Source organism: Diprion similis, chromosome 4 (assembly GCF_021155765.1).
Source record: "Diprion similis isolate iyDipSimi1 chromosome 4, iyDipSimi1.1, whole genome shotgun sequence".
NCBI classification, from domain to species: domain Eukaryota; kingdom Metazoa; phylum Arthropoda; class Insecta; order Hymenoptera; family Diprionidae; genus Diprion; species Diprion similis.
Genome location: NC_060108.1, coordinates 27,438,895 through 27,544,338, shown reverse-complemented (window position 1 = coordinate 27,544,338; position 105,444 = coordinate 27,438,895). Strand labels below are relative to the sequence as shown.

General features: G+C 42.2%; 6 protein-coding genes across 10 annotated transcripts in view; 4 read left to right on the top strand and 2 right to left on the bottom strand.

Annotated features, from left to right (window-relative positions):
• The window catches only part of LOC124405100 (paramyosin, long form-like), an 11,257-nt gene extending 2,622 nt beyond the window's left edge, over nucleotides 1-8,635 (top strand). The window contains exons 3-16 of the mRNA XM_046879713.1: nucleotides 111-197; nucleotides 318-484; nucleotides 2,003-2,240; nucleotides 2,354-2,473; nucleotides 2,592-2,741; nucleotides 2,806-2,952; nucleotides 3,048-3,264; nucleotides 3,343-3,470; nucleotides 3,549-3,661; nucleotides 6,731-6,926; nucleotides 7,030-7,158; nucleotides 7,238-7,609; nucleotides 7,701-8,150; nucleotides 8,271-8,635. Coding sequence (XP_046735669.1) covers nucleotides 111-197; nucleotides 318-484; nucleotides 2,003-2,240; nucleotides 2,354-2,473; nucleotides 2,592-2,741; nucleotides 2,806-2,952; nucleotides 3,048-3,264; nucleotides 3,343-3,470; nucleotides 3,549-3,661; nucleotides 6,731-6,926; nucleotides 7,030-7,158; nucleotides 7,238-7,609; nucleotides 7,701-8,093 — 2,457 coding nt within the window. The 3' untranslated portion in view covers nucleotides 8,094-8,150; nucleotides 8,271-8,635. The remainder of the gene's footprint in view (nucleotides 1-110; nucleotides 198-317; nucleotides 485-2,002; nucleotides 2,241-2,353; nucleotides 2,474-2,591; nucleotides 2,742-2,805; nucleotides 2,953-3,047; nucleotides 3,265-3,342; nucleotides 3,471-3,548; nucleotides 3,662-6,730; nucleotides 6,927-7,029; nucleotides 7,159-7,237; nucleotides 7,610-7,700; nucleotides 8,151-8,270) is intronic.
• On the top strand, nucleotides 4,413-6,474 carry LOC124405105 (paramyosin, short form-like). Its single transcript, XM_046879723.1, has 2 exons — nucleotides 4,413-5,169; nucleotides 5,939-6,474. Exons 1-2 carry the CDS (start codon nucleotides 4,873-4,875, stop codon nucleotides 6,434-6,436), a joined length of 795 nt encoding a protein of 264 aa, XP_046735679.1. The 5' UTR covers nucleotides 4,413-4,872; the 3' UTR covers nucleotides 6,437-6,474.
• A 4,911-nt stretch (nucleotides 8,636-13,546) lies between the features above and the next one.
• Nucleotides 13,547-42,866, bottom strand: LOC124405101 (TGF-beta receptor type-1). 4 transcript variants are annotated; one of them, XM_046879716.1, is made up of 8 exons: nucleotides 42,320-42,866; nucleotides 35,886-35,997; nucleotides 32,677-32,834; nucleotides 18,110-18,343; nucleotides 17,612-17,845; nucleotides 16,341-16,681; nucleotides 15,887-16,126; nucleotides 13,547-15,597 (listed from the first exon to the last, which is right to left on the bottom strand). In XM_046879716.1, the coding sequence occupies exons 1-8, from the start codon at nucleotides 42,405-42,407 to the stop codon at nucleotides 15,475-15,477; spliced, it is 1,530 nt and encodes a 509-aa protein (XP_046735672.1). In that variant the 5' UTR covers nucleotides 42,408-42,866; the 3' UTR covers nucleotides 13,547-15,474. The 4 variants fall into 4 exon arrangements, with proteins under 4 accessions (XP_046735672.1, XP_046735673.1, XP_046735670.1 ...); XM_046879717.1 differs by lacking the exon at nucleotides 32,677-32,834 and adding an exon at nucleotides 30,948-31,102; XM_046879714.1 differs by lacking the exon at nucleotides 32,677-32,834 and adding an exon at nucleotides 25,886-26,073.
• Nucleotides 42,867-44,514: 1,648 nt separating this feature from the next.
• LOC124405103 (UDP-glucose 6-dehydrogenase) lies at nucleotides 44,515-47,437 on the bottom strand. The gene is made up of 6 exons (XM_046879721.1): nucleotides 47,279-47,437; nucleotides 46,482-46,958; nucleotides 46,048-46,245; nucleotides 45,248-45,694; nucleotides 44,982-45,137; nucleotides 44,515-44,862 (listed from the first exon to the last, which is right to left on the bottom strand). Exons 2-6 carry the CDS (start codon nucleotides 46,941-46,943, stop codon nucleotides 44,686-44,688), a joined length of 1,440 nt encoding a protein of 479 aa, XP_046735677.1. The 5' UTR covers nucleotides 46,944-46,958; nucleotides 47,279-47,437; the 3' UTR covers nucleotides 44,515-44,685.
• A 2,564-nt stretch (nucleotides 47,438-50,001) lies between these two features.
• On the top strand, nucleotides 50,002-52,302 carry LOC124405104 (probable deoxyhypusine synthase). Its single transcript, XM_046879722.1, has 7 exons — nucleotides 50,002-50,337; nucleotides 50,420-50,694; nucleotides 50,781-50,999; nucleotides 51,315-51,507; nucleotides 51,613-51,716; nucleotides 51,800-51,925; nucleotides 52,176-52,302. The coding sequence occupies exons 1-7, from the start codon at nucleotides 50,241-50,243 to the stop codon at nucleotides 52,272-52,274; spliced, it is 1,113 nt and encodes a 370-aa protein (XP_046735678.1). The 5' UTR covers nucleotides 50,002-50,240; the 3' UTR covers nucleotides 52,275-52,302.
• A 606-nt stretch (nucleotides 52,303-52,908) lies between these two features.
• Nucleotides 52,909-98,025, top strand: LOC124405102 (ecdysone-induced protein 78C-like). 2 transcript variants are annotated; one of them, XM_046879719.1, is made up of 7 exons: nucleotides 52,909-53,277; nucleotides 55,781-55,860; nucleotides 92,364-92,488; nucleotides 96,538-96,679; nucleotides 96,834-97,123; nucleotides 97,212-97,511; nucleotides 97,647-98,025. In XM_046879719.1, exons 1-7 carry the CDS (start codon nucleotides 53,189-53,191, stop codon nucleotides 98,016-98,018), a joined length of 1,398 nt encoding a protein of 465 aa, XP_046735675.1. In that variant the 5' UTR covers nucleotides 52,909-53,188; the 3' UTR covers nucleotides 98,019-98,025. The 2 variants fall into 2 exon arrangements, with proteins under 2 accessions (XP_046735675.1, XP_046735674.1); XM_046879718.1 differs by lacking the exons at nucleotides 52,909-53,277; nucleotides 55,781-55,860 and adding an exon at nucleotides 65,348-65,932.
• The last annotated feature ends 7,419 nt before the right edge of the window (nucleotides 98,026-105,444 follow it).

Genomic DNA, 105,444 nt, shown 5'->3' with positions numbered 1-105,444 from the left:
GATATCAAATTTTGCGGCTCACTGGATTTTTGCGAAATGAAAACGCACATGGTTCTACCCTCCTTGCATTGGTTGACATTAGAGATTAACGGAGTTATTCCGTTTTGCAGATCGAACGCGAACGCGCCGACCTGAGCGTGCAGGTAATTCAATTGTCTGAACGCCTTGAGGAAGCTGAGGGCGGTGCCGAGTCTCAGGTAAGAAGTTGCATATTTCATTGACAGATATACGTATGCATTGGATGAATATAGCGTCACGTGCAAGTTACAGACCATCGTCCATACCACCGTACAATAGCCGTTTTTCCGTTATTTTAGTTTGAGATCAACAGAAAGAGGGACACGGAGTTGGCGAAGCTTCGCAAACTTCTTGAGGATGTTCACCTGGAGAGCGAGGAAACCGCACACATTCTCCGCAAGAAGCACCAGGAAGTCGTCTCCGATTTTCAGGATCAAATTGATCAACTCTCCAAGGCTCGTGCCAGGTGGGTAAAGAAACCCGGAACTCGATCCAAATTTCCTCGTCCCATGTTGCTATGGACAGTGCCATTTTCGTGCGCAATTGGTATTAGTGGGAGAATTGAAAAAAATCCAAGTCAAAAAAGGTGTCACGATTCCAGCGTGATTCATCGGCGCTTGCTCGACGCGGCGCTCGGTTAACATGGAAATAAGAAATTACATCCACCCCGGTGATTCACGTACGGTATCTAAGGTAAATATAGCTAGACTGTGGAAAATATCTGAAAATTTCAAAGCGTATGCCTCCGTGGCTGGCCAGGGTCCAAGCACAGAAGTCTCCACACCTGAAATACATAGAGCGTCCGGCAGTTTCTAAACATAGACCATCGTCCCAGCGCCCGGCGTATATCGAACACAATGTTACAAGGACGTCAACGGATAATAAGGGTCCCCGCTAATTGTTTTGGCGGAATGCTATTTCTGGTACAGGTTCGACAGTGACATAATATGACCATCTCCCGATTTGTCCAGACGTTAATATTATGGTCACCAGTTTGCAGCGGACTTACGACTCGCTCTAGTGTATATACCACCGACATATGAGAGCAAGTAGAATGTCAGTCATCTATTTTTGCTTATGCATGTCTACGACACACTCCACGAAAACAAAGTCACGGAATGTTGTCTTTCACTGGAGCCTTGCTCCTGTTGTAACGTCTTCCGAGTTGGAAACCTCTAGACAGAAACCCAACAGCAATGACAGTTGTCACGTGTTGACGGTGTCACCGTATCGAGATGTGAAACGTAAGCTTTGAAGTATCTCGCGAATTCTTTTTGGTTTTAATTTTGTAACGATCTATGCTGCTGTGACTAAATCGAGATAAGTAATAAGATCTTCACCCTCGAAGAGTATGGATCGTCGAAATTGACCTTGTAGGAATTCTATTTGGACCAATAGCTTGAAATTCGTATTCTGATATAATTTATGAAACTTCTTTCTCACATTGCCTATTGCACACAATATCAGTCCAGATTGAAAAAATTAGAAAACCAACAAACATCTCTGACGAAAAGGATGCATAGTTCACCTGTTGAACGGGCATCGTGGCCGAGGGGGACATCATCGCCGTGGTGCTCACTCTCGTTAAAATAGCGAGTCCAACTTCGGGGCGCTCTTTCTCTTCTTCCCTCTCAGTCGCTCTGCTTATGACTATTTTTAACCCCGGGAGTCTAAAGCATGCCGCAACCAACGTTGGCGCGCCATATTAGTCCACGCCACCGGTCCACGACTATCCCCCACTTTACTCGAAACCAAATGGCTGACACCTTACACCTTACACCTTTCCACGCGCATTGCGTAGGTGGTTACCAACTTTCGGAAATTTTTCCCAAAAAATGTTTCACCCTTTGCTTTACCACTGCATAGCTTAACAAAGCCAGGATGCGAAGTGAGATTCAACCATTCACAAATCCATCGGTTGAATCTCAACTCGTATACAGAATCACCGCAGTGTCTCAGATTGAAAATTTATATTCGTTTTCAGAGCTGACAAGGAGAAGGGAAAATTCCAGCAAGAGGTTTACGAGTTGCTCGCCCAGGTAGACTCCGTGACAAAAGAGAAGATTCTGTCCATCAAGACAGTCGAGAAGCTAGAGATTCACGTTTCGGAATTGAACGTCAAGATCGAGGAACTGAATCGCACTATCGTCGATATTACCAGCCACAAGACCCGCCTCTCCCAAGAAAATATCGAGCTCACTAAGGAAGTCCAAGACTTGAAGGCAAGTGCTGGGGCTCCACCTAGATCAATATTACACGTGTAGCTCTATCCCGTCCTCTCGATACCTTTGACGGAGCAACCTCAAGATAATAATGATCGATTTATAAATTTCAGGTAAACATCGAGAACGTTGTTTACCTGAAGTCACAGATTGCCAGCCAACTTGAAGATGCCCGACGCCGCCTTGAGGATGAGGAACGCCGTCGTTCTTTGGTTGAAGCCTCTCTTCATCAGGTATTTTCAAAATAACGACATTTTCAGGTACAAAATACGCCTGCAACTGCTGGTGATATAGTGATATAGTCAATTACGAGTGACAATTGATTCTGGGTCATAATCTAATAACTTGTAGGTCGAAATCGAGTTGGAATCTGTTCGCGTGCAACTGGAAGAGGAATCTGAGGCTCGTCTAGACCTGGAACGTCAGCTCGTCAAGGCCAACGGTGAGGTGTCCATCTGGAGGTCCAAATACGAGACCGAGGCGAATGCTCGCGCTGAAGAGGTCAGTGAATCTTTTGATTCTTGAACCTCGTAATTTTTCACAAACATCTTCGTTTGCAAAACAGGTTGAGGAAATTCGCCGCAAGTATTCAGCTCGCATTCAGGAACAGGAGGAACAAATAGAGACCCTTCTGGTTAAGATCAACAACCTGGAGAAGCAAAAGTCACGTCTTCAGTCTGAAGTAGAGATTCTCATTATCGATCTTGAGAAGGTACGATTGGCTTTCTTTCTAATCCAGCGTTATTCTTATCATTTTCTAACATACTCTCGGAAGATTCACCGATAACCTCGTTACATCGTTTCCAGGCGAATGGAACCGCTCGGGAGCTCCAGAAACGCGTGGAGCATATGGAGAAGGTTAACATCGAGCTTAAGTCACGGTTGGAAGAAACTGTTCAGCTATACGAGCAAACTCAACGTGACCTGCGCAATAAGCAACAGGAACTGCAGCGTACGAATGCTGAGCTCGACAAGACCCGCGAAATGAAAGACCAACTGGGTCGCGAGAACAAGAAGCTTGCAGGTTTGTGCGGCAAAGCTCAAGCTAAAACTTCAAGTTATCCATTGAAATACGTCACATCTCCTCCCTTTAACATTGCAGACGACTTAACCGATGCCAAGAACCAGCTGGCAGACATGAACCGACGCCTACACGAGTTGGAATTGGAACTTCGTCGCCTGGAGAACGAACGCGAGGAGTTGGCCGCCGCATACAAGGAAGCCGAAGCAGTGCGTATTTTTGCAAGGAGTCTAATCTCCACGATACGAATTGCATCGCTTATTTGAATCTTTTTTTCTGAAAAATAGGGCCGCAAGGTTGAGGAACAGCGCTCACAGCGTTTGGCTGCTGAGCTGAGCCAGTTCCGCCACGAGGCTGAGCGTCGCCTCGCGGAGAAGGACGAGGAGTTCGAAGCTTTCCGGTAGGTGGATAATTTTCAAATCTAGTCCTAGTGACAGAAGGTTGACGTCAACGTGTTGATCAGGACACTTTTGTAATTAGCGAGGTGCCAGCGCGCCATCCATCAATTTGTCGCGTTATTTGACCGTTACGGTGCTCGTGAGATATCGGTACATCTCTTACGAGATCCTCGGATCTTGCATCTATGAATAATTGAACTGATTCTTTCGGAAAGACGGTGATAGTACAACCGATCGATAAAGTGCACTACCACTGCCTACCCAACATCTGTCAATACATTGACCGTATACTAGAGAATATCACGTTTTGGCTCAGGGCATCCTATGGCTGATGTAATCCCGATTATTTTTATTCGATTGTTACGCTATCTTTTGATTCATCATCGGCTATTTACATCGGGTATTTACGTGACACACATTCAAAAAATGATCTAAGAAAGGATATTACATAGCTTAGCAAAAAACTGACTAAAATTTCTCGGCGTAGTCGGATACTGATTATTGAAGTAAGTGAATTAGACGAATCTCTCGGTTATCGCATGAAAGATATAAATCAATATTAACAACTGATGATGATCGAAAAAGGACAATTTGATGGGTCGAGTATTGACACACGGAGCCATCCTATAATATCCTTAATCCATTACTGTTTTCTCTTATTGTATACAGTACTTTAAAAAAAAATACTGTATCACTATATGTAAAACACTGCTTGAGACATAATTGGTATGATAAAGCTACCAAATATCTAGCACGAGTCTGTCATCACATCTCTCTATTAATACTGAGGTATGCTTTTGTGAAGACGTGGTCCATTTATTAGAGAGAGACTCTGATTGGCTACACTCAGCGTTTTAACCCTATTAAGCAATCGATGAGAAAGCTACAAATGAAACCCCTGCATGACGGCGTGCTTCAATTTTACTTAAACGTCAGTCATCATACGTGTGCCCGTGTCACGAGAGTAAGCCCTGCACATACCGCGCGGCTGTCAGTCTGGCACCTTTCAACTTCAATAAGGATGCTGGGCAAGAAGAGACCGAACCCTTGAAGCTTTCAACATAAATAACAGATGATGAAAAACGTCAGTAATTCCTGAAAACAGCGTCGAACATTAAAATCACAAGGGTTCAAGTTGAATAACAGAGCAAAAGGCACTTAGAGGAGGTGGGTGAAGAAACGGTGACGGTTGACGCTACGAGGAAACTACAGAATGGCGTCGCATGTGCCGCTCTCCCATATGCCGGTAGAATCGAAATGGCGGCATAAGCCAACATTCGTTTACAACAAGAACTATGGATATGGGATGAACTACTACCAACCAATGATCGACTATATCGATAAGCGAGATAATCGAAGCAGAGCCAAGTCCGAGTATCCCCACCTCCCGTGGTCGGACAGTCGCGCGCTCTGGGAGGACAAAAAAGTGCAGCCTTACACGCCGAGGGATCTACAACGATTGGCGGTTGACGCGGAGGTGCAGGCAAAAGATCATCTCAGTACATTTAAGGTAAACCCTCTCCGCAACTCCTTTTAAACGCAACGTCAAGAATTTTTGAGGAACCAAAGGAAGAAACCGCGGTGTAACAAACTGGCACGCGGCTCGGCGGCGACTTGACCTTTCCAATTCTAAATTCGTCTCAGCCGAAAGTGCACTCTGAGCCTTTGATAGCCTGATAGTGCATCGTGATTTATGCTAATGGAATCATACACTCGCGGTAATCAGCGTTGGTTATTTGAATATTTATAAACGAAATCGAGCAAGCTGCCACTACGGAGTCAGTGAGAAATTAAACCGGTCAAAGCTCTGGTGAAACGTGCGACTACGTGAGGGTTTCGAGAGTTTGAGATTTATTGAACGGAAAACGCCTTATTTTGATGTTCCCCGCGGCCAAGACGCGCGAAGTGAAGATCCGTCGAAATTTAGACACGCCAGTCGGGCCGGTTGGTCGATACGGAATTGTAACGCTGACGAAATCCGTTCGATTCCATTTTGGACGGAAAGCGAAGCTCCTCTGTGAAGTCGGTGCCAAGTAGCCCGGAGTGATTTTTGCAGCAAAGTATTTTAATACGCGAATATCTATGCTCAGTTGCTAAACGGTTATAAGCCCGCGTATAAAGAAATTGTTTTCGTTAAAGTTTCTCTGCTTGTGATACTTTTCGAAGAGTTGAGTCAAAGCCAGGAATACTGGTACATGTTTTGTTCGGAATTTTTTTTCTGTGCTATAAAAAATATTCAATTGAATTTCACTAACTAACCTTAGAAACATAATCTTAAGGTTGCCAAGCGTTCGGACTTCAGCCTTTCAAAAACAATTCACGCGAGTCACGTAACAAAAGAAGTTTTTCCGAGGAAACGTGCCGTCTACAGACCTGCTCAAGTTCGTCCAAGGAGCGAGCCCCGAGAAATAGAGCAAAAAATCATGAGTGATTTGGAACTTGGATCCCTGCAGGACGTTCAGGCTATGAGGGAGGTGAAAGACGCTTTGGAACACGGGAGGCGTTTGCGCGGAAAATCTGCCAAGGCTATAGAGTTTCATTTAAAAGCTGACGCTCTGCAGAATCTTTCGCAGAGTCAAGAATTGGCGGATATAAGAAAATTTCAAAGAAATGCTGTGCACGTCCTTATGGACGACAGAATGCACTCACAATTTATGAGCGATAGAGCGCGGATGGCCAGGGACGATCACAAGTTCCTGGAGCCTCTTGACAATCTCAGCCATGAGCTGAAGGACTTTGAACAGAAATCGAGCGGCTATTTCTTGGACAAGAGGTAGACAGACTTTGGCACGGAATCCGTGTCATTGCTAGGCATATAGAAGCTAGTCCCCAAACAGAAATAACACAAATCTGGTTTTGTAAAATAATCCAATCGCAAGTACCCATGAAACGGAGTGCAAATCCAAAATACAAATCTCCAAGATCTAGTTCCCAATCCTTCTCTCTGTAACCTTGTTGGCTCTCTTTGTAAATAATTGTGTTGATTGTCTGACAGTGGACCGATTTTCTATCTAGAAATAAGTTTTCGGATTGCAAACTTATTGACAAACAAACATGTTATTTTCCAACAGCAAACAGACCAGCATTGAGATCGAACAATTGAGCGCCCGCGTCGTCGAAGCCGAGACCAAGCTGAAGTCCGAGGTAGCTCGCGTCAAGAAGAAGCTGCAGATCCAGATTACCGAATTGGAACTCTCTCTGGACGTTGCCAACAAGAGCAACATCGACCTGCAGAAGACCATCAAGAAGCAATCCCTGACATTGACGGTGAGGAAAACTCAAAACTGATCTCTTTGAACGGCGAAATGGTTCGAGACACAAGTTATTGTGCAAGTAAAAATACAAATAATTGTCAATACTCTGTTTTCAGGAATTGCAATCGCACTACGACGAGGTTCAGCGCCAATTGCAGGTGACTTTGGACCAACTCGGCATCAGCCAGCGTCGTCTCTTATCCCTGACTTCGGAGCTCGAGGAAATTCGCGGCAACTACGAGTCTGTAAGTTGGTGATAGTCGAATATCCGTTACCGCTGGTGTGTGACGAAGACAATCAAGCGCTCACTCTTGTCTCGTTTAGGCCCTTCGCGCGAAGAGATCCGTCGAGCAGCAGTACGAGGAGTCGGTTAGCCGTATCAACGAGCTGACAACGATCAACGTGAACATTTCCTCAGCCAGGGCAAAGATTGAGCAGGAATTGGCCACCCTCGCTGGAGATTACGAGGAGGTTACCAAGGAGCTACGCGTCAGCGACGAACGGTTCCAGCGCGTGCAAACCGAACTTAAGCACACCGTTGAAATCCTTCACGACGAGCAGGAGCGTATCGTGAAGATTGAGGCAGTCAAAAAGTCTCTGGAGATCGAAGTGAAGAACCTGTCCATTCGGCTTGAGGAGGTTGAAGCCAACGCTATCGTCGGCGGCAAGCGCATCATCAGCAAACTCGAAGCTAGGGTGAGTACTAGGATCGTCTGACTTCTCTCTTTTCTCTCCTTCGTTGTTAATACCAATTCGCGTGTTAAACGAACCAACGATCTACCTACAGATCCGTGATCTCGAGCTTGAACTTGACGAGGAGAAGCGCAGACACGCGGAGACCGTGAAGATCCTTCGCAAGAAGGAGCGCAACATCAAGGAAGTGATGATCCAGGTAGAGGAGGACTCGAAGAACATCGCCCTCCTCCAGGAGGCACTAGACAAGTCGTCGCAAAAAGTCAGCATCTACAAGAGGCAGCTCCAGGAACAGGAGGGCATGTCCCAGCAGAGCGTAACGCGGGTGCGCCGCTTCCAGCGTGAACTTGAGGCCGCGGAGGACCGCGCCGACACCGCAGAGAGCAACCTGACCTTGATCCGTGCCAAACACCGCAGTTTCGTAACCACATCGACGGTGCCAGGATCTCAGGTATACCTCGTGCAAGAGACGAGGCAGGAGGTTTAGGCCACAGCACCATCCCTCGCAGCTCTTGTGACACCACACCGTCATCATCACTATCACGTAAGTGCGTCCGATCTGGTTCTGCAACGTCCATAGACCAGATTGATTCGTCGGCGCTGGGAAATCTCTCATTCAACTCTCTTTCCGACACTTTTCACACGCTTTCACACGGCTTCACAGGCACTTCCGAATCACAACGAACAACTTTGTACCACGATCATTGGCAGCTGGGAGTTCATCAGATATACCAGATATTGTTAATGGATGGGCAAGAGGCTGCTGCGGTCCAAGCCAAAGGAGAACCTTCCAGCTTCAGAAACTGTTTCTATCCGAGTGTAAACGAAACGAAGAATAAAACTATACGTATAATGTAACACCAACTTGCGACGTAATTCTCGTCCCCGAAGAAGCGCGTCATTTAAAGATCATCAATTACTAAGCTATATCATTATAATTATAAACTAAGTGAAAAAAACAAAAACACATACGTCTATTATACATACTTGTATTTAAATAATAATAATAATAATAATAATTCTATTCTATTCTATTATCTATATTATAGATAGGTACTATTGCCCATACACAACTCTTTCACTGTACGACATATACAATAACCTATGTCATCTTTAATTTAATAATAAACTGAAACACGTACGTACGACAAAAAAAAAAGAAAAAGAAAATTGGAGAATCTACCATATACATATACAATAACAACAACAACAATAATTATTGTTCATCGCTGCTCCGGGGCGCTGGTCTTGTTACTGAATAAAGATTTCCCAATATTTTTTGTATAAATCCAAGCCGTAAGATACAACCCCTGCTTACTCGTACACTGCATTCGCTTGTATTCATTACAGAGGTATAGTTACTTCTTTCCTGGCAATAGTTAAGAATCAAGTAATACCACGGAACATATTGAATTGTTATTCATAATAACATGTACGCTTAACTGTTGATAACCGAATTCCAACAGTCGCCGCAGCTTAGCGCAACGCATCATCGTATTGTATTAAAAAGTTCGTTTGATTAAAATTAATCTAGATATTAAGACAAAATTAACGAAAGCCACGATTCAACACGGCGCTCGATTTACTAACAAGATTAGACTTATAGATAAACACCGGTACATAATATTAAGTATGTACTCTCATAGTACCTGTATGTGGAGGTTTCCAGAGCACCAAGCCGCAACCTTTTCAATGAAATCTCAAGTTTACCTGTCATTATCTAATCTATTCAGCATATTAACGGGAGGGCGAATGATTTTATGAAAAAAAAATTACTCCATCTAGATCGATTTTTTTGGTAAAAATTCTCGAGGTAGCTAGAACTAACCACATACGAATCATAATTTGAGCAATAAGAAACCAATAACTGCAGAGCGACAAATTTTCAATATCCGGTATCTCGCAATAAAATTAGAAATCTGAAACTATAGAACGAATTATTTGATATAGAGACTGCGCAATGGTAATTTTACATGGCAATTTTCCCCCTCCCCCACAGTATCCGCGTGACAAAACAACTGTGATAAATTTATAAAAAAGATCAGCTCAAAATCAGTTGACATTAAAAAACCTTATACTATCTTGATCTTATTAACCCTTACCTTACCCGATCATCGAATCTTGGACGGATATCTATTCGGCTATGCGACAGTGACACATTCCGGTTTGAATGTCAGCAATAGTTGTTTACGATAATGTGATGCGGCTTGTGATCGATAAGAAAAATATATTAATAATATGTCTTCTTCACTACATGAAACAGCTGGTGGTAAGTACAGATAGATCTAGTTTCTCTCCAACAGGCCCTCGTCTTGCGGTACCAGAAAAAAACGAAAAAATTATTTTCACCCAAATTTGACATCGAACTGCAAGGAAAAAGCCGAGGAAAAAGCACTCGCAGATTAAAGAAGTAAGTACGGTTTACATACAAGAACCAGAAAATCATTGCAAGAAGTGTTTTATACGCTAAAATTTTTCCAAGCTAATTAAAATATTTTCGATCCGGAAGCCCGAAAATTTTGAGTCTAGATACTGCATAAGCGTTGCAATAGCATTAAAAGTATATTCTGGATGTTAGGAATTAATTCTTTGTGCACGTGCACGTCAAATACGTATCCTGAACGAATTTTAAAATCTTACTTAGTCTCTTGATCGTCCTTCGTTGAGGTTTATAATAATAGGAATGACAATGCCCGAAGTATCATATCTTTCGTATAATGCTTCCAGCGACGTCTTGCTTAAATAAATTCCTTTAAGATTATACACGCTGAAAAAATGGAAAATTCTACTCATCGTCAGCAATTGAATAGCTGTTGAATGTGTGCATAATATGTATCAAGTATCGTGTAAAAATAATGTAGGAATTTTCACGAGTTGACGCATAGTTACGGGTGTAAGTAATCTTAGTGTGAGAAATGTATAAATGGTTGGACCGTATGTGTTTAATGAGGTGATGGTCATATGAATTATTTGTAAGTTTGTCGATTTTTGGTACCGTCTTAATACAAATTCTGGGTCCTTCGATATGCTGCAATTAATTTATTCTTTCCTGATAATTTCATACAAAAACCCGACATAATTATATGTACCTATAATATATAGGCTAGCCACAGCAGAGTATATGTCGGAAACTGGTGAGTTTTTCCTTTATAATCTTTTGCGCAATTTTCAACCAAGTTTGATCAGATTTTCGTGTCGAAAATGTCATTTCCCGTTCAACCACGGATGAAATGTGCCAGCATCGTTAGGTACGTAGGTCTATTGTAACAATGTTAAGACTCTTTCATGCCACTAGCACTCACACCACGTTACGATTATAGTTATATTAGTCACAAGAGTTTTAGACGTTATAATTACAGTATGTGCATTACAAAAATTGCTAGACCAAAGAAAAACTTTAAATTCTGAAAATACATGTTTTAATTTTTTTTTTTTTTTTTTTCCTTATCATTTCTATTTCTACATTTTTTTTCGTACTTTTCGTAACTGTAACTTTTTTCTCATTCGTCTTTCTTATTTCTTAACGGGTAATATTAATATTAGCATTCTACAATATTACATATCTAATTGTATCATTTATCTTCACCGATTATTACTTAAATATAAATTCATTAAAGGCCATTCGATTCCAAAAATCATTCCAAGCTTCAATCACACTTTAAGAATTGTTTTTGATAAATATCGGTAACTCGTCGAAAATGCAGTGTTGCTCGAAAGGCTTTTGTTCCCAACAACCCAATCAGCAGCCATCTATTTACTGGGTTACTCATCGTACCTCGCATTGCACACACTTAAAGGTACTGGATGCAAAGTAGGACAGAGTACAAGCCCCATATGTACACGCAGATTGGCACGGCACAAATCTGACTGGGACGTGTAAAGTTTTGTTAAAGCTGTACAAATCCGAATCTCAACAAGATATTATTGTGCATAAAAGAAGACGCCAGAATCATTCGGATGCAATACCCAAATCGGAGTCCTCCAAAATCCTATCACGATCTTAATCAAGCCTCGTTAAAGACTGAGATTAAGTTTTTCAAAACATTTCCCTGCAAGCAACGATACCACACGACGTAACTAACTACGACCTAACATTTGGGATCGCAAAATATATATTCATTACTACTAAAATATATTTTACAACAAACGAACATCTACCCACTCGTAGGTACAAATTATAATATTTGTAATCAATAATAGTCTTAATAGTAATAGGAGTGAAATTAATAATTAATTTTTTAATTACAATCATTATGATAAACATTTACACCGTTATTTACAAGTTATATCATACAGATAAGGTAGACAATGATAGGGTTGTAGAATGAAAAATGCATAATCTACGTACAGTAAACTCTTATTAGCCAATGTGCATGGCGGGACTTTTTCAAGTTCACCATTCTTTCAAAAACTTGCTCTCACAGTGCAATGGAACAGGTAGAAAACACTGAAATGATTACATATACTTCATTGGGCAAACACGTGATACCATATTGATCCGAATTCAAATTACAAAATAGAAAAAGTCACTATAGATTGACACTAACCGAAAAAATTGAGAATCCACCTATCGCTCTCTACCGTTGCAACGAATGTAATGTACTGGTTAACTAATTCAATTCATAGCGTAATGTAATTGTGGAAAAGTTTGAGAAATTTTTCATCAGCAATGCAATGGACGGCACTTAACATGACGATGTTTATCAGGAAATCGTGACGATGAAGTACATAACGATTGCCCAGCAAGCAGGGAGAGTACCGAAATCTGTGCCGTTCAAAATTTGGACCATATTCAATAAATACCTTTAATTGGTAAGCGTGGATCTCAATGGTAAGAAATTGCAAAAATTCAACAGACACGGCACAAAGATTATGCAACATAGTTTTAAAGTGATTATACCAAAGAAACATTTTTCTACCCAACTGAGTAATACTAATTAATTCCAATCTACTAAAATATATTATTTATGCGTCGTGGGGACATTTATAATGCGTTACCATCGCGATTGACTGAAGATGTTGAATACGTGTTTATGAGAGATAAGCTTTGTCGAATAAAGGTGATGTTCAACTAATTGTAAGAGTTCACTGTACTTTCTGTTCGAAATTCTTTTTTCCTCGTCTCAAATGAATCCAGTTTACAAAAAGTGATTGTTCCTTGAAGGGATCAGCTCTATTGCAAAACACAACATGAAGTTCTTTTTTACCGATCAAACCAAAACTTCATATGAAATTGAACATTTGTACACAATTTTTCAATACGCCAGCATCCCAGTGCTGTAGAATTTTTTTTAAAGATGGCTGATTTCACTACTCAATGCGATTTCATCTTTTGCATTAGTGGCTGTAAATTGTACTCGGTATAATTGACCTCTAATACGAATATGAGATATCGGCATCAAAGATAGAAGAAGAAAACAAGGAATAAAAACTTTCAATTCCTAAAGTGTAATTGCTTTTTGTTTTGTACCAGTTTTGTGGAGGTGTTTGAGGATGAATCTACAATTGGCAGTTTCGTTTTGTATCAGAATAAAGATCAGACTGTTCGTTCAGGGGCCCAGCCAACATTTTCCTCAGCGTTTTTTGTTAAAACGGGAGCATACACTGGCACCATTTGCAAGCCGTTAACACGTACTCGCGTGTTAATATTATCATTAGTTGCAGCTTTAGTTAACTTTCGATCATGTATTGGCACATCATTGTACTAGTGGTAGAAATCTGAAGCGTGTGTATCATTAGTGTTACTTCTCTAACGATTCGGCAACATTTGCCGTGTAAAAAAGTAACACCGACCGGCAAAACATTATCATTCATTAAGAGTATATCGAGTATTCGTTCATTAAATTAACCTACGTATTCCAGGAATGTATTAAAGAAGGGTACGCATGTAAAATTATCATTATTAAAGGGTAAAATGCACTTGTGCCACGGCGCTTTCAACTTTCAAACGATCGAACAGCCTGCCCGAATTCAAATCAATCTTCAACTAAGCGAAGCTAAGAGCACAATGTGTCGATGGAAAATTCGCTGGGCCCCGTTTCTTGTGTGAAAAAACATAAAACAACGGTTAAGACAAGAAATTAATGGTATAAAAATATGATATTGTTTTCTAGGTTTCCAGTACTTTAGGTTCCATTGTGATATTGCAGACTTTAACTTGACTATTGGATGACAAAGATTATTCATTCCGTTTGTGTAAGATATTGTTGCGGCTACGATTTATACAAAGACACACACATGCACTCTCTCTCCCTCTCCCTCTCTCTCTTACACCCTCTCTCACCCACGCTCACACGCGCGCATGCACCCCCCCCCCCCCCCACACACACACACACAATATATATACATATGTGATATCTTGTAAGTGCAGAATGACAGATTATTTACTTGGATAGATATATGAGTATATATGCATGTATGTATGTATAGAATTATACATATGTAATATATCTATTTCTCATATTTCTAGAAATTACCTCTACCTTTGTCTTGTCTCTCTCAAATATTTACACCTTTCGTCAAGAATCACGTTCAGCTGTTTATTATAGATGAATTTATTTCCGATAGCGGCCGTTATTTTATCTCGTTATTATAATGTTGTCGTTACCCATTTAGATCTGTTTCCGTGAACCACATTCTCTCCGAGAATCACGATATAGTATACCGTACATCCAAGCGAGCAGACAACAGAAATAGACTAATTTTAATTGTATCAATCGAAAGTGAGTTCCCTTGTCCTGTTTGGCAAGGAAAACTTATTTTATTTAACCCAATACTTAATTTTTCGGAACCACAATTTACCGATTATCAAAAAAATTCCTAAAAAATAAAGTATTCTAAAAAATATACGTTATTTACTTATTAAAGAAAACTAAATTTTTTTCCATCATTCTCAATCTTGTTCCCTCTTTGTCACTCTATATTTCTCTCTGGCAATCTTCAAGCAGTCTTCAATTTCAATTTGCTCGTAATAGATGCAAACACGGTCAACGCCAAAGATACTTTCCCCCTTTCTTTCTCTCTAGCGTTCCGAAGTCTTTGTATAAAAAAGTAGAGCACAATCGGTAAAAGAGAAAATACTTCTGTTATTCATCAGAGTAAGACAACGGATATGCAAAAATCGTCGTCGACATTTCCTGAATTACCTGCGTCACCATTTGCACGTGACAATCTTGGTATAGTATACTACTTTCCTCAATTGACAGCCTTGCGCCATGTAAATGTGCGCCAGTATCGATGTCCGAAATATCTTAGGACGCATCTTTTCGGAGGTGAAACCACGTGCCACGACCACGATCTACCTCAATCTACCGAGGACTTGCCAGTCTAATCCAAGGAATTTTAGTTCAATATTCCCTTCGAAGTTCTAGCTTCTGCCACCACATTTGTCTTCGAACCTATTCATTTTTGGTTGAAATTCTCTTGAAAATAACAGCCTCTCGTCAAAGTCTTGGGCACCAGTTTAGGTCAAGACCCCATCAAATGACAAAAACTATCCTAAATCAGCTCGTGATAATAATTATACCAGTTCCTATTCTATTAGTAATATACACCGTTCGTTTATCAAACGGAAGACCGACTTTTTCCCCACATCATCGATGTTACTCGTGTACTCAAATGACCACATTTTCTCTCCATCTTCTTTCTTCATCTTGCCGTGGGAAGTAATATCCTTAAAAAAAATGTACATCCACTCAACACCCAATCAGTGTTAAAATAAAGAACCAATTAGAAATGTCACATGATTTAGGAAAACCACTGTGTCAATTTGTTTTTTGTTTTTTTTTTTTTAGTAGTTTCACGCAGTATCTGGTCAATCGTAAAGGTACTTTAGTCACTTATTTCTTTCTTCTTCATACAATTATTATTTACTTGATGTCTTCAATTGTGCAATAGCTGGCTATTGACTTTTTAATCCTGAGTGCGGTCAGCCTGGCAGCCGCGTTTTGGTACCAGCATTCCTTCATCACTTTCGTCATTACCCGGAGCGCCTGAAAGGAAAAAAAAATGCCGAAATTTTCATTTGAAATAACAACATTTTTTACATACAATTTTTCGTTATCACAAAACTCTCAAGTGTTGCACACACACCGCACCCATAGCCCGTGTAAGTGCCTCGCGTTTGTATCTCAGTTTGTCCAACTTTGTGTAGGAACTTGAAGTTGTTTGGCAATGAATTCTCTACTCAGGTTTGAGAAAAAATAATTCTTAATTGTAATAAAATCCTGATTTCTGAAGTGTAGTGCAAAGCTGACTTCAATACCGTATCATTGCACATACCTCGATCGATTGCCACCTCGTGGGAATAGAGGGCCTTTGCCTTTCACCGCATACAACCTTCCGCATCTCCTCAATGGTCGGATCCGACGGTACCAAATCGTAAAACGGAAGTTGATACTCGTCGTGCATTCCACCCACGTTACACCGTCTAGCGATCTCCCATAGTATCAGCCCCAGAGCATAAACGTCCGCCCTCTTGAAGGAGTCGAAGTGATTCATGTTTATCGTCTCCTCGAGGATCTACAACCGACCAAAGGTTCCTTTGTCAGACTAACGATTCGATAACAATAAGAAATATATGCACAGAGTCCGCGTCACGTATCATTCGGCACCCACGCATCGCGTACGTTTGAATACACGTATACGGTGCATGTGTGCGTATCGTGCCTATCACCATCGTGTACTTCCATTAACTGCGCGGGCTGTTTTGTTCCTTAATTAGTTCCGAACTTACTTCCGGCGCCATGTACCGCTTCGTCCCGACCCTGTTGTTGAGCTGGATGTCGACGGTGTCGGTGATCACATCATGCCGAACGGCGAGTCCCAGGTCACCGATGGCACAAGTGCCGTTCGTCTTGACGAGGACGTTCTTGGACTTCAGGTCTCGATGCGCGATCGCGGGTTTCCCCTGCGTACCCACGATCTCCATGTGCAGGTGGGCCAAGCCCGTTGCGATCGAGAGAGCCATTCGGATCATCCCATTCGTGTCGACCGTCGAACGGTTGAGGTAATCGAAGAGGGAACCTTTCTCGTGATAGTCCGTTATCAGCCAGAGCTGGGTCCACGTACCATTGTCTGGAATTCATCAAAACGATGGAAATACCGCAAAAACCGTGCGACGTGTACAGCATTTTTGCATCCAAATGCAAAGGAGAATGATGCATGGGGATTAATATATGCTTGTCTCTGAGAACTTCGATAAAGGGGGCGCCCGCTGTACTTATTAATCTTGCTCTTCCAAAAGTGAGTTCGTTGGCCGATTCGTAAATTGATATTGCGGAATCTTGCATGATTTGCTATTGTTTCATGTTTGTATGTCATAACTAGTTGCATTTTACTGATAAAATTTGAAAACCGTACAACGAGGATTTTTCAACATTTCTGTACGAATTATCAAATGTTCCGAAACATAACATATGCGCAAATGTACATCGATGCAAATCTTAAACGATAAGATGAAAAGAGCGCACAAGTTACGTGGTGATAAAAAATAAGCGTATGTGTTTGGTCGATGCGCAGAACCGGGTTACGTATAGATCAACTAATGTCCTAAGCACTTTTCACGATACGATAATGTCTCGACAAATTTAACTTCTCTCCAAATGAGGATACTTCAAATACTATTAGGCGATAGAAACTTTAACCTCAGTGTTATGAATTTATTATCCATAAATACTACAACCTTAAAAATTAATTCAATAGGAGAGCAAGCAGAACTAGAAATACTTAGTAGTCTAATAATATCGCTAAGAAATAAGTACTTATAGAGTAGGGAGACGGCTCTGAAAGTGTCTGATCTATAGAAAGAGAGAGAGAGAGAGAGAAGTAAGATTATTACTTATCACTTTCCAATAGTGAGACACTTCCACTCGTACGAGCGCCTATACCTCCCCCACTCTATCTTTATACCTCTTTGATTATATACCGTCTGTATAGCGACAATATTGGTATTACTCCACCTGTAAAGATTATTATTACATTTGATATGCAGGTGATGTAGTTTACCTTTGTTGTCGGCTGCGATGAAGCCGAGAATATTGTCGTGCCTAAGCATAACTGTCTGATATATTTCAGCCTCTCTGAACCAGGATCGTTCCTCGCGTGAGCTGAATATCTTTACGGCGACGTTCTCGCCTCTCCATCGGCCGCGCCAGACCTCACCAAACCGACCTTTACCGATCGTTTCTACAAGCTGGATCTGGCGCGCGATACTCCGCTGAACCAGAAGCGGCAGCCCTACTTGAGGAAGAGAGAAGAAAAGGGAGATACCGTGAAAAACGATGAATTCTGTGGCGTATTTGTATATCCTCCATACGCAAAGTTACACAATGCGATACGATAGTATTAACACTCTCAGAGATATGGTTTACTGTGGGAGACGAGCTCGTCATCTCGTATGGATGATGAGAACATCGTGAAACATTCGATCGAAGGGAACACACATCTGTCAACCTTGAAGTGACATAATCCTAGGATAAGGTTCCACTCGGTATTTAGACCTACCGGAGCCACTGCCACTGGTCGTCATCTCGATCATGTCCCTGATGGAGACGGCGCTGAGTATCGGCTGGTCCGGGGCACCAAGAGAATCCTCGGTGAAGTGCCGCGGAGGCCGTTTTCTGGTGACCTGGATGTGGTATGCCGTCATCACAAGGGCGCAGATGACGCATATCGGGAAGGCGATCATCAACGCCATCTTCCAAGCAGCCCATGGTCCGTTATCTTCGGGTGGAGAAGCTTTGAACGCAATGGATAAACTATTATACGGAGGAGGGGCGTAACTGAAGCAATAGTTTAGTCTCACAATTAGCTGATGCAAAAGCGTTAACGTACAAAACGGAGGTCCGTAAGCGGATTATCGAAACGGATGTGTCCGCAGCCGGGGGAATCAACACTTTTCGACACCCGGAAGCCTGCGGAGCACATCCTTTTCGTCAGTGGCGGAAAAGCCCAAGCATTTACCGGTGTTAAGCTGCAGTGATGCAGAACGAGCTACTACGACAGGGAGATATGAAAAACGTGCGTCAACAGCACAAAAAGCAGTTGGGTGAAAACGAATGCAGCAATAGCTGGCGGTTATTGAGATACATACCGCATGACAGCCATGCCAGCGTATGATACGCCTAATCTGAAAGCGATGATATGCATTACGGCGAGTCGTCGTGATTCCCGATATGTGAAACCGTGCAAATTAAGCAAATCGAGAGTATCTACTCAGTCCAAGTCACATGCAGTAGTTCTAGTAGTTTCAACCGTTTATGACTCGATACGAGGCGAGAGAGTATGCCTTTCGAGCGAGAGCATAGGGTAGGTATAATGAGGAAGGTAGACAGGCGCAGAGAGGTTGAAGGATGCGACAGGGTATGTAGAATGTGTATACGAGGTATTTCTAGGTCTGGCTACGGGCTGTGTTTACTCGGTCAGTATTTTGAAGGATAACGTGTTTCAGTGGTGGGCAGGATGAAGAAGACACACGCACTTGCAAGTCTCACCGCATAGGTGGGAGGAATTATGGGTAGGTGTAGAAGCGTTGAGACGAGTCTCATTTCATTTCATAATACACGATACGTCCACGCGTATTTTATTCAAACAAGATAAAATAATTAAAGCTCTGCCTTCCATTTTGACGAATCAAATTTCGAACTTTGGTATAAGGTTTCTGTTTATGTTAAAGAAAAATCTGAGATAACGCAACGCAGATCCAACATAGAAATGATAACTAGAGTAGAATTTAGACCAAAACGCCAAAGCGACGTAGCGACGTGCAACCTTCGTCCCGATGGTTCGGAATCATTCGATCTTCAAACGCTGGAACTCAACGTTCATTGGATGCCTCTCGTCGCACGTTTTTATCTCTTTGGCTCACTGGTCTAAATCCAAAATAATATGTATAGTACCTACGATATGATCCTGTCTTATAGCTTACCTTATGTGATTTTCTTGTCCCTGGAGTGCTTTGTTTTTCATTTCTCTCTTTCTGCTCTACTATTGCACTCTTTCATTCTTAAATTTTAATTCCCTTCTTTCTGTTAATAAGAACACGTTACTGTTAATGTGTTAGAATTGAAATTCACACGAAAGGGAAAAATAAATCCAAAACATTGTTAATCCGCGGTTCCAAATGAAACGGTGACGACGGGTGAGGGGTTCGAAAGAATTTCCTGAGTTGTATGAAGCCTTCTCAACTCGATCCGCCTCCCGGTATATCTTTCACTTGTCGAATCATGTGCGCGTACTCTCACAACGGAGCGAGGATTCTTTACGATCTGGTCAATCACTACATACGTTACAAGCTGCATGATGTCTATACGTAGAGTAGCAGGTAGGTAGGAAGGTACGAAGGTAGGTGTACAAGTCGGGTATATAAATCGCATTGGACAGTCGTAGTCTGTATGTACACACATTGTAAAGCAAGTCGATCGTGATCGAAATAATGCGTTCGAATTCTCGATCATTGTTTGCAACGGAGTCTGTATAAGGCATGAAATTTTGAAATTAAAACATCTGCTGGCATAAATTAGACCCAAAGCATGCTCCCGAAAATTTTGTATGCTAGTCAAAAAGTTTAAAGCAGAATTTGAGGGTAGAATTCGCGAATGCAATCTGTCTCGGTGTAAAATTCGAATAGTATAGTGAAAAGACTTATTTGTTAAGGGCAGAAATAAAAATGACAAATAGAGCATACGTACAATGTGACAAGTATAGAAGAAGGTGTGTAGAGTGTTACCGGGAATCGAACCAGAATTCACCTGGTACACAGATTAAAGAAATGAAGATAAATAAAAATGCGCTTGAGGTTGATCGTAAGGGACACTCGTCACACGATCAAGTTACAATACAAAAGTTGTCTCCGTCTTAACCCGATAACTACACCCATGGTGCAAGTGTCAACCTCTCGGTAACGTTGAATTTTAATAAATCAAATACGACGGAATTTGAGATCCGAGACCACTGATTCGTTGCCACAGCAGAATGCATGTATGTACAGTGTACAGCCCTTGATGATGAAAATGTATCGACTATTCGATTCACAAGACATTCCTATAAATATACTTTTTATTTCATTCATCCTCTCTTATGCGATGGGTGCGATGGTGCGATAATTCGAAAGCAGCTGACACAGCGTCGCAGTGACGACCCATTGCTGAAATCTCTGACATAAAACAAGGCTATCCACAGACGAGGTTACGTTATTGACATGGATGGACGGACAAGCGGGTACACCTGCAGACAAACGAGGGTGTCACAGAGAATTTATTCTCTCTTTGATGTCGCGCGCGTGCATCTCTTACTGTCGGTCGAACGTCAGGTAGGTAAGTTAGGTACAGGATGACGCGAGTTATGACAGTATTGTATGGTAAACGTAACAGTAGCCTGCAGTAGCGGCAATAGCTGCAGTACGGCATGAGACCTGTTAACGTTTGACAGTCTCGATACTCGGACGCCTTCGACCAATCCCCTTTGCAGGAATGCTCCTCTATATGTATACATGTTCAGTTACCGGTACGTGTATGCCTTACTTAAAATTGGATATGTATATAGGTATACCTACCGATGCCTATGCGTGGCTGTTTACGTACGTATAGGCATGATATGATAACGGGCGTACCTACACGTGATACGCAGATAACGTGGACGACTGCCTTGTTGGAACGATATATAAATGGGATTCGTAGAAAAGAAGCGGAAAACATAAGGGATTGCTTATTTGTATTGATATAACTTTCCACGCAATGGAACTTTTGACTAGAATCGTTCAAATTATAAAAAAAAACCGCTAAGACGGCGCTATTCGTTCGCGAGAATTCAACTACCTGACACTCCTTCACAATCTATACACGTGTAGACCTTTGATACATACATACTGTACAAAGTAGTGTCAATTTTTCGCTGAGTATTAAATTATTGATTCATTGGTATTATATTTGTGGCCGAAAATAGGCGACTACGCGATCAAAAATTAATAAATCATGAAATTTGTTTCGAATTTAACGTACATGCTATATATTCACGTAATTCGTGTGAAAATATCAATACTAGCGCGCGGCGGTGCGCTGTGGAAATCAGCCGAAGGGAGGGGAGGGGAGGAATTTTATCAAGGTGATCCGTTTATTTCGTAAGGACAGATGTCTGAATTCTTGCATGATAACGAATTTTTATCTATACGCAACATATGTATAAGCAAAGGTATAAGCGAAATCACATCGGACGAACAAGCGGGACGGATTATAGCGTTGATCACTTTTAGTGGGGGAGGCTAAGCGGGGCAGAATTTTTAGCTTGACTTTGTTTCTTCGAATGAAAAGAAAAAGGGTGAAAAAAAATACATTCCGCAGATCAACCGCATCGTGAGCATGCGGCGCAACGGTTAAGTAATTAGCAATTGAGATGAAGCCAGCGAGACGTGACTGGCTCTGTAGCCAGCACAATCCTACCCTGGAGGTCGGTACTACGGTCCGCAACAAACAATCTAGAATCCTGAATTTATTCTGCAAAGCTAATTGAACCTAGACGCGTACAGATCGCGAAACAGCGTCGATCGCGTCTAGATCGTAACAAGATGGGAACGTGGCACGCGAGGAACTTTCAAGAAGAAGAGAAGCGTTTATTCACCCTGGGACAGATTCCCTTGGGTAGGAATATTACAGATTATCTACAAAATAAATAGAGAAAAAAAATAGTCTCACACCTAAAGGACAGGAGAAGATGTTAGGATTAAAAGGGACTTAGAAAGTGGCAAAACAGAATTAGAGACATGAACAGGCATAGGGCTAGGGTAAAATAAGATTGAATAGATGCAGTAACATAACATAGAGAAATAAAGAGGTAGATAGAAGAATTAGGATACTCGGACGAAATAAATAAAATAATATTGAATAAGTAGCAATAAAAAACCCATAGGATATCAGTAACACTAAAATAAAATAAAATAAAATCAGCAGTATAGAAATAAAAATATAAGAATACAAATTAAAATTAAATAAAAAATATTGACATAAAAGCAGGTAGGATAGTGAATTGTTAAAATATAAAATAAACGGATCCATGAACATAAAAGAAGTAGATAAATAAATAAATAAATAAAAAGAGGTGAATAGAAGTAAAAATAGGGAGAGGGTAAGTAAATAAGAGAGAGAGAGACAAAGAGTAGAAAACCTCTGAACGAGTCTCGCTCCGTCTTGGGATTTTGAGGAATTCGAGTCTGAAATGCGAATTGAAAGAGGTTGCCACTGAATTCCAAGACCTATCGGATTCCCGAACGGACGGTAAGCCACACGGAGAGAAGAAAAAGAGCACATTTTACTCGAAACTCCAGAAAAAAATGGACATTTCGGTGCAAAGTACCCACGTCAACTATATTTTTTACTATAAATATAGCAGATTTTCCTCCGCACACAGTGGTTTCACTGATTCTTCAGGAAATTCTGCATTTTGCGAAGTACATTTTACCAAAAAACCTGATGTGTCCCTCTTTTACTGCAGTTTTGAGTAAAATTTGCCATTTTATTCTCTCCGTGCACCTAGCAAAAAATATTAAACTGCGCATTAATCCGAAAGAACTTTTTCGGTAATCATTGAACGATATGAGTGCGATGGAAAGAAATAGGTTCCTGAAATTTATATTTTCGGTATATAATTATCTACACATTGAGCCATGAGATGGGAACTAATCACGCCGAATTTTCACGCCTTCGGTGAGCTTGTAAGTGTTCAAAAACAAACTGTGGCAAAAATTGCAATAGAAACTTTTTGTTATCTTATCTCTCCGGACAGAGAACGAGAAAGACGCGTTGTCTGCCGATTGCAACGTTTTATATACTAAGCGTGAAAAACGTGTGTGGTATGAAAACTACCGCACGATGTGAATTCCAGAATGAAAATTTTCATGTACGATGTATGCGAGTGTGTATATTCGGTGGCTGTTGCTTATCATTTATCACGCCTCCCCTACAAATAGTGTGAAGCAACAAGTTATATTCCGTTTGTTGCCGTATCAACTTCAACAAATATTCACTGCTTGTGTTTCGAATGTAGGAAAAATAACTTATCGAAGCAGTTGCTGCGGTGATTCAGCTCGGTCAACAACTCGCGTAGGATGAAAATAATGATGTACGAGGTCGTAGCAAAACTATAACGAACGAAAGAAATCGTGAGGGAGAAGAAATCGATGTCCACCCAAGATGAACTGTCCGCATATGTATGTCATACTAATTTAGCACGAACAAAGTTACGCGTCCTTAGGGTCCATCTGATTGTTGTCCCAATTTAATTTTTTTCTTTTTTTAATTGTGTATTTTTTATTCAGAGACAATTGAACGCGGTCATCCGGTCAGCGGATCTGTGCAATAATACACGATACTGGGTCAGGATATACGCAACACTTTGTGGAATATTTACAGCAGCGAAATGTAGAAAAGAATTTGATAAAGGAATTGTGAAAAAATATAAACCGATAAACAGTCATGAATGCATAGGATACCTTTCCTTAATCGTGTACAGCAAGGCAGTGCGTCATTCTTCGATCCGTCAGTTATAAGGCATGTAATTAAACCAACGAATATCTCTTCATTGTCATCAGTGCTGCTTCTACCTAAGTGCGTACGTGTAGGTATACATATATATAACATATCGGTGGCAAGTTACTCCTCGGTCGAAAAATTCACTCCGGCTGCACGTATGGAAGTCTGCATGAGAAGCCCGAGAAAGGCCAATTAGGATTACACCGACTGTTACAACGATGCAGAAGAGGAGACAGAAACGGAAACAAGAACGAATACAGAGATAGCAAGGTATAGATATATGGATATACAGTGAAGTGTGTATATGCATATTACATGGATATACGCACGTACATACATAAATGAATATACATGTGCATACACGTATGGTAGACGTAGTATGGGGGAAAGAGAGAATAAAATTCAGAGTCCCATAACGACACAATTAAGCTTTGCAATTGGTTACCAAGTGGGTATTTCCATTCATTGTTTATTCATTTTTTCTTCCCTTTTATTATAACACGATGTGACACCAGCGCCACGAAAGTTGTCTCATTGCGCGACAGGGTTTCCCCAATTAGAAATATATAATTGCCAAATCTACTGTAAATGATATAATCATGCATCCAAGCATTAACTTTATTCACTATTTCTTCTTCTTCTTTTTCTTCTTCTTTGCTTTGTATGAAATTCGAATTTTATCGAGAGAAGAACTTGTTTATATTTTAAGTATTCCGGGCGCGAAGAGCGAGTTGTCTGCACGGCCTGTCGATTCGTATATAACCTATCCCACGCCAAGACACATTGAGCCAACTCGCATTATCGTGTATTTACTCTGACGCGAGGACATATATTGGCTTCCGATTGTGATAATAAAAGCAGCGATCGAGGTCACCGTTAAAAATTTTTCGACCGTCAATTGCCTTTGCCAATAGCCGCGAGCACGCGTCGTTCACGGCCGACTGCCGAGTGCCGATACGACGCGCAGCTGTAATATAATTCAGAGATACATCACGTCGAGGAAGTCAAGACCGAGTCATCGCTTGAAGGAGGTAAAAACTTGTTACAACTTGCCAGAAAATGAAAATGACGTTACGCGAAGAATGGCAAGATGAGGTGTAATGAGCTTGACGGTAAGCAAATAAATTCCGAGATATACGTATAAGTAGATAAGCCTGGCTTATATCTTAGAACACGATCAAGCGTGAAACAGTTGGAAATTTATACTGTACTTATTAGTTCGTTTCAACGTCAAGATACCGAGACTCGAGGCCTTGGAATACAAAAGATTAAGTGCTATTCAAACGAATCCATAATGGTATCGGGAAATTTGGGGCGCGGTTTCTTTCTGGCCCCCAAAAAATAAAAATGGCTAACCGACCTCGAGTGACCGCTACAATACTGCACGATTGTCGATATAGGACGACACGCGATAAAGGAGGAAAAGAAGGAATACTTGAAAGAAGTTTAAACGAACGAAATGAAAAATTCAAATAATCTATTTTATAAAAATATGAGAGTTATGGGGGGGGGGGGGGAGGGGAGACCCATGAATGTTGAAAGAGATACTGATATCGAAACAACGAGAACATAAAGTAGAAGTAGAAATAAAAAGCAGAATCATGTGAAGAGAATTGATCGAAGAGATAAAGAGACAACCTCCGCAGCGAAAGTGTCGTTATATAAATAATAGGTTGTATTATTATAATATGTATACGTTGTTGCGCCCGGTGATCGGGTCGCGGTGAAAGAAAAAAAATTGTTCGGAGTTCGTAGATACCTCCATTGAGAGGGGTGCTAGTGACGTATGTCGAGGATGTTTTTGGCTCAGGGGGAAAAGAGGGCTTGACATTGAGGTTGCAGAAGTCCGCGTCGTTGCAGCAGAATACTACGGAGACACCATCGTTCGCCGAATTACACCAAATCGGGTACTTCGGGTCCGGGAAGATAATTGTCTTATTGTAACACCTGCCAACAGTTCCACAACAATACTCCTTCCACTTTACTGTTTCCCAACTTTTTACTTCCCTCACCGAAGTCGTTCCATCGAAGCCGCGATCGCCCACGCGCAATGCTGCAAAATTGCAAATCTAGTATGTATGCAAGTGGCCTAATGCGTTACAGCTGTGACAACAGTAAGTGTCTAACGACATTCGTGCGGTGAAAACTAGCTGCGTGGAGCGATTTCCATCGAAATATTGACAAATCGAGAATAATTTTTTTCCATTCTTTTTTCCACTAAGAGTCATCAAGTTCACAGCTATACGTGGGGGCGAACGCGCGCAACTTTCCTCCTTTTCTTATTTTCTCTTCTATTCTCTCGGTGTGTTCAGTGTTTCTCGAGTGATATCTCCGTGTATATTTGTGTTGGATTGTACGTAGCGACGAAGTTGAAATTACAGCTTGTACCCACGATTTTGAAAGATGAATTATTCTCCATCGTCTTTTTCTACCACCCGCGTGAAAATGTAGCATTAGAATGTACGCCGGCGGAACTTTAACTACGTCATATAACCCAAATATCACACTTGATCAATTGCAGATCGAAGGAGAAGAAGTAAATGCTTGCGTGTGTGACAAAGTCAAAATTTGGTAGCCATTATACATTGCCATACCGAGAATGTATAATGAATTTACAGCCAGGCTATGAACAGAGGAGCGATCGGCAACTACGTTACGTAAGTTAGGAAAAAAACAAAAAACAAGAAAAAGAAAAAAAAAAAAAACAGTTATCGAGCTCTGAGAAAAGATATTGACGACGTGTGCATGTAAAGGACGATAAACGCGACGTGGTGAACAATAAATATTTACGATCTCCCGATCACGGATATAAATAACTCTGTAATATATTGCATGACCGTCGAAAAGATGGGAGCAACCGACATGTAACCTATAGGTATACCCGTGTACCTATGAACAATGTAAGTCTTGTTGGGTATGGTGTACGTGTATGATTTGCTTGTACCGGAGAAAAGAAGAAACTCCTCTCTTTAAGTATAGTCACAGAGAAAAGTGAAGGAACAAGAAGGAAAGGTGCCGACGTTGGTATTAGATACATATATAGAATAGGTAGAGAGATGTAATATAAGTGTGCGACTACAGGGCGAGGAATAATATATGTATATGTACTGAGGAGTTACACTGAAAAATAACATCAGAGAATTAGCGTCAGAAGATTATGTTACAAACGTTGGCGAAACCCAATTGAAGACCATACATGGTATTTATAGTCAATTCTTATTCTCAAGCCGGTCTTAAAGGGCAGTCATATATTGATCGCCTTGATTTCAAGCCTCCCTGAAAATTAAAACTGACTATGAATACCAGTTTGCAGTGGATTCGAAGGATTCTTGTATTATAGGTATACGCGCAAGGTCGAAGCGTGAAAAAAAAATCAGTACGAAGTAAAAAATTATCTCATCCATTTATTGTCAGTATATTTTATATGCCCTGACGTAGGACATGGAAGAAAATGTATATTCCCAATTTTAAATTCATTATTTGCGTTGCTACTGCGTATTTATTCAACGAGCATATAATTCTTAATCATTTGTTTAGTTATAATTCTAATTTTTTCTCACTTTCAGTGAATGTTACAACAATAAGGTGAAAGTTATCACCGTTGAATAAGATATAAGATATATGTAAGGATTACTGAACATACGGTTGTCCAAGAAACATATTTTGGCAAGATAACTATAATCATAAAGACGATATAAAAACCGTATATGTGTTTCCGTAGCAAAAATTGTACTAATTCCGCGTAAATAAAGTCATAAAAAATTTAGTTAGCGTTGTCGATGTATCTTTTGGGGATGTATCAATATTACGAAGTTCCTTCGAGCACGGAGTATGCATGATGGCTTATATATATAGTCTTCAATTGAATAACGCAATAATCAAACAGGTATAGTATTATTATCAAGTTTATAAATAGTAGAGGAGAGTGTGGTATATTTGATGTCCCTGAGAAGGTGCGACCATTAAATAATAAGTATACCGATACAAAGTGTAATGATTACATGAGAGTATAGTTAGGCATACACGATCGTTTCGCAAACGGTGAATAATAGACGCAGCAGACAGACACTACGTGTCCTTCGGTGATCCCATCGGTAGTTGATATTCATCGGAATAATTCCGTAGAGCCCCGCATGGGGCATTTTTTTGTACGTAGATACCATATTAGAGAAAAGTGCAGGAGCGAGAGGCGCTTCCATATGTATGTGTAAGTACCTACTATTACGGTATGCTTACGAAGGTTCAAAGACGTGATGATTATTCTTACGTCTTCTTTCTTCCACAGATTGTTCTGTCTACCAGCTGACGTGCGTATGACATATGTAGGTATGTGTATCGTCCATACGCGAGCACGCAGCGAGCCGATGACGAATAAGAATCGACATCATATGTATATATATACTGTATAATAGTATGATGCAATATTGCATACAGGCATACCTACGGGTGTACTGTATAAATATTTTCTATGTGTGCGACAGCTATGGCATGCGTAGAGAAAGCCAAGAATAGTGAAGAAGAAAGTAAGGATTGTACATCATCCCGCGGGTTACGGCCGGCTGCAGAGAGCTTCCATGATTGTACAAAGAATTTATGTAATCTAACAGATGAATTGCGACAGCAATAAAAGGGAAATGAAAATTTTTCACGGACATTAAGGGACTGCCTTGGAAAATCCCCTCGTCCAAGGACCTTGTGGATGCTTCTCTGCAGCCTGCGCTTTTATCTGCAGGTAGATACGTTACATACCAGGGGTTACTTCGGAAATGTTTTTAATACACGCCAAGAATATGTAAAATATAGGTAGGCTACTGTAACATGTATGATATAAACGCTTAGAAAGTTGCCCACCAAATCTGCAAGTATGAATATAAGTGTAAATACGTACATCTAAGTGAGGTCGATTCTCACCCTCGCTTGTTTGAGTTTGCAAGTCAGAAATTAGGTTGGCACCAGCAGCCTCTGACGAGTCGATGCCCGTGTGCGTCGTCTAATCGGCGAACGTTAGACGCCAGTGACGCCAACCTCATTATTTCTGATTCGTTATTGTAATATCAGGGTAGTCAGAATCGACTTCACTTGGGTTTGCTACGATACGATAGGTGTGTGTTTGAAACATAAAAAATATACGTGTATAGAATTTGCAGTGAAGAAACAAAAAACTCATTGCGTGTGTGTTGTGAATGTATATAAATGGGTGTTACTTTGTATATGCGGCATTCCACACCAAACCAATCTACGTATGACCCCCAGGATCGGCGATTTTTTAATTTATTTTCAAGTACGGTGTAGACTGTACAAAGAAAAAAAAAAGAAAAAGTGACAAAGATGGAAGTGGGCGAATTTTTAGCTCAGAAGGTACAGACGAAACGAGTAATTGAAAGATGAGAAAAATCGAATTGAATATAAATTTGAAAAAAATACTGATTCATATTTAATTCGGTCCTTTTCACTTTTTAATTATACTTGTTTCGCCTATAGATCCAAAACCAAAAGTTTCCCTACGTCCATGTCGGTGTGAAAATTTTATGTCTTGGACAAAGAAATCGTGAGAAAAATTTGAAACCAATCGATTAGACTATTGGTTGAAAAATTTGTTGGCTTTTGTATTATTGGGAGTAGTAAAAATCAAGCCCGTGGTTCAAAAAATCTAAAACTTGATGAACGATAATTTTATTGCGCACTCCAGACCATACTCATAAAAATAAAGAAAATTGCCGTTGGTGAGGGTGAGACGTAAAGTCGGTTTGGGGTGGAATGCCTCATGTACGACAATTAGGGGTAGCCATTATATGCAATGGTGTCAGAGATGATGTAAATATGGTAAGTATAAATATATAATGCATATTGTATACGTGTGTATGAGTAAATAAATCACGTAAGGAAGAGAGAATTTCATGCTAGCACCGTATTCCAGGCCCTCTAATTACACGAGGACTTCGGCGTCCCGCTGAAGAATGCGGAGACCGAAGAGATATATCGAAACTGGCAATGTACTTACGAGGGAGTATTCGAAACTTACGGAGGTGGCGAGGCCGTCGTGTGACATTATTTACTACGTATGTAGGCGATGATAATACTGAAATCATGCATAGCTGTGACAATATCGCGGGAAAGGGTCTGCATGAGCTTTTTTGCGCGAAAACAGTTACAATGTAGGTACATACTTGCCAAGTACAACGGTCAATGGACGCGACTATCGGATGGCTCGTAAGCAAGCAGATCTGAACCGACGACTCTATCCCTAATGACGAAACACGTTCCAGCTTAGTTCTGCACGGATGTTGGCTTCCCGAGCCGGATTGCCGACTGTCAGGAAGTATAACAAGTTTCACGATGCTCCGGAATGGGCGAATGCTGTGCACAGGAATTCGTTATAGGTATGCCTGAGAAGCTGGATGCAGCCGCGTACCTCGAGGACTAAGCTTGCGATATAATGGTAATGACGATAATGATAATGATAATGATAATGATAATGATGATGATAATGATTACTCTCTACACCCGCCGTATCCGACAGGGTATGTCCCCAGAAGCCGAGGGAGAGGAGATGGATCAGTAACCATCATTATGCTTGTAGAAAAACTGTAGATGACATTGATTCCGATTCATTGGCAGCGTGTAATAATGACTTGGCGAGCGAATATGACAAAAGGCGGCGCGATTCGTTTGAATATCTTCTACTAATAAAAAAAAAGAATAATTGCCGAATAGATTTATTTGTCGAGTATTTGGTGCAGAGCGTAAGAGTACCAAGCGACCTCCGTTTAGTTTCGTCACTCTTTCCGTGAAAAAACTCCGTCGTAAGAAGGAAACTGTACCTGGCGGGGGTGTGGGATGGAGCTGCGGTCGTCGGCCGCGATTGCAAAAATCCTTGGAGCAGCACTCGATGACGAAGGTCGTGTTAATTGTGTTGCTGGTAAAGCAGAAGATCCGCGGTTCGGCTTGCTGCGAGGGTAGCTGTTTTTGCACGCACCTTCAACGCCATTTTCAATTTAAATGGAATACATCGTTCGAATGTTTTTCATTATCTTTGCTAGCCTAGGATATTATATATATACATACACCCACAGAGACACAGACACAAATAGGTATATATAAATATATGCGCGTGTGTCTACGTGTGTACAGCCTACGCCTCCTGTCACCTATAATGCATGATCATCGGTATGTAAATACGTTGCAGATGTATAATCATTCTATACAACGCAGACAAGGGGTCGAAGATGTTGCGGGCTTGTTACACATTATTTATACCAACAACAAGACAAGAGTATCCGCAGGGGGCAAAATCGAAGGGGGCTGTGACCCCGTTTCAACAACTTCACTGCACACAAGTACTTACGACGAAGTTCTTCGACTGCATGGACTTGCCTGCAGCAAACCCGTTGCTCGCGCAACAGTAGGATCATCATCTCGGTGAAGCATATCGTGATCACTATCATTATTGTGTGTATGTTATACCATCGATACCATCGATACCATTGTTACCATGTCCTGCCGTTTTTCCTTTTCTCACACATATACTATGTACCTACGTATGCACGTAATCGGTGTCTCTTTTTCTCGAGTTGCTATAGATAGATAGTCGTAAAGACTAATATTCGTAATTATTATTGATGCAGTAGATCTCTAACCACGGCCAGTATTTCACGCGCGTAAAATTAACACAAAATATTTGCTAATAATCAATCTAGGAGAATAAGAATGTCAGCAAAACGCAAACAAAAAAAAAAAAAAAACAGAAAAAAAAGGAAACCAAAACAACGTGCAACGAAACACCAAGTAAAATAACACCTGAATTAACGAACGTAACGGTTGGGGGGTAGCCAGTACGAAGTCTTGGAGATGATGCGCGTGCTCGGTTTAGAATATATAGGTATTATAGGTGTATTATGGTGTAAATGTTAATTTCACAATAGAAAAGAAAATGAAGAAATGATTGAAAGATTGTAAAAACTAATCAGAGCAAATCTGACCAATATATATATAACTCTGCAAGATATCTTGGAATTGCATGTATAACCCAACGACGTGTTGCAATGGTGATTACAGATATGCGATATCCAACTTGACTCAAATTTTCCAGAGATAATTTGATTATCATATATGTGCGGTTTGATGGAAATCACCGGTGCAACACACCGAGGTGATACGACAAGCGGAATAACGTTAGACTCAGAGGCGCAAAGAGAGAAATGAAAAAAAAATTAAAGAAACACAGTGACAAGTAGAAGAAAAAAAATAAATAAATAATTGGCAGAAAAAAATCATGAATACGTCATATAACTGAGAGAGAAAAAAAAATGTATAGAGAAGAACTGATAAAAGTAATAATGGTAAAACGAAAACGACTACATAAAAGTTACGAAATATATATGTATAATAATATAGGTGCAGTTAATATGAAAATATATATTATTATATGGTTGTTATTCAAGAATCTGCTGCGTAAAAATATATTATTTATTTATGTGTCTATTTGGTTAGATGGTAAATGTATTATTGATCGCAAATGCCGCACACTGAATGGCTAATCCAATATAATACCTGAGGGAATTTTTGGCGCGTCGGTCGGTGAGATAACCGGAACTAAATTCGCATTGCAGTTATCAGTTTTGCAGCATATTACTGCCTCATTGTTTCTCCTTCGTTTGGAGCAGTAAACGGGTTCCTCTGGCGGATACCATTTTCCCTGATCGAGGCACCTTACGGGATTATATTCAATCGTTATTTACACTACTATACTCGCCTCACTCACTTCTGCTCGCGATGCAATATTATATTATACAATCTCTCAACCTCAATGATCCGTTATTATTCTATATAGGCACGTGTGTAACTTGTAATGATCATTTCCCGCCATAATTAGCCGTCCGTTAGCCGTATTTGCACCGATTGTAGCTGTTCTTGCTCTCTCGTGTAATATCAATTTTTTGCTAATTTCTCGAACAATTTGTATGAGAATTTTTGAATTTCATTTTATTTTTTTGTTTTTCTTTGCGTTCACCAACGCTTTTTTATGGTATTATCCAACTCTGAATCTATTACGTGGAATTATACTATAGCTCAATCGAAGGTGAAATCGGAGGCCTTCGCTATGAAGCTGTCTTACATAGGTATGTTAATTTGTATATGTATTATATAGGAATCGCCTTTTCGGTGATCTGTACCATTTCGACCTTTATTCTGATATTGCGGTCTTCTTTGGCACATTTTTGTTGAATTTAGATACATAGAGATATAGTAATCGGCAAATACAAGACACAGTCAGTGGAAATACCTTGGCACACGGTGTACAATGTATAATATAAACGGTGCGGTGGTTGGGCAGGTGATTGGAAACTAGGATAAATAATTATGTCGTTGTTGGTTCGCCCACAGATGTACAGTCCGTAATACCAATGCTATTATATATTAACGTCCGAACGATTTACAAAACAGCTTCTTCTCATTGTCAGACAATTCTCACTACATACCTACTGAACGTGAAATTAATTTCTGCAAGCCGAGCCAAAGCGAGCTTCAATTGAATTTATTAATCCCGGTGGAAGAAACTGCAAACGAAATTGGGGCGGTGTTCAATCAATATCAATCATTCGTGTGAGGGGCGAAATGCAGACGACTTTTAATGCCGCGACTTCGAGTGGATATCACGTCAAATTTCGATTAGCCACGGTATGAACACCTACCACCTACTTACAGATGGGTCGGGCCGACGGCGATGTTCCGAAGGTCTCGAAATTGCTTCAGTGTGCACCATGTGGTAACGTAACGCGTCGTACGTATACAGTATACAGTATACAGTATACAGTATACAGTATACAGTACGCTATAGATATGAGAAATGAAGGAGGACACGCGGGAGCGCAAAAGCGTCTGAATTTGCATAAAAAAAATAAAATAATTTCTGGTACACGTCGTTCGGTTGACTCGTTGGACTCGAGTATTAATATGATTGCAGTAAAAAAGAGGTTCAACACCTTTGATGTTGTAATATCGTCTTGCCGCCAATTGCAAAAACTTTCAATTTCGAAAACATAAATAAAGGTAAGTATTTAAACCACCCATCGCGCGCAATTTATTATCACAGCGTGTTCTTTTTCAAACTAAAATAAGATGAATATTTTTAAACTCGATCGAATGAGGACTGGTTTTTATTCGCTTTAATTTGGCTACCCCCAACCTCCACCCACCCCCGTCTGCCACGTATAACCAACAAGTTCGCCAACTTTGTACGGTTTCCGTGAATAAGATCCGTTCACGTTTCCTCTCACGGGTAATTGAACTTAATTTTCCGTTCGTTTTCCTTTGTCGTTTTTTTCTTTCTTTCTTTTCTTTCTATCGATATAACTATTTCCCTATCTCCTATTCGTTCCCCGAATATCTCCCATCCTCCGTTCAACCCCAAGCTATTCTTTGTAGACGGACTGTAAATCAAGAGCAGGAGTAGATTTATGATGATAAATAATTAATGGCCGCCTAATAGACGTAAAAAAAGCAACGCGAATTACATCGGCGATGAGAGGCATCTTACACCGCTGGCCTAGGTATGTATAACACACTCGGAGAGGTTGAATTTATGTACGAAGGTATTTCATAGGTAAGTTTATAGCTAAAGATTATCTGCAAACTTTCAAAGTTACGTCTATGATGATTGAATGTAGCTGCAAATTAGGTAACTAGACGTATTTATACATATAACAACAAGAGGCTGATTTGTCATTGTTACAGAAACGCTGCCTTTGAATCGTTTATTACCGGACGATGCTTTCGCACCTCCAAGGCGCTGCTCCATCCAGTCGTCGAAACTTGTCGTAAATATTATTCTCACCATTGTCAATTCGTTCGTTGCGGTCAATCTATCCTCGTCGGACCTTCTTTAAGGTTCTCGCCATTCCCTTGAGACGGCCAAAGAAGTTACCAAAATACCCGAAGATTTGAACGCAGAGTTTTCAGTGACACATTAGCCTCTCCGTGAGTATACGTCTTTTCTTGTTAGATACTTTTTAAAGAAATACGAAAAGAACTTTGTTCAACATCCTGCAATCTGGACTTGTTTTACCCGATTGTTCCTCACATTTTTGACATTAATCTCGTCCGTTTCCTGTATTAAGTATTTTGGATTAATAACAATTTACCCCTACTTTACTTTACAATTCGATTTCATCAAGTGTTATCTCAATTTTTACAATTTTGTGGGTATATACGCACGATTTGGGAAAATTTTTACCGACACCTCTATTACGTGCAAGTCAAATTCAATCTTTCCGAGTGCACATACATACATACGCATCATCCCAAATTGCCACCAGCACTCATTGACTAAGGAATGAGAAAAAAAAAACAAAAAAAAACACCGTAGCTAGATGGCTCCGTTGTCTTTCCGTGACACACCCTATCAGTGTGCATAGATATACACGCGATTAATCTATAATTATTAAACAATAACTGTAAATCGTGTACTAATAGTAATCAAGTGCGACGGAGTTCATGATCAATTCCATGCTTGCTTTTGTTTTCTTTCTTTTTTCACATTTCATTGACACGTCGTTACGGCCGTGCTATGGTATAATATTATGTATGGCAAACGTCGCATGGCTACAATTATACATTATATCATATTTATAGATTCTTAACACACTATTGCTATGTCATAATCTCAGAAGTTTTCAAATCGTTAATTTACGGTATAGAAAATTAATATAAAATTCAATGTATAATAAGATTGAAGCAATTGAATTGCTTCGATGCGTTACCTGTAGGCATACGTTTTCACGCCATTTTCTAGACTTGTACTTGCAAAGCAGTACCCGTCTGTCTCGCACGTGTAATTCGTATCTTTGCAGTAGTCGCAGTGGCACTTCAGACCTGAAAGAATAGAAAAAAAAAACAAAGTCAATACGGCATCAGGCTCGTCTGCAGAATGGCATTACATAGAAAATATATTTAAAAAATTCTAAAGTATATCCTTTTATTGCCTTTTATGAATACTTCAGTTTTTCGATTCTCGCATTAAAATGTGTTACATATTCCATGCACTGCAGTTTGGGTCGTACATGTAACACGAATAAAGTATTCATATAAAAAAAAGAGAGATCGGATATAGAAACGAGCGGGAACAATAATGGAGTTTACGTGGAACAAGGAAAGGTTCGAGTAAAATCATATTGAAGTTATTTAGTAACGTCGTCGTAACAATTCATGCTGAGAAAAAAGATTATTAGAGCTTTATTTCCGGGGGACGACGCATTTCGAAATCATTGAGACAACGTTTCACCTTATACGACGTGGTACTCTGATTCTCGGAGATCAACGCTTATGCCACTTTATATACGTAACTCGACTTAATCTAACTTATTTTAATTTCAAAAAATCATGATGCCAGAGTGCATCACCCCTCGGATATTGCATTACAAAGTGAGCCTCTTAAGAAAATAATACCCAATATCAGAATAAAGATTTTCAAATAATTCATATTTAATGAAAAGTTCAGATGGTTAATTTTATCCCTTGTTATTGAAAAAATTTCAGGGATCCCTCTTTGCCCACAAATTGTTTAAGAAATCAAAATTTTTAAGGTGTCCACTTCGCCTCACCCTTCCTTAAACCGTAAAAAAGCAAAACACACTCTTATATTTCTAAATCTTAGTTCCTTAAAAATCATTGTAAATCAAGAATATAGTGATTTTTCCCCAATGTTTCGTTACGACAACGTTACTAACCTCAACCTCTTCGATAAAACAACCAGCGACACATTTGCCGCAGGTGCTACGTGAGCGTTTCAAGGATGAAAGGAAGAACTGAGAATAAAAATTTGGGGTTGCGGCCTCCTCTCTCTTATCGTTAGCTACGTCGCGGCGGAGCATGCATTACGTGCCATGGGACGGCACGAGACGTCTTCTCGAAATAACAGAACTGGTTTAGAACTTCCGCAAGCCGAGGCGAACATCCGTCGTCCTCGTCTCGTCGACGCCTATATCTCCGGACGCACCTAATAATAGGATCGTCTAGTCTAGTCTCAACTACTTCCCTCCGCAGCCGCGCAGCTCCGCTCTGTACGTGTGTCGTCTGCAGCTCCGCAGTGTAGCCGTAGTGCAACGTAGTCGTCAGGTCAGTAAATAGTAGGTATCATTCGCCTCGAGAGCCCGGCTCTAGACTTTTTTCCTTCGCATTTTGTTTGTATGACTCGAGGAATGAAAGTCGTCAACGGCGGGAGGGGCGCAGCAGCCGCAGAGACAAGCCACTGCGGCGAGCCTCCTGTTTTCTACCGACTGCATGCACACGTGTCCGCACGCATAGCATCCGTACGATCCATCCATCCATCCATCCATCCGGCAGCCAACCACCTTATCCACGCGTGCTTTACGACTTGCGACTCCTTCCACAGCCTTTAGGTTGTAACGAAAACCTATCGCCGAGTGGTTCGGGACGATAGGGTCCAGGTGGAAATCCACGCTCGCTGTTGCACCAATATAATTTTCGTCAAAAACTTGTGTCTAGTTTGGTGAAAAATTGTCTCACGTTTCGTGATTCAATATCTTGTTGCACGACGGCACTATAATACACATCAGCGATCTTAAATGCGTAGCCTGATCAATCAATCTCAATAAATATTATACATCTTCCGAAGAATGCCAAAAGCTCAATATTACATGGAGAAATCCTCTGCAATGGTTGGTGTAGACGTCGAGCCCCGATTTAGGAGTCTAGAAAATATGGTACAGAAATCAACTACTCTCGGATACGTGGATTGTTGATGAAGGTTCGATCAGTCGTTAGTATGCAGTAATCCTGAATAATACAAAATTCGATTATCACAATTATACATTTCAGTGATCAATAATTTTTAGGAATTCCGATGCCAAGTGCTACATCGCGGCGGCTACGTACATACATAACTGGAAAGTGTTCTACACAGTGTATGTACTGCGAACGAAAGTCTCGGTGATAAAACCTTATTATCTCTAAGAGTCGAGTGTTTTCGTAACCACTTGTCAACAACAAGACTCCTAATGAGTCATCGAGACTTGGCGATAAAAGACCGAAACATTCAGAGGCGAATTGAAATTTGCGAAACATCGACAGGAAACGACGACACTATCGTACAATTCATTCCCCGTGTATTTACATCTTCTGTTCACGCACGTATCCGCATATACTTTGTATTACGGGCAGATGTACACGTATGTAACATACGGTGTAGGTAATTTGGGTACGTGAATGTACGTGTGTATAATTAAACGCATATACCGATATATGCATTTTAGAGATAAGACGTTGGTCGTAAGAATCGAGGCCCGCTTGAAGGCGTTGCGAGCACAGAGATATTATACGTTATATATTGCATACGTTTACGTTACTTGCAGCGGCGTCCTATACCCACATCCTTCGGACTTGTCCTTGGATAAATCGTACGTTGTACACACGAACCTTATACCTACTCCTCGGTCTAAGGTTACCCGAGTGCCTGTAATACGGATTGACGTGCTGAGCTGGCAACCGTTTCCATTTCTTAACCCATCATGTGTTCACTTGCACGAGGTGTAACAAGCCGGGGCAGGGGGGGGGGGATTGGATACGTATGTACCTACAGAGCTATAACTTATACCACAGCTGACAGCGGTATATGGACGATGGTTATCGAAGCGTTATATATACATGGAAGTGAAGAAAGAGTAAGAAAAGAAGAAAGAAGTAAGAAATTACAGTTAAAGTATACGATAATATCCGATAACCGTATGTAACAATTTGATCGGAAGGAAGAGAGCGAAGAAGAAAACGATACGGTTTCGACGTGCCGTATGGTGTAAACGAGCAACGAGTATATTATAAAATTAATTAAACAACGGCCATGCGAGTAAGTATACGTATATGTAAACTCTCTCGTTACCGCTGTACCACGGAGTGAATAATTGAATTCATTTGCATTAAGACACATTATCGCTAGCTGCCTGCTGCTCGCGTGACTTAATTTCTTAAGCTTCCTCCGTGAGATTATACAATATCTTGTGCTCCTTCTTCTCTTCCGATCCGTATTACATGGCTGTTCAATTTCACCTGGCGGCGACAGACGTGCATGGAGCCAACAGTTCGTTCGCTGGGCTTTCGTAATGCCAGTACTGCGAACAAACAACTACAAAAGAAGAAGAAGAAGAAGAAGGAGAAAAAGACTCCTTGTCACCACCACCCGTTCCCTTCTACTGCTTCCGCCACCTCCTCAACGAGAAAAGTGCATTTTGTAACTTTGTAACACAATCCACTTCAAGTGGATAAAGTTATCTCCAGTCCAGCAAGTATTACGTGACATGATTCCCTCCTCGTATCCTGTCTTCGTCTTTCGCAGCGAGATAAACCGTACAAACAGCGTGTTACACATGATGACACTCATATCAGATACGCATGTGTTTAGGTATACGTACGCTAGGCTTTATTACTTGTTGCGTGTGCCTATACTATACAACAATATGTTATTATGGAAAAAGGAGTAGAGGACCTTCCGAAAAGTAGAGCAAGCGCCCTTTGCTACCTCGACAGCGAAATAAACAGGTGGCGTGATTAACTGCGTGGAGATTTAAAAATAGGAATAAGAAAAATCTTATATAGAATTCGAAAGTTGATCGTGCGATACCTGCTACCTCCTATCTTAGACCGCGGTTGATAAAGGCAAACAATTGTTATGCATTTACGGCGTGTCATAGTTGCGGCCGCGGCCGCCGGTTCAAGTCAACCTTGCTGCTGCAGTTAACCTTCGTTCACCACCCACACACGTCGTCAATTTGACTAAAGGAGCATATACCTACATAGACGCATACATGTAAGCCACGCATGTGTATTTTTTGGTAGACTCGCGTGCACAGAATTTCATACTAAGAATACGTGTGCAGGTATCGATGTTAAATTATTTGCAATACTAAGTGCTAGTTATTACCTCGCTACCCGTTTGTGCACGTCTCTTTCAAGGTTCTACACCTTTGTCCGTTCACCGTGCCGGCACGACAAGAGGGGGAGGAGAAGGAGGAGAAGGAGGAGAAGGAGGAACGGACCGCCGGTGCGGTGGTGTGCCTCAGCTAATGCGAGAGATCTAACATAAGCGATTCTCCACGTCATTTCCGGCTAACCAGTTTAGTTCTTACAGATCTCGACAATGTGAGCTCGGGAGTCTGCCGCGCTGCAAGACGGCTGGTAGGTATATTATTTGAACGACGGCAGGTGCGACGGTTCTCCAGCGGGTCAAAACACGTCGATAACCCCACTGTGACCATCCTGCGCGATTTGAACGGAGCCGATGATGCGATGAGAGTAGGTATACAAAGTGCAGTAGCTAATAGCCTTACACGTCTTTATCGGGTAGTCAGGCTCACCCAACCAATCAGGTGTGCGTGTGTCTCGTCGTTGTTACCACCGAGTCATAACGAGACATGTCGAGTTTCCTATTCTCCTTCGATGGAAGAGTAACGAACGGACGAACGAACGAACGAACGAACGCGGGTTCAACTTGGCACGTTTCGATCCTCGTAAAGCCCCCTGATTGTGAGCCGCTGCACCCTGCAGTCGACGAGGCACATGGAGGCACATGGGTGCACAGCACACGGACATGCCGCTCCCCTCTCTCAACACGGAGGGACGCACCTTGGCGGTCCTTGCAGGCCGCAGTTCCTTGCCTTGTCGGGGATCGGAGAGGCGGAGAAAAAAAAAATGTTATCGCGGTGGGACATCGACTGTTACATGTTCTATTCGGGTCGAGAATATCACCCGGTAGATTATTTGTCTTGGCCCCGCTGCCTGGGGCAACTCGCGAAGCATGCCATAACGACTTAACAAAACGAGTTTAATTCACGTCATTAGCGCACGCCTACATTCGGTCCCCCTCTCTCTTTATTCAACTCTCTCGGTCCAAACTACTCTTTTACCCATTCCGACCTCGCACCGCCAACTTATTACAAAGGGGCCCCACCTCACTCAATCAGCCCGAGGAAACGCTCATGCACAGGATTCGGCGCATACCTGGATGGAACCAGCCCGTAAGATGGATGCTTCGCATTACCATGGAATTGTGACGACACTGACGACGACGCGGATTACATCCATTATTCCTGCGAGGCATGCGAGACGCGTTTGCGATGCTTGAACTCGGCGAAAACGAAAACCACGTGCAATGTAGGCGGAGTATCATCGTGATCCGTCGTGTACTTGTGACACGTTTCGACACATGCAACATAAATCTGTACGAATCCACGAAAAACCCTTGAACTCTCCCCCGAGGGACGCGAAACATTTGAGATTTTATTTTCCATTATTTTTCTTCGTTGTCTGTTCGACAAGAGATCGGCGAATCTGGGTAAGCAGAGCTATTCTTCGCGTGATTCGTCGGTGCCGCATCTCGAAACAACTGAAAAATAATTCGGTCATACTTTAGATTGATTGGTTTCTCTTTGTCTTACAATTAGATCCGGCCAGCGTTGGCCCGCGAATACCTTAAATACTTCTCCAAACTACTCTAAACACGTTTTGATCGCAGGGTAGCGGAGAGATTAACAGTATGTATATGAGATTAAAAAGCAAAGAGCGCCCCAGAGGATAGAGAGCTGACACGACAAATTGGACCGTGTCATGTAATTGACGTACGAGTGCAATTGCATATATATATATATATACATATATGTATATTGCTGCTGCAGCGATGCGATGTGCAGGGTTAGCTGACACAGTGGGATCGTGTAATATCTATGTACTTGTACATACATATTTATACATATCACCCGGTCGAGTTGATTCGGAGTAGTGTGGGGTAATCGTGTTTGCTGCTCTGCTTGTTTATTGATATTAATCGTTGACAAGAATGAAAATCGAGCAATAAAACCTGTATAGCGTACATCAAGATAAAGCAGATGATGCTTTTTGCGCAATATTGATTTAATTCGGTAGAGTTGCCGTGTAAACAGAGCGAGGGAGAGGGAGAGAAAGACAGAGAGAAGGCGAGAGAGGAGAGAGGAGAGAGGAGAGAGAGAGAGGCAGGGGGGGACATTCACGAAGGGTCGGACAACGGACGAGTGATATGTATGGCCAAGTTGGCCATTAAATCGACGTTCGTCGGTTTGTTCTTCTCCCTTGATCCGCCTAAATCGTCGAGGGTGATTCTCAAGAGTACACGGAAAAAAAATATTAAGGAATGACGAAATCGTTCACGTACCATTCACGAGGCATGTTTGAAGTAAACACGCGAGCACCAGCGCAACCAGCAGAGCCGTCGTCTTGCACGCCGTAACACTTTTCATCATCGCTAAATCACAATAATGCACCACTTAACACACTGTCATCGCCCTTCTCGCTCCGTTAATAGTACAACACTTGTTCACATTTCGGTCATCATCGTGACGCCGGTCGTCGTTCCTGTCCTCCTCGGCGTTCCGATACTACACAGGTTACGTGAAATTGTTAATCACTCGTTTTTGCGAACAGTTCGCAGCCATTTTCTGCAAAATAGGCCCAGCCTAGTTTGCAAGCGTATAGTATATATCAAGTCCGCATTAAGTCACCTTCGATATTGTTACGACGATGATCCCTTTCGCACGAGGCCAGCTGCGTTTATCCCTCATGTTCATCGACCCACCGGTTATCTTTTGTCGGGCGTATTTCAACCGAGTTTACTTATGATTTTCACATCCGAGGTAAACCTGTCGTGCAAGTGTTAAGCGGTTGTGTGACACGACGCCATGACACGCTCGTCGGCACGATGTCTGCGGCTCAAAGAGTGGCCTCGACTCGAACTTCTTTTTCTGGTGGGGGCGGACTGCTTGGCTGGTCCAAAATGGTAGTTTTGTCTAAGGCCACGCAAGTCGCCACCTATTCGGCGGTGTGCGTCCCAATCTTGGATCGATGTAACAAAAACGCCGAAATCTTGCCTTGCTCCGAAACGTGAGACCGCGTATGATCCCAGAAATGAGAAAAGTTGAGTTCTAGACACTAAAAGTGGCAAATAATCCCAAGCTCCATAACACACGCTTGTATTCGAAACAACACTCTTCGACATCAACGCCCTCAACGGCCAAACTATGAACGACAAAATCATCATCGCCGAGCGGTCCACCCCCACCTGCGTACTAGTGTTACCAGACATACAAAGAAGACCGTGGATTTCGTTGGAGTCTTGCGGTTCTATTCTTGCGGTGATATTCGAAAATTTGCATGATTTCGTATGCATCCTCTCTTATTTTATCTCAGTGTCTTTTTTTTTTTTTTACTTGGACGAATCAGGGAAAGATACCGATACAGCTGTGAACAGTGCCGACTGGTCAAGGTACCGACAAATTGCTTATTCCCAGAAGAGCCCATAATTATCTGTATTCGTGTACGAAATCTGTGGTAGCATAATAACAGTAAGGTATCGCCGCTAAATAATCCATATGTTTGGAATAAAAACTTCACCAACAAAGGGAAATTATAGTAATATACCATCAAAAATTTGGTATATTTATTGCAGCTAATTCATGTCACAGCGCAGCTGTGACGACAGTATGATTGACGTAGATAATAGATATGCCTCAAGTATTCGGTATGTATTTAACGAGGTTGATGCTGTCTTCAGAAAAATCGAAAACGGTTTTGCAATTCTTGTTAACTATCGTAAATTGCTGGTTCAACGATGCAGTATTCATATGCAGATACAGGTTTTATGTTACCTCGGTGCATTTCTAGAAACAATTAAGGATATTATGAAAAACTGCAACGCGTGATTGACGTAGTTGTTTATCAAATATATTTCATATATTCCATTTGTAAACAATATATAGACTAAAAACGCGGCAGCTTTTATATCCAACTATGATGTATTATACTCGCGTATATCATATCTATATATCATGCAGTATCAATTATTCGTATAATTTACAATATTTGTAGCACCATTTCAACGATCATTGTGTATTCCTATAATAATTTATTGAATTCGAAGATATAAGTAGTAAGACTTAATTATTCGACATCCCATCATTTTGTAATCGTCCTTTTTTAATAGAAAATTCACCTCCTATACATATTTATTTTATAATTATTGCTTTCTGAATTTTCCAGTAATTGGTAAATGCAGTTTCCATTAATACTTCTGATCGGAATATCACTTACCTACCCACGTACGAATATATTACCGACGACTGCAGTTTATTACTGCCGGAAGTGATAAAATGAACCAGACACAACGACTAGTCTATCGGCATAACTTAAGAGGAACATAAACTTATTTAGTAAAAGTATCATTCAATCGGAATATTGGACCTAAATAATATAAATACTGGCCGTAAAAATAATATACCAGTAGATCCCTCGTTCGAGTTCTAGTTCAAAGCTGTCACAATATGTAACTCCCAGCCCCCCCCCCCCCCCCCCACCCGCCCCGTGAATCACGTAAATTTTTGGAAAAGTGCTTCTCCGCACTGTTGTTACATCTCGTGAAGTTTCGGCGATTGAGTCAAAACTACGTAAAGCACCAAATTTTTTCAGCAAGCTCTTCATGATTGAAAAGCCTGCAGTCAAATTCCATAGTAAATATCTCGTCGCAATTTACATCTGACTTTGACTGGCCCAAGATCTGGAGACAGCCGTTCTCGCCAACTTTTTGCCAATAGTTTGAACGATAAAACCGATTTTTTGCAAGGCGTTGTGGTCCAGTATCTTCCGCCCATCGAATATGTACGCTGGCTTCATCATTCCGGCGTAAATTTTTTCATAGTCCAAAGCCTGTAACGTAATTTCGTCCAGTTGATTAATCGCCAGTCAGAGTTGGCTTATGTATTATACGTATAAGTACATCCACATTGGCGCCAATGCAATGCTACGTCACGAATACCGATAGTTACCATAAACTCATCCCACTCGGTGCAAAGCACAATTGCGTGAGTGTCCTTCGTCGCAGAATACGCGTCCATGTAGATACTGACGTGCTTCTTGATGTTCTCAGGGTCATCGGTGACACTCGGATGAGTCAAATCCTCCATTATTTGGGACTCCTCTACCTGCACATCAACGCCGGAGATAATCAATGCTTTCAGCCGATTTAAAGTACACGTTGAATTTACCAGATAACTAAAATTCGAAAGGTATTTCTCGATTATTATTTCGTCACCTTCGGATCGTATATGTGGAGCTTCGCTCCCTCGTCGAGTAACGTCTTGGCGACGTGGATGGCGGGTGACTCCCTGGTATCCCCGGTATTCTTCTTAAATGCGAAGCCGAGCATGGCGATCTGTTTGTCGGTAACGGTGTTGAAGAGTGACTCGATAACTTTGGCGGAAAACCGAGACTTCTGGTACTCGTTCATGTCTATGACTTGCTGCCAGTACGCCGCTACCTCGGGAAGATTAAGACACTCGCAAATATATACTAGGTTCAAAATGTCTTTCTGGAAACAGGAACCTCCGAATCCAACCGATGCCTGCAGGAATTTCGATCCTATTCGCGAATCCCAGCCAACGGCCCGTGCGACCTCGGAGACGTCCGCACCTGTCGCTTCGCATACGGCGGAAAGCGAATTAATACTAGAAATTCGTTGGGCCAGGAATGCATTTGCCGCCTATAGAACGATAAATTGAAAGTTAGCCAACTCCAGCTGTAACTTAGAACGGGCTGAAGGTCGTTTGAGTATATTGCAGTGAACGCATCGAGAGTGGCATTCTGAATTTAAAAAAAAGCATAGAAGAAACGTAACCGAGACAACGAGTACGTGCATACTGTATACGTTAGAAAATGTTCGCATACATCTGTCTATATACTGTTAATTGGAATGTTTTCAAGTTCGTTGAAGCAGATATCAGTTGCGTAGATATACGCGGATTAAACAAATCGATTCCACTACGACCACAGCTGTTCAATCACAAAAATGTGACGGATTACGTGCTATTGTGAAGTTATCGCAACTTTACCAACCAGTTTCGACAATTCTGAACTCCAAGTATTTGTTGTCAAGATATTTGCTCTGGGTATCCAGCGCTCGTAGACCTTGCAAAGTTCTTCTATCGCTTCGCGACCTTCGGGCGAATTCTCACCTCCGATCAACACTCGATCGGCATTCACCAGGTCGTCGATGGCTGTTCCCTCCGCCAGGAATTCTGGATTTGAGAGAATCTAAATGCAGTGAAATTATCAAATTATAGAACTTTACCTCCTGTGGTATGATATTTCAATAAGTAAGAACATACAGTAGGAAGTCTGACATTGAAAACGTGGTAAAGTTGTGAAAGAATTGAAGTATGTAATCAATTATGCGTGCAGGACGTTATCTCTTACACAGATATAGCGAATATATCGTTCGCAGTGCTAGAATCGTTATTGTTATATTTAAGAATGAGCATAAAAATTACCTGATACGACACACCTGGCCTGTGATTCGCCCTGAGAATATTTAAAATACTCTCAGCAGCGCGGACTGGTACCGTACTCTTTTCTACAACTATTTTGTCGCCAGTTGCGATTTCTGCAATCATTCGAGCTGCGCTCTCGACGTACTTCAAATCAGCGGCTCTGCCTCTCCCATTGCCGAACGTTTTCGTGGGCGTATTGACGGAAATGAATATCAAATCTGCCTCCTTTATCGCCGTCTCGATATCTGTCGAAAAAAAGAGATTCTTCCCCCGGCATTTTCCGACTACCTCGTCAAGACCGGGCTCGTAAATCGGCAGTTTTTCCGAATTCCACTGCGCTATTCTCTCCTTGCTTTTATCGACAACCGTTACGGTGATGTCGGAACATTTCAAGGCAATTACGCTGCAGGTGGGCCCACCAACGTACCCAGCTCCGATGCAACAGATTTTCTTTATCACCATTTCTCACGCTTCTCCCTGCGAGGAATCGAATATTTGTAAGATTCAAAATTTGAACCGCTTTTGGCGCCTTACTTCACGCTTCCGATCGATACATGTAAATAGTGCAAAATGCATTGCTTGTATCGAAATCATCGAAGTATGTCAGCGGCTCGATTAGAGTTTAACTACTCGCTTGTTTGGAACGACGTGATCCGAAATAAATTAGATATTTTCCTCACCCATCATGCTTTAAAACAATCAAGCGTTCTTAGCTTTCAATTAGAGAAAGTAGGATCCCTTTCTGAATGAATCCCTACAAATTATGTCGAATTTCGAGTATACGTATTTGAACTCACCGTTACTCGCCACAGTTATAAAGACGGCCAGAAGCCCGTTGAGTATCTGATATCCAGTTGACGTCGAATAATACTTCTCTACGAATTGATGCCCTCGGACGCTCAACGTCAACCTCAAACCTACAACGGATACCTCGCCGCTCCATCACAATGTACCCCTACCCGTCGTTCTAGGGTCAGGCACGTCCGGTTACGCGATACTTGGCAACGTCGCATCTTCATATCTCTCTAAGTGCGCATGCGCGCTTTCGAAGGCCTTCGCTTTACTCGGAACGCCAAAAATTTATAATTTTGCCCAACTATCATTCGAAGCGATGCCTAACCGTAAGAGGCATCTCTGTATTCCATAGCTTCCTAGAATACATGTGGTATTTCGAATATTTACCTAAATTTACACCAGCTTAATCAACGTCATCGATAATCGCAGCCAATCCAGCATTGCCAAGAACGCCTGCGTCCTAAGCTCTGTAATATCTACGCGCGAACGTTCGCGCTAACAGTTGTTCATATTTGCAATTGCCTAATTCGAATGAGCCACGTGAATGAAAACGCTTTCTAGGATTTATGTAATATACGTGACACGACTGTACAGACTTACAAATTGGTAAATTACTTGAAGAAATTGACACGCACACATTAAATGGATACAACGTAAAACATTGCGACAGTCTAGGATCTCTTTAATTTGTTTTTGGATTACATGAACCCTCACACCTGGAAATTGTTATCACAAAAACATTTTGCAAAACAGATATGATATGATCTACGAATATACACACATATTTGTCATTATGCAGTACAGTATGATTACATTTTGGTATATACTATGGAGATACTACACGCACTACATTATTGTGATTATTTTCCTATGGTACCTCCGGTGAACTTGGCTGCTTCAAAGTACGATAGTCCCATTGGTGTTCTGGCCGGACTTTCCTAATTTCTCGTGTAATCTGATTCGTAGCGGAATTCAAATCAGCAATCGAACCTACTCTACGCCCAGCCAGGGTGTTATTTGGCTACTTTAGGGTTCGATTATGCACTTGCGTGCGACTGCTCCCAATGCAGGAAGTGATTGAAGAGACGGTTTAAATGTTATAGTTTCTTCATTATGAATAATTAACTAATTGATTTATAGCATTGGTCAACGTATTGGAATTGGGTCTTAATAGATGTATATAATGATGAGTAACTCGTGCGAAAGCTAAGGTGGAATTGAGAGGGTTACAGGAGTGTAGAAGGGCAGAAGGCTAGCTAGTTGTGAGCTGGAGATGAACCTACTGACTCAGCGAGGATAAGAGAAGGATGCAAGGTGTAACATGACTTTGGGACTGTGGGAAAGGAATACGAAGTCTGGAGGATTTAATATACGATCCAATTTTTGGAAAATTTTAAATTTCCATTTGGTGCGTGAATGATAAAGTTTAACATAAAATTTAAATTAATCGATAACTCAACAACGAAATCGACTAAATTTTTTTCCCGTTTACTGTGCGATGACTGTTCATCAATCCAGTATTTGTTTTACGCTTACAGTACGCGACACTTGAGTCTATAATCTCTGCAAATAGATAATAAAAATATCGTATTTCTGTACGGAGGGTACTTCCTTACTTCCTACACCCGATTATAATACCTAAATTATAGATACACGTTCTGGTCTACCGTACATAGGCTGCGAATCAGTCGATATTTGAGATCTTAATGGAAGTCCAAGATACTGCCAAGAAATGTGTGAATTAGGTAATTGAATGTAAAATTCCATTAGGTTCGTCAGATAGAATGTCGAAAAATAATTGACACGTGACGTCACAATGTGCATAGATATAGATATACTGCAATCTGAACATTATGACGTCACGTGGAATTCAACTTGCTATATCTTTGTTAATAGACATTGAATTGAAACAAGAAAAAATGAGTGTGGATTATTTCTCGGTATTCTATTTGGCGGACCTAATGGAGTGTTTTGAAATTTGTCATTCAAATACCCAATTAAAGTACAAATAGTTGCGTCACAGAGTGTACAATTGTAATTATGCGAACGAACATTATCATTACGGCATTATTGCCGGTTGATTCAAATAAAAAGAACCCTTTCGACAATATACGTAAAAGACCTTTCTAGTTTGCGTGAAGTAATATCCATACATTTCAACTCGTTATCGCTCTTATCGACGTATCATAATTTTTCAAGACCACTAGAACCATAACGTGACGTGGTTGATCATTTTGCGAGCTATAAAATATTGGCAGAGGGGAAGGGGTGCCGGCTTTCGTGTCGATGAAAACTCGACGTTCGAAATCATCGCGCGGCGCGATCGCCGCGCCATCTATCGGCAGTCGTGTAATGCCGTTAAGTGGTTTTAAGTGGTTTTAAGTCGTAACGGTCTTACATACAGGTTAGGAAACTCATTTGGTGACTCGCTTAGTGGAGCTCATTTTCGTAATTATCGGCTTGGCCGGTGGGATCGTTGTAATATAGGTGTGATTTTTTTCACGCGTAGTTTCCACGATCACATATCTATATATAACACGTCTTAGATCGCAACGACTCACGTGGTCATAACGAGAACTGAATAAACTTGCTTCACCGAGCAGTACACCCCCCCTCCAAAAAAGCGACCGAGTTTCTGCAATAGCGTGGGCTGTTCTGTCGGCTACAATTTTGTCCGCTACTGTCTTTAGATATTTAAGGTTATCTACTCTAGCGTACATACATTCTATGAATTCAATCGCGCCGGATACGATTTATGCAGAATTATTTACTAGCTGAGCAAACTGGTATAGCACGTGGATTGCTAGGTGATTCGTAATTTCGAGCTAATCGATAATCAGTTCTCGTTGTCGTTTACAAACACCGGTTCTGTCATAGTCACGTGTATGCGAAAATCGCAAGTAAATACTTTTGTATTAAACTCTGGAAGTCTTAGTTGTTAGTTGAATCTCAAATTATACAAGAATGAGTGAAAACCCGAAGGACAAAGTCCCTGCTGAATTGAAGGATGCAGTGCTCGTCCAGAGCGTATCCCTGCCTGCAGGTGCGGCTACGGTTAAAGGTAAGGAACCTGCGCTTGAGTCTACTTCTGCAGTACAGTCTTCATAGAGGGCAATTATTAACCTGAACAATATCCCTCCCAGGATATGATTGGAATACCGGCGTCGACTATCACACACTTTTCGAGAGCTACAAATTCTCAGGGTTTCAGGCCACCAACTTTGGTCTAGCCGTCGAGGAGATAAACAAAATGCTCAACGCAAGGAAGATTCCACTCGACGATGACAAGATCGACTCTATAGAGGAAGATGAATTTATAAGGAGGAAGAGCAATTGTACAATATTTCTCGGTTATACGTCTAATATGGCATCTTGCGGGATGAGAGACACTATTAGATTTTTGATCCAACACAAAATGGTTAGCAATCAAAGTATATTATGTTATTTAGTACAAGTATATGCTCCGTCTCACTATGCCTCAGGATAATCTCATACATTCTTCAGGTCGATTGTATCGTTGCCACGGCTGGTGGAGTCGAAGAGGACTTAATCAAATGCTTGGCACCGACTTACCTTGGAGATTTCCACCTCGAAGGCAAACGACTGAGAGAAAATGGGATCAATAGAATCGGTAATTTACTTGTCCCAAATGATAACTATTGTCTGTTCGAAGACTGGGTCACGCCAAAGCTAGACGCAATGTTGGCTGAACAAAAAGAAAAGGTAATCATATTTGCTACTCAATATTTATCGTGCTATCGTCTTGTCCTTTGGCTTTATGTGACATTTCAACTGATCTATATCAGCAGTTGTAATTTTACTGTGAGGAAAATTTCAAATATATTTTTATTCTTTGGGTCACAGCATGAGGAATTGAGGAGTTAAATATCCTGTTTACCGTTAGGTCGAAGTAATACATGTGTGAATATTTTTTGTTTTAAATAGAAATTGCTTTTTTACTAGACCGTTGAATAGTCGATGTTTTTCTGTTCATTCACATTCTTTGTCCTTTCAAATTCAAGAACGTTCCATTCGCAGGGGACTCTGTGGACACCCTCAAAAGTAATCACGAGACTAGGCGAAGAAATTGACAATCCAGATTCTATCTATTATTGGGCTGCCAAAAATAAGATTCCAGTATTTAGTCCGGCATTGACTGACGGCAGCCTAGGTGACATGATGTTCTTCCATTCGTTCAGAAATCCTGGCCTGGTACTCGATATATTATCAGGTAGTTTTTTAATTAAGCTGAAGAAATATTCCTCGATTGTCAGGTAATAATCTAATTACAAATTTTCACACTACCCTATTCATTCACGTAAATTTCACTTTGTAGATTTAAGGCGTTTGAACAGTATGGCGATGAAGGCGGTAAACAGCGGTGTCATCATTCTAGGTGGGGGTGTAATCAAGCATCATATTTGCAACGCAAATCTTATGGTAAGAGTCCTTGCGATAATAAGTTGTATACACATTTTTCGCACCAAATTATTTTGATTACCGAATTGCTAAATTCCCAATAGCGAAATGGCGCAGACTACGCTGTCTTCTTAAACACAGCCTCCGAGTTTGACGGCAGCGATAGCGGCGCAAGGCCTGACGAAGCCGTTTCATGGGGAAAAATCAAGAAAGACGCAACTCCTGTAAAAGTAATATTACCATTGATACTTTTTTTTCGAGTTTGCAGGATCAAAAAAACATTGCTACGTTGGTGGCTAAAATGATATTACATCGCGACATTTCTGAATTAAAGCAGTGAAACATTTTCCATCAGTAGAAAGTTTTTTTTTTTTTTTTTTTTTTCTATCTCAAACATTTTCTCAATGTGCGCAGCAAATAAAAAGCACATAGGTTGTCTCCGTTTGATACTAACTTTTTTCCTCTCTTCTGTTCAAACAGATATATGCCGAAGCTTCCCTCGTCTTTCCACTTTTAGTCGGTGAGACGTTCGCCCGTCAATTTCATTCCTCGAAGGAACGAGCTGTATCTGACGTATGATGTAATAAAGATATATATTTTTAACCCACACCACCCTTTTCATAAAATAATATATGTGAGTACGGTACTTTCCTCGACGTCAAATAAACGAAAATTTTTCACGAAACACGGTGATTCGAGTCCTACGGGCGAGAAGTTCCTTCTCCAAACGAAGAAAGGGACTTGAAATAATTTCTAAAATAAATATTGTATCTTCGTTAACACCGTCAGGGGGTAATTTTTTTCCGTTTCAAACAAACGTATAAGGAATTAAATCCAGGGAATTACCGTTCTCACAATAACACCCAGTGGTGATGATTCAAAGGGAAAGTGACACGTATTCCAAAGAGTACAGACGCTCGCGAACGCAGGAATGCTGCGCATAGAAGTAACACAGTTTCGTTGTTCCAATTACTTTGGTCTCCCGCGCGTAACGAGTGGGGGTTGTAGGTAAACGAAAACGTCCCCCTACCTGTCTCCGCAGCTATATTCGTAGTTCGACGGGAGCTGATAAGTTTCGGGAACTACAATATGTGTCAAGCGGCTCGCTCACCTAGTTCCATTTTCCGCGCGTGCGTCTCCGCGACCCCCGAGGATGGGGCATGTGCAGTCGACGGGGGTGGAAAAGTAGCGGTTGTCAGTTGATTCCCGTTGGCCCGCGGTCGCGGACGGGCGTGGGTGGAGCAAGGAGATCAACCCTCTCATCCGCCTCCCCGCGATCACCCGACTTATCCGAAATACGCGTGTATCTAATACCTCTAATATACGCCCGTATCAGCTAAGCCATCCTACGCTCATCCGCAGGGACAACCCCCGTCTCGATCTCCACCTTGTGCGGGAAAAGTTTTTCTTCGTATCCGACAATCAGTCCTGCACCCCCTCCCACCCCCGAAATGCTGCCGCTGCTACACAATTTCCGACGGCAATGAACGACGATGGACGTGCAGGACGAAACCAACACCGCGTCTACAGCGAGTTCGTCACCGAGGCCGTCCAGTCCAGCTGCGGACTCCACTTTCGTCAGGTACTACATTCGGCAAAAATCCACTACCCCGCCATTTATAGGCTTAATTACACTATGGGCCTTCAATTCGAGTTTCTTTTCTTCGATTTTAAAGACTCTGTGTTGTTTATTTCTATCGATTCATAAGCTTGGAAGGTGTGAGAAGGTGATAATGACTTTTAGATAAAGTCTCATTAATTTCGCAGTAAAAGTTTCCTACGTTCAGTGGTATGTAATTGTTTAGGTTTTCAATAGTCCGCGGAGAGGGATTCGATTGTATAACTTTTGATACTTTGGTTTTTTTTACATTTTCGCTATTTTCGGTTTCCATGGTTGGGTGGAAAACGATTTCGATTCACTCAACCACGACGAAAGTGTACAGATGTGAGAAACTCACGTTACACTATCGAATACTCAGGTCTCAGCTGAAACGCGAAAATTTGACACTACTTGTCATGAGTGAACAGCCACAGAGTTTGTTAAAACATTATTTGGCATTCACTAACTCACTTTACAAAGTTTAAGTATCACCAATAGTGGCCGTTTACGCTAAACTCGCCGCCTGATGTGTTGATGAAGCTCGAAAATCGTACTGTTCGTCTTCTATGCTGAATTCAGCTGATGCGATGTAGCAGAAAATAACTCACGATCTAAAAGATAAAATAATTAGGTAGCTGTACGTATACGTATAAATATAAAGGACAACTGACTGCGGCGAAATAATACCTTGTGTAATTTTTCCTATCGATTCAACAAACCCGTTACATTTTTAAACACCGTCTTGCCATTCGAGGTGTACATATATGATCAATATGTATAATACACAGCACACTCGCGCGTCGTCTTTGGCACACAAACAATACTAAATTCTGTACTTTACAATCATGCAATTGTTTGTTCTTTTATTAATTTAAACGGTAGCTTGTTATTTGTCTAACGATGGTCATGAATTAAAACCAGCGCGTTGTATTTCTTGCTTTCTTTTTCCTATACTTATTTCACTTATCGTAATATGTACGTATATGTATTCGTATAAACCCTCTGAAAAATATTCTCAGTTTCAACGCGAAATGTATCTACATAAAAAGTTTATACGAATACAAATGATTCGGGGTGCACAAATCGTGATAGTTATGAAGACGGATACTTTTTGCTTTGACATTCGGACACAGATGCTTTCGCAAAAATTTAATTTTCAATCGAACTGCTTTGCAATCTGCCGTGCAGGACAGAAATTGTGGAGGAGTTCCAACGAACTTGGGAACTCAATGTATCAAGACCAAAATTTTCTCACAGAATCTTGTCTATTTGCAGAGCTTACTAAGCAATTGAAGCGCATCAATTACAGAAATTATGTAATTATGTATGTGAAAAGCTCCTTCGCCGCTGCGCTGCACAGAATAAACCCAAGTTGTCGAGATAGAACTAAATATAGTTTTTCGAATCAGTTCTAGGAGTTTTCATGCGATTTTGGACGAGATTTATTAGGAAAAAATTCCACCTCAAATAACGTTATTTTACACGCTACCGAACTTTAATCGGATATTAAACTTTTTTCCTCCCATAAGCATAATGCGGTTATAGCTATTACGCGAAGATTACCATATTTGTTTACGAGTTTTTACGCTTACAGTATAAGAGCGGGCTGAAGCCTTCGAAACATGCTTTGCAAAATTATGTGTCGGAGGTGTCCAGGCTCGTTTAGACGTGAGCGAAATACCGAGTAAAGTCATTTTGCTATGAAAACTGGACTAGCATTGTTTTCTTTCCTGATACACTCAATTCTCGCTGCCATCAGGAAGGCTTACACGCTGGTATCCCTCATCGGCAGAGCCTTGATCGTCGACCCTTTTGACACAAACTCTCTTTCTCCCTTTCACCCTTTCGGCCATTATGTTACTCTTCTCGGTTTATCTTCACCTGGTATTCTGGAATGACCTATTTCCTTCGCGAATTATCCCGTGTACGAAGCGATGACATACCTAATGACACTAATGACTATTGATGCAGATCGGAATAGACACGAGGATGAGAATTGTGGGGACCAGTTATAGGTATACATCTTCATCTATTTCTGAAAGATAACTCACATTGGTTTCAATCCATGATAAATTGAGCTGCCCGGTGTTCTCTTTTACCAATATTCTTCTCCCTTGCATCTCTCTCGTTACGCAGTATAATGAATACCATGGACTTTGAAGTTGTGCGGAATTTTGTATCCGCAAAAAATCCGCAATGCCAATTATGAATAAAGTAGTAAAACTCGTGATGAAATTCATCGTCAGTCGCGACTCGTGAAGTACTTGCTTTTCAGCGACGAATGCGCAAGAATTCAGGGCAGATGAGGTTTCAGGAGTCACAGGTGTCACAGGGGAACTTACGTGTAATTCCCTAATTTTCTAGGCTTCGCTCATTCCGCAAGAGCCGTATTATCGTCAAACAAATGTTAGCCGAGTCTCTCGCGTTAGCTGCCGAGCCAAGCATTTTCGGCAATGTAAATAATCCAGGATGCTTTCCGTTCCAGCGTGAAGAGAGAACCAGACCCGGAGGAGCCGAACAGCCCTCTCGAAGCCGCCAGCCCCGGGTCCGTCCTACGCAACAATGGTGAGTTGCCCTCAACCGTCCAGTACATACATGTATCTACACGTTCAGTGTTCACCCTTTTATTTATTCAAGAGTTATACGAGCAGCGTGACCCGCACATTGGCGAGTTATTTTTATTACATTCTTTATTGCGTGTGATGCGTATATGGATGAATGTATACTATATATATATATCTGTATACGTGATGTGTAATACCTGCAAGCCTTCGTATCCAATTATTTTATCTAACCCTTGGCATCGTTGCTACAAGAATTACTTCATTTTCACGTGATACAAGAGCGTTAATGTATTTTGACAGTTTGGCATTCGACGGCAAAGAGTCCTATGTATGTATCCTATATATATATATATATATAGATGATGAGATTCGCAGCGATTTACTCTATCAAACAAGTTTCAGCGCTGCAGCTGCAATGGCAGGTGAATCGCCGAATCTGTATACAGGTATATACGGGTTGCCGCGCGAATTAGGTATACGTGTTTTACACATCGATTCGATCCTTCCAGCCAACTACGAGTTAGAACATCTATGCATATATCCCGGGGGCTAATTTCCAGTATATATATAAGAACAGGTTTCCTCGGAGTATTATATATGTATAAACTGTTGCAAAAAGGACGTAATTTCGTCAGGGGATTTCTGCACGACTGTGCAACGTATTTGTACGCATAGAAATCCAGGTATACCTATACGTATATTACGTGAGTGCGGTTGCGGATACTTCTTCGTAGTCTCCGTGGTTAAAAGTGAAATATATAAGGGGGACGTACGTAAACGGGCGAGAATAGGATGGATTTAATAATCCGTAACACACGGTCCCTCGCATTCGTCGCAGAGCTGCAGGCACGTCCCAAAGGCTGACACAATGAGAACCGCTGAAACTCGGGAGGGTATACGAGGTTCCAGCTGTAGCTGGTGCTGGATCGATTCAAAGCGGCAGCTCGCGCCCCACCCTAATACACTTTTCTCCGCGTACCTCTGCCACGAATCTCTCTACCCTCCGTACCTTCTACCTTTTGCCCTCCATCCTCTTCCGCGGATACCCACTCGCTTCTTCTCACTCACCTCGATACCCATCGTCCTCCTTCTTCTTACCCCATGCCATCGCTTCTCTTAGACTCCTTCCGGAAGTTCCTACATTTAGATAATATCTTGGGCAGAAACAATAAGTACCGCAGGGGTTACAGATCGCTTGCCTGTTGGGACAGAAGACAGGGGCGGATCTAGGGACCTTGCTTGGAGGGGGCATTTTGGAAGAAAACGATCAAATGACAAAAACTCGATCAGACATTGGATTTTCAGAATGTTAATATTTTGGAAATTTCAATCCTGTTCGATTAACATTGCGAATGAGTAGCAGCATTTCCTTGGTCATTTCGTACCCGGTAATGGGGATTCGGTTTGCTGAAAGAAAATTGAAAAAATTATGAAACCGAAATGGGAACTGTCGGTAAAGAGCCGCGCAATTGTTTATTTCTGCGATAACTATATAAGAATAATAAAACTTTTTCGCACGACATCTCTTGATAGTAATGATATGCCGTAAAACTAACGGAACTTGTGAAAGAATCTTCAAACTTGATTCCCATTAAATTCGTTAGTTCAACTTTTTCTATCGAGTTAAACAATTACTCTGTGTATTGAGGTACGGAAACACTATCTTGAAAAGAAAAATTGAATAAATTTCTCACTGTCTACAGAATCGACGTATGTTCACCAAATTTCGCTTTACAAACTTTTAATTCAAATTTTTTCATAAACGCTGGGACGAGGCATACTATAATATTCCTGAAAGTGCGCCGCTGAAAAACGTACAAGCCCCTTTGATATTTCTTCAATATCCACATCACGCGACCCTGTCAAGCCGTTGGTAGAGTCTGTCCCAAAGTGAGCCCTCCTTTTCATTCGCGTCACTGTTACGCCAGTCTGATATGAAAAACTTACCCACAGTGTTATCACAGTTGTATCGACAAACGCCGATAATGATATTTGCTTCCAATCTTTGGCGTCTTCGATCACAAATTTTTATGAATCAACGCAAAGATGGTAGAAAAAGTGTATGTCAACGTCTTCCTTGTGTCTGGTATTTTTGAGTAATGAACATTGAATACGTAATCGATATGTGAAAAACAGTCGCATGACATTTGCATTGCAGAAACAATGCAGGCATCAGTAAATTTCGTCGATTAGGTACCTCGAATTTCAGTTCATAAACTGATCCCCAATTTCACGCTTCGCGGAATTAAGCGAATAGTAGGGCGAATTTAATTTCATCGAAATTTGGTCACTTGTTTGCAGTGTGTACGTACCATAATTACACCGTTATGCTTTTTGGAACAAGATTTTGTATTCCGTATACTGGAAAAGCGAGACTGACATACACGATCCTAAACGTTTAGACGGGGACGGAGTTTCGCGATAGAACGAATATTAAATATTACACCGCAAATTTGTACCGAATTTCACGTATTATATTCCCAACTGAAAATTCGGCAGCAATGTGGGTATAGTTCTCTTCTTCACGGCGGATGCACGTGTGATTTCCCTGTAAGCTTGCGCGCACAGCGATAGGCGTTCAAACAATTAAGGCAAGGGCAGGTACAATAAGGCTGCAAAAGGTTGTTTGTCATTTCTCTGAACCGGTATGCGAAATGGCCGCTACTACCGCGTGTCCAAACCCTTTCGTGGTTAACTTCGCGTGCAGTACAATATTCCTACGTATGTTGTACCAACGAGGAGATGGTTATCTCTCGGCTTCACCCCCTCACCGTCTTCCCTCTCCTCTCCTCTCCTCTCCTCTGCTCTGCTCCGCTCTGCACTCCTCTCCTCGCCATCTTCGAAACAGAACTCGAAACGTGCCGAAAAACCGATATAGCTGGCCTCAGAGTCGTAGAGTGGGTGCAGAGCGGGAGGGAAATCGCTGGGAAAACTCAATTAGATATACCTCACGGAATATGCGGAGCGTATGCACAAGAAACATGCACCAAACCGATCTGTATAATACACGTGCAGAACTAACCGGTTCTCGAGGTTCATTACTCTGAGCGTGTATCTTCCCTCCCTTTTCCTCCTTTTCCCTTTCCTTCCTTCTCAACAAGTGTGTTGCTGCTGCTGCTGCTGTTTCTGTTGCTGCTTCGGCATCTGCTGCTGAGTGGTCACTGCCAACTCGCTCACCTGCATGGCGAAACTTGTACACGGCCCGATGTTTACTGTGAAAAACATTGGTTTATTTTCAATTATCATTCCTTTCCACAGTACGTATCATTATAATCTGTGTAATTGTATTAAGCGAACGATTTTTCGGCCAATGCTTTCGTTTTACCGAGCTGATTTATATATTTTCTGATTACCGATGAACTGATCTTGAATTTGCACCTTCTGTGATTGCCTTGCCCTGATATAAAAACCGTACCCGAGTACCGGACGAAAAGAGTCCGAGGCGACTGGCTAAAAAAGTAGTCAATGTAGTATAAATATACCAATGTCAGCCCTCGACGCTCTGCCTTGACATTGAACTTGAAACGGAGTACGCATAATTAAATAAAAAGGGCAAAACGGTCCTGAAATACGTTAAAAGTGTGTACAGTAATTATGGAGTAAATTGCATTTCGTTCATAAGTGTCTACTCGTATTTAAAGCAAATGCCAGCTCCCCAAAATTCCTCCTGTTCCCCATGTTCCCTATATCCCCGAAAATTTTGTATTCAAGTAGGTTATTCGGCATTGTACAGTAAAAAGGGAGACAGTTTACCGAATTGAAATTCATTTCAAACGTAGTGCCCACGTCGGCGTAATATGGTGAGCTTATAGATATGCCATCGTTTATTTCATCTCTCCTGATTGACGTCATTTGATATTTGTGAGGACCGCTTGAATTCTAAACTTGTGATATTCAAATCAAAGTTTACGTTTACTCGTTCGTTACTTCTTCCCTGCACAATGTCTGTAGTTTATACCTAAATTGTAAACGTATAATAACGCATTCCCGTAACCATTCAAACAGGCGTCGAGGATCCAGCAACATTCTGCATGATGTTATAACCATGCATTATAACGTGTAGAGCTGGTGAAACCGCGACGACGGTGAGATGTTCGTCCATACACGTACATCGATATCTTCTAATCGAGTCGATCCGCAGGGGTTATCGGAGTAACGCACGCAACGCAGCGTGCAGCATCGAGCCCATGCCACGGGGTAAATGTGTAACATACCCCCTCACTTCCACCTCCTTTCAAAGGGTGCGAGATCAGCCTCGCGGGCGCGAACATCACACACCGTAAAAATTTTGCTTCAGTAACCATGCATAGCTCTCGATGCCGGTACGAAATTGGCCTAGGTGTAGGTACAGGTACAGGTAGAGGTGGAGGTAGAGATACAGGCATAGGTGTAGGTGTAGGTGTAGGTGTAGGTGTAGGTGTAGGTACAGGTATAGGTGTAGGTATACAACCGTGCGGTTCGGGCCCGCTCGGCTCTTCTCGGTCAATGAACTATCGCTGCTGCTGAACCCAGTTGGTCCACTCCATCTCCCCTCCCCGCCCCGGTCCTCCCCCCTTTCCACTCCGCTACTCCTCTCCATCCCGTCATCCTCCTTTCGTCCTCTCCTCTCTCCTCTCTCCTCTCTTCTCCTCCTCCTCCTCCTCCTCTTCCTCCTTTACCGCCACCCTCCATCCACCCCCTCCCCGCCCCTTACCTCTTTCTCTTCTCTCCCTCCTCCCTCCTCCCCCCTCCCCCCTCCCCCTTTCCCTCGCCCCGTTCACTTAATTCCCCCCCGTGAGTTGCAATGCCGTAACAGCGCGGTGCCAGGGTCTTACTTACGGCACAGGTAAGCGAGCAGCTCGCGCAACTTGCCTGACTCGTGCCTCGGCCGAGTGCTCGAGTGCTCGAAACGCGTTGACAAGTCGCGGCCGAGCGAGTCAGCGTACCTACCTTATAGACGAGAGGCACACACGTGATCTGTATTAACGTGTCATACCCTGCAGCGTTATCGTCCTCTGCACTCATCCTTGTTCGCGAGTTTGGTACATCACTGTTTATACGCTCTTTGCCACTCTGGCCTCCTGCATGATAATTATACAGATCTTTGGTGGATGTAGCCGGAGGATTAAGCAAGAAGTACAAGACTGACGGGGATACCTTCTCATCATGGTTCACGGGGATTTTTTCGTTGCTTGTTACGCAGAGTTGTTTATGGTAACGGGGATGCGGATGAACGACGAGTGAACGCCGGCTCCACGCACTCGCTGCAAATTCACGTATTCAATACTCTCATATAGTGGCAGTTGTCGGATTTCACCTGCACGTGATTGTCGTGCGCGAAAGGTTATTGAAAGGATAATCGGTGGTCACTTCTCTCCTCTCCTCTCCTCTCTTCTCCTCTTCTCTCCTCTACTCTCCTCTCATCTCCTGTCATCTCATCTTCTCTCCCACGCGTCGTAAACCGCGGACTGTCGAGCCACGAATCGAATGGTCCGTATTGCAAGTTGAATAATAAGTGAACGGTGTTGTGTATCGCGCATGGATATTCAAAGTTTCTCCAATTCACGCGAGCCGCCTCGCCGTTCGACCGAAAGTTTGACAGCCGGACTCCTTACTACCTACTCCACGTGAGATGTTTTTCGCCATTCAGTGAGTTGACTGCAGTGAGAGTGCTCTTCTTATTTCTACGTGAAACGAACAACGCAGAGACTCACGACGTCAATTAGGTACCCACGTGCCGGGCGGTGTCATTGATTCGACCATAGGGGAGTGGATCTGAACTCCTGGACCTGGTGGTTTAAAGGAAGAACTTGATCGAGGGGGAGGGTAAAAATCAATTGCAAGATCATCATCGCTCGAAGTATAAGCGGTTGATGATTTTCGATAACGGTAAAATATGTTCGCCGAGGATGTTTTCGCGTGTTGAACGAGCATCGAGTATAAATACTTTCAGTTTCTGATCGGAAATTTCGTGCACCGTCACAGGATATTGTTTACTTTACCCTCAAAGCAGGCGATACCTCCAACAAGAACAACAACGACAAGGAACGGAATTTGTAAATTTCAAGAACGATACCGAGGTGAACGCACTGCCCTGTGACGCGAGAGGAACGCGGAAGATCCTCGTAGGTGTTGCACAAGACGGATGAATGACTGTCCGCCGCGTGACTCCGTTCAAATGAAACGCACGGCGATGATTATTCAGGTAAAAATGTTTGCCTTCTTTTTCTTTCTAATTCTCGTCAATGTCGCATTATTTATACACTTAATGCCGATAATATTCTCCTCGTCAATTTGGGCAACCCACATAATTTTGCACTGTGCAACTGCGCGTCTAGCATTTGCATGTATTATAAGCTTCGTCCATTGGGAGACGCGAAACAAGAATAATTAGCATCGCCGGAAGATTATCATTATTTTTTTATACGAAAATGTTTCAAGTCCGAGGCGCTAATTTTCGTGGTGATTTTTTGTGCTTTACATATAATGTACGGAAAATAGGATAACACGTTCTCGAATAAAAAGTAACACTCGATTGCGGTATGGTTCGTATCGTGACAGCTCGTGGCATATAAAATAACCGAGAAAATAACCGACGTTTATACCCTACTATACCTGATCCTGCATCGATCGTATCGATCTCTTCCGCTTCTGTCTACTTACCTGTCTATCTACTTCGACAAATACCGCGGCTAAACGTTCACGTGAAATGACCGTTCAATATAATGTAACGCCTTCAGCGATCTTATGTGTCCTTTGTTACTTTCATTTCCTTTACTTTCTTCTTTTTTTTCTTTTTACTTATTCATTGAATTTCAAACTGAAGTAGAGCAACTTCAAATCCTGCATTTGTCACGAAAAGCTGTCCTACAAACCTTGCGTCACAACTTCAGAGATATAATAACTATTTAATTATATGCCGGAGGAAAAGGGTTGAGTTCTCGAAGGTTCAGGATTTGCGAAATAACAATTTTTGGATTACGTAAAGTAATATTTCCAAATTTCACCTTCAATGGTAGTAATATTCAGAATATTCTTTACAGTGTCGATATTCGTTACTTTTCATAGTTTTCCATTCTTTTCTCGCTCTTTTTACTTGAACTTGGAGTTTTTCGTACATTGAAAAGACATACGCATACTACTCAGAATAGTTGCTTACAAACTGTGCTCGCCACACTCAAGATTAGAACGACTGTTCTGATAGGGTTGACAAATGATACTTCATTGAATATTCTTCGATGTACGTCATTTGCCCAGGAAAGCTAAACGGCTGAGAAAGAAAATTATCCGTTCACCAAAATATGTCTTTTCGGGTATCGGAAGAAATTTACGTAGACGTTTGGAATCCCAAACTGTAATTCTACTCTGCTGTCGGTACTCAGACGTCAACAAACTATCGTTAATAAAATAGAAACTCGAGATGAATCGGAATTCCTGAAAATACCAGAATATCAAATTTCGTAATATATTATAATAATATGATAACTTCATCTACGGTCATCGTGGATGATGGTGCGGTAGTTGGTATTGCATTTAAAAAGTGACAGCCGATTTCTCATTATCTCGCCTATTTTCCTCTTCATTAAAGCTCTAAACACGCCTTCCAAGTAATATACGTATTATACAAGTAATTGAACAGACTCCGAGGTAGGAAGGAACAGGGTCATAATTTTGTTTAACGCAAAGAAGACAGGTTATAAATTATTGTAACGTATCTAATTGAGACGCGCGGGTTCAGTATCGACATATCGGCAATCTGTGCCGGTTGACAAAGGGGATAAAAATTATCGGTGTAATATAGCGTGACATCGCCGTAAGTGAACGACTCGAAAGAAGATCGGCTCGAAATTTTCGCACGGAGGCTCGACGGCGCGAGGCTGCAATTTCGTCGTCGTCGACGTCGTTTTTGCATGCCTGCAGCGGCATAGAATAGACCCGCGACTTGTTCGCCGTTGCATCTCCTAGTGGCATCGTTCACGGTGATAAATAAATCCGCGACGCGGCCTCCTTGTACCACGTCTTATATACTTGCATCCTATCCTGTGTCTATTAGATCGGCGCGCATTGCAAACTCTGCAACGCAATAGTGCGGAATATCAACTAATGTCGTGGATATTCGCTCTCGCAGCTCTTTATACCACTTTCCGCTGCCACGGTGTTGGGAGAACCTTGAAAACATCACCCCCGTATGCTAAGGGCAGTTAACAATCGATCTCTGGAGCTGGCAAATAAGATATTTTTCATTGTTTTCACCGCGTAGCGCCGGTCGGATCGCAAGAGACGGGAAAGTAACAGGAGAATAGGAAATTAGAGAAGAATGGAAGATGAAACAACAAATTTAATATACAATTATACGTACTCACAGTCCAAAGATCACAGACGGAATGAAAAGTGTTAGCTGTCCATGGGCGCGAGCTGCACTGTATAATAAGTATACTATATAGATATAGATGTAGGTAAGAGGAGGAGTCACGAAGTCAACGGCCGAAGATTACGGCAATGACATTCACTTTTTCTCGCTGCTCGTGATGCTACATCGCTTCTCTGCTTATTTTATTTCCATTCGTATATTTTTTCGCTTCTCATATTTTTCACCATAATTCTATACCCTATACGCATATAAATACCGACTTTGGATGTGCCTATAACACGTTTTTGTCTCTACATTGGCTCTATATTTTCAATCTCATCAGACTGATGGTTGATTTTCAAGTTGTAGGCGTCGGCTGACGACGCGGTCAATTAAAATCCGACAAGCTTCGGTATGGTTTTTCTGAAACATAGAAAGGTTTCAACTTCTTTCGGTTTCGTGCTTTCTCCTGTTTTACCATTATCATTATGATTTTAATTGTTTACGTTTTCCCCATCTTATTTCGTTTCAGCGATGAGGTACCCAAGCTTGAGAGGTGAAATGAAAATACCCTGCCGCTATAACGTGACTCGAAAAAAGGGTTCACCTTAAGGAGAGACGTCGGACTTTAAGAGTTGAAAAAGAATGGGTTGAAGTTTTACACCGTTGTGTTTCGTGATTTACGCCCGCTTACGTTTTTCAACAGAAGTAAAAAGGGGGCAAGAGCCGACAAGACTCATGAGTGCGGGTACAAAAATTAAGAGATTTTTAACGCGTGTCTTACATCAATTGTAGTACGTATAAACAACCTGATAAGTTGAAAGTGATACTTTTATTTGTCGCAGCAGTGAAAATAATCCGTGACCAATACTCTCGAATTATATTTCATGTGAGCATATGATTTTTTATACTTCACAAAACTGATGAATCGTAATTCCATTATAATTGAGACCAGCGTAAAAGGTTAGTCCCGGTCCTGCAGCCATACAACACGCTGATCCGCTTCTCGTTTCCGAATCCGAAGTAAATTACCGGAAATAAATTGACAAGATCTAACTACACGTACATCTATTTGAAAACTTGCTGGTTTCGAATTCCTTCAGCTGATTTTTTCACAATTTGTATTGAGCACGCAACAACAACATCGATAATAACAATAACAATAATAATTTAGTGATAATACGAAGTGACTAAATTGCGGTTCAGTGCTTAATACGATCGTTCAATACGTCGATTATACGCCATCCAGTTATAAATTTGGTACTTCGGTGCAATAAACTATAAATACGAATGGAAAGACAATAATGCGACTGGATCACTGATCGCGAGTGCTTACAGCAGGTGCACCGGAAGCCTGTGGCATATATCCGATATTTGAATCTCAAGTGTTTATTCGCGAAGCAGGGTGATCGAACGTTCGACTTTCATGAATTCGCCGACTATAGGCATCGTACGATGGACGTATTCAATCGACCAATCGACCAATCGCTGAGCGCGGGACTGGGTAGCGCACCAGCGCCGGACACCCTCACGCCGGAAGTGTCCTTCGACGCCAGGAGCGATTTCAGTCTTAGCTTCTTCGACGGCCCCGAAGATAACAGTACCCACGGCTTCAGCGACCACGGGTCCGTCGGTAGCGCCAGCGCCTCGCCGCCTCCAGGAACACCGGGAAACTTGGCCGTAATCCCGACGAGTACGTCCCTCCCCGTCGTCCAGGCCCCGCCGGGGGTCGTCATTAAGAAAGGTTTGTTTCTTTTTCAGTTCTTACTTTTATTTATTCCCTTATTTTCTTCCTTTTGCCGTTTCATGTTATGCCAGTTTTTTATTTGGGGTTTCGGTAGCGTTAATCGTTGATATAATAATCGCATCCACGTCGCACCAACGAATTACCGACTTACGGAGAACTTACAATCTCGAATAAGTTGAAACTATGATTTCCGATGAATTTATTTCTTTATAGAAAATTTTCCATCGTTCAGATTACCCGGATACTTATCTAGTCCCATCGTTCCTACGTTATCGTAAAAAATAAAACTTGGCCTGGAATCGATATTACTTTTGCTCCGCTAGAAGGGTGTTAGTATAATGTGAGGTATAGAGGTATGTGGATAAACAACTTGCGGTGTGCCTACTCTTTCTCCCACTCGTTTCGAGGCTGACATTTCACTCGCACTGCTCGCGCGGGCGAAGACCGGGCGAAATCATTCGCCTTTCATTTCCTTTTGCAACCTGCACTCTCTCGCATGTAACAGTCGCCATTTTGTCCCATGAGGAACGCGAAACCAGGAAGATTGAACGATGAGGATCTAAGATGGCTGAAAAGCGGGCCAAAAAATTGACGCTTAAAATATAGTTTATATTCTGAATGTAGAATGGCACTTTATGCGATATTTATAGGCATAGGGTTGGAAATGAAATTCGGTGTATCGAAGACGGAATTCCAAGCTCACAAAAACCCGGCGGTTCTGATTTTGTCTATCATGCCCTCAAATCAAGTTTCTCTCACTATCCTCTACGTACCAAAAATTCCATGTTATAGCATATCGGGTATCATCGGTTTTTGCAGAAACCTAGATTCCTTCCCTGCCTCCGCGGCACGTGGAATCCCGTAAAAAAATGTCTCGCTACGTAGTTTTCTCTTCCATCTGGTTATCGATTATTCTGCTAGGATATTAGCCGCCCATTTACCTGCATACACGAGTCTATGGTCCATTGTTTTGCACAATTTTTATCGGAGCCCAATCAGAGCGGTGTGTATGAGATGTATGTCATTACCTTAGATGGCTACAACCGAATCTGAGATTAGGAAAAATTATCTTCTGTAATCGCACGTCTGTGCGCCGGGAATACTTTCGACCCTAACATAAGCTTTCGAGTTATTCGAAAGTGGACCTTGACGACCTCGAATATTGCACTTGGACGTGAGTCAGTCTGATCGCCAGCGTGATTCGGTCGTCAAGGAAGGACACGAGTTTCCTGAGATTGCGAGCCGGAGAATTATGAAAAATTATGTTGAACCATCAGCTGATGCGTAACGCGAAATTCTGGGCATATTCTTGTCGTAGGTACTCGTTGACAATCTGGAATATATCGTACCTGATGACCCAATACGCGGGGTCGCCTCTGGCTCGATTTACCGATAGGAATGAAAATAATCAGCGAGTCGGAATAAACCGAAGGATAGACCCACGCCCTTCGCGAGAAGCCCGATTCCGGCTACTGGGGAAAAATGGAACAGTGAATGAGAAATATGAGCAAAGGAAACACGGATCAGGGGGGGGGGGGGGGGAGATGCAGAGACGCTGGCTGGGTGAGGACTGACACCCAGATAGGACTGAATTATACATTCGCGATCCACGGCACGGACCCCGGACGGCGCTAATCTGCCGATCGTCTCACAATTTCGACTTTGAATTTCAATCTCCAAGCGGTCAAGGCCCGATTACTGAAATTTATTCAAAAGGCGTTTTGAAGCCTTATACCACGGTAAAGCCTGGCCAAATACCCATAATAATCCAGTGTGTGCTACTCATGCGGACACCAAGCTCCGCAATAAAAAATAGAAACGGAACCAGCATCATCTTTGTTACCATTTCTGTCACTCGACGCGTGCCCTTCAACGACTCCGATCGATGATGATTGATTCCGCTTGTTCGCGAGTTTGGATCGTTCGAATTTATCTCTTTCCTATGGGAATGATCGCGGCGCAGGCACAATTTACTTGGGATTTTTATACAGTATATACATATAGCGTAATATTTATAAGCGGTGTGCATCCTCAACTTGTTCGAAGAGTGGAATCAACAACTTGACGCGTTAGGCCGCAGGCTGCTCTCTTTTCTCCGATCCCAGCTGACATGCTGTAGGGATTCGCATCGAAGAAGTGATACCACTAATTCGGATCCTAATCCTGGGACATGCGGCGAGCTTCGTCCCGCGGCTTATCGCGAAGGTCGGCGAAAAGATCGCGGAACGGCGGTCATCCGGCGTGAAAGTTTCAAGTATACTAGTTCAGTGCCACGGTCACCGTTGACCAGCGGACGCCGGCTGGTGCCCAGTGACCGACCGGTATCTGCGGCCAGCGGTCAGCGGACAGTGGCATCGCCTCGGATGAAACTCAACTGAATCCGAAGGTTGCGTAACCCAGCTGTTTAAAAATCACCGTGCATCTCCTTTGCGCTTGTATACCTACGAGCTTCCCATGCGGCATGGGAAGAGCGTGTGGAGCGACGAACGTCGATGAGAGAAAGAGAGAGAGAGAGAGTGGTGGAGATACCCGTGGATATACATATATATGTATAATATATGCCGATACCGAGAGAGCCGCGCACCTTTCGATCTCCTAGTCCTGGAGATGGATGCGAAGCTTTTCCACCGAATGCAGAGACTGGCGACTAGGAATATTGTGATGTGGCATCTTAATGCGGGGGCCGCAAATGGTGAGAGGTTCGCTCGGCATACTCGATATGACATTTGTAATTCCCGCAACACGCGGTCGGTGCTTTAAACAACCAGTCCGGAATATCCTAGGGGAGATTTAAATACATATACGTACCTAATGTGCAGCATATGTTCGTTTTTGCTGGGATGGACGTACCGCGGGGATTTGGCAAGCAACGAAGGATATTCCGATCCCGGCGTACCTACATCCGACCGGTTGAAATTATTTCATCCTTATCGCTCATCTGTTGGTATTCCTACCGCTGCCTCCGCCCCCGCCTTCGGCCGTAACACACATGTAGTCGATGTATGACGACGCATGGACTGATCATACCTTGTACCGTAGCTTGCGAGATAAGAGGCTTAGCATAGATCGCTACCTACCTACCTACCCTCTCTATATTATGCCTGCCGCTGCCGATCGAGAACCTGATCGACGAGCTGCACTCGCCTCGTCTACTTCGGATTCACTGTTTTTTGATCTACGAAAGGAATGTAGGTACGATCTTCTGGCAAATGTACGTTCTCGAAAATGCGCCCAGCTAACTATTCAGAGAGTCTATATACGGAGACAGGGGACAAGTGGGACACTCTACAGATTTGCAAATCCTTTCAAGATTTTCAACGTCAGTGAAATCCTTAGTGCGTAATTCGAGTTGCAAGATACGTTTAATTTCGTACGTTCCCTCCAGATAGGATCAACGGTTATGGTCGAAGTGAAGGAATTTTTTACTGGCAGGCACGAAATTTTACCAAAGTCCCTATTTTGAACAGCACATTCGTTTCATATCCCGGGATGTTCAGTTACTCACCACTAATTTGATCGGTTGACTCTGACTCTTATAAATGATGGTGGTAATGCGATATCTGAAACGACCGGGAAGATGCGGCGGAAACTTTTTATTTTATCGGTATTTACACCTCTGCGTGGTGTAGCGTTGCACGTGTTTGATGATCCATCCATACAGGGTACAGCGAGAAATGGTAAAACTAGATAAGATCTCTGATCGATCGTCAAAATTCTTGCGAGAAATTATACAATACCGAAGATCAATGAGTCGAGAACAACGCGTTTCATCCATGACCTCGGGAATTGAACGGATCCACATATCAACTTATATATTCATTCTCTGCAGATTCGCGTCATTGCGTAAGCACGAGACACTTACGCAGACATATCGATTCCTTACTTTCCATGAATATACTCGGGAATCTATCCGATGCAGAGCCGCATCAGAGGATTGACTATTTGGCAGGACGCAACGTGCGTAATCTGCATACGATGGTTGTGTGCCACGTGTGCGTGTGAGGCAGGCTGACATGTAGATGTTTACCTCCTGACAAAGAGAATAATCCATTGAGCATGTCTCGAGTCTCATATCGGAGTTGCGTGTGAATTATTAATCGCAAGAGGGAACCAGGCGTGTGTTGATCTTCTCTTCTCTCCTTTCCTCCATCTCTCTTTCTCCTCTCCTCCTCCCCCTCCTCCTCCTTCTCCTCCTCCCTCCATCCTTCTCCGTGTGTTCTCTCTCCTACCCGTTCGCCATCTCCGTCCTGGGCACAACCGTCTCGTCAACTTTGCAGGCATAGCGGTGCCTACGTCTCTGTCGCACCTCGGGGGGCAATGAACTCGATGAGGGTATATATCATCGTTGAAGTGAAGTGATGCTACCAATATATACACGTACGTACCGTACACTCGAAGCCGTCTTGGTCGTTGTACGAGGCGGTATACGTATACGTACCTACCGAATAAAACCCTGCGGTTTCTCAGGGTACCTGTTGGACGCAACGTACCTATCCTATCGTATCCTATCCTATCCTATTCTATCCCATCCAATCCAATCCCAGCCTATCCCATCCTATCCTAGCCTAATCTATACTATCCCATCTACGTACAACGCGCCTAGGTGTACACCGTGTACACCGTGTACACAGGTACAGAGGTATAGACACACCGCGAGATCTTCCGCCGGAAGCATGTACCTTTAATTAAACCAACCAGTTAATGAGTTTATGTTTAGACCTTACCTATACACCCGGTTAAATCTGCTCACTTCGTTGAATGTGTTATCACCGTACAAATCGAATTTATTCAGATATCTAATTGACCGTGGATAAAAAAAAAACCAGCATCCTCTTCCATTATATTGGGACTCCGTTGGAAACGTGATTCTGATGTTACCAATCGGGTGTTCTTTGGTGGGTTGGAAACGAAATAGGATTATTTTATGATTCGCGGAAGGTTGTGTCTGAGTAGGTAACCAACCGTCACATCTGCGAAGATCTTAGAAGTTTAGTGCTGAATAGGGAATCCAGCCTTATTGGCTTAGAGCACTGACTTAGTATTCTGACTGCTTTGGCTCCCCGAGGCTCAACTTGGAGAAAAAGTTGATCTGCCTCAGAGACGCCATAACGGACGGGACTGAAGGAGAACAAAACTCTGCGCGTATATACCAGCGACGAAATAACCTATCCTCCACTTCCATTTACGAACTCGACGTACACTTCGTACATGTATAATTTCCTTCGAAATACTTCCGGTCGGTCGTGTCTGTTTTTGTCATTTCTTGCACAGTTCGCATTGCCTTCAGAGTCTCGGACACGGACAAGGACGTTTCGATTCAATACCGAATCAGCTGTGGGGAAAAGAAAGGCAAGAAACGCCAAATGATTCAGTCCTTACTTCCAGTCGATCACCGATACAAGAACAGCTCGAGCATAGGGGTCCGAACTGTCCCTATCCAATTAATTTCTCGACAAAGACATCGAACGAACAGAGCGTCGGTCGATTGTTCGAATCCGAATGATAGTTTCTTGATGTCTGTCCCATCGAGCCTGACTTTCAGCTCGGAATTGTAGCACGATAGATAGAATAGCCTGGCGCCAACCAGGAAGGCAAGACATATATACGGCTAGGAGAGGAGGAGATACAAGGAGTGGGCGAGTTGCCCGTATGAAGTGGTCATGCAACAGTGAAATTAAGTGAAATTGATTAGAATCGGTCGTTTCCCCTGGGCTTGTGTTGATACTCGCTACGTACATGTCGGTGTAACACAACGTGTTAGGTACGGTGTTCCAGTTTCCTCGGTTCTAGGATATACAGGGAGGGTTCCCAGCTGTGTGCGTTACGCCGGATACTTACACGTCTACCTGCGAGTGTGCGAACTAAGGGAGAGCGGCCACCGAGATACGGTGAAGATATTACTTGAAGGTGTACGCGAATGCAACAGATATCCACTTCCTACAACGCACGGTTCAATATTTATTCACCATTAGGTGCTACCGCGGCGAAGTAGTCCCGGCACTGCCTTGGCAGCTTTTCTATCCACGCAATTACCAATTAATTTTAATTTCCCTATACTCGCACTTACGCGCAATTAACACTCACGCGTCATACCACACGCTCTAAAACGACTGATAATCCCTGCAAGCGAATATCGCAACAATTTCGAGGATATAAGTATAACATATACTACATTGTCCAGGAAGTGTTTGGTCAGGGTATTGTCAAATCTGTGGCTCTTGGCAGAGTGTCGATTTGAAAACCAGAGGTTGATCCACCCTGTATGTATAACACATTTTTAATACACCTGCAATACACTTACCACCGTAACATAAAAATGTTGTATTCAAAGAGGAACTAGTTTGCAGACAATTGTGTAGAAGAGTTGAAGAATCGTGAGCGAATGTGGCGTTGGCGGGGATTGGAATAAACTACGTAGTTTGATTGCTGCAGGGTAACATTTATTCTCACTGAGTCACCTAATTCATGTCGATTGTTCGTTACCCATGTTATATAACCCATGGTGTCCAATGGTCCAGTAAATTATTGTCAATGTCCTTGAATAACCTGAAAATGTCCTGGAAATGTCCTTGAATTCGTTACGGACTTTTTACCGGACACCGTGTAAACCTACTACGAGTTTTTCGGCACAGTTATTGAGGGAACAATAACTCGTACGCATCCCAATCGGCGGGATTCATTCGAGACGTGTAAGTCTTGTCCGTCGGTTGCTGCCAGATTCACGTAGAGTTGGTCGAGCAAGGCTGGACGATATTTGATCGAGCTCTTTTCCTTGGTGGGGGATTCATCAACAAGGCATTGAACCCGGGGGGGAATCAGATGGTCTTAAGATAGAGTTAAGACGAATTTTAAGCGCGCGCGCGCGCGTCAACTCTTGGCGCTGTGGCTGGAATGCCGACGACAGTCGTACGGTCTACGGACGCAACGCAAGCGAGTCTGACCACACGGTGAATAATTACGAAAAGACACTTTGCTGCAGCACTCCTGGCACGCAATATATACCTAGACACCGTCGGGCGCCCAGGGAGTATACGGCGAAAGGTCATAATCTTACCAGCTGCGGAACCTTTTTCGCGGCAGAAAATCCCGCATTCAAACCATGCGCGAACAAAGTCTTCTCGATACCCTTTCACAGGTAGGTATGTATGCTTGTAACACGCGGAGCGCGTCCACCTGCCCACGTTTCTACCGCGAATCCCCAAGTCCCAGGCTGCCGTCGTACGAGGCGTCGTACCTATTTCCGAAATGTCTGACGCAATCATCTCTATATATACGAGCCAATCGTTGGTCGCCGTTGCGCAGTGGGGCCGAAAGCAGCAGAAGCAGAAACGGAAGAGAATGATAAAAATCGGAACGCATCGAGGCTTCTGTCCACCGCTAAGGGGACCTGCCGGAAAAAATCAAACCTTTGCGATTCGAAGATTCTCTACGAAAGCATCTTCGAAGCGCAGTGATTGCACGATGCGCAGAAGTACGATGCCCGTGACGAGGAAAAAGAAAATGCTCGTGAATGTCTCCGCGCTAAAATAATCGCATCTAATAACGCAACGCGGAACAAGTTATTCTGGTAGTGAGCCTCCTGACTGGGTTAAGCCTCGGTTGTGGTCGGTTTTGCGTTAGCAACATGAGCACATTGAGACAGGCCATGGATCTCTCGCTCTACGATTCGGTCATGCTTGCTTATACCTGCACTTCCCCCGATCGTGGGTGAAACGAGGACGGGGCGAACTGCCAGGGCGAATCTGTAACAGCCGAGATGAGATATGACAAAACAATGAAGATGGCTGCGGATACGTCGAAAGCGTGATAGAAAATGATGAAGGATGAACGAGAAGAACGAGATCAGCAATGGACTCTGCATCCCCGAGCGGAAATGGAAGTGATTCTGTAAATTATGCTTTTAGTATACCTACACCATGAGTAAAACAGACGATCATCTAAAAAGAAGAATCATTTAGACGGGGAAATTTTGATACCTTATTTGATTGAAAAAATAACGGTTTTTCGCTTTGGTTTTTTTATTTCTTGAATTCCGAAAAGAGCCGACAGTGAGACGCGTACGAAACGATTGCGCGTATAGTCGAGCCGGTACAAGTCTATCAGTCGATAAGAGATATTCTCACCACGCATGTAATAGTTGTGTGCTGGAGTTAAAGAGCGCATTACGTATCTCGTTGTACCAATCGAGACGCAGCCTCTTCCGCGTTCGGCCGGCAGATCTTACGCCTGCGTGCCTCGATGCATAACCCATCAGGCATAAGGCATAAGGCATAAGGCATAAGGCATAAGGCGTTAGATCCTTACGCAATCTCGTTATAAGATGGACAGGGCGTACGTCGGTGCACGCGATCACGTCAATGCAAATGCATCAACGTGTAGAAGGAACACAGTGTACGTGCACATTCCCAACAAGATCCACGTCGGTCCACTCTCACGTGGTATTCCGTATCTGAAGAAATAATTCACCTTGCGATCAGGAGCACGACTAATGTAGCTACTTGGAAGTCCAACCACATAACTTTAATGTTCGGGATTCAAGGAAAGGTAATATCAAGTGGTCGAAAAAGTTTAACGAACCGAATCAGCCAGGGAGTGAATACTTCATCATCTCGTATCCCGTGTCGTTTACCAGACGCTGTCCAGGCACCGTATCAAGAATATCTTGCGGAAGGTTGAAAATTATTTCGTGACATGGTAAGAAAAAGATTATTCACGTTGAGGGATGTCAGCTGTTAGCGATTATCGAGAAAAACCATGAAATGAACGATAGCTTGGATGATCGTAGGTGTAAAAGGTGAGCCGGCGAATAAATCGGTGGCAGTCGTGACGACGACGTCGTTCGCTGTACACGTTCGAGGGCTTTTGTTGTCGGATTGAACCATGTGCAATCTGGTCTGCTGCAGTATCTCCTGCAACCGTTTTATGGGTGTGGCTATGAATCCATGGGAAATGGCAGAGGTGCCCAAGCGGGGTGATCGAGGAGAGAGAGAGAGAGAGATGGAGAGAGCTCCGGAGCTCCATGGATCTGATTGCTGGTACGGTATTCCATGACAAAGGGTCATTTATACGTTAGGTGGAGCCCACTTTCAAACCCTCGGCGAACAAAGAACTTTCCTAGTTTAACTCTAGCCCGGCTCTGTACGATGGTTAGTGCATAACATTCCTACGCCCGTCTCTTACGATCAAACAAGAGCGAAGGCGCCGGGCATCGACGCATCACCACGTTCTTGCACTGTCGGCAACTCTTCATAGATGCGCAAATTGCATATTAATGTGGTAAGTAGATATGATAGTGCAGGCTTAATTACGCCACGGTGATGCAAACTATCGACGATCGATAAAAGTCCACGATGATTCGTGACTTTTTCTCCCCTGCGGTGAACTATCGCAAACAACTTGTTACGGGCATCGTTGGATTTTCTCGAAATGATAAACCTCTCGATGCACGGAGGAGGAGGAGGAGGAGGAGGAGGAGGTGGTGGTTCGCCGAGATAGGTTGTTGTATCGTATTCCATGGGGTTAAATAAATCAAATCCGAACCCGGAAACCTTAGAACTCTCTGTGCCTCGGCTACGCTCGTGACGTCACAGACTGGTTGTAGCCGTGCACACAGACTCATATGTACATGCGGGTAAAACATGTATTAATGTAGGTACGTAGTCGTTCCGTAGCTAGCTTGCTAGAGTCTGCGCTGCGGCAGGCGATCCAGGAAACAGCTGCGGCGAGCAACTGCCTGCCTGACAAAATCAATGAAATAAAATGAGACGCGGATTAAGGTGGGAGAAAAAGCGAATTACACGTTACCCGGATTAGCTGATAGACTTCTAAACGGGGGTTGGGGGAAGGGGAAGGTGGGAGAGAAAGGCACGGGGAGAGATGGAAATGAAGCGAGAGGGCAATACGAGCGATATCTCGTCTATTACGCAACGCCCGGTAAAAGGTATACCTACATACCCTGCTTGAACTGTACGACGTCCGACTCCTTGATACGATCACAAAGCCCCTCTGTATTCCTGCATTTGATGCTGCGCGCGGGCGCGGATCATTCTGCCTGATATTCGCCTATAGCCTAGCTATCTTTGTAATTCACGGTGAAGAAATAGTTTATTATGCCGATTATATTATATATTATTATCACAGTATACAATTGCTGCGATCGCTTTCATTCCTCATTTTCATTGACGGTGTGCTCTCTCTCTCTCTCTCATTAATTTATCCAAGATATAAAATTTATTTCAACAAAAGGAATTTTAATTGAATGGAATTTTCAGTTTATTCGATTGCGAAACGTATGATTTGAATTGGTATTTCAAAGTTTCGAAGTATAAATGATCTCAAATTCTTACCCCATTATTCTACTTATATATGATTGTATATTTTGAACGTATCGCGGTTGACAAGGAAATTCTCAGCGCCTGAGCACCAGATTTGGAATACATCTTGCTTTTCTTCTTGGTCACAGTGTCTGCTCTGCTAGTGCGAGGTCTATATGACCCTGCGGTATAAAAATGTATAAAAGAATGCAAAGTTGCGTCAAATTTTACACGCATAATATTATGTGTTGTATAAATAAGTGACAGTTCACGTAAGTAATGAAAACTTGTGAAATTCCTCTGAAAATTCTGCAGTATTTCGGTTGAAAATCCGATTCCATGTGGCAATTTCGTAAACCACAGCGAAAGTGACGACTTTCTGATTTGCGCGATATCCAAGACGGTAACAGCAGCATGGACGTTATGCAATGCGGCGCAGCGTGTTACGAATCGTGCAGCAGATATAACGACTTAATTACGCACGACAGCGATTGGGGATCAATGTCTGACATAAGTCCGATGTAAGGAGCTAATTAAAGTCCTCCAACAGCAACGGTGCAGGTGATCGGTCTGCAGTTAAGCTCGATCGCCGATCCGTACTTTCGATTTTCGGGGAAAACCCAGGAATACGACAAGTTGTCTGATCAACCGGATTTAAATCCGAATGGAGATAGGGATTTATGCAAAAGTCGATCCAGGGAGATCCTCCCCAACGTCAACTTCAGATTTACGGATCTTAGTAGCTGCAGCTGATTGTGAGCAAACAAAGACTGACGTTGGTTTGATCACTGACGTTCGACACATCCAAGTATCGCAGATTAATCCACAGCGATGCGCATTGGATCGATCTTTAAGAGAGATTCTCAATCAAACCTATCGATCTTGGTAAAAAATTCCTCATTTCTTGCGATCGGGCGAAGGCGGAGTATAAATGGTCGACGAGTTGCAGGTGCGGCCGGATTCGAGGTTTTTCAGCCACCCGGCGACCGTACGGCCAAGTCGATAACACCTTCGACTTGCATTAATAACAATCGCGTGACCGAAAACTCCGCCGTACGGCCGGGATCGTTACATGCAAAGGATGGCTAATTGCGCGCCACCGCATTGTGGCCACTTGAAAGGCACACTGACTGGATGGAATATTTCATTAAAATTATTCTAGGCGTACATCGTGCACCGTTTATCTCGGTACCATCGATCTTCTCTGTCTGACATCTTTCGGAACAGTTTCAATTCGGTAAAAACTGCGCAATATGCAGTGAGAAGAAGAAGAAGAAAAATGTTTTAGTCTTTCCTACGAAAAAATTTGACACCGCAGTACGAAAGATTCTGTTACGATAACAAAATCTGATCTAAGCATTTAAATCTGTTTGTAAAGATTGAGAAGGATTTTTTGCGATGAGTGGTTCACAACTTAATTATTAAAAAATGGTCCAAAGAACGAAGATATCTCGCCGTATTTTCATACGATGTTCTGGTTATATCTATTGAGTTCATGACGGGGTCCCAATTAGTCGAACGAGGTGGCTACAAATCGATCTCGTTGAAGAGACAAAAAATCTTCTTTTCCACGGAATCAGCGCAAAAGTATTCCGGCGATCAGTACCTGCCGCATCGCGAATTAAAAAAGTTATCGCAGGTGTCTGAGCTTAATTTTCGAATATTCGAACCCAGCTTTGTGCTTAAAACTTCGAGGAAAATTCGGAGACTCGACTACGGACGTTGCAGCACCTGGGATGTAAAATACGGGACAAGGTCCAAATATGGCAAAGCTTTATTTCAGTTTCAATCTCCAAGCTCCTTTTACTCTCATCACTTCTCCTGTCTTTTGCTCGTGCAGCGCTGTCTGCGATAGAAAGCGTTCCACATAATCCCGCGCTTCGTTTTCTCCTGTCTGCGTCAGGATCGCCGTTGAAGTTTTGCGTAAAAATGGCAAGCCTCGTCTCGGCAGGATGCACAACGCGGTGCGCAAACTGTTGCACTTCCCTGGCTTGCAGGGGTTCGAGCATTGGCTCGCCACGTGCAGACACGTCGACGATTATAGGCATAGCGTTTATCAACGCGAGCGTGTCGAGTCACTTGCACGACCCTCGTGAACCCTCGGGAATAGAAAGTGCGTCTGTTACGCGGGGGTCCCAGGATTAATATCCTTACTCACTGATACAGATCTTCGAGCTGCGGCTGGAGTGAAATTGCGCTACTCCTGAGCCTCGCAATCAGAATCCCGATGCAAGTCCTGCACCCGCAATGTTTATATGGTCCGGGGATCCGAATACATTTTCCCATGCCGCGATATCGTAAACTCTTTAAATATGTTGGCGTGCACCGTTACACGCTTGGATATATAATACGAGGAACGGCGAGTGGTGTCATTGAAGACCGGTAGAATCAGATAGACGAGTTTGACAGCAGCTGTGCTCATTGTCAGCCGAAAACAGCGGATCCGATATTAAGTACTCTCGATCGAAGACTTGACTTTGGCTACAGAACTGGAAATTCTGTTCTTCCGGTGAAAAGCAATCAACAGTATGCGTACCTATTATCGTGCGACAAGTGTGGAAAGTAGGCGATATCCGAATGAATATGATTTTTGGTAGAGTCAGATGTCACCCATCCGCACATCTCGCACGCGATATTTCTTTGAACTTCCTTTGATGAGAATTTGATTTTGGAATACGGTGAGAAGAAGAAGAGCAGATCTTGCTCAAAACTGCAGGAGAAAAGAGGAAAACGTCAAACGTTTTTTGGCAAAAAATACCTGTTTCAACTATATTTTTTACTAAAAATGTAGCAAATTTTACTCTGCATAGAGTGGTTTTCACTGATTCTTCAGTAAATTCTGCATTTCGCGAAGTGTATTTTGCCAAAAAAACTTGATGTGTTCTTTTTTTCTTCAGTTTCGACTAAAATCTGCTCTTTTATTTGTTTATTTAGCGAGTTAAATTGAAATCAGGTAACCGAGATCACGCGCAATGGCGTCACTGACAATTGAGTACTGAAAAAAAATGCCAAATCATCCGAAAATGCGCATGCGCTGAAACAAGTCCTATCTGTTCTATTTTTATACTGTTCAGAAATACGTTACTTTACGCACGCCCCACAAGCTGCGAAAATTGAAGTTTCCAAGCAAGTGTTGCAAAAAAAAATTTTACATCACACACAATGCCGCAACTGCGTCGAAATTCTTTCGGTCCTTTCTCGATTCAGGCGAGGAGGTTGTAGACGCGATGACCAACCGATTATGTTGCGGCTGTTTACACTCAACGCAAGTTTGAACGCGTTGGAATGTCGAACTCGTTTGGAGATCGTTGACACCGATATTTCTCGTTGTGTTTCTCCGGCGTAAAAATTCGCCGATGTACACCTATAAATTTCTTCCTTTATGGTTATCCCATTCCGCACACGTCATATACATGTATTGTCGTCCCCTCGCTATTTCTGGCTGCATGTGAAACAACTTCTTTGAAAAACAACGCGAAGTTTTTATGTAAATTCGTCAGATTTAAACCGATTTCGAAAGCTGACTACACATCTCTCGTCAAACAGCCTATAACTTTTCTTAATGGACGCGGTAGCGAGGATCTGTCGATACTCCTGACGTGCAGAGAGAAATTATTACACGCGTAGAAAGAAGGTATATTTGTAACTTAGCAAGTAATCACTGCAGCTAGGTATTTAAGGCAACTCTTTAACAAGAGGCTGAGACACATACGAACCATGCGCACCGAAACATTACCTACATACTATACCATGTACTATTACATACAGTTTCGCAGATGAGATAATGTATGGCAATTTAAGGTAGGATTTGCTTCGGTTCGGTTTTGTTGGCTCGGCTTTTCTTGGCCCAGCCGCGTGTTGGCGCAGCGTTCGTGTGTTGTGATTCGCAATTTGCTAGAGCATTCACCTTCGAATTACCGTTACCTCCGAGCCGCCGCCATCTTACTTAAGCGGTGCTGTCTCTAATAACAAGACGACAACCCAAGGGGGAAGAGAGCCGGAGACAGGGGGACACAATTTACGATTTATTCAGTCGCCCGGTTGTAAACGCCTAATCTCTAACGTATATTTATTTAATTACTTATCCCATTTTTTGACTCATCGTCAGTTATATAGCTTGAAAAATTTCGTCAGTCAGACGTGTAAGCGGTTATTGCTGCTCGATCTTCGACTCACGAATGGGAAACACGTTCGCCAACACATGTGTAAGTCTGTATGTGTATGTATAAATATATATATATATTTATATATATAATGCATATTTTTCTACGACAGAGCAATGACCCAAATCGCACACACGTCACCTCGGCGAATTCTATGCCGTATGAATAACGCAGGCTACAGTAGCCGCTTCAATTAATTCAGATGATGCTCTGTACTGGAAAATTCTAGATTCGAGAATCTAAATCGAAGATACATTTGTCAACAAACTTTTCTCCGGAACGTAGTTTTTTCGAATGATGTATTATAAAAGATGACAATTTCGGTATTGATAAATATAAAAATTATTCTAATAAAAGCAATAATAATAACGGTAACAATGTTTCAGTGAAACTTTTCATTTCTCAGTCACCGATTGAGAAGACTCAAGTTATTTCTCTGCGACGTTGATGTTTTTACAGATGATAAATCTAGGTAACAATATCTATGAGCGATAAACTCCGAGGATACGTGTGTACAAAAGGATCTCTCGCAAAGCGAACGCAATTATTCACGTTCGTGAGATTTACGCGTATTTAGTTTTATCTCTAAGGAAACGTGTTCGAATGTTATTTCATGATTTATCGTGACGAATGCGAAGTTTAATTAACTCCTGCAGCATGCTTGTAGCGCGCGCTAGAGCTGCACGGTTCTACAGTATGTATCTTGTACGAATTTGAATCGCTCGATGCATATCTCCATACAGCGTTGTAACGGACACCTCGAAATTTTTAGCCTCGTTCAAGCGATTCGTAATATCGTGCATGCGTTCCATATATCTAGGATCGTGTACGTAAGTGTGTATAGAAAGCCGCGTGCGACGTTGGGTTTATAGATTTAGGATTTGCGGGAGATTTACGGGTATGCACGATCTGCATCTCGGTACAGCCGCAACCGCCGGCCTCGCGGTTTCTAGCTGTTCCAAACCCTCGACGATGCATCGCCACAACGGAGAAGACATGCCCATATTACATCAGTACGATAACCATGGACTGCATTCGCGAATGTATATTACAGATTCGTTATAAGCCCGTCGGTTCCAATGCTGTCATAGAGGCTGCCGCACTCGTAGAATCGCGCGAGCTGTAGAGATGGCTATTAGCTAAAAATAATCGATGCATCGATTAATCGAGTCCAATATAATAATCGATTGCAATTCAATTGAACCAGTAAAAATTAATCGAATAATCAATCATTTCGTATTTTTTTTTTGCAATCGTGCATTATGTAAAGTCCAAATTTCGTAAATTTCAGTATGTTGTCTCAATAGCGAAAAAGTTTTTTGATGATTTACAGTTTCATTCAAAATATTTTACAATTTCAGTCGAATATTCATTTATTCATAACAATTAGACAGTTTACCAAATATTCCCGAACCGTGAAAAAATACTAAGTCATAATCGATTTATGTCAATCGTCCTATATCTTGCGCGACAAACGCGCTTTCCCTGATCCCCAAAGCATTGATATAGAAGTACACAGAAGATAACGAAGCTCCTTCGGAAGTTTCCTCGCCTCCGGGCTCGAGGGGGAATCGCTCGCATTTTCATCCAAGGCTGAAAGAGGTTTCAAAAAATGATAATAATGTACATTGTACAGGCTTTATATTTGAAAGGAGACCTTAATAACGCAAACGCGCCGCCAGTCAGATGACAGACCCAAGGAGAAATTGGCTCTGAATCTCATTTTCTCATAGTCAACAGATCGGCAAAACAAATTGTTCAACAATTTTTTCGTCGTTTTATTGCATAAATCAGATGGACGACAGCTTCCTTTCATATTCGAAACAGACGAAAATGAGACAGACGTCGATAAAAAACGTATTACGTAGAAGCGTGGATAAAGAGATGAACGTCAAAAGTTAAATGTATATATCCTCTACTACCACAATTAGCGCGCTCTTGGGATACAGTTGGTTCAAATCATTTATTTATGTCTCTTCGATGGCGATAACCGGAGCGTAATGACAATGTTGACGATTGTTCGCCAGGAACCGATGCATTATTCTCTCAGTTTCAAACTTTTCCGCTAATGGGTATAATTGCCCGGAAGAATGAGCGAGAAAGGAAGAGGGAGAGTGGGAGACAGGGCGGGGGGGGGGAGGGGGGTGTTCCTGTAGTTGTTACGTTGCGTCTTACCTTGCCATTATGAATTATGCATAAGCGTTCGACTGTCTGTCTGTCTGTCTGTCGGTCCGTCCGTCCGTCCGTCAGTCGAGATCCTCTGCAGGTCTTCCGCAGCTCCTTCGGTGTAGCTCATAAAAACCGACAGTACCTACCTGTATCCCCGCATTCAACTCGCTGAACGCTGCACCCGATATACGAACGTTGAAATGCCGAGAGCATACGTTGCACTTCCGTCTATGTTTCCTGGCAATTGTTATTACCAACCTGATCAGCCCTGGAGGGGGGAAGCCGCTGGCATTTCGTGTGTGATCGCAACGGATTCGTCCCGAAATATAATATTCCTATGGGGATCGGATCCATGACTGTACGGATCTCACGATCAGGGAGAAACATGAATGAACGGTTTTATGCGTCTGTAATGTATGATAATTTTTCCACGTGGGGATCACTGCCTGGCCCTAATTAGTCGACTCACAATCATCCAATTAATTCAGACATAATTAAAGAGTTGCACAACAAGGCGTTACATGCGTTTTATGCGTAGGTATAACCGTGGCAATGAACTCGCCTTGGGATCTCTTGTAACGTTTTCTCACGTGTCTGCCACGGTGGATACAAGGCTGCAGATTAATAACGCCGATAGCCTTACGGTGAATATTATAGTTACGGAAAATTATGCCTCTCCTCATCTCGAATCATTCGTAGCATGTCCTCGCATTTCTGGTGCTAATAATTTATCTATTTTCACCATGAAAATGAAAAATTTAGCGCAGAGCGACGATGTACGTTCCATTATGCATTGTATGAGATTTTTCAGGCGCCAAATGAAAATCGAAAGGCGAATCTGGCCAATCGAATCCGAATACGTCTTACAACGAATGAGAATTTAGTCCCGGGCTGGCGGAGGTCGACGCCCGCGGGCTCGAGCCTCGGCGTTGTTGAACAAGCAGAGCGGAGGGGAAACCTGCAGCTCCCGAGCACAAAAGAACCGTGATGCGAATCTTCTTCATACGCTCTGTTATTCCATTTCCCTTCCGCTCCATTTTTCCCTGCGGTTTTTGTATCCCGAGAATCGTACCCTCGGCACTAGACCGTCCGGTGCCGTGTCGTGTCGTGTCGTGTCGTGCGTGTGCCGTTATCGCTTCGGGTTAATCATTCCGATGCGTGCGTAACTTTTTTCCACGTCACCAATGCGTCGTGCTGCTTGTGTCCGCCAACCGATGCGCGCCCATCCGACGTTGTCTGAGTTTCTTCGATCGGCTAGGATCGACCGACGTACGTACGCGGACAGATAACGTAGAGAGCAGAAAAAACGAGGTATACGAGGTATAGGAACGCGATGCTAGGAGAAGACTTTGAAACCTCCGCAGGGACCGAGTATTAATAGTCAATTACTCGTAGCCGAAGGTTCACAGCAACGGCAACAGCAACTGCAACGCCGACGCCTATAACTAGCACCGCTCGCAGGCTCGACTCGTTATGCCGACGTTTCCGTGTTTCGTCACGTAACACCTGTTTCGCTATAAGCCCTCGTTGCAGGTTATACTGTTTGCAGAATTTTATGCCGACATCTTCCGTGACCTGAGGGTAATAATCTCTCCATGATCGCGTTTTGATCCGTCCTGCAACGTGCGCGGCGGTGACAAGCAGGTTGAACACATGATATGACTGTGGCCATGCAGGGACGTCGAGAGGTGCACGTACATAATTTCTTCTCCTTCGCGCACAGCGATCTAATGCATCTCTACTTTTGCATACTCGCTTTTGCGAAAGTGCCGGCGCGTGTGGGTGTAGCGTCTAGGCAACATGTTCGCCTCGCGTTGCAATTAAGCTCGGGAATGAACCTGGATACAAATAAGCAAAGAAGGTTTACCTACGTGCACGCGTAGAGGAGCGAGGAGAGTGCGGAGACAGGCGTACACATGGATAGGTATAATGTTAAGTACCTATAGGTGGAACCAGTCCGGGCGATCGTAATATATCGGAGCTATAAGTTACGTCGAGGCATACGTAGGCATATGCCGCGGCTAACAGGGTAGATAGATAGATAGATAGATAGATAGACGGAAAGATGGATAGATAAATAGATAGGCGCGGATAAGCTGCATGGGTGGGTGATGGAGGCTAGAAAGTGCACGTTGGGAAAGTCTCCGCAAAGGAGCAACGCGCGAGTAAACGTAATCATAAATTATCCTCTCGGTGCACCGTTCCACCACTATATACGCGGATACCTGTCCTATTCCAGACTCTTGATCGCAAAACTCTCCTACAATTAGACGGCCGGCAAACTCCCGCCGTACATGCGCCGAGCAACCGACAACCTGCTGGTTCTGCTGTATAATTTTTACACCGCTTATTGCAAAACCAATCCAATATCGTTTGGTCGACGTTACATTTGCTACGCTCGGAAGGAGCTTTGACACTTTATTCGATGATTTTTCATGGCATTCTTTGTCACTGATTCTTTGCCGAGCCATTGACAATAGCGATCTATACTTAACAATGCAATTATCTTATACTTCGATATGGGATGACTTACTTTAATTGATCGATACGCGGTTAAGATCTGATATTGGATTGAAATTGTGGGAAAAAAAAGAATCAATTCGCACGCAGGCGCCGGGGTGCTTTTCAGGTGTTGTATCAAATTGAAAGATAAATAAAAGTGAAAGGAATGGTCAGCGAGGAGGAAACCTAGATTGCGCTCGGCTCCTCGTGCGGACGATAGGTAGGTACTTAATAAAGAAGGGTGCGGCTTTCCTGGCACAGTGTTCCAGGAGGGTACGGATGCCGACACGTCTCGGCACTAGAGGCACACTCGCACACTGCACTTTGCGCGTAGGGACGGGGGAAAGGAGGATCGAACAAACGCTTAGTGAATGCGAATGCGGTGACCTAAGTAAATATATGCGGTGACGAGGCTAGGCTTCCTTGTAAACAAGGGGTGTTCGACGTCGCCCGTTCGTCGCTCGACCTTCACTCTGCGGCCTCCCGTCGTCACCGTGGTTCTAGTCGGTAGCCTCGAGTTAACACTTGCTTGGCACGAGTGCAAATCGGTTCCTCCCAGACGTTACCTCCGGTGACGAAAGGAAAGAGGGCTCAGCAGCTTCTAGATTTTGGATCTATCTCGCCGGTCAGTCGTTGCCAGTTTCTCGGTAAAAATTACGAATCCTCGATATCGAAGCACCACTGGCCAGCTGGTTCTAGACTGGGGGGGGGGGGGGGGGGTCGATCCAAAATGGACAGGTAATATCGCCGGAATATGTTATGCACATATTTTCTTAGCAGAGCTGTTGCATAATTCTAAAATACGCTATGCGTTGCGTGCGGCGTGCGTTAGATACGCAATGGTAGTGCACCGGGCATTGCCGGACGTGGATGTTGCTGGTGGTCTAGTCGGGGCAAGTCTAAGCTCGACCGAACTCTGGCGCACGTACATATACCCGTAAACTGAGTATAAACGTAGGTATAATTTATACGTGGAAATTCCAGTGGCTTGGTCTACAGGGCTGTGGAAATTGCTGCGCGATACTCGGTTTGCGGTGCGGGCCAATTGGCCTCGCCAGGTATCCCTGCTTCTAAGTCCAGAAGTGTTTATTATCATAATGGGCTGCCATTAAGTTCGCAATTCTCACGGTGTCAGTGCAGTCGTTCCTCCGCGGTACTCCCACCTCCTGCAGACTAAATGGAAAATGGAAACAATAAGCAAATGGAACGAAAATCCACAAAGCAAAGAGAACACTTCTGGAATCGACTACTTACAGAACGTTCATCAAAATGGCTCAGTCAGTCGAATGGAGATCTGGCTTCTTATTAGCAACGATTCCATACCTGCTAGCTTTATCCTCGCCACTGCACCGCCATAATTCTTCAAAAACTATATTGGCGCGACAAGCGGATAGGTATACTTGTTGTTGGAATGTACTCACTAACTTCAGAGCTTCAACGCATAAATGTGCTCGGTGTGCGGTGTGCTGTAGGGCTAATCGGATATTGGGGTAGTCGACTTGGAATACGTGGAATGGTAGAATATGGACTCCGTATAATATGTGAGAATCTAGGCCCCTATCAAGACGAAGTCTGAAGATTATACGCTCTTGCACCGCGTCTTGACATTGGTGGTGGTTCACTTGAACTTGCGTAAGACAGAGACACGCTCGACTGCCCAAGGACAATTGCGACGCTCTGACTCCTTCGAGGGGCACTAGACAGTACACGTCATTGCCGACTACCGTGCCTTAGCTCATACTTTTTTACACCATCGGTTAATTCTTTCGTATCTGATTGTAAGTTTTTTTCAAACCCCTTTTATACGCTCCTCGAAATTTTCCTTTCTCTCTAACAAATTTGAATCAGTGAAAATTAACTGATGCACAGTTGTAAGAGTACCACTGGATGAAGCCAGTGCTATACACTGACGATTCGGTGACTTTTTACTGATATTTCACTAATTCTCAGTGTATATACACTGATTCTTTTCAGTGGTATACTTATAACTGATTCACTTCTAGAGTGCTTCAGTCACTTCCTCGCTTTCTTCTTTATCAATTGTCTCATTGTCAGCCATTTGGTTGGCTTGAAAAGAACCAGCAATTCGACACGACCAACTCGATAGGCCGTGAAAGTACCTACCCTTCATCCGGACCTGTCGTTAGACGATTTGCGAGTAGCCGAGGTGCCACCCTCGCTCTTATCGGTTTAATAATATGTAAATAGAGCAAGCTCCGTTTATTAATAGTATGCTAAGTGATACCCAAGTCATACGGCGCTTAGAGGCGGGAGGGAGAAGAGCCCTGGATCCCGGAGGGTCTTTCTGTGCGTCGGACTACGTGCGTTATCTCCAAACTCTGCGAGCCATATTGCGGGGTGTAGACTTTACAAAAGGTAGAATCTCACCAGACCACGTCTGTACCTACTCCGGGTTCAGTCAGGCATGTTTACTCGCCGCACAAAACACTTCCACTATTTCGCAAATTACTACCCTCGCAATCGCCCATCTTAAGATGCAATTTTCCAGGGAAACTGATCCTGCTAGTAAGCTTGCGCAGAGTTTTTCACTATTGACAGTCGCAAGCTGAGCTTTTCGATAATACAGTAGCGAACACTAGAATCGAATGTTTTAGTAGATGAAGGGTAAACATCGCGATAAGCCTACAAAACTGTGATGTTCTAGCGTACATATTTGATAAGAGATAGCCGGAGAACCAATTTTTTTTTTTTTATTAAGTAGATATATTGTATTTCCATGAGCTTTTCAGCGTATTTAAGTCAATGTAAACACATAAGTCTGTTAATAACAAAAACTATAATTTATACTCGTTATCACTGAAAAATCTATTGTCACACCATGATTCTCGATTATCTGAGTTTTTTAATAATCCGAGCTAAGGTGAGTCCGTATTAGCTCGGTTTAACCAGGGTCTACTGTGTTACTAAAAATTAAAAATATCACGTATTTTGTCACGTGAGTTTCCATAGAATGAGAACTGTGCCATTATTCGTCTGTACCTGGGCATCCCCCCCTTCAATTTATAATATCTAATGGTATGTTGGCAGCCATTTTGTAAACCCGCTGAAAAATTTGATTGGAGATTTCAGTAAGTATACTTTAATACAAGCTGACTCTCCGAAAAAATAGTATTTCATGATTGTTAAGGGAAAATCATTAAAAAAATTCCATCGACATCCCCACCAGCAAATATACATCCCTACACCTTTGCCTTGTTTACGACTTTATTTTACGGCTTACGCGAGGTGTGAAATGAGGTGATGTATAGCGAATTTACCGAACACTCTAGTTTTGCGTTTAGCAATTATCTTACGTGGACGCCAATATTTATTCCAAGAGCTGGATTTAAGACAGAAAACGTACCTGGGTACAATCTCACTTAACCAAACATAAAGAGATATTTTAGAACGGTTTTACAGTTTACTGAACAGTTCCTGGAATATTAATTTTTTTTAACGTATGTATTATCATGCAGTTCTATACCTCGGAAAAAGGATACAACAGCTTCCGCTGAACCTCTTACAGCCTTCTCTCCTCCATTAAGCTCAATCCAGAGATCGTAAAAAGTTTTACGTCCAAACTGCCGAAGACAAGGAACGTAACTCGATCCGTAGCGAACTCCCGCCTCGAAGTTATACGCGTGAATCCTGCGTCCTTCATTCTGGAGAATAAGTCGGAGGCTGATTTTGAGGTGACAAAAATAACGAGGTAACGAGCCATATATGGACCATGGCTCCTTCTTCGGTCGTCAAATCATCGTATGACGGTACAGCGTTGTCACAATCTAACAGATATGAGAATATGGGCGAAATTTGTTCCATCAGACAGTCCTGACCGAGTGATTTGAACCTCATGCGGTACATGATCGCGATATAACGATAAGTCAATTGCATAACCGACGATTTAATTGAATTTAGAATCGGCAGCATGAACAGCGTCAATTTGCACTACACGAGAGAGCTGGGGTGAAAAGAAGCGTGCAGAACGCGAAAGTGGAGTGCTGATCAGGGGATTGGAAGCGGGAGGAAAGCGAGGCACGTCATATGGTGGAGCCGTGGGGACATTGAATATGCATTAAACAGAGGAAAAGAGGGAAAAAGAGACGCGTGCACGTATCCGTATCCGTGCGAGAAGGAGAGAATATTGGCAGACCGGCGGAGGGCCAGCAACGGCGAGCTGGCTACGTGCGAGAATGACGTCGGCTTTTCATTTTATATTCCACGGGTGAAAATGGATGCTAAATCAACCATTTTCCACACAGCGCATGCCGGCACCCCGCCTTTGCTCGCATGCCTGTAATATACGACACTTCCCGTCCCATCTCTCGATCATTTATTACTATACTCTATCTCGCGCATGCCTGTTCTCCATTTTCATTCCTGCTTAGGCCACTCTGTACTCATTTTTCGACGCTATGCGATCCCAGCCAATTCGACGAGGCTGTATCTCCAGCTCAGCAACCGATCACGAGAAAACATTTCACCAATCCTTTTTGGCATCACCTTCAAGCCCAGCGCTGCACCAACCTGGGATGCCGTCACTACTTGGCGCTCCTGGGGAAACGCGTCCCGGAAATCAAGGGAGGTAGTCGTTCGCTTTCCTCACCACCGGCAGGCATAGCCCAGTAATGTAATTTACTGCTACAGTAATCGAGCTCGTGATATTTTCACGAGCGTAGCAAACACGCCGTTTGTAGAAATTCAGGAGGGTAGGTACGGGATGATTGGAGAGAGCGGGAGAGCGGGAGAGCGGGAGAGGCGAGAAGTAAACATACGTACGAAATCGGGGATGAAAATGGGAGGAGTCGGGGGTATACTCGACTCGAGCGTTATGACCCAGTTCTTCGGCGACGCCGGGCGTCGGCGAAGTAGGCTTTAGCTCGCGAAGGCCACGAGCGACCCTCCGCTGGGTGGGCGAGCCGTAAATGCAGGGGGGAGAAGCTGGAAGCACTTTGGAAAACAAGTTCAGCACCGAGCTTACCCGGAATTTACCTTGCCCAATGTATAATATGCCCCTCTCTGGAAACCCATCAGGTATACCATCACCGAGGACGAAACAAAAGCGGCACAACCATTGTTCATCTCTCACGTACGTAATACAGCTTCGCAAATTTCGGTTTTAAGTAATACAATGTCTTCGCGGTATTGCAAACTATTGCCGTATGCAACCTTGTCTCTGAAAATTTCTGCCCACAGCATAAATAGGATGAAGAATGAATTATTCTTACTATTGTAACGTGGGCGAAAGGAACGTTTTTGAAAGTGCCGCAAAACGCGTCAAGCGTTTAGTTTCATTTTCAGAATCACGGCAACAGCAGATCCTTTTTACAGGATTAATAAGCAGATTTCTGTTCAGAGCTATTTGCTCTGGTTTTTATCTTACAAAGTAGTAAGCTTCCGCTTTTCTGTATTCAAAGATTGCGTTCAGGGGAAAACGGCTGTAGGAAGCAAGCAATCAAGGTAGTTTACGTGAAATGCGACTTTACAATTCGCATCCGTGCTATGAATGATCGCTCAATCAGTAAAGTGAGAGAGCTTATGGAAAATCTAAGTTGATAAGTGCATCATATAAGGTAATTGGTCGAGTCTTACCGAGCCGCGTATCGTACCACCAATTACCAGAGTCATCCTTGAGACCAATCGCACGAAAGCCCGAAGATCCGAGCAGTGAACGGCCGCAGCAGCGACGATGCCTGTTTATGGATTTCCTCGCTTATACCGGCGTCGTCTTTCTGTCTGAGAATCTCACTGAAGTAACGGGGGTTTTTTGTATGCCCGAGGTATACGCGTCGAGGACGGGTTCACAAACTCCGGGAAACTAGAAAAAGCTCTCTTCGAATCATGGAATTCTACGAGATTGACGAGTGACAGGGCAGCTCGTGGCGGATGACATCTCGCAGTCTTGTTTTTAGAAATCGAATAAGGAGGAGAATTCACTACGGTTTCGAAACTGTTTCCGACACGGCGTGGAAACCTCTGCACGATTTGCAGAATGCCGATGAAAGGCGGAGCAACGCTCCGTGATCTATTCAACTGACGTGAAATTCTTCGTCGACAACAAGCATCTATGACGAAAAAGAGAATTAGCGGTATATCGTTGACGAACGACAAGTTTCACCTGCAAAAAGGTAAACAGCAAAAATATTGGGTTGCATTATAATACCGCAGTCCTTGTCGCCGCTAATGATTCTCAACTACAAAGTACAGGCGCAAACTCTATACACGAAGCGAAGACGCCACGCCATGTTTCACCCCGTGGCTCGGCTCGTTAGCGAGTCATTAACGAAGGAGCGAATACCTCGACTCGCTTTGTCTCTCAAGCTGAGGGTGTGCCACGTTTCCGAGGAATCGAAAACTTCCTGGTCTTGAATAAAACCGCGTACCTAATCGTGGAGCGTTGAAACGGTATTGCTGACAAAGGCGTGCGCGTTTTGCGTTTTTCTTCTTCTCCACCCCTCATTCCATCCATCTCTTCTCGTATAAGGCCTCGGTTTTCTTTTCCCTAACTGTTATACTTGCGCAGTTAGGTGGTACTATTGCCACTGCGATGCAGGGCGATGAGACAATCCCCCCCCCCCCCCCCCTTCGGGGATGTGAGCATATTTGCGGGGACTCAAGCAAGTCAGACCGGTCGAGGGTCGAGTTTTCAGACCTTCGGGAGACGCTGAACTGCGCGGCGATCGTCTTCTCTTTTTCCTAGTTTGCCAAGTTTTTTTCTTTTTTTTTCGTTCATCTTCTCGTCTTTCTGTTGCAATCGTTTTCTATCCCGCCATCTTTTCTCCTCTCCTTTGTACGTATACCTCGCCCTAACGGTGACGCGAGCCGATGCCGTTATACATATACAAGCTCATTGACAGGGCTCCCGTTGCCTTGCCCTTCTTCTGTATTATGAATGCACCGAGCGTTGCATTCACGGAATCGACCGTCAAGCTCACACGTGGCACACATGAGGCACGCCATATTTTTTGCAATTTTCTCAGGAGCAATATTAGCACAGCAAGAATCCTATTTCTTTTATACGGTTACTCGCGAAGAATAATGGCGGGTTTGAATTTAGTAACGTTAGCGTGATAAGATCTGACTAACGATGAACATAAAATTTGGTGTAAATGAATTTTACATTTTCTCTCTAGACTTTACAATCTTCAAATTTATTACTGTAACGATGAGGTGAACCGATACTGCGCTTTATCGATCTGCATATATGATCGCATACCTAATAATTTATTTCTCGACCAATTTAGTAGAAAGAATAATTATTATGCTTTGTTTTTGTTACAGAACAACTCTACGCAGCGGCGGACTCCAACAGCTCGACTCCAGCGAAAAGTTTTGTACCCTGTAAAGTTTGCGGTGACAAGGCCAGCGGTTACCACTACGGAGTGACGAGCTGCGAAGGTTGCAAGGTAAGCACCATTAGCCATGAGAAATCAATCGACCGATCCGCGTTAGCTTACATAGGTGCATGCCTGTGAGTAACCTATTTTGTCACCCTTCGCAACATATAGCGTTACACCCTCGTACTATATCGCGTTGAGAAAAAAGCAGAACGCATTTAGTCGTGCAATTTTTCCTGTTACAATTCTTTATTTCGACACATAATCACTATTTTGGCAGAAGTTAGCGCGGCTGTAATTCTTCGTGAAGAATGAACGACATTCCGATATTCACTTTCGTGAACATAAGTGATTTGGAACAGAGGGTAGAATGCCAAAATCCATTCTCAAGCATACAGGAAGGCTCGTGGAAGAGTAATCCGAAAGGAATTTAAAGTACAGATCCAGTGATCGAGCCTGCTTCAGTCATCTCAGTTTAAGTTGAAATAGGAAAGAAAGCCTTGCGGCTGAGCCGGCTGTATAACGGTGAATTATAGTTTAACTCTGCGAATCCGGTCGGCTGTAGAATTTCAAGTCTAAGCCACAAGTGGCGCGTGTATCTAGGAAAATTATAATGAATCATCGCCGCGGGCCCTTGACGTGAAATTGGAATAAACCGCAGAAGCATGCAAACTTTCCGAGTCTCGTTTATTATTCCTCTGCGTTTCCTTCTCGTACCCTAGACAAGATTACGAAAAGTTCCACCTTGTACCTTGTACAGCGTGGGGAATGAACCTTGTACGCGTATATCGTGGTCAGCAACGTTGACAAACGTCAGAAAATTTTCCTCCTCGTCTTTTTCATCCATTGTCCGGTCTCCATTCTCTCTCCCACCGAAGCGAAGGCGTGGCACGTGTGTCCGACCGCGCGCCGGCCTTTCTACTCGAGACGGCTGATTCTACACGCCAGCTTCACTACTTGTCTCATCGTCAGCCGAGCTGTGCTCGTCTCTACTACTAGCGGCTTGTCGCGACGGCTGTTACTACTTACTCCGTCGTTACCAATAGCACACACGCCCATTCAGAAATAGTGTGATCACAGTAGCACGCGCACTATGCCGAAGCGAAGCGGAGCGGAGAACAAAACCGTCGGAAGGTATCGGAATTTGTCGGAAGTGGATTGAAGGTTTTATAAACGATCGGGATTTTAGTATCTGATCATTCAAACAATTCCTATCGTCCATGTAACCTTCGTTCCACTTCCGATAAATTCCGGTAACTTCGTTAATCGCAAGAACGGCTCTCCATAGAAAAATCTTCCTAAAAGCATTCAGATTTACCGTATATTTCGTCAATATTTTGTATAAGCTTTTGCTGGGAGACGACGTATTGATTTAGTTTATACATACCAACCGTAACAGTATTGGTTACGTCGTAGGTAATTCCTGTACGTACAGCAGCGATGATATACGCTGGCTGGGGTATTGGACGTCAGGGGTTATTTCCCATATACCCACCATTCAGTCCGTTTGTTTGACGCGGGATTGTTTTGCACACTGTACCTACAATTTTTTAATTAACGCGAACGCCGCAACAATTATCGAGCATACATTTTGACTGCCAGCAATTCATGATCGCGTCCTGTGCTTGTTTCAAACAACCGATACAACCCATACTTCTTCCTTCATAGCACTGAATAATTGCAAACTTATGTTGATTAAAACGAGTCACAATCGAATATTGCATATTTTATATTTATTCAGTTCTGCATTTTGACTTGTCGAATAATTTTATGTGATAGATATTCTAAGTCGATTATACTTGTATGAGAATATTGATCCACGATCCTTTTCAATTACACATCCTCAATTATGAAAGAAATTCTAAATTTATAAAGTATTTGCAAAGGGATCGGCTAGACAGGACGAATATTGTGTATTGCTTGACAAGTTAGTAAATGCTAATCGTGTTTGTTCAACATTGCTTTCTCGAACTATTATCACACACACGCAAAGCGCCGTACTAACAATAAGTTCTTAACTTATTTATTGACCAGCCTCAAAGTTCCTCATACTTTATCACGTCTGTTTGAGAGTAGTTACATGATATTTTTCACGCATCCTAACTCCAGCGCATGTAAACCAGCTGTTGATCCAGACGAGAAAAAATTGCGCTAGAATATTTCATGATCAGTAATTTTTATTTCACATAATAACTCTCAGTTCTGCAGCGTCATAACGGAATCTGGACACAAATCATTTTTCAGAATCTTATGGTTCCTATAGATCTTACGTGAAATCGACACTACTCATTGTTAGGTCCATTTCGCACACCGCTGACATTGTATACCAACCCGTTTGAATGTGGTCTCTTTGTCTTGATATATCATGACATATTGCAATTTTCCGGCACTTCATTTCACTATTCAAAGTTGAGAATGCATAGTGACATTTCCAAGCTCAACTACCGCGGCACTATTCTTCTTCCGCCAACTGCGGGTCGAGTGAATAAACTTTCATGGGTCCGAGCGGGGTAAACGCACGGTAATTCTCGTCTGTGAATATTCAAAACCAGACACTACTGACCTCGTCTTTGACTGTGATGACCGTTGAAATCCTCCAATGGAAAAAGGAGCGTCGCTGTACGTTACATGCATATTCATCATTCGCAAGATTGCTTCCATACGTGATGTACTGACATCTACTGCAATCATTAATATCGGGAGTTAACGAGATTCGCTTGATCCAGCCTTTAAGGATATACAGCCGGCACGAGCGGATATTGAATCCCAAATTTTGGACCATGATCCAGTCAAACGCGAATAGATTAAGACACTTGGTCAGAGTGGACTAGGGACCAATACGGTACCCTAGTCATTAAGAATGCATTCGTAAAAGGGGCCGGCAGCTTGTGGGGGAGCGAAGCAATATGTTATTTCTTTTTCTCTGCCCAGTGTATGCAAGGTTGCCAATATTTTTGTTATTGCAAAGGGAAGGGAAGAATGGCTGGGAGGTATAGTGTCTGTATTATACGTGTGTAGCTAGTGTCGAGAGAATGGAAAAATAAAATAACGTCGGGGAGAGGCGATATCGAGGTTCCATTTTTCATGACCGATGTGCCGTTGTCCCTGCAGCATAGCATCGTAGGTAGTGCTTATATACCTACTCTGCAGGGGTAGATAAATAAAATTGAATTATGCATGAGTCTCCAGGACGCCAGGGGAATGAAAGTGGCATGGATTCTAGCTGAACGCGTGTGCAGGAACTCTCACGTAGACTCCACTGCATTAAGATATGAAATGGAATACTACGAAATTAGAAAATAACTAATGGGACAATTTCTACCAGCGACCGACCGTGATGAATTGATCGTACATGGTAATGATAGTAAATCACATAGGTGGAATTAATATGATTCCGGGTATCCATTCGCTGCCGTTGTTGGCACTGTTCAGTCGGCCATTGCGGTATAGCTTGTATATTGATAACGTCACACCACACAGATGCAACTAACCGATAAGAACAAATTATCCAAGAGGTCACGTCACGTCACGTCGAGTCCGTCGGCGTTGAGAAAATTACAAGCGTTCGTCCTGCTGCGAAATTCACGGACGTGCCTGTCGATCGGTTCGCTTACACGTACGTCGCGTGCCGAGCCGAGGATCGTTCTCGTTCCAGTTTTAAAATTGACATTACTCCGATAACAATTTTCTTTCCGAACTCATTTAATGCTTGAGGTACTATATGCCTCGTCCCTGTTTCTGGCTTAATTTGACTTAACGAATTTTACCTCTTCAAGTCGGCAGTATGTAAGGAATTATTTATTTCGTCGTAGCGAAACCGCAAGAAATAATATTCATTTATTCTGCATCCTCGTCGGAGGACAATGAAAATTGGGAGAGCCTTTAGTGTTCAGATTTTTCGAGCAAATCACCTCGAAAATCACTTACAATTACGTACATAGACAGAGGAATTTAATTTTAAATCGTATTCATTACTCGTCAAATCATGAAAGTCCTGGACGTTATGTCTTGTAATCGGAAGAACAACGTCGATAGGCTCGACAATCGGTCCACAAATGATATAATAACAATGTAAACTTCTTTCCATCGCTTATAGATGCCGTTTTATTTTGCTTCAGGGCTTCTTCAGACGAAGTATACAGAAGCAGATCGAATACAGGTGTCTTCGAGACGGCAAATGTCTAGTGATAAGACTGAATCGTAATCGCTGCCAGTACTGCAGGTTCAAGAAGTGTCTCGCCGTAGGCATGTCCAGGGATTGTGAGTACCTACAGAATTATATTCATTGCGTACGGGAGTAGGGACGATAACTCCGTAATGATATCATCACTGACGAACACCTGAAACGAGGTCCACCGACATTTTTCAACACCCATTCAATAACGACCATTAATATTAAACCATGTTCCGACAGCAGTCAGATACGGGCGCGTGCCGAAGCGTTCGCGCGACAGAGGCCAGGACGACGCTGTCCTGACTACAACGGGGGTCCAGCCGATAACGGGGACCGGAAATTCGCAGCCACCGCCGTCGACGACCGCCAGAGTGCCGCCGGCTGCCGTGGAACCGGATCAGTCCGACGCCGATTCTAAACAGCTGGCAGTTTACGACGTGATCCTGACGGTTTCTCAGGCGCATCACGCCCATTGTGGGTTCACGGAGGAGCTGACCAGAGGACTCGTCCGGAAGCCGATGGTCATGCCGGTAACGAAACCCCCCCTCCTGTCAATCAGGTCCATCCCCCCCGTGCAGGGCAGTGCTTAACGTCGCACTTTTCGCCCATATATTTCAGCCAGCGAGTCCGGAAGACCCGGAGGCAGCTTCGTCGACAGCGGAAACGGTCGAGTCGCAGAGAATTTGGCTGTGGCAACAGTTCGCTGCCCGGGTAACGCCGTCCGTTCAGAGGGTCGTCGAGTTCGCCAAGAGGGTACCCGGGTTCTGCGATCTCACCCAGGACGATCAGCTGATATTGATCAAGGTTGGGTTCTTTGAAATCTGGCTTACCCACGTGGCCAAAATGGTATCCGACACAACGATGACCTTCGACGACGGCACCTACATCACGAGACACCAAATGGAACTCATGTACGAGGTAAGAGATACGCGTGCGCCTCTACAGACAGAAACGCAGGCCGGATGGATCCGGCGGATCGGCATATGCATAGTCGTTATTCAGTCTTATACATGATTCCTGCTTTCGTTCAACCACCGACGTTATTCTTGACAGCCGGACTTCGTCTCGGCGGTTCTGCAGTTCGCCGCTTCCCTAAACGCGCATCAACTAAGCGACACGGAGCTGGGCCTGTTTTCGGGAGCTGTCCTCCTTGGGGAAAGGCCCGGGCTTAACGACGTTAAGGCCGTGCAGAGACTGCAGGACAAACTCCTCGAGGCCCTCCGCGTCCAGGCCGCGAGAAGTCACGCGACTAGCGAGGCGAGCGTAGCCACTAGTGTTGCCCAACGTTTGCCCGAGCTAAGAACCCTGGGGAGCCGCCACGCCAACCTGTTGGACTGGTTCCGGAGGAACTGGCCGAAGCTGAGGCTACCGCCGCTCTTCGCCGAAATATTTGACATTCCGAAATGCGAGGAAGACCTTCAGTGAATCTTTCATTATTCATTATTCATTATTCACTCTGTTTGTTTATCGCCTACGTCTCTCTTCATCTTTCTCTTATTATGAAAGGTTAATCAATCCTCCGATGGCCAAGACAGTTTCCCGACACAACTGCCCAAAAGGAGAACTTTCGGCGCCACGCCTTTGCTGGGCTGCATATTTCAATGATTTCGATAACGCGAACGCTCAGATATCTTGACTTCTGTTCCTCATGTACAACAACTGGTCATTGAAAAATAGGTGAAAAGCGTTCTAGCTCGGCCAACAGAAATAACGCAGAAGAATGGTTATCAGAGATGAAGCAAAGTATAGGTGCCCAGCTGCTAAATGTTGCCGGGGCGTCGTCTTGTCCATATTCTTTCACGTAACTCTTTTCTTTTTTTTTTTCTTTTTTTCTTCCTTTTTTTACAATATTGATACACAGTTGCAAATTTTGACGTTACGTTGAACTGAGATTAACTGTCTTTCGAGGAAAAAAAAAAACTTGCAACGCCTTTTTGCTCAAAAACATGTCTGGTACGAGCTGATACCGGGGTCTGCGGTCTATTAGCGCATTGTATAGTATAATTTCAAACTTCGTCTGTGGAATTACCCTTTCATTTTCCGTATCATACGATCAAATTGTGCTAATATTATGTATACCATTCAGAGGGTCGATGACTCGTGGGACGTCATCATTTTATTTGATTTTATAATGAAGAAGAACGACGCGTTTATAGCCTCTTTCTCGCTCTTTCTTCAATTATACCTACATGTTACGCGTAAATCACACTAAACTCGCAATTTAGTTTCCTCTCAGTTAAGCTGACGATGAGGTGAAAGAAAAACAAAATATGCCAGGATTTTAAAGTGAAATTCATCAACGGGTATTACACGCGTGTACTCATCTTGTACTTAAATATGAATTCAAATACTCAACGCGGAAGTTATAATTAGACGATTTGTTAGCGGGTCAACAGAGTCGAATATACCTTGTACGGTATATAGTTTTCATCGGTATAGCAAAAATAAGTGGACAAAGCTCAATTTCAGTGTAACTACTTGTTAAACGATGAATATATATCATTATTATACATCACTTAGGATATATTATTATTGAAACATGCAACTCAAATGCACTGATTGTTGAATATTGTATATTCTTGTATTATATCTTGGTTCGGACTCATGCCATGTACTGTGCGTATAGTTCATCAATCAAGACAAATGTTATCATATCACGCGTTACATTATCAATTCAATAGATCATATGCCCTCACATAAACGTACACAGGTAACATTGATTCGTACAAATTCGTTGAAGATTCATTCTCAGCCGAGTAATTAATTGAGTAACGTATGTGACACTTCTGCGAGCTTTATCCGACCCATCGACCCGATTGCTAGCCGCTTTATTTTCATCGCGAAAAAAGACCAACTGTCTTTTCGTGCGAATATTACATTGATCAATCATACATGCTTGGCAATAAATATGTACAGTTGTACATCTGTACCTTTTAGCACGTACATACATATACAATATATATATATATATACATACAGACACACACACACCCACACGACAGACACATGGTACGATTATGCTACAAATTAATACTCATCCGTCACGAAGTTTCATTGTTCCAATCTTGGGCTGCATTTAAGCGTATGATCAAGCTCCGGCAGACAGAAACGCAATTTGATCGAAATTGTCGACCGATTGCAGATTCGGTTGACGAATTGGAACGCGGGGTTGGCGTAGGAAGCTCACGCGACGCATCAACCTGAACTTTATTATAAACTCTACAGTTCAACTGTCCTACTCAAAGTTCTAATAATACATATATAATATAAGCTTAAGGAGATATTATAGGTTGGAAGAAGAAATTAATCCATCAATTAACTATTTAAATATATCACGTAACATGAACTATAATATAGTAAAATATATAAATATCGGAAATTAAAGTACCAGGAAATCCCCGAAGACTTAAGGAATTCCTCTAGGGCGTATAAATACATACATACATACATACATACATACATATATATATATCTATTAGGCGCATGCGCTACGAATCTTGATCTATGCAATCTATTTTTATTACTCGATGTAGAATAGAAAATTACACTTTAGGATATACTTACTGCGCTCCGTACTGAAACAGAAATGCAATCGAGTTCAGCCAGCGTTGAGTTATATGTAATATGGTAATTGATTATTAATCAAGTTTCGCGGTATAAGTATTTAAAAAAATTTACTAGTTGTAATACTCGCAAATATTGTTGGCGACCTTGCAACGAAATTTGAATTTGATATAAAATTCAGGCCTCGGTTAATTCGATTGGATTTATCTTTCGGCACAAACGGCGGCCTCTCTTTCATGCTCTGAACACTAATAACTCTCTGACAATGACTAGAATAACGCATAATAACATTATGTACTATGGAATGATTATTATTATTATTATTAGTTATATTATTACTTTTTTAAAAAATATTAATATTATTGCTGTTCTTGATAGAGAAATTAACGTTACATAGAGATTGTACTTAATCAACAATTATATTATATATATATATACACACACACATACATTATATATATATATATATATAAATATATATCATTATTATCTTCACGATATAAAATCTCAATTTTAAGCGCTCACATCAAGTTGTGAATAAACATATCATACCTATCTAATATATTATGAAAGGATATTACAGTTTAATATAATATATTTGTTATTAATAAGTGTAGATTTAATGCAACACGTTCGCAGTGCCGTGGCTAAAAAAATTCCTGTTCATTGAGTCTCTTAGCATTCACCTGTTTTTCAAAGTTGTTCGTTTTGCTTTTTAACGTATCTTTCCTCCATGTTGATCGTGTATTTTATGAGCGTAAATTATCCTTAAAAGCGGAAAAAAAACAATCAACGAATCAGTCAGACTTCTCATAGAATTAAAATTCCTTCGGCTGCAGGCACTGCGTGATGCGATGGATCTATACGATAAGGTATATTTGAGAATTCTTCATTAGAATATTATGTTGTTTCAGAATATATAGAAAGTAATTGTATATGCGGATAAGTGTAAATTCTTTCAAAATTTCTAGTCCTGATTTTTGTTGTGCTATCGGGAGTTCTGGAATTGGTAATATATTACATTATTGTCAAATTGAAACGGCCAAATATATCACTAGCATAATGTTTAGCTTTAGTAGGTACGCCTAAAATAAGTTAATTTTTCCGAATAGATATTCGCGAACGTTTCTTGACTCCAATCATTTCGGCTGATTTCACACGTTTGATACGTTTCGTTGATTATTAATATTATTATTTGAATTCGGTGCTATACTTACTCGTATATCTAATATTATGATGAATATGCTGAGAATCGTATTCAGTACTTAAACTTTAAGATCGTGTGTCAAGTTAAATCTGAAATTGGCAAAAGTTCGTATTTTTTGCATTCCGAAATATCGTTTTATTTTCTACTATGATTTGACGCAACCAGGGCATAATATACCCTTTGACCTTCCGTCGATATTCATTTGCGAATGTTCTTTTTAATTTGACACACGCACAGGATACAGAGTGATAACCGGTAAAGGGAGGGAAATTCGCGCAAGGAATTGCTTGTTTTTTTTTCTTTTGTCTATTGAATAAATATTCATATATATTATATTACAAACGACTGCTCTATACTGCTAAAGTACAAATGTTTCATTTAATTATTTTATAAATCGTTAGCTTGGTAGAAGTTAGTTATAAATCTTATGCTATCCCATAGATAATATTTATTTAGTACGTCAAGAAGTAAAAAAAGTTCACATTAAATAATACTATAATACGTACGCGTGCGCACTCATTCACTACAACATGATTTATGATTATATTATCCTATATAGTTCAGTAAGAAACCGAATACATATTTGAAAAACACCCGGTGTATGATTCTCTGTTACACACACAAGGCTTATTGAATTTACGATCGTTATTAATATGTCGAAATTATGCCTCACACGGTATGTTTTACTACTTGTACACAAATCGACAGTTTATATTTACTCGGGTTTTTCATGGGTACGCGTTTCGTAAATACGGTATAGATTTGCTTGAAAAGCTCTCGGAAAACGGTGGAAATTTGAACCGATGGCGAATCAATATACGTCACGGCACGCGTTGCTATTTTCAAATGGACACGATCAATCACACATCTTTGTTATCTCTTTTACCACCGTTTTATTTACACTCGGCGCTCAACTAGAGATATAACGGAAGCACGTCATCGTGCATACATTCTTCATCTGCAATAATGAGTGAAATTTGTTGTAACCACGTTTATCAATCAATCGTTTCACCTTTGCCGCATATTCCACGTCATACATACATACATACATACATGCATACATACATACATATATATATATACTGATTTGAGTATACTACGTATACTGATTCTCTACTCTGTGATCTAACTATGCTGTACCACTGTTGAAATTACTCTACTGGACATACTTTCAACTGACAATGAGTTTATCATCGTTATTGTTATGGTGATAATATATTAATATGTATATAAATCTATAGAACCTCTATTAGACTGATCAAATCGGTTATAACATCGTATCCAACACTAATAATCATGAATACCAATCGTTATACAATATACGAATAGGTATATTATCAAGTAGTGAAGAAGTTATAATTGGACAAAAATCATACGTGTATCGCACCCGTGTATAGTACGTTTATACGCACGTTAACAATATCTAAACCTTTTCGCCGCCTCGGTTTGCGGACAATTCCGACGGCATGCGAACTTTGCGCGTTTTAAAAAGTTTCAGTATTTGCCCAAAGTACATAATTTTACTTTATTTGCACGGCAATACTATCGATTGACGGGGAAAAAACGTACTGTTTGACTGAATTTGTTATCTCTTTTTTAAACAACGTTATTATGTAATGTATAAGGTGGTTGAAAATGTTCACCTTTCAATTTAGTGGTTCAAACTCCAAGTACGAATTTTGCTTAAATCATTCTGCAATCCGAATTATACACGTCTCATAATATATCTCAGCATGTATAGGCCGGTTACTTTTCCCCATCATATATATGGGACATTCTGTTTCATAATAACTATTTACATCCCTAACAGCACGGATAATGTGGCAAAATTTCAGTAACTTACCTAAAATGTTATGGCGCACCATCTACGTTGCCGAAAAGGTTCTACAAGTTCGTTTGCTGTTAGGGAATTGATCCCACATCTAATATACATATGCACACACCCTACTGAACCTAAATAATAGATAGGTACACAACGACAAATCGACTTGAGATTTATAATCTGTTTTGAAGTAGATAATTGTACAATGTAATACATACGTAACGCATACTACATGATCCAGCTCAATGCCGAAGCATTTGTAAGGATAAGAGTTCAGCGTCAGAGATGATACGTGTGTACTTTTCTATTCGAATCTGACAATGAGTCAAATTCCTCACATCTATACCTTATACCAATATTCTGTGAGAAAATTTGGAAAATTTTTCCCATTAATAAATTAGCAATGCAATCTCTTCGTTCCCATTGAAAAAAACTATCTATTGTGCTTCGTTTATTATCGGATTATTATGGACGAAAACTACGCAACTTCGTTTCCAATATATATACACACGCAGATACAAATATATATTATACGTAATCGGCAAATTTAATTAACTTTTGCTACATCTTATGAATATTAGAAAAAAAAATTGAATACCACGATTTGTGTTTGAGTTTGTTTCAGAACGTACAGTGGCAATTTAGAAAAATTATACAATGAAATTAGAAAAATACATTACGATATACATATATCTATACCTGCTATAAATTCACAAAGTACTTGGTGCCAATTATAAAACTAATCCTTAAATGAACTAAAGTTTAAACGAATGCACTTAATTGTAATTAAATAAAATTAAGTAAATCGATCTAATGCGGGATCTAAAAATTAAATGACAAATAAGAAGTGTTGCCTCAGAGAGGATTGTGTAGCATGGCAATAATAAAATCAATTTCAAAATAGACATTTGTATGTTTTCTATTTTGCACTTTGCACTGAATAAGATTGAAACATCTCATGCGGATTGGTGTGAAATCCAACTATTTTGGACTAGAAATAAAAAAAAAAAAATTCTAAAAGCAATGCAATGGCCAACCTGATATTGTATAAAAAATTTTATAATATTTACTCAATCATTGGAAATTTCTTACCCTCATCTTTTCAAACTGCCCTCGAGGTAGGCATTATTTCGTAAATTCATGTTGATTATCTTGTTACCGAGGATGCAAAGAATTGGGATGGCCAACTTGATCAGACCCGAGATCTACGGTTTACTGTCCACACTCTGTGCGATCTACAAATCTTAAATCTTTACCACAGAATTTGAATGAAATATATTTCATTGACAGAGTCATGTATTTTCCTTTGCCTTAAGTCACGATCGACTGGCCTAATAGCCACGATCGACGGTTGGCCATCCCTGGGTTATGGTATCTAGCAGCTGATCTACTCTGCTAATCGTAGGACGCTAAATGGTTGGAAAGAATTTAAGTAGCGCCCAGTCATGCATCAGCTTTGTAATATTTGAAATCAGAACCTGAACGCAGTATCTTCTCTAATCCCGTTCACTAATACTGTATGACTTATACTTACGGACCCTAATTGTCAGAGTATACGTTACTTACATGTAGCGCTTGGAAATGAATTAAAACACACTATTAAAAATACCTATACCTCCACGGTAACAATAATTTTCAGCCTGTGTCTTCAAGACTTAATTCATTTCACAATACAACAAATGGATTTGTCTATGAGTTCATTTAACTGGTTTCATCGTAGAGCTGAAGTAGCGATAATATGTAATTGATTATAGATGAATGAAGATTATAATTACGGTTGAGCATTATCAATCGCAATTACATGTTTCTATATATAGGAAACCCGAGATACATGATAATTTAAAAAGCATATAAAATAATATATACACTTCTTTATTCATCGTTAATTATTGTATTTTATTGTTGTATAAGTTATCTTTTTATTTTGTATTTTTTTTTTTTTTCTATCAAGGTACGATCGTATTACCATGAATATTTCTACCCTTAAGTTTATTATATTTAAGTGATTATTATATACTTTCTGCGGTCTGTTTGCACTGCCCCGTAACAATGTATTGTCCCTCTCGAGAAATGGTGTTGTACTTTTTCACATAAAAGGCATTGCCGAAATAAATATGGGGTATGGAAGGATTATGTTCAAACTATGCGTGTTACTTTCCTCTGCTGGTCGAATATTGCCTCAAGTGCGAAGTTACAGAAGGCGTGGATGAATAGAGGGTAATAATCACCGGATCGTTATAACTGTTCTAAAATCAAAC

What these genes read in the sequence shown, in the direction of transcription:
- LOC124405105 (XM_046879723.1), top strand. Translation starts at nt 4,873, where the DNA reads ATGGCGTCGCATGTGCCGCTCTCCCATATGCCGGTAGAATCGAAATGG. An exon ending in ATCATCTCAGTACATTTAAG is followed by an intron (nt 5,170 to 5,938) that starts GTAAACCCTCTC and finishes CATAATCTTAAG; the next exon opens with GTTGCCAAGCGTTCGGACTT.
- LOC124405101 (XM_046879714.1), bottom strand. Translation starts at nt 42,407, where the DNA reads ATGATGAAAAGTGTTACGGCGTGCAAGACGACGGCTCTGCTGGTTGCG. An exon ending in TCAAACATGCCTCGTGAATG is followed by an intron (nt 35,998 to 42,319) that starts GTACGTGAACGA and finishes CTATTCTTTCAG; the next exon opens with GTCTGAAGTGCCACTGCGAC. An exon ending in GACCAGTGGCAGTGGCTCCG is followed by an intron (nt 17,846 to 18,109) that starts GTAGGTCTAAAT and finishes CTCTTCCTCAAG; the next exon opens with TAGGGCTGCCGCTTCTGGTT.
- LOC124405103 (XM_046879721.1), bottom strand. Translation starts at nt 46,943, where the DNA reads ATGGTGATAAAGAAAATCTGTTGCATCGGAGCTGGGTACGTTGGTGGG. An exon ending in TCCACATATACGATCCGAAG is followed by an intron (nt 45,138 to 45,247) that starts GTGACGAAATAA and finishes GTTGATGTGCAG; the next exon opens with GTAGAGGAGTCCCAAATAAT. An exon ending in CCGAGTGGGATGAGTTTATG is followed by an intron (nt 44,863 to 44,981) that starts GTAACTATCGGT and finishes ATTACGTTACAG; the next exon opens with GCTTTGGACTATGAAAAAAT.
- LOC124405104 (XM_046879722.1), top strand. Translation starts at nt 50,241, where the DNA reads ATGAGTGAAAACCCGAAGGACAAAGTCCCTGCTGAATTGAAGGATGCA. An exon ending in AGGTGCGGCTACGGTTAAAG is followed by an intron (nt 50,338 to 50,419) that starts GTAAGGAACCTG and finishes TATCCCTCCCAG; the next exon opens with GATATGATTGGAATACCGGC. An exon ending in TTTGCAACGCAAATCTTATG is followed by an intron (nt 51,717 to 51,799) that starts GTAAGAGTCCTT and finishes AATTCCCAATAG; the next exon opens with CGAAATGGCGCAGACTACGC.
- LOC124405102 (XM_046879718.1), top strand. Translation starts at nt 65,644, where the DNA reads ATGGACGTATTCAATCGACCAATCGACCAATCGCTGAGCGCGGGACTG. An exon ending in GGGGGTCGTCATTAAGAAAG is followed by an intron (nt 65,933 to 92,363) that starts GTTTGTTTCTTT and finishes TTTTTGTTACAG; the next exon opens with AACAACTCTACGCAGCGGCG. An exon ending in CGAGCTGCGAAGGTTGCAAG is followed by an intron (nt 92,489 to 96,537) that starts GTAAGCACCATT and finishes ATTTTGCTTCAG; the next exon opens with GGCTTCTTCAGACGAAGTAT.